At 43.2% G+C, this 144,179-nt stretch overlaps 1 protein-coding gene across 2 annotated transcripts; it reads right to left on the bottom strand.

Annotated features, from left to right (window-relative positions):
- Window positions 1-41,475: 41,475 nt before the first annotated feature.
- Window positions 41,476-100,668, bottom strand: GYPC (glycophorin C (Gerbich blood group)). 2 transcript variants are annotated; one of them, XR_008391862.1, is made up of 4 exons: window positions 100,402-100,668; window positions 61,673-61,723; window positions 59,525-59,994; window positions 41,476-43,960 (listed from the first exon to the last, which is right to left on the bottom strand). XR_008391862.1 is itself a non-coding variant. In XM_037142206.2 (3 exons), exons 1-3 carry the CDS (start codon window positions 100,436-100,438, stop codon window positions 59,798-59,800), a joined length of 285 nt encoding a protein of 94 aa, XP_036998101.1. In that variant the 5' UTR covers window positions 100,439-100,668; the 3' UTR covers window positions 59,319-59,797. The 2 variants fall into 2 exon arrangements, 1 of the variants encoding a protein (XP_036998101.1); XM_037142206.2 differs by lacking the exon at window positions 41,476-43,960 and having other exon boundaries at window positions 59,319-59,994.
- Window positions 100,669-144,179: the final 43,511 nt, after the last annotated feature.

The raw sequence follows: 144,179 nt of genomic DNA, 5'->3' as shown, positions 1-144,179 counted from the left end.
AGGTCTTTCGATTTCATGACTTGGAATATTTCTTTCCAGCCCCTTCTTGCCTGTAAGGTCTCTTTTGAGAAATCTGCTGACAGTCTGATGGGGACTCCTTTGTAGGTGATTGTCCCCTTAGCTCTTGCTGCTTCTAGGATTCTCTCCTTCATTTTAATTTTGGCTAATGTAATTATGATATGCCTTGGTGTGTTTCTTCTTGAGTCCAACTTTTTTGGTACTCTCTGGGCTTCTTGGATTTCTTGGAAGTCTATTTCCTTTGCCAGATTGGGGAGATTTTCTTTTATTATTTGTTCAAATAATTTTTCCACTGGTGGTTGTGTCTTTCCCCCTTCTGGTACCCCTATAATTCAGATATTGGAGTGTTTAAAGATGTCCTGGAGGTTCCTAAGACTCTCCTCATTTCTTTGAATTCTTGCTCCTTGACTCTTTTCTGTTTGGCCATTATTTGCTTTCTTCTGGTCCACTCCATTGATTTGAGTCCCAGTTTCCTTTTCATCTCTATGGGTTTCCTGTGGGATTCCATTCATTTCCCTTAATTTAGCCTTCATGTGTTTCTCTAATTTGTGGCTATAATCAACCAGATCTGTGAGGAAGCTGATGACCAGTATTTTAAACTGTGCGTCTGAGAGTTTTGTTATTTCTTCGTCGCTTAGATTTATCTCTGGGGCTTTGAGGTCTTCCTGCGACATTTTTGGTCTGTTCTGGCCCTTTAAATGTGAGAAGCGGCGCCTTGGACTCCCAGGTCGCTGGGTTGTGGCGCTGTATGTGGGGGCGTGGTCAGAGCGGGGAAATGGCGGCGCCCTCTATCGCCGCCGCGGCCGGTCCAACCGCCCACTCCCTCGCTCGCGCGCAATTAGGCAACCACAGTCAACACGCTGCACCGCCTCCCCACTGTCTCCTCTGCAGTCGCTCACCCTGTGGGTTGCTCGGTCGCTCACTAGGTCCAATCCTGCGTTTGGAACCCGTGCGTCTGGATTCGCGCATCTGGATTCCGCGCCCGGGTCCGAGCCCTCCTTTGCAACTCCTCACCAGACGCCGGTTTCGCCCCTTACCGGTCGGGCTGAAGAATTTGTTGTTAACGGACTTCCGAAAAGTTCAGTTTTCCGTGTTCTGGTTGTGTTTTCTGATGCTAATATTTAGTTGTCCCTAAACTTGGTTGTGTGAGAAGGCACGGCACATCCACCTATACCTCCATCTTGGCGGAAGTCCGAAAATAACTTTCAAGTCAGTTATCTGCACCATTCCAATGTCTAATACTGAGCATTGTGATTGTCTTTGAACTGCAATTTTTCTCCTTAAGATCACCCTCACTGTTATTACAGGGACTACTTTGGGTCCCGCTTTTGATTTTGGCTGTTCGTTTGCATAAACACATTAAGAGCAAGTAGCCTGGATCACTTGTGATCCTTAAGTCTGTTTTGCTGGAACTCACACACTCACACGGGGAACTCTTAGATTGATTTCTCAATCTGCCCCTCAGGGCATAGCAGCGCTACACATCTGGCCTCGCCTGTACCAGTCATTTCACTCAAATCTTTGAGCGTCCACTGTGCTTACAGGTTTTTTTTCAGCCATCTTTCAGGAAAGTAACCTTCATTCCTCCTCTGGAAAGACTGGCACAAACCACACAACTAACCAAAGTACCAGGCTTTTCTTGTGGGCTTTCACTAGCTTCACAGGTCAATCCCAGTTCCTCAGGGTTTTCTGGCAATGACCAGAACCTTCAGGTGTGACATTCCAGTCAAAGTCCTGGTTAACAAAACTACTATTAATGACTGGTTTTATTGGTTTTATGCAAAGAAACCTTACAGTGTTATTATTCCTTCAGAATGCCAATTCTAGAGGTATCAGGTAAAGAGAAAAATACAAAGCTTGAAGGAAAATCTTTCTCCTTCTAATATCCATCAAGATGCATCTCCATGCCTTACACCTTCTATTACTAACACCACATAATTTCTTTCCAAAACTTTCACATCTCTATTTATTTTTATAACTTTCTACAGACTTTCTGCAATATTCACAAACTTGCTATAGCCTTTTCTATCTGCACAGCTTTTTAAAAACCTTCAGCAACATTTAAAAAAACTTTTATATCTTTTCATATACTTTATTTATCTAGATTTAATCATCATTTTTTTTTTAAATCTTGGTTCCTTTCCCACACTGGGAAAGGCTGTACTTAAACTTAGTGCTTAAACTCAGTATGTGGCAGCTAAAAGTCCCTAGCACTATAGGCATCTTCTATAGGCATCTTCTACTAAAAATCCCTAGATTTGCAGGGACATTTTTTACCTTTCTGAAGCTTAGACCTTGCAAACACCCTATAAATCAGATGGTCAGCCTTGGTCCTCAGTTCATGACCTTCAAAACTAAAGCTATTCTAGACTTCCGCCAAGATGGAGGCATAGGTAGATGTGCCGTGCCTTCTCACACAACCAAGTTTAGAGACAACTAAATATTAGCAACAGAAAACACAGCCAGAACACGGAAAATTGAACTTTTCAGAAGTCCGTTAACAACAAATTCTTCAGCCTGACCGGTAAGGGACGAAACCAGCAGCTGGTGAGGGATTGCACAGGAGAACTCGGTCAGACGGACTCAGGCGCGGAATCCAGACGCGCGGAATCCAGACGTGCAGAATCCAAGCACAGGGTTGGACCTAGTGAGCGACCGAGTGAGCCACCAGGCGAGTGACCGCGGAGGAGACAGCGAGGAAGCGGTGCTGCGTGTTGACTGTGGTTGCCCATTTGTGCGCGAGCGTACAGGCGAGGGAGTGGTCGGTTGGACCGGGGCCGGCGGGTCCCCACAGCAAGCGGCAGTGGAGGGCGCCGCCATTTCCCCGCTCTGACCACGCCTCCACATACAGCATCACAACCCAGCGACCTGGGAGTCCAAGGCACTGCTTCTCACACTTAAAGGGCTAGAACAGACCAAAAACGTCGCAAGATCTCAAAGCCCCAGGGCCCATAGATCTAAGCGATGAAGAAATAGCAAAACTCTCAGACGCACAGTTTAAAACACTGGTGATCAGGATCCTCACAGAACTGGTTGATTATTCCGACAAATTAGACAAATATATGAAGGCGAAACTAATTGAAATGAATGGAATTTCACAGGACACCAATAGCAATGAAAAGCAAACTGGGACTCAAATCAATGGAGTGGACCAGAAGAAAGCAAATAATGGCCAAACAGAAAAGAGTCAAGAAGCAAGAATTCAAAGAAATGAGGAGAGTCTTAGGAACCTCCAGGACATCTTTAAATGCTCCAACATCCGAATTATAGGGGTACCAGAAGGGGAAAAGGCACAGCCACCAGTGGAAAACTTATTTTAACAAATCATAAAGGAGAATTTACCCAATCTGGCAAAGGAAATAGACTTCCAGGAAATCCAGGAAGCTCAGAGAGTACCAAAGAAGTTGGACCCAAGAAGGAACACATCAAGGCACATCATCATTACATTAGCCAAAATTAAAATGAAGGAGAGAATCCTAGAAGCAGCAAGAGCTAAGCGGACAGTCACCTACAAAGGAATCCCCATCAGACTGTCAGCAGATTTCTCAAAAGAGACCTTACAGGCAAGAAGGGGCTGGAAAGAAATATTCCAAGTCATGAAAACCAAAGACCTACAACCAAGATTGCTCTATCCAGCAAAACTTTCATTTAGAATGGAAGGACAGATAAGGTGCTTCTCAGATAAGATCAAATTCAAGGAGTTCATCATCACCAAGCCCTTATTATATGAAATGTTAAAGGGACTTATCTAAGAAGAAGAAGTTAAAGAAACATGAACAGTGAAAGGACAACAAACTCACAGTTATTAACAACCACACCTAAAACAAAAGCAAACTAAAAGGACAGCTAGATCAGGAGTGGAAACATAGAAATGAAGATCTCAAGGAGGGTGAGCAACAGGGGAGTGGGAGGAGGAGAAGAGGGGAGAAGGTACAGAAAATAAGTAGCATAGACAGTAGATAGAAAATAGATGGGGGGGGCAAGAATAGCATGGGAAATATAGAATCTAAAGGACTTGAGACACATGGTCATAAACTAAAGGGGGGGGTAATGGTGGGGATGGGGAGGTAGGGTGGAGGGGAATGAAGGGGGGAATAGAACAACTGTAACAGCATAATCAATAAAAAAAATTAAAAAAATATTTTAAAAAAACTAAATCTATTCTTATCAGAACCAGTTACATAGAGAACCTGACTGCTGCTGTGTCCACACAGAAGCAGCATACAGCTCATAATCTGAAAAGAAGCCTTAACTAGTTCTAAAACGGTGACACCCATGAATGCTCTGTCTTCCAGGCGATTCACTCACATGGCTCATCTATTTTACCTAAAATAGCAGTACCCTGACTCTGGTTCTGCTTATATGCAAAGGCCTTAGGACTCCAGTTTCAGGAAACCCAAAAGCCCTGCAAGGCCCCTTTTACCTGTGCGTGTAGAGGCACTACAAAGCTATTCTCCACCCATTGGGGTGGTTCACTGAGGCTGCAGTCACCAGTGGAGGCCGGGCAGAGGTCCCGCCAGACTTTGAAGGTGGGGGCCCTGCAGCTCCGTGTCGGGAGTCAAGGAAGACTGGGTTAGTTTTCCTCCTTGTGAATGACTCCAGATCTCTGGCCAGTCCCCCTGCTCCCCAGGGGAGTGGGAGAGTCTCTGACGCCCTGTGGCAGTCTGGTCTGGGTCCAAGCCAGCTAGGCTGAGGGCTGTAGGCACCTGTAACCTTGGCATTTGTCACCTGCCAGTGACTCCTCCTTTTTCCTTTCAGACTAGACATAGAGCAAATTTTGAAACACAGTTCAAAACAACACATAGGTAGAGGCACTCCCTTGCACCAATGGGTTCACTGGTGCCTTGCAGAGGCATGCTGCTTTGTACACAGCAGACCTAATTAAGCTTTCCTGGGCAGCAAAGATTAAACAGTAGATAACATTTCAAAGAGGTGAAAGCACTCCTAGCAGAGAAGATTTCACAGGCTTATCAGCAAGTCTTTGTGACGCTAGATTTTTCCTAAGGCACACTGGAGTGAGGCCCAAAGGGTAGGGGTACAATTCCTGAAATCAGGCAGAGCGGTTAGCAATATCTCTCTATTCTTGTTTATAATGTTAACTCAAAATAGGCCTGTGAAATCTGCTATTTGTTAATCTCGAATGCAATTACAAGGAACAACTTCTATATATATATATATATATATATATATATATATATATATATATCATAGAGTACAAACAGGAATTAAAATAAGTCATTCCCCGGTTGTTATAACTCAAACTCTTAAATTCAGTCAGTTGAAAAAGTGATATAAACACATGGGATTGACAAAACAGGTCTGGTTACATTTCAATTTTGGGAAGAATTATGCATCATACCTGAACTCAGGGCAAGACAGTTGAGCATGAAGAAGCTGAAAAACAACAACAACAAAAAAACTCCTTCTTGGTCAAGTGTTAAATATCCTGCAGCATTAATTTAGTCCCTTTAAGTTGGTAGAAAAAGTCTCTCTTAGGTGACCACTCCAGGGGTGTTGGTTGGAATTCAACAGGGCTTGGAGAAATCTGGATCAGGAGAATTTACTAGAAAATTAGCTTTAATGCTACCAGCCCCGCCCACTGGATGACATTCTACCTATTGCTAGGAAACAGCCAGCGGGGCATCACTGCTCTGGTCAGTGTTCTAAATCTCATTGGTAGTAGCCCGGGAGCTGCGGTCCGCCCACCCTGTCCCCGGGGCTGGGGGTGGGAGAACAGTCGCCGGAGGGACGGCCCTGCCCCTGGGTGCCGATCAGGGGAAAGGGGAGAGAGTGGCACAGCCCTAACTCTGTGTGCGTGCTTTTTCAATCAGCGAGGGTCCCAGCATCTCCGACAGGGAGAGCCCTGGGGACAGAATTCTCATTGTGTCAACACCCACTGCGGGCCTCCGTGACGCTTTGTTTTAATTAAACAGTCAGATTCCTCGGCGCCGGGCGCCGGCGGACCCAGCTGGTACGCGCACGGGTGCCGGTTGCGGTGGCGGGAAAGGGTGGCTCTCTCGCACGTGGGGTCGCGGTGCCAGGGAGGTGAAGACATGAACCGGGTAGACGGGGCAAACCCGCCCCAGCCCCACAGCAGAGTCTGAGCCCGAGTTCTCTGGCACTCCGGCCCCAGGGCCCCGGGCGTGCCTGCGCTGCAAGGCCCGCCGGCTGGGGCGGTCCGGGGAAGCGCCTGGCTCGCGTCCAGAGTCGCCACAGCCGGTAAAACTTTTGCCTATTGGGTGGGGGTGCGGAGGGCTGGTCGGGTGCCATTTTGTTGCATGGCTCGCGCCATCCGCAGCAAGGTCCCTCCGCCTGTGAGACCTTTGGAAGCTCAGAAACAAGAATCACAAACTAGACATAGAAACTCAGACCCAAAGCGAAGATCGACACAGACACTGACACAGCCGTAACAAAGACTGACACCGGCACAGACAAGTCTCTCCTCTTACACAGGCGAACCTAATTTCCTCTCACACAGGTGAACCGCGGTTCTCACGCATCCAAACCAAAAGTGACCTAGTCACTACTCCCTGAGGGCGTCCCCTCCTTAGGGAGCCCCTGGGTGGACTGCCAGCAACATCTCGCCTACCACCTCAGAGTCAAACAGTCTGGACTTCCAAACCAAATGCAAAAGAGGATCCTCGTTACTTACGTTTGCTCGAGCAGCTCACCCAGTCTCCGAACTTAGATCTTACATCTCGCTGGGGCCTCCAAATGTTACATCCCGTCCTTGCGAGCAAGAAGGGTCGGAGACTGCTGGGTAGTCAGAGGTGTTTTATTGGCCAAAGTTTCAAAGTTTTACCTGCGCAGGGGCGAACTCTCGGGGTGCCTCCGGAGACACACGAGTGCGAAAATGGCTGCAAATGAGAGTTGCGCCTGGCGTTTACAGCTTGGGGTTTTTATTGAGGTGAGCAAGCAAGCAAGCAAATACAGAAGCAGACGTAGCTGTTAGCAATTGGCTATTTGGAGAGGACACACACACATCTCTGCTTACTACAATGGATACTTTTCTGCAAAGACAAGGCCATGCAAAGACAAGGTCATACACGGGCGGGTTGTACTTTTACTTTTTTATCTCCCTTGCTGAGACAGTCTGGTGCCTGCCTCATCCTCTCTGCTAATTTAACCCTAACCTAACCTAACACGGTCTGGAGGATGACTTCCACGGAGCCGGGGGTGTCTGGGACCTAAATCACAAGGGCGCGAGCTTCTCTGCGCCCCTGGGTTCCCTCTGGGTCACTCCCCCACCACCCACACCCACCGCCCACCACCCACCAGAGGCAAAAAGGCCTGCTCCAGTGAGTGTGGATTCCCGGTCAGGGAACCAAATGTTACAGAAAACAACTCAGCCGTGGGTGTACGGAGTGGAAGTTTATTTTACGCGTGGGCCCAGAGGAGTCAGTTTCCAAATTCTGGGCCTTGAACAAAGGGAAAGCAGTTATTTCTTAGAGCAGGGGTGGGATAGAGCAGGGGGAGAGGCTTGTCCTTCAGACCAAAGCAGGAGACAATTTACAGAAGCAGAAAGCAGAGCGTTTCACTATCTTTGGTATGCAGGTGATAAGCTAGAAGAAACAAGGTAAATCACTGGGCTGTTAAATACCTGGGCTGTAAAAACAGTCCCCTAATTGCTGTGCTATATTTTAAAATAGCTATCAACTTCCCCCAACAATAGCACACATATTTATTCATTTGTTTGGGTTATTTTTTAGGGATTTAGTCATTTATTGTTATATTTAAGCACATATATTAAAGATCATTTCACAAAAATATGGTTTTATTTTGTGTTTGCATTTTTTTAAAAGATTTTATTTATTTATTTATTTTTAAATATTTTATTATTTATTTATCTTTAGAGGGGAAGGGGGGGAAGGAGAGAGGGAGAGAAACATCAATGTATGGTTGCCTTTTGTGCGTCCCCTGCTGGGAACTGGCCTGCAGGGAACCGGCCTGCAACCCAGGTATGTGCCCTGACTGGGCATCGAACCGCGATCGTGTGGTTCGCAGGCCCGCGCTCAATCCACTGAGCTACACCAGCCAGGGCTAAGATTTTATTTATTTATCTTTAGAGGGGAAAGGAAGGAGAGAGGGAGAGAACTGGCCTGCAACCCAGGCATGTGCCCTGACTGGGAATCGAACCGTGGTTGCTTGGTTCTGCATTTTTCTTATAAAATTGTTTTAATATTTATTTCAAAGTTTATGTCAAAGTTACAAGTATCATATTTTGGGGACCTCACAATATTCTTTTCTAAAAATTGTTGTTCAAGTACAGTTGTCTCCATTTTCACCTCCCCCCCATCCCTGCCTGTCACCCTCAAACTTACCCCCTTTCTCATTTCTGAGTTTAAAAAAAGGAAGAGAACTTTTTTCTAGGGTTATTTTGTTACAGAACAAGAGGTCCAGGGGGGCAATATCTGGCCCACCTAGGGATGCCAAAAACTGCTACAGAACAGGGGCCCCTCCCAAGGACAGAATACTAATATCTATTGGGCTCTTCTTTCCCCCGCCAATTGGAAGGACATCTCTCACTGCCAGAGATTTGTGAAAAGGAAACAAAATGTTTATTTAATGCTATTCAGGCCTAACACCTCCACTAAAATATCAAAGTCCTTTAGGGTATACACCTACACACACACAGCTCCCGCTTCTCCCACTGTCCCAACTCCAGGTAGCATAAATCAGGAAAAGAGCACACGTCTGTGTTTCAGGCTGTTGGCACTGTCAGCTGTGTCACCGTGCAGGCAGGATCTCTCTCTAGTTAATATAGCTAATCTAAAAGTCATGTGGCACCCGCTCATGGTCCACTGGCAAGAGTTCTTTGTAACAAGTTTCAGTCAAAGTCTCTCCTGCTTTCCAAGCCATGCAGCCAAAGAGGGCACCCCAAAGCCATGTGGGCCTCTTCTACCAAAGCTGCAGGGGTTCCCACTCCACCAAAAGCATGTGTCTTTCTTCTTCACCTGGCTGCAGGTGATACGGAGTGCAGCCAAGGGTGGGGGGCCCAAAAATATTTGGAATGGTGTCTAGAATTCAAAGTGTATAGTAATATTGGAGAGACATGTAAAATGTCCTCACACCCCCCCCCCCAGGAGGAAGAGACAAATAGAGCCAGGGCCATTGAGAGCTGTTTTGTATAGCAACAGTTTCGCAGCTAACCTCTGGAATGATTATTTAACATATCTATAACCTTTAACTGGTTTCATAGATATGTTAGATAGCTGTGGCCAAGTTTGGATCCAGGGAGAAGGGAGTGGCTTCTACCCAGGATATAACTAGGGGCTGCTCCCCTGAGTGAGAGTGCCTGCTTAAGAACTTGGAAAAGATTGGCTCCGGGACATGAGGGAACTGCCCAGATGAAAGAGAGAGCCACATGGTTTCAGCAAAGTAAGGGTCCCCTCTTGGCCAGGTGAAGAGAGAGCCACTCGGTTTGGGGCAGAGTGAGGACCCCCTCTTGGTGAAGTGAAAGAGGGAGCCATGTGGTTTTGGCAGGGTGCGGACCCCTCTTTCCCAGGTAAAAGGGAAAACCATGCAGCTTTGCCAGAATGGAGATCCACAGGCAGGTGAAGTAGAAAGCTACATGCTTTTGGGGGAGTGCAGACCCCTGCAGTTTGGTAGAAGAGGCCCATGAGGCTTTGGGGTGCCCCCTTTGGCCGCGTGGCCTGGAAAGCAGGAGAGACTTTGACTGGAACTGGGTACAAAGAACTCTTGCCAGTGTACCATCAGAGGGTACCACGGTACTCTGGATTAACTAGAGATACTGCCTGACACAGCTGACGATACCAGCGGCCTGAAACTCAGATGTGTGCTCTTTTCCTGATTTACGGTACCCGGAGTTGGGACAGTGGGAGAAGCGAGAGCTGTGTGTGTGTGTGTAGGTGTATACCCTAAAGGACTTTGATATTTTAGTGGAGGCATTAGGCCTGAATAGCATTAAATAAACATTTTGTTTCCTTTTCACAAATCTCTGGCATTGAGAGATGTCTTTCCAATTGGCAGCGGACAGAAGAGCCCAGTAGATGTTAGTATTCTGTCCTTGAGAGGGGCCCCTGTTCTGTAGCTGTTTTTGGCATTCCTAAATGGGCCAAATATTGCCCCTCCCTCGGACCTGTTGTTCTGTAACACAGGGATCTCCATTCTGGCAAAGCTGCGTGGTTTTCCCTTTCACCTGGGAAAGAGGGGGTCCGCACTCTGCCAAAACCACCTGGCTCCCTCTTTCACCTCACCAAGAGGGGGTCCTCACTCTGCCCCAAATTGCATTGCTGTCCCTTTCATCTGGCCAAGAGGGGACCCTTACTTTGCTGAAACCGTGTGGCTCTCTCTTTCATCTGGCTGCAGGGATCTCCATTCTGGCAAAGCCGAGTGGTACTCTCACTCTGCTGAAAAACACATTGCTCCCGCTTCTACCTGGCCAAAACTTGGCCACAGCTATTTAACATATCTATGAAACCAGTTAAAGGTTATAGATATGTTAAATAATCATTCCAGAGGTTAGCTGCAAAAATGTTGCTATGCAAAACAACTCTCAATGGCCCTGCTCCATTTGTCCCCTCACCCAACTCACACCTTTGGGGGGGAAGGGGTGAGGACATCTTATGTCTCTCCAGTATTCCTATACACTTTGAATTCTGAACACCACTCCAAACCTTTTTTTTTTGCACCCCCTCCCCCCTGGCTGTACCCTGTATCAATTTCAGTAAAGAGAGATATCAGAATACCAAGGGCAGGATCTGTTTTCAAACCCCACCTTCTCCCTCCACTCTCTCTCATACCCAAATCTATCTAAATCCCCTAAGAGACTTGGGGCACAAGTGGAGTTGCCACCAGGCAGCAGACAAGGAGAATTTAAGTGACGGGCAATAGACCAATGGGCATCTTTGGCTATCTTAAATATTTCTCCCTAATTCTCTTAAATTAAAGTAAATATCTCACTCTTCCCTTTAACTTCAAACTCTTATTAATGCTGCTGGCTCTCCTTCCAAGGTCCCTTAGCAAGCATATTTTCTCAATTAGAAAGTCTTTTTGTTACCGAACAAGAGGTCGGGGTGGGGGGGGCGATATTTGGCCCACCTAGGGATGCCAAAAACTGCTACAGAACAGAGGGCCCCTCCCAAGGACAGAATACTAATATCTACTGGGCTCTTCTGTCCGCCGCCAATTGGAAAGACATCTCTCAATGCCAGAGATTTGTGAAAAGGAAACAAAATGTTTATTTAATGCTATTTAGGCTTAATGCCTCCACTAAAATGTCATAGTCTTTTAGGGTATACACCTACACACCCACACAGCTCCCGCTTCTCCCACTGTCCCAACTCTGAGTACCGTAAACCAGGAAAAGAGCACACATCTGTTCCTCAGGCCACTGGCACTGTCAGCTGTGTCACTGTGCAGGCTCTGAGTTAATCCAAGAATCATGTGGCACCCTCTGATGGTCCACTGGCAAGAGTTCTTTGTACCCAGTTCCAGTCAAAGTCTCTCCTGCTTTCCAGGCCACGCGGCCAAAGGGGGCACCCCAAAGCCTCATGGGCCTCTTCTACCAAAGCTGCAGAAGTCTGTGCTCCACCAAAAGCATGTGGGTTTCTTCTTCACCTGGCAGCAGGGATCTCCATTCTGGCAAAGCTGCATGGTTTTCCCTTTCACCTGGGAAAGAGGGAGTCTGTACTCTGCCAAAACCACATTGCTCCCTCTTTCACCTCACCAAGAGGAGGTCCCTTAGTTTGCTGAAACCGCGTGGCTCCCTCCTCACCTGGGCAGTTATCGCCTCATGTCCTGGAGCCCATCTTTTCCAGGCTCTCACACAGACACTGTAACTCAGGGGCTCGGCCCCTAGTTACATCCTGGGTCCAAGCTATTCCCTTCTCCCTGGCTCAAAACTTGGCCACAGCTATTTAACATATCTATGAAACCAGTTAAAGGTTGTAGATATGTTAAATAATCATTCCAGAGGTTAGTTGCAGAACTGTTGCTATGCAAAACAGCTCTCAATGGCCCTGCTACATTTGTCCCTTCCCCCTGGAGGGTGAGAACATCTTATATGTCTCTCCAATATTCCTATACACTTTGAATTCTGGACACCATTCCAAATCTTTTTTTGGCCCTCCCCCCTTGGATGCACCCTGTATCATTTTCTCATGCTTCTATTTTACACCATTATCTCATTCTGCATTGTATTTACATTGTTTTGTTTACATACTTTATTTCTTCAAACAGACTGCAAGCTATCTGACTGTAGGAGTGATGATTTATTTGCCTTTGTATTTCTCTGTAGGAGAACATTGTGTGTGGCGTGGGCCCAGCCCCCAGTGGCAAACATTTATTACAAAGTAACTTCTTAAAAACCATGCTAAACCTTCAAAGGACTAGTGTAACCAGTTCAACCACTTTCGCCTTTTCATTTGCAAATATTCCTTTTCGGTGCTGTGATTACCAGCATCCTCTCCTTTTATTCTATAAAAGGTGACCACCTAAAGCAACTTGTGCATAGTAAATGAGGACCATCATGTAATGTAACAAAAAAAACCAATAAAGACCAGTCACAGCAAGGGCCATGCTGTCACTTTTCCTCCATTGAACTCGGTAATTCATGTGAATGTCACATTTCATCTGTAATGACACAGACACTGTGGGCCTGTGTCTGCATCTGCTGGCGCCCACAAACAGGGACCCAAAGGCCATGAACCACTGTCATTGTGGACAACACACCAACTTGGTTGGAATACACACACATTAGCCCAGGTAAGAGCCAAGGACCCTGAGTGCTATTCGGGGATGTCATAGGGTATGTTGGATTTCAGAAGATAAGGGCTTTCTTCCTAGGTCCCCTTCTCTTGCGACCACTTTGCAACTGTACCTTCTTTAGTAAGCAGGAGCCTTGCTCCCTCTCCCAAGCTTTTGCTGGGAGGCAAACCCAAACTAGGTCTGGACTTGGGAGAAAGAGCAAAGATTTTCCCTTTAATCAGCTTTAAAAACATCAAGTAGTTACAGGACAGTTTACAGGTATTTCAACAAATTCTTTTAAGTCTCCTCTTGTGGCCCCTTCAGTTTTTCCTTCTCCCTCCATCTGCCTGCATAAGGACTTAAAGGTGTACAGGGAGAAAAAGCAAAATTGAGACTGTTTTTGTAATCGCCGTGTCTGCAGCAGGAGTAATTTCAGAAAAGGTTCTTTTATTTGTTAAAAATTTGTTTAAAGCCTTCTGTGAATCCTCAGCCATGAGGAATGGATTCTCTAAAGAATAAGAGCAATGTTATGGGTTCAGCAGCATTTTGGCACTGCTGAATATCTCCTAGATTAGGGATCTTTGGTTTTGGAAGTATGGAACAGAAGGGACCAATGCACACTAGCTAGGTCCTTCTTGCAGTTCTTGCCAGCTGCTGAGAGTCTCTTGGCCCACCTGGTAGGCTCCTCAGCCACCAGTCAGTGTGTCCTCAAGCTCACAGTATGGCTACAGCTGCCCTTGAGTGCATGCTCACAGTGAGTTGAGTTGGGGCTGGGTCTCTCTGCTGGGGACCTGCAGCAGCCCTGAGGGGAGATTGGTGTCACTCGCTTCCCTTTCTCCCCAGCAAGTGCCAGGGGAGATCCTTCTCATCCACATACGCAGTTGTGACCAGCTGGCATGGTGGTGTGTGCCTGTGAGTGCCTGTAGTCCCAGCTACTCTGGAGGTTGAGACAGGAGGATCACTTGAGCCCAGGAGTTCTGGACTGTAGTACGCTATGCCCATCAGGTGTCTGCACTAAGTTCAATATGGCAACTTCCCAGGAGTGGGGGGCCACCAGGTTGCCTATAGAGGGGTGAACCAGCCCAGGTTGGAAACAGAGCAGGTAAAAATTCCAATTTTAAAAAAGTAAATGTATTTGCTAGTAGAGAAAGCACTGTTTCTGAAAGTTGTGAATGTGTTCATGAGTTTGCCAATCTAAAACGTGCTATAAGTGGGATTGTGGATGTGATGTGTTAAAGAAATATTAAGAATCCTCCTTGTTTATGCCAGAGCCATGACCTTTATTGTAAAAATGAAATTTAGGTGTACTGTCTCCAAGGGGGAACTAGCCCTTCTCCATGGAAGACAAAGTACCATTTTTTAACTCAGTAACTGTAAACACTGATCCTTTCCTTGGGGAAGAACTGGCTATTCTCCCGAAGGGAATGGTTAGTCAATTGAGTCACAAAAGACCCTTGGTGCATAACCATTTTTATCTAAAACATATTTTTTCAGAGCACCTCCCCCCACAACCTTTCCCACTTTCCTTGAAAACTGTGAACTTAAGAGCTACTAGGTCCTGAGAATAACAGGACAATTGCTGCTTAAATTTATTGCAGCTTACAGTAATAGTAGGGAGCCTATCTTTCCAAGCCCTCAGCAAGTCACCCCCATTCACAGGAGTTAATGCTCAAGGACTAAGTTCTCAAATAATTTGGCAAACAGATGTCACTCATTACACTCCCTTTGGAAAATTCAAATATAACCATACTTCTATTGATACTTACTCTGATGCCCTACATGAATCTGGCTTAACAAGAGAATCTGCTAAAAATGTATAAGTCCATTGGCTTCAGGCCTTTAGTCATTTAGGGTGGCCTCAGCAAATTAAAACTGATAATGGCCCAGGATACCTTGCCCATTCTACTCAGGTTTTTCTTCAGCATTAGAATATCCAACATAAAATAGAAATATCTTACAATCCAGCCAGTCAGGTAATTGTAGAACAGGCTCATCATACTTTTAGAAATATTCTTAAAAAACAGAAAAAGGGGGAGTCATGAATCCTTCCGTCCCAAAATTTGATTGTTAGCCTTGTTTACCTATAATTTTCTAAATTGGGATGAATCACTTTGTACACCAATTAAGAAACATTTTCAGAAGAAAGAGCCAAAATCATCTTATTCTCAGATTTTATATAGAGATTCACTGGGAGATGGCTCTTGGCAGGGCCCTGTAGATCTCTTAACTTGGGGAAGAGGGTGCGCTTGTGTTTCCATGCCTACAGGTCCTGTCCGACTACCAGCCAAAAGAGTAAAGCCTTATCATGAGTGGAACAGACACCAAGCTCTGCTACCCGAAGCTGAGAACCAATTGACTGACAGACCAGATGGCCCAGCTGAACCTGAGCAACCAGAAGAAAAACGGATGCCCGCACTGTCACTCACAGGCCTGGATCTGCCAACAGAGAAGGATGGGGCCTGCCCCAAAGACAGGGGCTGAGGCTCAAGCCTCAGAGGGTAACAACCCCTCCTACAGAGGGTAACAACCCCTCAGTGTCTCATAGTGTTCAATGGTTGAACCTTATAAACTGTTTCAATGGACTGAATTTACAAGTTTGGGTCCTATCAGCCCTTAGATGCCTCTTTGTCTTAATCCTTATGTGTGCTTTATGATGTATATATATATGGAGGTTGTTTTCTTGAGATTGCTTTTGGGAACATCAAATAGTAGATTTCACAAGCCTAACAGCTACAATTGCATTTACAATAGAAAAATGGGGGGTTAGATGTTGGGAAACACCCTGCCTAGTTTCAGAAGCTAGGTAAGTAACCTAGGTAAGTAAGCTAAGTAACCCGCCCCCCCCCCCATGGCTAAAGCTCAGTATTAAGGGACCTTCTTCATCTGGGTCTGTTTTGCATGAGGACCTGAGCCACTGAGGAGACAAAGCTTATCTCCCTGGCAGGAGCACCACCTCTGCCCACTTTACTTCACCCTGCCTGGCTCCCAATTCTTGGTCAGTTAGCCAATGATGGGTAAGATCCCTCACGGGAGGGCTGACCTAAGACAGGCACTATAACATGGAGGACTTCAGGGAAGGACTTGGGGGGCTATAGAAAAAGGGAATAATGGACCCTCACCCCTGGGCTCTGACATAGCCTGAGTCCTCTTTCTGTCTGCAAGAAGCCTCCTAATCTCTTGGCTGCCTTACTTCCTGCTCAACCTAAGCCGGAAACAATGCCGGAAGTGGGTGCAGCCGTGTGATGGAAAGGATGAGTTCCGTGGGGCAATCAGACCTAAGAGAGAAAACATAAAATCCTATGAAACTGGCTTTACTGATACCCTCAATTTAAATGATAAGGGTCCAAGCCTGAAATGAGTTTGTTTCCCCAAAATTTTGTGGCACTTTAGCTATTTGACCCTGACTCAAAATAGGCCTGCAGAGTTCTTTGAATGTTATCTATTTGATCATTACTTCCTGAGGATGATTAATGGGCTTAATCTGAGAATGTGGGTCTTTGGAACCACTGTTTGCATATGGATGGTAATAATACTCTATGTCCTTTGACACATTTGTGAATCATTTTCCCAGGATCTGTGAGAGACCAGCAAGTAGCAAACTTTGTGGTATCTATAGCAGTCCTAACTAAAAACAAGGGGGGAGACATAGGAGAATAGTCTGAGTGGCGTGGGCCCAGCCCCCAGTGGCAAACATTTACTGAAAGTAACTCCCTAAAACCATGCTAAACCTTCCAAGGACCAGTGTAACCAGTTCAACCACTTTTGCCTTTTCATTTGCAAATATCCCTCTTCCATGATGTGATTACCAGCATCCTCTCCTTTGTTTTCTGTAAAAGGTAACCACCTAAAGCAACCTGAGCATAGTAAATGAGGACCATCATATAATGTGCTGAGAAACCCAATAAAGGCTGGTCACTGAAGGGTCGTGGCTTTTTGTTCCCCTTGAGAGAAAAGCCACGCTGTCCCTTTTCCTCCATCTGACTTGGTAGTCCGTGTGAATGTCTCATTTCATCCATAATGATGGGAACACTGAGGGCTGGTGTTCACATCATTCCTCATTTAATTATTGCTAATAATAATAAATAGATGGCTTATATACACTTTATGCATGAGTGAATGAATTTTTACAGATCTTAATATTCTATAAAGAATGAAGTCTGTTACATACTTTTGTTAAAATCCTTACCCAAGGATATGTCCATTGATTTTAGGGAAAGAGGAGGGGAAAGAGAGAGAGAGAAGGAGAGAGAAAAATATCAATGTGATAGGGAAATATAGATAAGTTGCCTCCTGTATGAACCACGAATGGGGATTGAACCTGCAACTTAGGTACATGCCCAGACCAGGAATCAAACCTACAATCTTTGTGTGTGTGTGTGTGTGTGTGTGTGTGTGTGTAGAATGACACTCCAATCAGCTGAGTCAACTGGCCAGGGCACATACTGATTTTTAATCTAACAATTAGTTCAGAGACAAGCAAGCAGAATAAATAGGCATATTTATTGCTGTTTTCAGGTATAAGCCACATTGCTGTAATGTTGGGGGAAATTGATAGCTATTTTAAAATATAGCACAGCAATTAGGGGACTGTTATTTACAGCCCGGATGTTTAACAGCCCAGTGATTTACCTTGTTTCTTCTAGCTTATCACCTACATACCAGAGATAGTGAAACTCACTGCTTTCTGCTTCTGTAAATTATCTCCCGCTTTAGTCTGAAGGATAGGCCTTCCTCCACTCTATAAAATGGCTACTTTCCCTTTGTTCGAGGCTCAGAATTTGGAGACTGACTCCTATGGCCCCATGCATGTTAATAAACCTCATACTCCAGAAACCCTGTGTCTGGTTGCTTCATTTTCCTGCAACATTTGGTGCATTGGCCGGGAAGCAACCTTACACAAATTCGGGTCAACTTGCTGCCGGCTGGATAAGCGAGTGGTGGCCAGAGTTCCAATTGGAGAAATAGGGGTGCACGTGCCCTGAGATTTCTCAGACCCCGTTCAACTGGGGCCCACAGCTGCTGGCCCACACTCCAGATGGGAAGCGAGGGTTTTGGACTACAACCTGACCTGAGACCAGGGGCGCCAAATCGGTAAGTGCCCTGGGGACCTGACCCGAGACCGGATAGAGACTAATCACCTCAAATCAGAAATCTGGGTTGGGTTCATGCTGAGTTCGACCACCAGCTAGCTGGTTCGAGTCCAGCCACCAGGAATTAGGTGAGAGAGATTGTTTAAATTCAGAGTTCTTGAGAGTGAAAGTGTGAGTGAATGTGCCCCTGCACTTTGTGTGTCCGCGAACCTTGGGGCTTGGTGGGTAAGCGCATATCCAGCGCTCCGAGCCCTCTCAGCTGTATAAGTGAATCCGAAACTCAGAAAAGAATTTCTTTGATTGGAAAAGTGCGCGCACCCGGGGCACGGGCTGCTCGACTCCCTTCTCTTTCCTCCTGATCCACACCGAGAAATGGGGGTGGGGCGGACTGTCCCCCATGGTGACCTGCAGGACGCTGCTGCATCACCTGCTGCCACGTGGCTGCGCAGGGTTGAATCCAAGATGTCACTGAGGGAGGGAGAGAAGGAGTAGGGTCACAGAGGTGAGAGTAAAGAAGCGGCGTCAGGGCCCCTGGCCCGACTTCAGTGCACCAACAGCAGCCGCCGCCACACGCTACTACCAAAGAGATTTAGACCGCTGACCAGGGCTGAGTCACGCTACAAGGGTCGCAGCTGTTTCCTAGCAACAGGTAAGATTTCAGTGAGTAGGCGGAGCTAGTAGCATTGAAGCTAATTTTCCAAGTGCCATGTCTTGCAGTGTGAAGAATTTTTAGTTCTAAGATATTTGCCAATAAAGACCTTACAATCCAACTGGTCTGGCAATTGTGAAACGGGCTCATCATACTTTAAGCACTTCCTGGCTCCAATCCCCTTAGGCCTGAATGTCTGTTGGGGAGAGGTGCAGCTCTTTGCCTTGCTGCAGTGTGTGCTGGGGAAAATCTGGCATCACAAAGACTTGCTGATAAACCTGTGAAATCTGCTTTGCAAGAAGTGCTTTCATTGATATGATAAGGGTTTCTGCAACTCTCTTCCTGACAGACACTGCCTCAGACCTCTTTGCTTTGACTCCCCAAAATGGAGCTGCAGGGCCGCCACCTTCAGAGTCCAGTGGGACCTCTGCCCTGCCTCCACTGGTGACTGCAGCCTCAGTAAACCACCCCAATGGGTGAAGGGTAGCTTTGTGGTCCCTCCACATCCACAAGTAGGAAGGGGCCTTGGGGGCTTCTGGGGTTCCTGAAACCGGAGTCCTAGGACCTTTGCAGATAGGCAGAACCAGAGTCAGGGTACTGCTATTTTAGGTAAAATAGATGAGCCATGTGAATGCCCTACCTGGAGGACAGAGCATTCATGGGCATCACCATCTTAGAACTGGCTAAAGCTTCTTTTCAGATTATGAGCTGTATGCTGCTTCTGTGTGGACACTGCAGCAATCAGGTAGGTTCTCTGTGTAACTGGTTCTGATAGGAAGAGCTCTAGTTTTAAAAGTCATGAACTGAGGTCCAAGGCTGACCATCTGATATATAGGGTGTTTGCAAGGTCTAAGCTTCAGAAAGGTAAAAATGTCCCTGCAGATCTAGGGACTTTTAGTAGAAGATTCCTATAGTGCTAGGGACTTTTAGCTGCCAGATACTGAGTTTGAGTCCTTCCCAGTGTGGGAAAGGGACAGGGATTAAAAGTGAATTATGGATAAATGTGGATGGGTAAAAAGGCTATAGAAGGTTTGTGAATATTGCAGAAAGTCTGTGGGAAGTTATAAAAATAAATGGAGATGTGAACGTTTTGGAAAGAAATTATGTGGTGTTAGTAATAGAAGGTGTAAGGCATGGAGATGCATCTTGATGGGTATTAGAAGGAGAAAGATTTCCCTTCAAGCTTTGTGGTTTTCTCCCTACCTGATCCCTCCAGAATTTGGAATTCTGAAAGAATAAATGATAATGTAAGGTTTCTTTGCATAAAACCAATAAGACCCGTCATTAACAGTAGTTTTGTTAACCAGGACTTTGACTGGAATGTCACGCCTGAAAGAGGCATGTATGGGTTCTGGTCATTACCAGAAAGCTCAGAGGAACTGGGGTTGGCTTGTGAAGCTAGCAAAAGCCCACAAGAAAAGCCTGGTACTTTGGTTAGTTTTGCAATTTGTGCCAGCCTTTCCAGGGAAGGAATGAAGGTTGCTTTCCTGAAAGATGGCTAAAAAAGGAACCTGTAGGTACAATAGAGGCTCAAGGATTTGAATGAAACAACTGGTACAGGCAAAGCCAGGTGGCAGATGTGTGGCTCTGCTTCTGTGCCCCGAGGAGCGGACTGAGAAGTCAATCTGAAGGTTCCCTGTGTGAGTTCCAGCAAAGCATGCTTAAGGATCAGAAGTGATCCAGGCTGCTCTTGGTGTGTTTATGCAAATGAACAGTCAAAATCAAAAGCAGGACCCAAAGTAGTCCCTGTAATAACAGTGAGGGTGATCTTAAGGAGAAAAATTGTAGTTCAAGGAAAAATCACTATATTCAGTATTGGAAATCAGAATAGTGCAACTGTCTTAAAAGTTTATTTTCATTTAAGAGTTGAAACCAGGTTTGTAATGTCACTGAAGATGTACAATTTACAGGTGCAAATGACCTGTCAAATTGCCACTGTTAAATGTCATTACAGGAAGGACCTGGCAATGGAATGTCATCCCAAAAGACAGTCTCATAGGCACAGAGACTGGTTTGGGGATTATTGTGTAAATTAACCTGTATGTTCTTCTGTTTTCATAGGGCGTATGCCTATGACCTGCCTATGCCTATGAGTAATTAGTTACAATACAGGCCTCACTTAAGGAGCCCATCTTTGTCATCACCCCCAGAGACTCCTCAGTTTGATTGAACTAAATAAGTTAATAAAGAGTTAGGGCAGTCTGTACACTTCACTTTAGAACTGATTTCCCCTTTTTGCCTTGATAGCTTAGACAAAAAGAACTCAGAAATCTGAAAGGAGGGAAATCCTAATGTATTCCCCTCAGCCTGAATAAAGTATAACAGGCCACAAGAGTCTTGGATAGGCATAGCATACCTTGTACACCTTCCACTAGATAAGCCATTCTTTACTGAAGTCCCTGCCTTTGTCATTTAATACTTATAATTTAATTGTACTTCCAATTTCTTGCCTAATCTGTCACCTCCAGAATACAACCTGACCAGGAGGCCAACAGTCCAGTAATTCCAGCTTTTGGACACCAAGCCTGTGACGTCCAGGTGACAGCCAACTGACCAGGACCCTGTAAGGTCTTTCCTCTTACGGGAAGGGCTCTCTCCATGCTGCTACCCCCCTTTTCAGGGCATCCCTGACCCAGGGGTAGGTAGGACAGCGTCCATTTCCAGCCTGAAGCAGTTACAAGGAGATGAGACCTTTGTCCATTTTCCTTTATATAATTATAAAGTAGATATAAATCTGAAAGGAAGAATATTGATACAAGGTGCAGCCAAGGGGGGGGCCCTGGAAAGGATTTGGGATAAAGTCTGAAGTTCAGGGTGTCCAAGAAATATTGAGATATCCTCACCCGCCAGGGGGAAAGGACGAATGGAGCAGGGTCATTTAGAGCTGTTTTGCATAGCAACGGCTTTGCAGCTGACCTCTGGAGTGATTATTTGACATGTCTATAACCTTTGACTGGTTTCGTAGATATGTTGAATAGTGTGGCCAGGCTTAGAACTGGGGAATAAAGTCACTTACCCAGGATGTAACTAAGGACTGAGCCCTGAGGGGGTGCCTATATAAGAGCTTAGAAAAAATCGACTCCAGGACATGAAGGGATAACTCCCCAGGTGAGGAGATAACTGCCCATGTGGTTTGGGGCAGAGTGAGGATCCCTACAGTCATGTAGAAGAGAGCCATGCGGCTTCAGTGGAGTAAGGACTCCCTCTTTCCCAGGTAAAAGGGAAAACCATGCAACTTTGCCAGAATAGAGATCCCTATAGCCAGGTGAAGAAGAAAGCCACATGCTTTTAGTAGAATACAGACCCCTGCAGCTTTGGTAGAAGAGACCCACGTGACTTTGGGGTGCCCCCTTTGGACGAGTGGCCTGGAAAGCAGGCCACTCTTGGTACAAGAGTTTCAGCAGACTGAAACTTGGTACAAAAGAACTCTTGCCAGTAGACTGTGAAAGAATGCCACATGACTTTAGATTAACTAAAGATCCTGCCTGATACAGTTGACAGTGCCAGAGGCCTGAAACACAGATGTGTGCTCTTTCTTGATTTACAGTACCCAGAGTTAGGACAGTGCAAATAAAGAGCAAAGACATAAAAGTATTTTAAGGTGAAAAAAACTTAGTTTCTAACTGTTCTTTTGCAATAATGAAACCGAAATTGTAGGTGATAGCAGGAATACCTAGTCTTTACACCATCTGTATTCTTTTTGTTCTGAATCTTTGTTTGCTTTATTAGAACTATATAAGTAGTTCTACAAAGAAGTATATAATAATCCAGAATAAGAAAGGGGCCTCAGAACCCCTCCCTGATAGTAGATCACAGGAGGAGAAAAATGAGAAAAGAAACCTCATCAATGCTCTGAATCCAGGAAAAGGGGGGACTTGTTTATTCCTACAAGAAGAATGTTGTTATGCTCAAACAAGCACTAGTGCTGTTTAACATAAAAGGGGGGAATGTTGGGGGAAATTGATAGCTATTTTAAAATATAGCACAGCAATTAGGGGACTGTTTTTTACAGCCCGGATGTTTAACAGCCCAGTGATTTACCTTGTTTCTTCTAGCTTATCGCCTACATACCAGAGATAGTGAAGCACTCTGCTTTCGGCTTCTGTAAATTATCTCCGATTTAGTCTGAAGGATAGGCCTCCCTCTGCTCTATAAAATGGCTACTTTCCCTTTGTTCGAGGCTCAGAATTTGGAGACTGACTTCTCTGAGTCCATGCACGTTAATAAACCTTGTACTCCAGAATCCCTCGGTGTCTGGTTGCTTCATTTTCTTGCAACAGTAATATGGAAAGAGCCCTTTACAGAGAAAACCACCATCATTTGAATATATAAAGAAAGTATTCTAGTTCCAACCATCCTGTTGTAAAGGGTAGGAGCTCCTTTCTTTCTGCTGCATAGAATTCCATTGTGTACTTGTACCATAATTTTTAGATCTATTTATTTATTGATGGGCACCTAGGTTGCTTCCAGCTCTTGGCTATTGTAAATTGTGCTGCTATGAACACTGGGGTGCATAGGTTCTTTTGAGCCAGGCATTGAAAGACAAATACCATATGATCTCACCTTTAACAGAAAGCTATACAACAAAACAAACAAGCAAGCAAAATAGAACTAAAGACACTGAAATAGAGAACAGGGAGACAGTGACCAGAGGGGAGAGGGGAGGGAATTTCAGGGGAATTAGGGGAATGATTAAAGAAACTAGTATAAAGGACACATGGACAACAACTAAAGGGGGTGGAAATGGGAGGGAGATGGGGAGCACTGGGTGGAGTGGGCTGGGATGGAAGTAAAAGACAGAAAACTGTACTTGAACAATAATTAAATAAAAATTTTGTGCATATATATATATACATATATATATATGAAAGTATTCTATTGAGATCTGGACAATAAGAAGTTTGGCTTTGCCCAAAGTTAGTCACGGGATATTTTGGGACCCTAGTGCTAAGAAAAGAGTGTGAGGTAAGATAGATAAAAGCTTCTGGTAAGCTTTTATCAGTTGATCAGGTTTTACACAGGCACAGAGGCCTACTAAACATAAACTGGACAATAAATATGTACACCAGACAATGTAAGATTTTGGGTGGAGGCTACTGAGAAATACAAAAGTATTCAGAATGAGAAAATATTTAATGAGTATTTCATGAATAAAAAACATTTACCCCTGGCTGGTGTAGCTCAGTGGGTTTAGCACGGGCCTGCGAACCAGAGTATCACAGTTCGATTCCCAGTCAGGGCACATGCCTGGGTTGTAGGCCAGTTTCCGGCAGGGAACACACGAGAGGCAACCATACATTGATATTTATCTCCTTCTCTCCTTTTCCCCTCTAAAGATAAATAAATAAAAATCTTTAAAAAAAAACCAAGAACATTTGGTTGAAGGGAGCTCAACCAAGAAGAGAAATAGATATGTTAACAGGAAGTTCTAAGTGGTCAGACAGCTGTAAGGACAGGTATTGTGTCTCAGTGTCATAGAGCCCTGAGTCAGCCTATGGGGGGCAGGGCTGATATCCCAGGGGTGGCACCTCTGAGCTGAGAGTTGAGGGGGATGTAAGAGTTTTCTGGAGAGACAAGTGCTGGAGAAAGACATCTGGGAAGAGACAATAGAACAGGATAAGTTAGAAAGTGTGTTTTTGTGTGCATGTGCATGTACACGTGTGTGTGCCTGTGTGTATGTATGCACATATGTGTATTATGAGGCAGAGGAGATGGGGAGAGAAAATGGCTCATTTGCAGACTCCAGGATAGCTGAACATTGTTGGAGTATGTTATGTGTAATATTTTACTCCCAAAGAACACTTGCTTACTTATCCCCATCTGATTCTGGAAGGAAGAAGTGCCTGAGGTTTACATATGTGGGCCAACCCAGTGCACTCAGGCACTTGAGGGGGTAGGGATTTAGAAGTGAACAAAACATATGCAAATTCCTGGCTGCCCATGCCCACATTTCATAGGAACAGACAATAAACAATGAAAGTTAGTAAAATTTGCACAATGTCAGAGAGTAGTAAGTGCTAAGAAGAAAAACACAGCAGGAAAGAGTTGGGTACTTGTTTGATCCAGGTGGCCAGGGAATGTACCCCGCCCTTGGTGACAGTGGAGTACAGAGTTGAAAGAAGTGACCTGCCAGGTGGCTGTGTCCATCCCTTTACTTTTACATGCAAATTGGAATTGGCTCCAATTCCAAGAGACCTGCAGTGCAGACTCTCCCTCCCACTGTTAAAAAGCAGCTTTCCTGTTTGTGACACACCTTCCTGAAAGAAGGGCAATGAAGAGGTTTTAATTTGCCAGGTTATCTACTTTCTAGTCACTGTCTAAAAGTTTTGCTTCTCTTGGCCTCAGATCCATGGCCATCACAGGAGTTGTCCTTCTTCAAATCTCCACAACATTCCACATACCATTAGGTATGCTGACCTGTGGAGCTTAACCTTACTTAGGGCCTACTAGGTGGTTCTCTGGACTCAGGTCTCTCAGCTCTCTTGAGTTATTCAGTCCAGAATGTAACAGGGTGGAGCCAAGAGGGAGGCCCTAAATAGGGATTTGGAATGGGATCCAGAACTCAAGTTGTCCAGGAACTATTAGAAAAATATATAGGATGTCCTCACCCCTCCCCCACTGCAGGTGGGAGAAGGGACACATGGAACAGGGCCATTGAGAGCTGTTTTACATAGCAACAGCTTTGCAGCTAACTTTTGGCACGGTCCTTTAACATATCTATAACCTTTAACTGGTTTCATAACTGGTTTCATAGATATGTTAAATAGCTGTGGCCCTGCTTTGAACCAAGGGATGGAAGTGACTTCCACCCACGATGTAACTGGGGGGCAGCTCTGCCTGGTTACCATGCCTGCATGAGAAGATTGGCTCCATGACATGGGGCCACACATGCCCAGACTTACAATGGCAGCCCAGTAAACTTGGAAGAATACAGGAATGCTGGCATGTGTAACTGATTGTAGGAGGAGTTGGAAATGGGGCTGCAGAGGAAGACTGGCATAGGGATTTAAACCCAGTCTCAGCAGCCACGCAGAGGAGAACCACATGGCTTTGGCAGAGTGCAGATCCTTGAAGATTTGGTGAGAGTGAGAACCACGTGGCTCTGGGGTGCCCCTTTTGGCCACGTGGCTTAGGAAGCAGGAGAGACTTTGCCTGGAAGAAAAGGGGTGAAAGTGATACAGGGTGCAGCCAAGGGGGGGCCCCAGGAAAGAATTTGGGATGAGGTCCAGAGTTCAGGGTGTCCAGGAAATATTAAGATCACCCCTTCCTCCAGGGAGAAGGGACAAATAGAGCTAGGGCCATTGAGAGCTGTTTTTACATAGCAACAGTTTTGCAGCTAACTTCTGGAATGATTATTTACCATATCTATAACCTTTAACTGGTTTCATAGACATGTTAAATAGCTGTGGCCAAGTTTTGAGACAGGGAGAAGGGAGTGGCTTCTTCCCAGGATGTAACTAGGGGCTGCTCCCCTGAGTTACAGTGTCTGTGTGAGAGCTTGGAAAAGATTGGCTCCAGGACATGAGGGGATAACTGCCCAGGTGAGGAGAGGGCCACATGGTTCTGAGCAGAGTGAAAGAGTACCACTCGGTTTTGCCAGAATGGGGACCCCTGCAGCCAGATGAAAGGGAGAGCAATGCAGTTTGGGGCAAAGTGAGGACCCCTGCAGTCATGTAGGGGAGAGCAACACAGTTTTAGCAGAGTGAGGATCCCTTCTTGGTGAGGTGAAGAGAGAGCAATGTGGTTTTGGCAGAGTGCAGACCCCCTCTTTCCCAGGTGAAAGGGAAAATCACGCAGCTTTGCCAGAATGGAGATCCCTGCTGCCAGGTGAAGAAGAAAGACACACGCTTTTGGTGGAGTGTGGACCCCTGCAGCTTTGGTAGAAGAGGCCCATGAGGCTTTGTGGTGCCCCCTTTGGCCATGTGGCCTGGAAAGCAGGAGAGACTTTGACTGGAACTGGGTACAGAGAACTCTTGCCAGTGGACCATGAGAGGGTGCTACAGTACTTTGAATTAACTAGAGAGAGATCCTGCCTGCACAGTGACACAGCTGACGGTGCCAACAGCCTGAAATGCAAGCCATGTGCTCTTTTTCTGATTTACGGTACCCGGAGTTGGGACAGTAGGAGAAGCAAGAGCTGTGTGTGTGTAGGTGTATACCCTAAAGGACTTTGATATTTTAGTGGAGGCGTTAGGCCTGAATAGCATTAAATAAACATTTTGTTTCATTTTCACAAATCTCTGGCATTGAGAGATGTCTTTCTAATTGGCAGTGGACAGAAGAGCCCAGTAGATATTAGTATTCTGTCCTCGTGAGGGACCCCTGTTCTATAGCAGTTTTTGGCATCCCTAGGTGGGCCAAATATTGCCCCCTCCTCGGACCTCTGTTCAGTAACAAAAGGACTCTTGCTGGTGGGCCATGAGAAGGTGCCACATGGCTTTGGATTAACTGGAGATCCTGGCAGCAACACAGCTGATGGTGCTGGGAGCCTAAATCATGGACTTCTACTTTTTTCCTGAGATGCAGTACCCCAGATTAGGGTAGAGGGAGAAGGAAGGACTGTGTGCATCTGTGGGTTTCCTAAAGGACTTTAATTGTGGGAGATCATTTTGTATGGTTTGGGCCCAGCTCCCACTAGGATATGCACAGGACCCATGCCTACGAATAGGTTCTCTCGTGGGTAATCAGGCCTGCAATGTACCTAGGCCACTTTGAGTCTTGCTTTTTGCTAAAAACTCCCTCACCCATATTTGTGGCAAACATTTACTGCAAAATAACTTCCTAAAATCTATGCTAAACCTTCCAAGGATGAGTGTAACTGATTCAAACCCTTTTGCCTTTTCATTTGCAAATAACCCTCTTCTGTGATGTGGTTAGTAGCACTGGTAACCACCTAAAGCAACCTGTGCATAGTAAATGAGGACCATCATGTAATGTGCCAAGAAACCCAATAAAGACTGGTCACAGCAAGGACCTCGGCTTTTGCTCCCCTTGAGAGAAAAGCCATGCTGTCCCTTATCCTCCACCAGACTTGGTAGTCTGTGTGAATGTGTCATTTCATCCATAATGATGTGAACGCTGTGGGCCAGTGTCTGCATCATTTAATATTTTAATGAAGACATTAGGTCACTACTTTAAGTTTGTATAGCTTTAAATAAACATTTCCTTTCCTTTTCACAAATCTCTAGCATTGAGAGATGTCTTCCTCTGGTGGCGTGCATAGCAAACCTAGTGGGGGGTCCTTTTGGTAATAGAATAGTGTGCACCCTGCCTTGGGCCTGTTCTGTAACAAGAACACTACTGTCCAATTGGATGTTCTGTGATGGAAGAGAAGTTCTGTATCTGTGTAGTGTTGGAAATGTATGTAGTGCGACTGAGAATCTAAATTTGTAATTCAATTGAAGTTTAATGAATTAAAATATAAATAACCAAACCAGGCTAGTGGCTATTGTATTAGACAGTGCAGGTCAAGAGTAACACCTTGCAAGGCATGGAGATGGAGCTCCAGTGTGCTTGTCCAGGTGAAATTTGCAACTCACTGGTGTCTCGGCTGCATGAAGGGCTGCCAACCAGAAGATAATCTGCCAAGTGTCCACCTCCTGGATCACACACAGCCATGCATACCTGTCCTTTGTGGGGATTAAAAAATAACAACGAACTTTTCTTCTCACCTTCTAAGCTCCTCTAGCTAGGCTAATAATCAAACTAACAGAGACAGGTTAACAGGAGAAAATCAAAGTTTAATATGTGTGCCTGGGGAATTCACATAAGTATGAAAATTCCAAAGACAGTGAAGCAAAATTGGGTGTATATATATCGCTTTGGACAAAGGAGAAAAACAGGTAATAATCTCTTAGATTTTAAAAGTGAAAATGAGCTATTTACAGGTAATTGAGGAAAAACAGAATACACAAGGCAGGAATTTTTTTTCTAGGCAACCCAGAAAACAATGGGATACAGGGGACTTTGGAGTCTTCCTTTCCAGTGCTAAGGTGATTATGCCAAGGCTCTCTTCCTGAAGCAGGGTTCCCCATTTGAATATATTAGATAGGAAAGGGGGAGGTCAACTGTTCCTTCTGAGTCTTTTGTGTTATAATAACCAGCTAAAAATAAAAATCCTAAAAGGCTATTTTAGGGTGGTAAAACTTTGGTCCCCTTTATGCATTAATTTTGGGGTAGATTTCAGTGTATACTCCTAAGATGAAAGGCTGCTATGCCCACAGTGGAGCTGGCACTGAACATTCAATTACTTGTTCTTTTCTTCACACTGTGCACAGTAGTTTCTGCTGGGAAATGGGAATCTGTTTCCCTAATAACCTGATCCTTCTTAATGACCTCTCTCAGCCACAACAAGGCCAATAGGAGCTTTGAGTATAGCTTTGTCTACTTTTGGGGTGGAATGATGGGCTGGATAAACTAACAGTGTAGCCTGTGTTGAAAGAAGGACAAAGAAGAAAGATAAGGGCCAGGAAATACTAGCCATGAATGGGACCAAAACTGCAATCCTGGACACAGTCCTGTGGTTGTTCCTCAGATTTGACTGCTTTCAGTCTTGGTGTCCCTATGAGAGAGAAACCTGGGCAGCTGCACAGCACTAAGTACAGTGGCTAGAACCAGTGTCACACAGTATCAGTCAGTATCAATGAATGTAACAGAGTGGTCAGGCCCTCGGACTCCTTCTTGTTCAAGCCTGCTGTGTTCTTGCATAAAAACATGCTAATCAGAGAACACAGGTGGCAAACACAAGGCCTGTGAGCCAAATCCAGCCCTCCACCTTGTATCTGGCCTGGCACCTTGTTTCTACCCAGCAGCAGTGCCAAGCTCCTTGCCCCTAGTTAAGGAGTAGTTACATTTATACAGTCCTAAAATTACATTCATCCCTTTGAGGGCAACCACGAGGCTGATGTGGCCCCCAGTGAAAATGAGTTTGATACCCCTGATTAGAGGAAATCTGCTTATGCCTTGAGTTTTTACAAAACAGCCCCTTGTCAGAAGGTGTCTTTCCCATGTAGATGGGGAATGTATATATACAAAAATAATAACTGTTCAGCAAAGATTTTCAGGAGGCTGGTGAACAGATTCAAATAAACTGGGGTCAACTAACCGGGAACAAAGAGGTTTCACAATCTTCCTCAGATGCCTGCTATTTGTGGTCATCAGTCACCTCTTGTCCTTCCCATTTCCTCTTCCCTTAACATAATAGAACCCGGAAATCTGTACTTAGGAAGATGAATTTGAGGTACCACTGAGGCTCCCATTTTCTATGTTGGTACTTTCTGGATCAATAAATATTTCCTTGCTCCAAAATATGGCATTTTGAGTTTTGGCCATTTGAAGCATCAGCACATGGATTTTGAACTGGTAACATGAGCACCCATACTCTGACCTTGGTTTCTGAATGCCGTTCTCCAGTAAAAGGAACCAGGGATCCTTGGAGAAATGGGGATGTTGTATGAGATGACTGGAACAAGGAAAATACAAGATGAGCCTGGAATGTTTTGTGCTAGAGAGAGAGTGTGTGAAGAAGAATAGAGGCATGTCAAGGAAGCAGAGCCAGCTTGAGCAGGTGCCTACTGGCCACATCTATGACAATTTGAGTGTCAAAATGCATAATGATAGTAATGGATTATCAGATACAAATAAAAGAATCTGTGAGTCCCTACTGATAGTAAATTATTAAATGGTGGATAAGAGAAAATAAGCTATGGTAGAAAATCAGCTTATAAATGTAGGAATGATGGTATTGGCAGGCCACCCCTTTCTACTTTGGAATGCCACCTGATGTAGGTAAGGAGCATCGGTGTAAGCTAAAGTGATAGGTAAAAGTTTGATGAAAACTGCCATTTATACACTTTTAAAACATCTCCCACAAGTGACTTATTAATTACAGAAGAAAAAGAACAAATTTGTAGTGAAGAAATTTGGTATATATTAACTCAACCAATGACCAAAGTTAATATCACCAGAAATGAGGCAAAGCAACATCACTGAGAACATATCACCACCTCCAGGATTTCTGCCAAAAATGTATAACCTGAATTTAGTTATGAGAAAACATTGGACAAACCCAAATTAGGGAGTTTATGAGGAAAATAAAAAACAACTTTATACCATTAAAAAGTGCTGACATAATAAAAGACTAAGAAAGACCAAGGGATAATTTCATATTAAAGGAGACTAAAGACATGAAAATTCTTCACCAGAAAAAAGTGAGAGCCAAGAAGGATATTATTAAGAAATTGGTGAAATTGTAATAAGGTCTGTAACATGAAAGATACCATTTTAGCAATGTTAAATTTCCTGATTCTGATCATTATATATTGGGTGAGTAAGTGGTGATGTTATATTATTCTTAGGATTTCCTTGCTAAAGTATTCAGAGGTGAATGTATATGTCAGCAATGTACTCTCAAATATATGTTAAATAGCTGAGAGAGGGAGAAAGAATGATAAAGAAAATAGGGTAAAATGTTAATAATGGGTATCTAGAAGTTCTGTGTAATAACTTTCAATTTTTCTGTAAATTTGAAATTATTTATATACAAAAAATATCCAGCCTTTGACATCAGATTGCTTGTATCTAAATCCCAAGCACAGTCACTTACTAGCTGTGTGTCTATGGGAAAGTCATTTTACCTCTCTGTCCCTCTGCTTCCTTATCTGTAAATTGCAGCAATAACAGTGCTGTCCTTGGGGTTGCAATGGTAATAAAGAGTTGACACATGCAAAACACTTACGAGTGTATTGCACATGGCACATACTGGAGAGGCTGGGCTGCTGTTGTCTGTGTCTAAGAGATGAGATCATGGCCACTAGGAAGGTAAAATAGGGAAATTCTCCTGGAGACTCAGAGTGAGGATGCCTGAAGGATGTGAGCAGTGCTCAGGAAGGCACTCAATGCCCCAAACCCCAGGCCTCTGCCCCACCTTACACTCAGCACTCATTCTGGGAGTGGACATGCAACTGAAGTGGGACCAGCGCCCTACATACTGCTATTCTAATGAGAACCTGTGTCTATTTTGAGGACCAGGAAGGAGGCCAGCCAGCTGGTGAAGTACAATTCTGGAATGCTGCTCATTCAGCCCAGCTGGTGAGAATAGGGCATGCTGTTCCCTCTAGCACTGGCCCTGTAGCCATGCCTGATCCGAAGTTGATGTGTTTGGCACCTGAGGGTACCTGTGACACGACCAAAGTAGGGGCTGGTCAGTTGTCCCCTGGCAATGCAGAGTGCATTCCTCACTGCCTTTGGATCTGCCACCATCTAGCTGGTTACCTTCGGCCTGCTACCCGACGACTCCTCTGAGCTTCAATTTCACCACTGAGGAAGACCAAAGTTTGCCACCCCATATATGCCTTTTGGGACATTAATTTAAAGGAGCTTATGAAGAAAGGACTCAGGAAGAACCTTTGACCCTTCCCCCTTACCTGCCTAAAGGAATTCAGATAGAAATACCTGCTGAAAGGAAGGGAGCATAACCTCAGCTTATTCATCTTACCATGTATGAATTAAGTGTGGCAGACAGAAAGAAATCTAGCAGAGCCTGTCTGTTGGACTCCCCTGTGTGTCCCAGGGCTTCTGGGTGACTAAGCAAGAATTTGTTTACCACATGTTAGCTCTTTTTTATCTACCTATGAATTACTTGCTTTTTCTTTGAAATCTCAGACCCTTGCCTCTCTCTTCTTTGTCCAGAATGATATATAAGCCTCAATGGCCCAATGTGTTCTGGGGGCTCATATGTACATACAAGTATGTAATAAATTTGGGCATTTTCTCCTGTTAATCTGTCTCATGTTAATTTGATTATTAGTCTAGCTAGAAAAACTTACAAAATAGGAGAAAAATTATTTTTAACACATACTATCTATAATAAGGATTATAATATTCATCTCTAGCTATGCACTGTAGCAAATGATAAATGAGGAATATTTATGGAGCATGTTGATTGTGTCAGGTTTTTGGGGTGGGTTATCATTTAATCTTCAAAACAAATCTCTGATGTGGGTACGGTCATAATCTCAATTTTAGACACAGTCCCTTGAAGCCTAGAGGAGTTAACTAAAATGCCCAAGGTCAAACTGTTGCCCAACATACTGGAGCCTGTCCATGTGGCACCTTGCTAAATGATCCAACACTTAATTCTGGAAGGAGCAGATCTTTATTTATAACATTCCAGCCTTAGGGGTAGGGGGCTCAGAGCACCTTCTTTTCCCATGACACCCAGCACTTCTTATGGTCCCCACCAGGCAGCTAGTCAAAAACATCCTAAAAAGTTTCCCATGTCCTTATTTGTGGAGGGTCTGGAATATGTTGCCATCACCCTCTGTATAATAGACCAAAAAGCATGTGCCATGTTACTCTGGATCATGGTGAAACTCAGGAAAGGCACAGGTCTTAAAGTCCAGGTGTGGGGGCAATTTTGCCAGCAAGTCCCCCCCCATCTACCACAGATGAAAGTGAAACTGCCAAGACCTGATCTGCTTGGGGAGGAGAGGTGGTCAATCTCTCAGAGGAGGAGGACCAAGAACCGCTTCTTCAGTGGCTTTTATTAGGTTTGTAACACACAGGAATAGAGGTAAAGCTCATCAATCAATGTAGGCGCCAAGGATCAAACAGTAGATAACATTTGAAGGAAATCTGAGGGCTTAGTCTGAGTCTGTGTCTGTCAGTTAAGGGGGCTGCAAAAACTTTGGGAGACATACTCATTTCCTGCTCAGACCCTTATCATGTGAATGAAAAAACTCTTAGCAAAGCAGGCCTCACAGGACTTTTTGAATTCTTTCTTATGCCCAATCACTCTAGATCCCGCTCTAGCCAGCAAAGGGATGCACTTCCTTCCCCATCATAGGTTTTTAGGCTTAAGTGGATTAGAGCCAGGAAGTACTTCTCCCAGATGGAAATGTGGACTCAGGTTATGTCAGAATAGCTGGGGGCAAGGGTCCATCACTCCCTCTTTGTTGCAGCTTCCTGAGTCCTTCCTTGATGGCCTCCCAAGTGATCATGTCTGGCTTAGGTTGCCTCCCCTCTGAGGGGTCTTACCCATCTCTGACTAAATGATCAAGCTTTGGGGGCAGGGGATGAAGCAGAAGCAGCACTGCTGCCAGAGATAAGCTTTGTCTCCTTAGTGGCTCACAGTTTGGAGGTTGTTCACTAGCCTTAGCCATGGGGGGCTAAGGAGTTACAACTCCTGAAACCAGGCAGAGTGGTTCCCAACATCCAGGTAAAATCCAGGTACAGTAGGACAGGATCTTGCAAGGAAGTCCTTTGCAGCTCTGGAGTCAGCTAGAGCAGTCAGGATCTTAGAAGCAGCATCTCCTTTCTTATTAGTCCAGGCTGCATGGCATCCTTCCTCACTATAAACTACATAGGTGCTTGTTTACTTCTCTCTTCTCACTGCTCTCTTTCAAACCACATGGCAAAAATTCCTACCACAGACAGCATGTCTCTTCCCTCACTACTACTCCCTGCATAGCCAAGAGAGAGAATGGCTACCATGCTTGAGTTTAAATCTTGATACCCCCCATAACCCCATTTCATCTATAACCCCATTTCCAACACATCCCACAAAGGGCTACACCTGCCAGTCCTCCCATATTTTCTGCCTTTTCCTGGCTATTGTTAGTCTGGGCAGTTGTGGCCCCTTCCTGCTCTTGAGCAGGTGCAGAAACCAGGAAACTGCTTCCTGGCTACATTACAGGTTAAAGTCATGCCCATCTTCCTCACTCCAAGCAGGCAGGCTCAGCTATTTAACATAACTATGAAGCTAGCCAAGTTGCTAAAGACATGAAACATAACTCATAATTTCTGTTTTTGACTTTTCGTCCCCCTAGACAAGTTAGTGGGTTTTTTTGTTTTTTGTTTTTGTTTTTGTTTTTGTTTTTTTAATTTCCAGGAGCTTCTCAACCTACACTTTAATCTGAACCTTGTTCCACACCCATTACAAAAAACTAGTGGTGACTAGATTCAATCCTGGCTTGTGGGGGTAACTACTATTTTATTATTATAGATAATAATCCTTTCCTCTTTTCTGAATATTTTTATCCCACCTCTTTCTTTTGCTTTTCTTCTTTTTTTTTTTTCCAAAAAAAAAGAGGAATAGTGTCCAGAGAGGTTAAGTTACTCTTCTAAGGTCACAGTTCAGTTTTGTCTCAACCTTGGCCTACTGGTGAATGCTGCAGGGGACCAGGAAGTTGTCCTCTGGCTTGGCTAGTACATCAGTCTGGTGGTCCAACATGTGGTCTAAACTTCAGCTCTCCAGTGGCCAATATTCTCTGACCTCATCCCTGTGAAATAGGTGGTAGGTTGGAAACAGACACCCTGGAGGCTCTCAGCAGAAACCAAAGCTGTTCCTACCCTACCCTCAGTGACAAGTTATAGTTAGTGTAACTTCTGGGGTCCACATAAGCACCTGAGTGAAGGGCATCAGGTTTGCTGATTCACCTGAGGGGCATTAAAGCCTGGTTTTTGTATACCCAAATCCACACAAGCATTTTAAGAAAAGCTGAGCAGTTCTTTATCCCTGGAGGTGGGCAGACCAGGTAGGGATGGCAGTTCAATTTGGCAGGCCCTTGGCACCCACGTGCCCTGGGAGCAGCCCTGAGATCAAGGAGCTGAGTTGTATGGGTGTTTAGGGCATACATACATGCTCACCCACTCCCCGCACTAGCAGACAAGCTTGCCCCTTCCTTCCGCTCATGCACTGACAATGCCACCACAGAACCTCATTGCAAAGCAGTCCCTTCCTACCATAGGGTTGCAAAAATCAACTTCCTCCCACTTTTTAAGAAATTAACAATATAAATAATATGAGGCAGATTAACAGGACAAAATGTCCAAATTTATTGTGTACGAATTTATGAGAATACGAGACCCCAGAACACATTGGACCGTTGAGTCTTATATGCCATTCTGGACAAAGAATGTAGGCAGGGGTCTAGAATTTCAAAGGGAAAGCAGGAAATTCACAGGTAGATGAGAAAGCACAAACATGTGGTAAGCAAAATTCTTGCTGGGAAACTCAGAAACCATGGGACACAGAGGAGAGTTCAACAGACAGGCTCTGCTAGATTTCTTCCTGTCTGCCACACTTAATTCATATGTGATAAAGTGCCTGTGCTAAGGTTTTTCTGTTTGAATTCCTTTATGTAAGGTAAGAGGGTCAAAGGTTTTGCTGAGTCTTTTGTTTCTTAATGACCAGCTTAAAAATCAACATCCCAAAAGGCATATTTTGGGGAAACAAAGCTTTGGTGCTCCTCTCTACTTTTCAGTTTGGCCTGGGAGCAAGGGTGTTAATTTCCCTGTGGGGGTCATCTTCCTCCATCATCTGTAGGGGATAGGGCAGTGTGGGGAGTCTGCCTACCCAGGGCCCAGGGTGGCTGGTGCTGCCAGCTTGCCACAGTTCCTGTCTTATGATGGACAGGGCCAGGGAATAGTGTTCTCTAACCAGTGGGAAAACTGTCCATTTACTTGAAGACTTAGGAGATATTTCTTAAGGATGAGGGTGATTGACATCCAGGGTTCAGCAACTGAGCCAGGGGAGCAATGTTGGGGAGCATGGTCAACATTTAGGCTTCTTGAGAGTGTTACACACTCTCAAGCTGACCCCTTGATTAATGTCAACTCCTTAAATTTTCTGGTTGCTGGCTGCTCCTTGTCTTACATAGGAGGAAACTGGGGTTCAGACACTTTAAGTGGTTTGTTCATGACCATCCATCAATAAGTGGACCCCAAAGTCTACATTTTTTCTACATCTAGACTTCCTGGGCTTGGGAGGTGGGAGTGGGGTGGGAAGAAGTTTACACACCATTATCCTCCACATCTGAACCCAGCAGGAGGCCCAAGAGGTGTGTGGAGGGTTCAGCTGGCAGTGAGAAAGATGTTTCCCACATTTAGAATTTTCCAAGAGCAGTGACTGCCTCCCTCCACCAGAATTACCTGGCCAGAGTCTGGCTGTTCAGGTGTGAGGGATTTGCAAGGAACAGCAACTACTGCAGGGTAGCATGCTAGACACACAGTCCTTTATATATTTTTATGAGAATTTGTTCATCAAACTGCAAGTCCTGCTGGTTTACCCTCCTAAGTATCTCTTGCATCTATCTACTCCTTTTCAACTCCAAATTCATCTGCTACAAGTGGAGGGCTGTCCCTGTGTTTACAGCTTCCTGATTAAATCTCACAACTTCCTGCTTGGCCCTGTCTATTTATCTTTCTCCAGTCTGCAGCCGGTGCAATTGCTTCAAAATGTGGAACTAGTAATGTCTCTTCCTCCTTTCCCTGCATGACCTCTTTGCATGGCTTTTTGCCACTCTTAATGTCTCCACAAGGCTCCTATGGCCTCATCCCCTGCCCAGGCTCACGTGTACCCCCTCCCATGTTCCTATTCTTCCCTGCTGGCCTGTGAGACAGCTGGTTCTGGTGTTATCTCACCACAGGCACTTTGTGCATGCTGCTCCTCTCTCTACCACCTGCTCCCTTTACGTTTCTCTCATGAACTCATACCTAACCTTCAACTCTGAGCTCAGGCATGACTTTCCATTGAAATCTATTTGAATGACCCCCTCACCCAACTCCATTCTATCTTAAATAGTACTCACCTCTTGTTTTAATTACACACTGTTTATACAATAATTTCTCTGTCTCAGGTCTGCGCTCTCCTTCAGGTTGTAAGTTCCATGAAAGCAGGCACAAAGTCTGCTCAGCTCATCACATCTCTCAAGCTGGCAAAAGCTCAGATAGCCTAGACATACTTATTACATAATTAACTGGAAAATCCTTGAGCAATGAGATCCAAGGGGGGTTTTGAGAGATGATAGGCTAGCCTTCCCCTGCTGACCAAAAAGGCTGTCCAGGGTGCATCAGGGCTTCTAGTACCCACTGATGGCAGGAGAGCCCTGGCATGGGCAAGCTTCTCACCTGGGAAACACCCCCTCTCTGGGAAATGACTCTCACCTCCCTTCAGTGTAGGGATTTGTGCCTGTTGGGGTGAAGTTATAGAAGAGAGGAGGTAGGCTCAGACCCAGCAGCTAGGCAGGTACTTCAGACTCTGCACGACTTAAGTGGTGTTGGTCCCCCCTGGGAAAGGTGTTTACTGATGGACACCCAAGCAAGCTTCCATTCTTGTCCTACAGGTCTTCAGTATTTGTGTAATCATGTGTTCCTTCATGTGTTTGGCCATTCATCATTTTATTCCTTCTTGAGCATCAATTGTATGGCCAAGAGGAAAGAGCTGTGCTTATTGAGACAACTGCTCTACATGTAATGTTAATTTGGATAAATATTGTTATTTCCTTGTAAGAATAAAACAATAGTTTAACTTTTCTAAAGACAGTTTGATATTCAGCCATGGTAAGAAACCAAAAATCCTGTTAAACTGTTTCCCTCTAACTTGACACCCTCTACATCTGGCTGATAGAAATGTGGTCTCATCTGTTACCTGTGCTAATACCCCAGATTTATGCTGACTTGGCTGTTCTATGCCAACTAAGTGTTTAATGCCCATCTAGTTTATTTTATCTCCTTGACCCCAATATTTTACCTCCTGTTATAATCTAGTCCCAACCTTCCTTTATTAAAGGGGCTTTCTTACAGAGCAGAATGCTTGGGTGGGTGAACAAATAAATCTAGAGCAGTACTTCTGAACCTGTCAGACCCAATAATGCCTTAGAGGAACATACAAAGGCTAAACTAATTGAAATGAATGGTAATGCACAGGAAACCAACAGTAATGGAAAGGAAACTGGGACTCAAATCAAGGGAGTAGACAGAAGGAAGGAAAAAATGACCAAACAGAAAAGGATGAAGAAAAAAGAATTCAAAAAAATGAGGAGAGGCTTAGGAACTTCCAGGACATCTTTAAACGTTCCAACATTCGAATTATAGGGGTACCAGAAGGGGAAGAGGAACAGTCATGAGTGGAAACATTATTGGAAAAAATAATAAAAAAGAACTTCCCCATTATGGCAAAGGAAATAGACTTCCAGGAAATCCAGGAAGCTCAGAGAGTCCCAAAGAAGTTGGACCCAAGAAGGAACACACCAAGGCACATCATAATTATATTAGCCAAGATTAAAATGAAGGAGAGAATCCTAGAAGCAGCAAGAGATAAGGGGACAGTCACCTACAAAGGAGTTCCCATCAGACTGTCAGCAGATTTCTCAAAAGAGACCTTACAAGCAAGAAGGGGCTGGAAAGAGGTATTCCAAGTCATGAAATCCAAAGACCTACATCCAAGATTGCTCTATCCAGCAACGTTTTCATTTAGAATGGAAGGACAGATAAAGTGCTTCTCAGATAATACCAAATTCAAGGAGTTCATCATCACCAAGCCCTTATTATATGAAATATTAAAGGGACTTACCTAAGAAAAAGAAGATAAAAAAGATGAACAGTGAAAGGACAGCAAAATCCCAGTTATCAACAACCACACCTAAAACAAAAGCAAATTAAGAGGACAGCTATATCAGGAGTGAACCATAGAAATGAAGATCATATGGAGGGTTATCAACAGGGGAGTGGGAGAAGGAGAAGGGCGGATAAGGTACAGAAAATAAGTAGCATAGACAGTAGATATAAAATAGATAGGGGGGAGGGTAAGAATAGTAGGGGAAATACAGAATCTAAAGAACTTGAGACACATATTCATCAACTAAGGGGGGGAATGGTGGAGAGGGGTGTGCAGGGTAGAGGAGAACGGAAGAGGGGAATAGAACAAATGTAATGGCATAATCAATAAAAAAATAAAATACATGTTATAGAAGAATGCTTATACATGGAATGTACTTATTCACAGGGATGCTGTGACAGCCACAAATGCAGATGTATCCAGGTATTTTGTGCTGGAGATGACTCAAACACATTGAAGTGCATTGCCATTCTGACAGAATTTACCTAAAAAAAAGTAAGGGCAAGAAAAATAAATAAAAAATAAACAAATGGGACTACATCAAATTAAAAAGCTTCTGCACAGCAAAAGAAGCCACCATCAAAATAAAAAGGGAACTCACTCTACGGGAGAATATATTCTCCAACAATACATGTGACAAGGGATTAATTTCCAAAACATATAAAGAACTTATACAACTCAACACCAGGAAGACAATCCAATTAAAAGATGTGCAAAGGACCTGAATGTACAGATAACCAATAAACATATGAAAAAATTCTCAGTGTCACTAATCATCAGAGATATTCAAATTAAAGCCACAATGGAATGTCACTTCACACATGTCAGAATGGCTACCATCAACAAACAACAAATGCTGGTGAAGATATGGAGAAAAGGGAACCCTAGTGCACTGTTGGTGGGAAGGCAGACTGGTGCAGCCACTGTGGAAAGCAGTATGGAATTACCTCATAAAATTAAAAATGGAACTGCATTTTGACCCAGCAAACCCAATTCTGGGAATATGTCCTAAGAATCCTGAGACAGTGATTGGAAAGAATATATGCACCCCCATGTTCATAGCAGCATTACTTACAATAGTCAAGATCTGGAAACAGCCCAAGTGCCAATCAGTAAATGAGTAGATAAAAAAGCTATGGTGCATTTACACAATGGAATACTACATGGCCATAAAAAAGAAGGAAATCTCACCTTTTGTGACAGCATGGGTGGATATGGAGATTATTATACTAAGTGAAATAAGCCACTCAGAGAAAGACAAGTACCATATGATCTCACTTATATATGGAATCTAATGAACAAAATAAACTGATGCACAAAATAGAACCAGAGGCATGGATACATGGAACAGACTGAGAGCTGTCAAAGGGGAAAGGAGAGGAGGGACTGGGTGAAAGGTGAAGGTTAGCCAAAGAACACATATGCATAACCCATAGACATAGACAACAGTGTGGTAATTGTCAGAGTGAAGAGGGGCAGGGGCTAGGTAGAGATGGGCAACATGGGGCAAAAATAGGGACATCTGTGATAGTGTCAACAATAAAAATAAATAATAAAAAAGAAGAGCAATTTATTCCTTGATTCACATGATAATTGCATTTGAATATTCAGTATATATGAAACTGAGTAAATACAGTTATCTCTCGCTATATTGTGGTTCACTTATTGAAGCTTCACTGTATCATGGGTTAACACTAGATATAGTGAGGGACAACTGTATACTTCACTGGTGAGTACTCATATAGAATTTTACACGTGGTTAAAATTATGTAGATTTAAGAGTGTAGAAAGTATTTAAGAGCATATGAAGTGTTTATGAGTATGTAAAAGGTTAATAAGAGAGAGGAAAAGGTTTATTAGGAGTGTGGGAAAGGTTTATAAAGCCTTAAATATATAAAAATAATAAAATAAATAGAACGCAGCTACTTCATGGATTTTCACCTATTGCGGGGTTCTCTGGAACTTAAGTCCTGTGATAGGTGATGGATCACTGTGTACTTTGTGTCCATATGTAAGATAATGTAAAGTTCAAATAAAGACAGGCCTATCACCTCTAGAAAGTCCAGCAGCATGTTCAAAATTGGTTTGGGACCTGTCCACATACTGCAGAAGGGCCACACATAGTAGCAATAACCCCAAGCAACCTTAAAGTTCTAAAACACTCCTAGTGGCAGTACCCCCCAAGTGTAGGACCACTGATGGAAAGAATGGATGTCAGTGTGGCCCAGAGGAATCAGTGCCAGTTGGGAGGCAGGGTTTCTGCCTCTGCCTCTGTCTTTGCCTCACCTGCTGTGAGACAGCCACGTGAGCAATGACAATCAGTAATAGGATTCAGAGCAATCAATGCCTGTTGTCGACTGTAATAGCCTCTCTTCATGATGTGGGTTAATCTACATGATTAACCTCCTCAAGCTGGTGGTGTTATTCCCATTTTAAAGACAGAAGCACTGAGACTGATGTTAGGCAATTTGCTTAAGTTTTTAATTTCTTACCTTTCTGATGTATCAAAAGAGGTAACAGGCATAGATACATGGAAGAATTTATGTATTAAAATGCATAAAAATCTTTATGTATTTTTACCAGAGGAGGAACAAAAACATATATAAAAATGTTTTTATTCAAACAGGCTGTGGTAGTTCTAGTGTAGGTTGATATACAGGGTCTGACACAAATAATGCCCCCTTTTTATTACAAAATCATAAGCACGTAATTCTGTAACACAGAAATATCATACTCAATCATACCATGTGACATATTAGGTAAAATGTTAAAATTAAAACTATAAATTATTATACCCATATTATTACCCTACCAACCACACTCAAGCAGGTGTTACTTCTGCTGGACCCTGTCTTTTAGGCATGAAATAATTTGAAAGTAATTCCCTCCCATGTGCAGCCACTGGAGATGTCTACTGGTAATCAAGAGGAAGCATAAAGAGATCTATGTTTCATATTATAATCAGGAAATGATGCTTGTGATCATTTGGGATTTTAAATGTTCTTCCTATTTTGATAGAAACAAGAGGCAGTGGATGGTGCCAATGGGCTGTGGAAGAGTGGACCCTTGGTTTGGAGAGACAGGGAGCCACAGCCCTGTGGATCCATGCCCTCATACAGACAGAGTGGCTGGCTGCACAGCACAGAGCCTGCTGGGGGAATGGGCCCTGAAGAACTCAACTGATCCTCAGGGCTGTGTTTTGACCAAGGACGTAGGCAAAAGTTAAGAAGGCTCCTTGATTTGTGATGGGGATAGTAAATTAAAAAGTAGATGCTCAAGAGGTTACCACCCAGAGCACACTAGAAGCTAGAACACTGTTTATAAACTAATGCTCTTTCTTTGGTAGCCTCAGGTGTCAGCCTCATAAGGTCTTTGGGGAAAGTGTATTGGAAGCTCATATAAACTAGTAAAAGTCCTTGTTAAAAGTGTGGGTATGTGTGTGTAATAAGATATTCTAACTGAGTCAGTTGAGGATTATCTTTGCTAGCAGTACAGAAGACACTTTCTTTGGGGATTAGATGAGTTTTGTTTCCCTCTGCTTACTCTTCTGGTTCCAGCCAAAGGAGCTATACAGAAGATTCAAGGCTAAACATAAAAGCAAACATGTTTATTATCAGCTGGAGAGAAGCCCCTTCTCATATTAATTGCCTGCCAATCCCCCAATGCACATACTTTAATTATCAGTGCAAAAGCACAGGGCTGGGGAGGACCCAGCCATGACAGAGTAAAGTGTGTGCCTTGTGAAATGGCTAATGATGAGCCCTAAATCTGTCACATTGGAATCCCAAGCCCATTTGTACACAGGACACTGTGGGGGTGACTTTTCCTGCAAGTCCCCAAGTCCGCCATGGATGAAAGTAAACAAGACAAGACATGATTTGCTTGGGGAGGAGAGGTGGCTGATCCCTTGAAAGGGGAAGGCCTCAAACCCCTTCCTCCAGGGGCTTTTATTGGGTTGTAATACACAGGAATACAGGCAGTAAGGATCAAACAGTAGATAACATTTCAAAGAAATCTGAAGGCTTAGTCTGAGTCAGAGTCTGTCAGGAAGGGGGTTTTGCAGAAACTTTTAGGGTTTCCTGCTTGGACCCTTAATATATGAAAGAAAGCACTCTTAGCAGAGCAGATTTCACAAGATTTTCAGGAAGTCTTTGTGATGCTAGATCCCAGCTGCACCCCGCCATCTGCTCTGGCAAGGCAAGGAGCTGCACCCCTCCCCCATCAGGTATTCAGGCTTAAGGGGATTAGAGCCATAAAGTGCTTCTCCCAGAGGACATGGGAACTCAGGCTTTGTCAAAGCCAGGGGACAAGAGTACATTGCTCCCTCTTTGTTGCAGCCCGCTGAGTCCTTCCATGATGGCCTCCCAAGTGATTGTGTCTGGTCTAGGTTGTCCCTGCTCTGAGGGGTCTTACCCGTCAACAACATAGATCATGCTTTGGGAATAGGGAGAGGAAACTGAGGCAGCATTTCTACCAGAGACAAGCTTTGCCTCCTGTGGCTCACATTCTGGAGGTCACTCGCTCATCCTTAGCAATGGGGGGTAGAGTTACAATTCCTGAAACTAGGCAGAGCAGTCCACAACAGGACTCCAGAGCTCAATGATGTCCTGAATGAAGGGATGTTCCATCACAGCCTAAGGACCCTCATCTGGGATCTGAGTGTACCATGTACCCAGGATGAACAGCCATAGCAAAGTTTTGATTGAATCTAAATGAAGAGGCTTAGGGAAGGCCTAGTTTTCTGCTCCAAGGCCCTGTTGGGACAGCCAGACTTTGCCTTTTAGATGTGAGGGCTCTGCTCTGGTTTTCTGGGGTGACACAAGAGGGATCTCAAGGTACATTTTGACTTGGATAGAAAAATAATAATTATTTCAGCTATTTGAAAAGTAAAAGGTGGCCAAAGTGTTTGGTTACACATTGAAGTCTGTCTTCTTATCTTCAGCATCTTGAGATCTGTAATGTTAGCAGGAACCTCTTGGTCACAGGATAGCCTCAGAAATAGAGGCTGGCAAATACTGTCCAAGATCATTGCCAGGGCTCTGGACTGATGACCTCACCCATGCGCTAAGACTCCCACAGGGTGTGCCTCTATTGTTCCTGTGATCAAAAACCAATAAAAGCAATCAAACCTCATGCACTAGCAAAGAGATGCAAAACTTTCACCTTTAAACTCCTCTATGTGCCTCAAGAAGCAGAATATGCTTTTTAATTCCCTGGTGAGAAGTGAGGATACTGTAAAGGGATCTGAGCCCAGGTGTTTAGAGCATGGCTAGGGTTTCATGTCTGTGCACACTTATTCAACAAGTATTTATTCAGCATTCACACTACCAGACACTGTGTTAGGCAGTGCCTTCTTACTTGGGAGATAATTCACATTTCTTTCATCTTGTGAGTGGGACATGAGCTGCTCTTTGTTCTGGGTAATCTTTTCTAGAATGTTTCTATAGCAAGGAGCCCTGGAAGATGGAGACAGTTAATTCCTCCTGAGAAGAGGGCAGGCACCTTACTGCCTATAAGAAGAGACTCTGGTTTTCTTGGCTCAGGATTCCTCTGCTGGAACTCAACCCTCCATGTGGGCAACTACGCACATGGTCCACTTAGGACCATGTATGTTGTCCTCTAGGACGTGGGGACAAGAGGAACAGATCAAATATGTTTTTATACTCTTGCTGTGCTGTGAGTGATAAAGCCCCCTGTCTCTGAGCAAAGAGTCCCTGTCTTCTGTCAGCATCCATTGAAGGATCACAGGCTAGTTGTTATTTCACAAGGAGGAAAAATTTCAGTCCCCACAAAGTTCCTGACAAGCTTATATTCTTACTGAATTTTATATTCAAAACACCCTAAAATTCAAATATTTTATCTTCATTATGTTGATTATAACTGAAGCAGAGAAGTTAAATTACAGTTTCTAGGTCACAGAACTAGCTAGTACCAGAGGGGATATTTTTGTTCAACTGTGTCTGATTCCAGAGTCATTCTCTTTCCATAACATGTAGATACGTTAAATTGTAAACAAAAAAGTGCCTGTAGTTTTTTTTTGAAGGTACACTTTTTTTTGCACTTGATGGAATTGTTTATATGCTATGTTGCCTTTGTCTCCAACCCTACATTTTGTTTTCTGGCCATTGGAGCTTATGTATTTTTAAAAGCAGAGCAATTAAATCTATTTTTGCCTGGTTTTCTAAATGTGGCTAGAAATGTCTAGGCCACAAACCAGGGTTTCGTGAGTGCTATTAATATCTCTTATGACAGATTCATTTTTTAAATTTAATTTTTAATTACAGTTTACATTTAATATTATTTTGTATTAGTTTCAGTTATATAGCATAGTGTTTAAACAATCATATACTTTACAGAGTGGTCCCCCCAATATTTCCAGCACCCATCTGACCCCTGCATTGTTGTTACCATATTATTGATTACATTTCCTATACTGTACATTGCTATGACTATTTTGTAAATACCTATTTGTACTCCTTAATCCCTTCAACTTTTTCACCCAGTCTCCAAAACTGCCCTCGTATCCAGCAATCATCAATCTGATTGCTGTATCCATAAATCTGTTATTATTTTGCTTGTTCATTGATGTTGTTCTTTAGACTCCACATATAAGTAAAATTATATGCTATTTATCTTTCTGTCTGATTTATTTATTTATTTTCTCATTTTTTTAAATTTAGTTATTTTTTAAGTACAGTTTTTGTCTATTTCTCCCATCCAAGCCCCCCCCGTCCCGCACTCCCCACCTCCCCCCAACCCCCCAGCCCTCCTTCCTGCATCCCTCTCATTTGTTCCCCAAATACCTCCACCCTTCCCCCTTAAATTCTTCCCTTTCCCCTGTGGTCACTGTCCCCTTGTTCTCTATTTCAGTGTCTTTGTTTTTATTCTGCTTGCTTGTTTATTTTGTTGTTTAGCTTCCTGTTAAAGGTGAGATCATATGGTATTTGTCTTTCAACACCTGGCCTATTTCACTCAGCATAATGCTTTCCAGTTCCATCCATGTTGTTGCAAAGGGTAGTAGCTCCTTCTTTCTCTCTGCTGCATAGAATTCCATTGTGTATATGTACCACAATTTTTTGATCCATTCATTTACTGATGAGCACCTAGGTTGCTTCCAGCACTTGGCTATTGTAAATTGTGCTGCTATGAACATTGGGGTACACAGGTTCTTTTGGATTGGTGTTCTAGGGAATTTTCTGAGAAAATTCCATACTGTTTTCCATAATGGTTGTACCAGTCTGCACTCCCACCAACAGTGAACTGAGGACCCCTTTTCTCCACAACCTCTCCAACATTTGTTGCTTGTTGCTTTTCTTGATAGCCATCCTGACCAGTGTAAAGTGGTATCTCATTGTGGTTTTAATTTGGATCTCTCTAATAGCTAATGATACTGAGCATTTCTTCATGTGTCTCTGGATATTCTGTATGTCCTCTTTGGAGAAGTGTCTGTTCAAGTCCTTTTCCCATTTTTTAATTGGGTTAGATGTCTTAGAGTGGAGCCATGTAAGTTCTTTGTATATTTTGGAGATTAAACCTTTGTCTGAGGTATCATTGGCAAATATATTTTCCCATACAGTTGGTTGTCTTGCTAATTTAATACTGTTTTCCTTAGCCATGCAGAAGCTTTTTATTTTGATGAGATCCCATTTGTTTATTCTTTCCTTTATATTCCTTGCTCTAGGGGACATATCAGTAAAAATGTTGCTGCGTGAAATATCTGAGATTTTCTTTTTCTTTTTTTAAAATTTTATTTAGTTATTTTTCAAGTACAATTTTTTGTCTATTTTTCCCGTCCCAGCCTCCCCCGCCCCTTGCTCCCCACCTCCCTCCCATTTCCACCCCCCTTAGTTCTCGTCCCTGTGTCCTTCCTATTTGTTCCTCCAAATCCCTCCCCCATTTTCCCCTTAACTTCCCTTCCTTCTCCCCTCTGGTCACTATCCCCTTGTTCTCTATTTCAATGTCTTTGTTTTTTTTTTTTTTTTTCCTGCTTGGTTGTTTGTTTTCTTGCTTACCTTCCTGTTAAAGGTGAGATCACATGGTATTTGTCTTTCAACACCTGACCTATTTCACTCAGCATAATGCTTTCCAGTTCCATCCATGTTGTTGCAAAGGGTAGGAGCTCCTTCTTTCTCTCTGCTGCATAGAATTCCATTGTGTATATGTACCACAATTTTTTGATCTGTTCATTTACTGATGGGCACCTAGGTTGCTTCCACTTCTTGGCTATTATAAATTGTGCTGCTATGAACATTGGGGTGCATAGGTTCTTTGATATTGATGTTTTAGGATTCTTAGGGTATAATCCCAGCAGTGGAATTGCTGGGTCAAAAGGCAGGTCGATTTTTATTTTTCTGAGAAAATTCCATACTGTTTTCCATAATGGTTGTACCAGTCTGCACTCCCACCAACAGTGAACTAAGGACCCCTTTTCCCCACAACCTCTCCAACATTTGTTGTTTGTTGCTTTGCTTATGATAGCCATCCTGACTGGTGTAAAGTGGTATCTCATTGTGGTTTTAATTTGGATCTCTCTGATAGCTAACGATATTGAGCATCTCTTCATGTGTCTCTGAATGTTCTGTATGTCCTCCTTGGAGAAGTGTTTGTTCAAGTCCTTTTCCCATTTTCTAATTGGGTTGGGTGTCTTCTTAGAGTGGAGTCGTGTAAGTTCTTTGTATATTTTGGAGATTAAACCTTTGTCTGAGGTATCATTGGCAAATATGTTTTCCCATACAGTTGGTTGTCTTGCTAATTTAATACTGTTTTCTTTAGCCATGCAGAAGCTTTTTATTTTGATGAGATCCCATTTGTTTATTCTTTCCTTTACATTCCTTACTCAAGGGGACATATCAGTAAAGAAGTTGCTGCGTGAAATATCTGAGATTTTCTTGCCAATGTTTTCCTCTAGAACTTTAATAGTGTCACAGCTTATATTTAAGTCTTTTATCCACCTTGAATTTATTTTGGTGTATGGTGTAAGTTGGTGCTCAAGTTTCATTTTTTTGCATGTAGCTGTCCAGTTCTCCCAACACCATTTATTGAAGAGGCTATCTTTACTCCATTTTATGTTATTGCCCCCTTTGTCAAATATTAATTGACTGTAGAGAGTTGGGTTGATTTCTGGGCTCTCTGTTCTGTTCCATTGGTCTATGTGCCTGTTTTTATGCCAGTACCAAGCTGTTTTGATTACAGTGGCCTTGTAATACAGTTTGATATCAGGTATTGTAATCTCTCCTACTTTGATCTTCTTTCTCAAAAGTGCAGCTGATATTCAGGCTTGTTTATGGTTCCATATAAATATTTGAAGTGTTTGTTCTATGTGAAATATGCCATTGGTACTTTAATAGGTATTGCATTGAATCTGTATATTGCTGTGGGTAGTATGGACATTTTGATGATATTAATTCTTCCAATCCATGAATGCGGTATATGCTTCCATTTGTTTGTGTCTTCCCTGATTTCTTTCTTCAGTGCTGTGTAGTTTTCTGCATACAGGTCTTTTACCCCTTTGGTTAGGTTTATTCCCAGATATTTTATTTTTCTTTTTGCTAAATCGAATGGGATTTTTTTTTTATTTCTGCTTCTGCTGATTCATGTTAGTATACAAAAATGCCATTGATTTCTGGATATTGACTTTGTTTCCTGCTATTTTGCCAAATTCATTAATTAGTTCGAGCAGTTCTTTGGTAGAGTCTATAGGATTTCCCATGTACACTATCATGTCATCTGCAAACAGTGACAGTTTTGTTTCCTTCTTTCCTATTTGAATGCCTTTTATTTCCTCTTCTTGCCTAATTGCTGTGGCCAAAACTTCCAAAACTATATTAAATAGAAGTGGTGAAAGTGGACATCCTTGTCTTGTTCCTGATCTTAGTGGAAAAGCTTTTAATTTTTGCCCATTGAGTATAATGCTGGCTGTAGGTCTCTCATATATGGCCTTTATTATATTGAGGAATGCTCCCTCTATTCCAACTTTTCTGAGTGTTTTTATCATAAATGGGTGTTGTACCTTATCAAAAGCTTTTTCCGCGTCTATTGATATGATCATGTGGTTTTTGTCTTTGATTTTGTTTATGTGATGTATTACATTTACTGATTTGGGAATGTTGAACCATCCTTGCATCCCTGGGATGAATACCACTTGGTCATGGTGTATGACCTTTTGGATATATTGTTGGATGCAATTTGCCAATATTTTGTTGAGGATTTTAGCATCTATGTTCATGAGCGATATTGGCCTGAAGTCTTCTTTCTTTGTTGTGTCTCTATCTGGTTTTGGAATTAGGATGATGCTGGCTTCATAAAATGAATCTGGGAGTTTTCCATCTTTCTGGATTTTTTGGAATAGTCTGTGGAGAATAGGGGTTAGCTCTTTCTTAAATGCTTTGTAGAATTCTTCTGTGAAACCATCTGGTCCAGGGCTTTTGTGTGATGGGAGTTTTTTGATTACTGCTTCAATTTCTTTTGCTGTTATTGGTCTATTCAGGTGTTCTACTTCTTTTTCATCAAGTTTTGGAACATTATATTTTTCTAGAAATGTGTCCATTTCCCATAGGTTTTCAAATTTCTTGGCATACAGTTCTTCATAGTAATTTCTTACAATCCCTTCTATTTCTGTGGTATCAGTTGTAATCTCTCCTCTTTCATTTCTGATTGTGCTTATTTGTGCCCTCTCTCTTCTTTTCTTGATGAGCCTACTTAAAGGCTTGTCTATTTTGTTTATCTTTTCAAAAAACCAACTCCTGGATTCATTGATCTTTAGAATTGTGCTTTTATTTTCTGTGTCATTAAGTTCTGCTCTAATTTTGGTTATTTTCTTCCTTCTGCTTGCTCTGGGTTGTCTTTGTTGTTGTTCTTCGAGTTCTTGCAGGCATAGGGGTAGGTTGTTTGTTTGAAATGTTTCTACCTTCTTTAGGTAGGCCTGTATTGCTATAAACTTCCCTCTCAGGACTGCCTTCGTTGTGTCCCATAAGTTTTGGGTTGTTGTGAGATCGTTTTCATTTGTTTCCAGAAACTTTTTGGTTTCTTCCCTAATTTCATTCTTGACCCATTCGTTGTTTAATAGCATGCCATTCAGTCTCCATGATTTTGTGTGCTTTGCTTTTTTTCCTCTGGAGTTGGTTTCCAATTTCAGTCCCTTGTGGTCAGAGAAAATGCTTGGTATGATTTCAATTTTCTTGAGTTTTTTGAGGCTCGTTTTGTGTCCTATCATGTGGTCTATATTTGAGAATGTTCCATGTGCATTTGAAAAGAATATGTATTTAGCTTCTTTGGGATGAAGGGCTCTATATATATCAGTTAAGTCCATTTCATTTAGGGTGTTGTTTAATGCCACAATATCTTTGTTGATATTTTGTTTGGGAGATCTATGCATTTTTGATAGTGGGGTATTAAAATTCCCTACTATAATTGTGTTGCTGTCAATATCATTCTTGAAGTCCGCTAAGATTTTCTTGATATATTTTGGTGAACCTATGTTGGGTGCATATATATTTACGATGTTAATGTCTTCTTGGTGGATTCTTCCTTTGAGTATTATGAGGTGACCTTCTGGGTCTCTCTTTATGGTCCTCTTTTTGAAGTCTATTGTGTCTGATATGAGAATTGCTACCCCAGCTTTTTTTTCTTGTCCGTTTGCTTGGTAAATTTGTTTCCAGCCTTTCATTTTTAGTCTGTGATGGTCCTTTGTCCTGAGGTGGGTCTCTTGTAGGCAACATATGTGAGGGTCATGCTTATCCATTCAGCTATTCTGTGTCTTTTGATTGGAGCTTTTAATCCATTTACGTTTAAGGTTATTATTGATAGGTACTTATTCATTGCCATTTTTGTACCTGTATTCTTCTCTGACTCTCACTTTTCCTTCCTTTCCTTAAAGTAGTCCTTTTAGTATTTCTTGTAGGACTGGTTTGGTGGATACATATTCTCTTAGACTTCTTTTGTCTTGGAAGCTCTTTATTTGGCCTTCTCTCTTGATTGAGAGCCTTGCTGGGTAAAGTAGCCTTGGTTGTAGGCCTCTGTTTCTCATTACTTGGAATATATCTTGCCATTCTCTTCTTGCTTGGAGTGTTTCCATTGAGAAGTCAGTAGCTAACCTTATTGGGGCTCCCTTGTATGTTACTTCTTTTTTTTTTCCCTTGCTGCCTTTAAGATTCTCTCTTTTTCTTGGAATTTTGCCATTTTGATGATGATGTGTCTTGAAGTGGGTCATCTTGTGTTACTCTTGATTGGGATTCTCTGTGATTCCTGGATTTGTGTGATTTTTTCTGTCATCAAATTAGGAAAATTTTCCCTCATTACTCTTTCAAATATATTTTCTATTCCTTATTCTTCTTCTTCTCCTTCTGGTATCCCTATTGTTCGGATATTATTACATTTCATATTGTCTTGTATTTCCCTTAATCCCCCTTCATTCTTTCTGAGTTTCTTTTCATTTTCCTGCTCTTTCTGTGAGATGCTTTCTACTTTGTCCTCCAGCTCGCTAATCCTATCCTCCGCCTCTTCTATCCTACTTTTGAAACTATCTACTGTGTTCTTCAATTCAGAAATTGTATTCTTCATTTCCTCTTGTTCCTTTCTGAAAGTTTGTATTTCCTTTTTCATGTTGATATAGTTTGTGGTGAGACCATTGTAGCTCCCCTGTAGTTTTTGGTAGCTCATTGTGAGCTCTTTGAACTTCATGACTATCGGTGCTTTGAATTCACTATCTGTTAGTTGATTAGCTTCTATTTCATCTAACATTCTTTCTGAAGCCTCTGCTTTTTCTTTTACTTGGGGATTGTTTCTTTGTCTTCCCATTGTTTGTGAGACTCTTCTTGTTGGCCTCAGCTTCTAAAATTGATCTGTTCTGCCTCCCTGATTTTATGCTGTGATCCTCTGTGGTATACTGCCTGTGAATTTCAGTGGTGCAGGCTCCTTCAGGTATCCTGATGTTCTTTCTCGGTTTCCACCTACTCCTTTTATTGTGTATGTGTAATCAGTTGTAGGAGGAGGCAAACTGGTTTAGGACAGCATAAGAGTTTTTTATGATATTTACCGTCACCGCTGGTAGAGAGGAGATAGGCGATCTTTAGAGTGTATATTGTATTAACCGTATTCTTCAGCCCAACTTGCCACTTTTATGAGAGGATGGACAAAAGATAAGCGTCTTGTTGGGGAGGGAAGGCTTGTTAGTTGTAACTAGAAAGCAGTGAGGTTTTAGATGGTCAGATTTTGAGGTAAGGTGAGTGTAAGGATTGGTAAATAGGTGCGGTGTGTGAGCAAATGGAGTTAACCACTACAGTGATAGAATTCAGGGACCTGTACAATGGGCTAAGATCCAGGAGATGTGTTGTGAGGTATTTACTGTTGTATAGATCAGCTATCATTTACACTAATATTAGAGCAGCACTCACAATCTCTATGTGATCTGTCTGAGTAGGGGGTATAGTGCTTTAGGTAGTGTGCTAAAGGAAAACCAGTGGCGTGTAGTTTAGAGGGTTAGCAAAGCACTGTGGAGGAAAGGACAGGGGGAGCCTGTCTAATAATACAATATAGCTACTTGAGACTAACAAGCCTCTACAGAAAGAGGAGGAATACAGAGATATTATTAAAATATAAAAGAGGTGAAAATAATGAAAAAATATACATCTCCTCATGGCTTTTCTGCTATAGGAAGGTGAAGTTTGTTTCTCTGTCTCTACTGTTGAGATGCCCCCTCTTCAGGTCCCATTCTGGTCCTTTCACAGTTCCTAGTTGTTTGTGTCTCTTGTGGATAAAAGGAAACGAAGCAACAAACAAACAAACAAACAAAAAGGCAGAAAAGGGAGACGAAAGCTGTGAGTTTAAGAGGAAAGGAAGAAGGACTAAAACAGGGAAAAAGAAAGGAGAGGAACAAAGTATAGAAAGATAAAGCAGTGATAAAATTAAAAAAAATATATAAGGTTACTAAACTAATGCACAAAAAAGTTACTAAAAAAAGGAAAAAAAAACCCCAAAATTTAAAAAACCCCAAGAAATAAACAAGCAAACAGCAAAAAAAACAAACAATAACAACAACAGAGAAACCCTTCCCTTGTTGGTTTCAAACTGTCCAGACTGGTTTTTCTAGTTGTAGCAGGATCTCTCTTTGTGCTGGGATGCCGGCGCAAGTGCGCGTACCAGCCAGGCTACCAGAGTTGGGTGTGGGGCCTGCACACTTGCCGGTCACACTCCCGGGGCAGTCCGGGACTGCTCGACCTCCGCTTCCTGGTCCTCCGGCTCCAGCCCCAAAGCACTTCCCGATCCTAGTGGCGTCAGCCCAGAGTTCTCTTCGGCCCCGCCTGTGCGAGAAACCACCTGGCGCTTCCCGGTCCAGTAGCACTGGCCCAAATATCTCTGCACCAATTCTCGCAAGAATCCCACGTTGTGCTTCCCTGGACCTTAGGCACCGCCCCGAAGACCGCGCCCCACGCGCCTGCGAGCAAGAACCCAGCAGGGAGCTTCTTTGTCCTGTGGTGCCCGCCCCTAACTCTCTGCACCCGCTCGCGCTGGTCCTTCTGGGATGTGCGTAACTGGATGTCGGCTTCCCTGTCCTCTGGTGGTGGCTCAGAGGCCTCCGCCTCCACCAGGCCTTCTGGGACCCGGAGTAACCGGCAGGGCACTTCCCAATCCTGTGGCAAGTCCCCAACTGCCTCCACTTTCCCCCTGGCTCGCTGCAAGGCCGGATAGGAAGCAAGCCAAGCTGCCGTGGCAGGAGAACACCTCAGTCCACTTTCAATAAAAAAACAAAACAAAACAAAACTCTCCAGACAGCCTGTCTCTCATTCCCGCTCAGTCCCCAACCAGACCCCTGGCAGGGGGGCGGGGGGTGCTGCTGGCCTGCGCTGGTGGCCACTGGGGCTGCTGGGTGCCCAAGTTCCTGTGGTAGACCTTTCTGGTGTTGGTCTCAGACCGATGGCTCTGGACCCCGGGGGTAGATGCAGCACTGGGGCCACCTGGCCTGGGGCGCCAGCCCCCGCCACTGCTTTGTCTTTACTCTGTCCCCAAAACCCCACTGACCTGCTGCTTTTTGGTGTTTCAGCGTCCAACACAGTCTCTGTTCTTTTAATTTCACAAATGCTGGATAACTAATGGATTAGTGTGCTGCTTTTCTATAGATCTGCCAGGATTTTCACCCACGAGAGCGGGAGTGCGGGAGCTAGAATCCGCTCCATCTTACTCCAACACCATCTTCCTTCCTCCTCCCTGATTTATTTTTATTTTACATAGCATAATACTCTCTAGGTCTATCCATGCTGTCGCAAATGGTAAGATTTCATTCTTTTTTATGGTCAAGTAATATTCCAATGTATATATGTATCACATCTTTATCCACTCATCTATTAATGGGCACTTGAATGTGACTATAGTGTTATTTGTGGCACTAGGCCAGTTAAAATCCTGTTGACTTCTAAATTAGCCCTGGTGCTATGATGATAAAAGAAGCTCAGGCAAAAAGTGAAAAATAATGGAGGGACTGTCTCCTCCAAAAGAACATAAATAGGATACACTCATCAGTAGTTCCTTCCACTGAAGAAGAAGTTTTCTAATGTGAAGGTTGGCTTGAATCCTGACCTTCAGAAAAGGATGAGATGTATTTTGCCCTGTGTTCAGAAAAGGATGAGATGTCTTTCTCAACGAACAAGATGGGTTGCATCATGTGAAATCCAGACTAAAAGATGAGGAAGCTGAAGTGAGGGGCATGCCCCAGGATGACGGGTGTTTCCACCACTTGGCAGGGTCATCACCATGACATGCCTTTAGAAGCCCCCTTGTACATTTCCATAGTTATTTTCATCTTGTCTTTTGTTTAACTTGATCATTGCATAGTTTTATGATAGAGATTGCCCTGTTCCTTCAGTGGCCCCCTATAGCCTCTAGGACAAAGTCACATTTCTTAGACTGGGGCTGGAGACCCTCCATGGTCCTGCCCTAGTTTACTGCGCAATTATGCAGGTCTCCTTTTCCCTCTGAAGTCTTCCCTAAGTCCAGCTCATCTCCTGATCTAATTGCCTCTCTCTCCTTGGTATTCCACACTGAACTGTTCACTACTGTCACAGCATCTCTAACACTGCAGGGCCATGGAGCTGGCATGTTTACCTTCTTCACCAAGCACAGAACCCATGAGGCAGGACCTGTTCTATTCAGTGAGGTCATCCCCACACTTAGACAGGTACCTAACACATGTGTGTGAATTGCAGATATAAAATCAGACACATATAGTCACATGGTCTATCTGTCTCTGGATCTAAATGTTCAGCATTAGACATTTTTATTTTGAGGTTGAGAACTCTTTTAAAGTTTACATCATCCATGAAGGGTCATCTAACCAATCATTTTCCTTTTTGATAAGAATGATTGGGTGGTGGATGAGGTGGGATCTAACTAAAAACATTTTACCCTGCTAATCATCCCACCAAGGGCCAATAGCCCAGGACCAATTCCTACCACTCCAAGCTGCCACTGCCCCAGGCCAGCCCTCACTGAGAATGGAGATGTTGGCACAGGAGCCCAGGTCATTGCTGGCCAGGCCTTGGGTGCTGGGACCCCAAAACTGGCTCATTCCAGCATCCCTGAGTCCTGGTGTACCTGATCCACTCCCAGGAAGAGCTCTTGCTGATTCACTGCAGCCCGTGGAAGGAAGGAGATTCCTGCTGCTGATCTCTTAGAAGCTATGTGACCTCCAACAGGCCCTTCGGTCTTTCTGAGCCTCAGTTTCAGTCAGCCTAAAAGGAGGATGAGGTCATCTTCCTGCAAGGATTACTGAGACAATAAACGGAGGAACTGTGTACAAAGAAGCTGTGATTTCACCCAGAGGGTGACAGCTCCCCCTTGGGTGGCATTTGGAACAGTCACCTTGGACAATTCAACCCTACAACTTCCATGTCACTCTGCCTCTGATTCTGGCTGGGCCTGGGGACCCAGTGGGTTGGAAGCAGGCTGTACTTCCACAGAGTTTTTGTAGTTTCATAGGGCAGGTGAGGGAGATGAGGTGAAGGAACAGAGAGCCCACATCCCATGGGCCAGGTCTCAGATAGAGGGCTGCTAGACCAGTGGGGTGGAGGGAGAGAAGGAGGGAGAGAAGACTTATCAGCAGCCTTCTTGCCCACAAAGGCACCAGCTCAGGGGCCCTGGGCTCATCCTCTTTCTCTGGAGTCTTTCTTAAAGAAAAGCATGTCTAGACTTCCGCCAAGATGGAGGCATAGGTGGAAGCACTGCACCTTCTCACACAACCAAGTTTAAAAACAACAAAGTTTTAGCAACAAAAATGCAGCCAAACCACAGAAAATTGAATTACACGGAAGTCTGACAACAACGAACCCTTCAGCCAAACCAGTAAGAGGGGCAGAGCCAGCAGCAGAGCGGGGTCTGGCAGGAAAGATCCACAGGACCCACTGGGGCATGCAACCCAGGTGCACCAGCAGCCGTGGGCAGATCCCAGGTGTGGAGTAGTGGGCGGACCCACTGAGGGCGCAAGACGGTGGACTCACTGAGGGCTGACCAAAGTCACACAGTCAAGCGCAGATAAACTGGTGAAGGAGTGAAGCGGTGAGACAGACCATGCAGGCCCCAGTGGCGGAAAGTGGCAGAGGGGACCGCCATTGTCCCTCTCTGACCCCGCCCCCACATGTAGCGTCACAAACCAGTGAACTGGGTGGCCCCGCCCTGGTCAACACCTTCTCTATGTAACAGGCACAAACAGATCAAAACATGGCTCAAGAACAACTCAGAGCCCTAGAGCCGATAAATCTAAGTAATGAAGAAATAGCCAAACTTTCAGATGCACAGTTCAAAACACTGGTGATCAGGATCCTCACAGAACTGGTTTATTTTAGTCACAAATTAGAGGAACATATGAAGACTAAACTAATTGAAATGAATGGACATGCACAGGAAACCAATTGTAATGGAAAGGAAACTGGGACTAAAATCAAAGGAGTGGACCAGAAGGAGGAAAAAAATGACCAAACAGAAAAATATGAAGAAACAAGAATTCAAAAAAATGAGGAGAGGCTTAGGAACCTCCAGGACATCTTTAAACATTCCAACATTCTGTACCAGAAGGGAAAGAGGAACACCCATGAGTGAAAAACTTATTTGAACAAATAATAAAGGAGAATTTCCCCAATCTGGCAAAGGAAATAGACTTCCAGGAAATCCAGGAAGCTCAGAGAGTCCCAAAGAAGTTGGACCCAAGAAGAAACACACTAAGGCACATCATCATTATATTAGCCAAGATTAAAATGAAAGAGAGAATTCTAGAAGCAGCAAGAGATAAGGGGACAGTCACCTACAAAGGAGTTCCCATCAGACTGTCAGCTGATTTCTCAAAAGAGACCTTACAGGCAAGAAGGGGCTGGAAAGAGGTATTCCAAGTCATGAAATCCAAGGACCTACAACCAAGATTGATTTATCCAGCAAAGCTTTCATTTAGAATGGAAGGACAGATAAAGTGCTTCTCAGATAAGATCAAATTCAAGAAGTTCATCATCACAAAGCCCTTATTATATGAAATGTTAAAGGGACTTATCTAAGAAAAAGAAGATAAAAAAGATGAACAGTGAAAGGACAGCAAACTCACAGTTATCAACAGCCACTCCTAAAACAAAAGCAAACTAAGAGGACAGCTAGATCAGGAGCAGAACCATAGAAATGAAGATCACATGGAGGGTTATCAACAGGGGAGTGGGAGAAGGAGAAGTGGGGAGAAGGTACAGAAAATAAGCAGCATAGATGGTAGGTAGAAAATAGATGGGGGGAGGGCAAGAATAGTATGGGAAATATAGAATCTAAAGAACTTGAGACACATGGTCATAAACTAAAGGATGGGAATGGTGGAGGAGGGGTGTGCAGGGTTGAGGGAAATGAAGGGGGGAAATAGAACTGTAATGACATAATTAATAAAATATATTTTTAAAAAAGAGAAAAGCATGTTTGTGTGTGGGTTCTGGGTGTACTAGGCAGTGATCTATGCTTACAGTCCTGGGAGACAAGGCCATATGCCCACATATTCTCAAAAACCTAAAGTGATGTCACAACAGGAAGGATTGTTAGATGTTGTTTAGTATTTCCCAAATGTGTTCTGTGGGACTCCTGGTCCACAAATTTTTAGTAGGTATTCTGAGAAGAAATGGGGTCTCTCTCCAAATACATTTGAGGAAGGCTGCACTAATTTCCCTACTTCCCACACCTCAAGTTGTAGCACACATTGGAATACTAAAGATACTGGGAAGCCCTCACTGCTTTAACTTGGCTTAATATGTCATTTTCCAAACCTATTTGCACCTGGAGCATCCTTTGTGTTTGGGCTGTTGATCATGATTTTGCCAAATAGTGTTTAACAGAGCACAGTTTGGGGCATGGAGATAGAGCCAAGTCCTTCATTTTACAGATGAGACAGTGGAGGACCAGTAAGCTCGGGTCACCAAGAGAACCATCTCCCCTTTGGCCAGCTTCATTTCTTTTCTCTGCCTCTCTGCCCTATGAGAGTCCTAAGACTTTCAGCTCCTTTGGCTGGTGGTTGGTCATCTGTGACTGAGTTTGGACTCATTATCTTCCTAGGAAGAGTGACAAGGGACCTTTTTACTGACTCCCAGTTGTAGATGGGGTCACCTATGGAAATATGAGCCCTAGGGAGTTACTGGTAGCCAGGATGCAGTCTTTAGTCTTGGAGCTGCTGGTTTCTGGGTGATTGTTGAGCTGATGGGGGTCTTGGAGAGATTCTTATGAAAGGGGATGGTTAGTAAGTTCATCTTTCTGCTATTCATTCTAAATTACAATTGCTGTTCAGGAAGCATTTAGAAGTGGTGCAATGAGGAACTTTTGTTTACCTACACATACATAGTTTATATCCAGTACCACATAATGACATTAAAAAACAACTCTGAGCACTTGGCGCATTTGTTAATGCTGTCAACCCTGAGAGTGGGTACCCTGGAGGGAGGTCCACAAGAGGGACAAGGATGTTGAGGCCATAGAGGTCAAGCCAGTTAACCAAGTTCTAGGACCAGGAAAGGGGAGCGAGGGTGAAAACCCAGGGAGTCTGTGCTCCAGCCACTTTTATTATGGGAAGGATGAGGTTCACTCATATTTGTTTAACCGGTCCATTTTTTCCTAATACTGTATTAGAGAATCAATGCTTCAGCCACTGCCCTGGTACGGGGACAATCTATTACTACAGGCACAGTCCACCCTTACATTTGTTTCATGAAGCTAGTGCCTGTGTGGGGAAAAGGAATGCTGGTCACTGGTCCCTCCCTCTCCTAGCAGGTATAGGAGCCATGTGTGCTCTCTGTGCTGGGACTGGCAATGGAGCCAGAAGTGGATGGTGCAGCCCCATGCACACAGGCATGCATGCAGATTCTATCAGAGACACACAGCTGCATTGGTGAAAATCCAGTCCTGTGTGGCATTTACTGTTCTCCAGACAATTATGGTAATACTGTTTGACTCTGAGTACTCAGTTACATTTCAAATTTATTTCCAATCACTTACAGCTGGGCCAGTAGAAGACTCAGGTGTCTTGAGCTCTGTTATCTGCTGTTCCCCTGGATGTCAAGGACTGACATTTGATGCTATTGTTCCAATAAGCATACTTCTGACTCACTTCCTTGATTCCCCAGTCCCCAGGCCCACCCACCCCACTCAGACCCAGCAAGAACTTACACACCACACTGAGGATAAATCACACTGCGTAGGAAGACCCAGACTTCTTCCCTCTGGCAGCGCAAAAGCAGGCCTCATCAGTGGTCACTGTGTCCTTGGGAGAGGATTTTCTGGACTTTTATCTTCCTTTCCTCCCAGCTCCCTGGCCCAGCACCCAAAATTCCCCTGTCTTGGGTTAAGGTGGGTGCTGTCATAGTCTGCTTGGTAGTACAGATGGTGGAGTGAAGTCATGGAGTAGGAGGAGGCACTGGGGGAGGTAAAGTCTGGTGCCCCTCAGATAAAGTACTCCTTTCTGCTGTTGTCGCCAGCCTCTTGGAGAGACAGGTCATCCTGCATGGATGCATCTTCGGTCTCAGCAAACTCTGTGCCCTTGTCCTCATTGGTATGGTAAGTGCCCTTGTGCCGGTACATGTAGTGTAGCATGAGGACAAGGAGGCAGACCAAGAAGAAGGTCACAGCAGCAATCACTCCTGCATATGGGAAGAAACACACAGCTTTGTGTGAAACCAGAACAGGGAATCAGGACACACAGGAGTTGTGGCAGGACAGACTTGCTGCTACACGAACACTAACCACCAGATGAGCTGCCTTATTCCTGCCACTCTTCTCTCTGCTTTGTGTGTGCTCGCCCCACATCCATGCTCATTTGAGTTCCCTCTTCTCTCCCTTCTTTCCCTCTTTCTTCCCTCTCTACTTCAGCACTTGGCAGACACAGTCTGGAATAGTTTGTTTCCGACTTGATCCCTGCTGAAGAGCAGATGCTCACAGTGCACTGACCTATGTGCATGATTTGTAATTTGTGGGTTTGCCTAAAACTGAGGTGTTCAGAGGACTCAAAACTTTCAGCCTTAAAACCAGGGTTTCCTGGGTCATGAGACTTAAAGTGCCAGAATCAGAAAGGTGCTGGAAAATGGGGTGAAGATGTTTGCCTGATGTACACTATTCATGAGGAAAGACTAGGCTGATGGACTGGGCTGAGCTTGGGCTTCATGGGACAGGAAAGTTTGGGTTAAGAATGGCTTTACTGCTCATTGCTCCGCTTAACTTTCCTGAACTATAGGAGGGTAAGGGTTGGCCAAGCAAAAGACTGAGGGGGGAGGGGATCCTGAAGGATGCCTGTGAGGGCATGTGGTGTGGGGAGCAGCTATTCCTTCATTTGAGGTCAGGATGGGTTGAGAGATGAGGTCTGCGGGATGGTCAGTAAAGCCAGGACACAGTGGACCTTGGGCTGATGGGTGAGGGAGGAAGACTAAAGTTTGAACAGGGCTAATGGGCAGCCCCTGGTGGGGTGGAGGGAAGGCGTATGAATTTAGACACTTGCTTTGAAGCCACAGAGCAAGTCCTCTGTCTTGATTTAAGAGAATAGGTTTATTTTCGGGCTTTGGGGGATGTTAGGGAAAACTGTCCCCAAGTCTCACCTTTGAGGAACAATTTTCTAAACTTCTTGCTGTCTTCAGGACAGCACTTTGTCTGCATGATGTTAATAATATTGTCTAAGAAAAATAAGTGTTTGGGAGCCCAATGAGCTGGAGAATATTAGTTACACAGAACCTAGCAGGGGTTTGAGGGCCTGCTTTCTCTTGTTTATATCTAATAGTGAAGTCCCTGAGCTTCTAAGGAGCTGGGGAGATGTGTGAATCCCAGAAATAAACAGCAGATTACACCTCCCAGACCTAGTCCTTTCTGAAGTACAGTTTGAGGTCACAACCATGACCAGGAGAGTCAGTACAGGGTTCCAAGTGAGGCCAGATCAGGGTCATTTCTTTAGGATGGAGAGATATGGGTGTGGAACCAGGATAGGGAATCGAGTGAGATGAGGACACAGAAAAGAAGTCAGAGAGCCCTGGTCCATGCAGGCCACCTCCCCAATGCAGTGGTTCTATCTCCAGCCCCTGATATCCATGAATCCACAGCCCTGTGAGGACCCTGACATGGTGCTCTCAGCACTGCTCTTGTCTTACCCTCACACACTGGAATACTGTTTTGGACATTTTCTTACAGAGCCAGACTCTTTCAGTCTACATTCAAAACTGCCTCTGAGAGAGGGAAGGTACTGGCCACCCCCTGGCCCAAGTCCTCAGATGGATTCTCCCCTTGGGTGTTTCCTCTGACCCTCCTGACTACTTGAAGGGCCACAGGCCAGCTCACCTGCAATGATAGCAATGTCCATTGTCGTCCAGGGCATCCCAAGGTTGGACTCTGCGAAAAGAACAGAGGAGTCCTTTGAGAGAGGAAGTTTCCCCACACCAGCAGCATCTCAGCCCAGCCTGCACCCTCTGTTCACATGTGAATAGTTCTGTGAATGGACCCAGAGTGAGCAGAGTGGACATGGTCAGAGGCCATGGACAGGCCTCTGACCAGGGGTGCACAGAGAATAAGACTCCAGTGACAGTCAATGAGAATTTTTCATGACCACAAAGATTCCTGTCCCTCCCCCAATAGTAGTGCCTGAACCAAAATCAAACTCACACAAAGGTGTCACCACCTGTCTCAGGTGGTGACACCTTGGTAAGGTGACCTTTCTGACCAGATCTTTACATTCCTTGGCAGATCATCAAGTGCCAGATGTGGCTGCAACTGCACAGCTATCATGGACACTGTGTCACAGTGGGAACTCTCCAAGGACTCAGGACAGTCCTGTTTCCCCTCATAATTTTTAGACTAAAAATATCTTCCTTTATTCAGAACATCCAGACCTCCTAGTCTGAAGCTATCTTCATTCTCAACTCACAGGAGCTCACTCTCCTGAGTCCCTGGCCCTGTGCTTTGGCTAGACAATGTAGGCAACGGGAACCAAAGTGGAGGCACTTCCACCTGAGCCAGAAGGAAGAGCCATTAGAGGGGTGAAGACAGAGCCTTACAAGAAAAAGGAGAACTCCCTCCCACCCCCAAGCTTCATCTGAAAATACAAGAGAAGAAAGGGTCAGTTTGCATCCCTGGGGTCAGGGCCTGATAGTTGCTCTCTGTTACCATCTAAGAAACATTACTAACCCCTTCTCCCAGGACCCAGCTGCTGCTGCTATTTTGCATCCTGTCAGCTGCACCTATGCTGCCAGCTGGAAAGGAAATGTGGCCTATGTGGGAGGGCAGCACTGTGTGAGCTGCTACCTCTAGGATCTGCCTGCCTTCGACCAGAAGACAGGAACTGGCTGCCCTGTGAGCCTGGAGCACAAGCAGAGATTGGGCTGCAGCTGAAGGGCAGATTGTACAGGCAAAAGCCATCCCCAGCCCTGGCAGTGGGTACTGTCGTGCTAGGGAACCTCAGGTTAAAACACAGGCTCTGCTTTTTTTTTGCTGTCAAATTTTGACAAGTTATTTGACCTCTTTGGGCCTGCATTTTATTATGTATAACTTAAAGAAAGGAGAACCTTTCCATTTTTCTGGCTTGCTATAGGACTGAATGTAGGACTGAAATTTAAATGGCAGCTTTGCCCAAGGCCTGGGTTGAGTAAGTTTACAGAGAACCAATGAAGTGCTCCTCTTCTTCCTTAGACCCCAGGAAATCCCACACTGGAATTTTTTGAGGCTTCTATGATTGTACCAGGCTGCCTCTCCACTTTCTCCTGCACTCTGAGGGAAATAGGAGTGTAGGAGTAGGAGGGGTCTTCACCATCTCAGCACCCACCAGATCACTGTCTATTGTCCCTGCACTTGGCTGTGTGTCCCTGGCCCTGACCTTGTGGTGAGGCCTGCAGCTGTATGTCCAAATTGGGAGTTCAGAATCCCAGAGTTGTGACACAACTCAGCCACTCTGCTTCCATCACTCACATTAGCTTTCCCCTGCTTTGTTCTTTATCTGCCTGCTCATTGCTTGATCTCTTAGTTGGACTTCCCTTGAACAAAATACTGTAGGAATAAGAATTTGGTTTATTCCCACTTATAGCATTATTGTCTGAATCAGGGTTTCAAACACGATGGTGAGTGTGACCCTGAGAAACACCATTTACATTGTGACTCAAGTCCCTATGCTTGTGGTATGTGTGCACAAGTAAAATTGAAACTCTACCAAACTTCCCCAACTGGATGAGTGGGGTCCTGATGCTTTGTAAGCTATTTTCTGTCTCTTTATACCCCTCCCCATTCTTTATTTCTCTCTCTCTTCTTCATTTTGTCTCCATTCTTGGGATAGAGTAAAAAACAAAGGGACAATGGCAGCATTTGTGCTGAATTATGGATAAGAACAGAACAGATTAACATATTTATCATCATTGAGTATAAAGCACAAGGCTCCAAGAAGCAAGGAATTAAACACCATCAGGAGTTTGATTAGTCTCCTTAAGTGGAACCATGTTCCCCCTTATCCATCTTGAAGTGGGTGTCTGGAGGAATTTCTCAGAAAAGTTATCTCAACTCTGAAGCCCCCCTTTATTCATGTGCAAAACAGAAACAGAAATACCACAGCCTAACAGGCTTCTTGTAAGATGACAGCTAAGGTACTGTTCTTTAACAGAGTATGCATTGGAACTGGTAATGTCTTACACCATCTACTGGACAACTTCCCCCTACCGCCCCAGATTCTGAGTCAGCAGGTCTGGGTGGGCCCGAGAACATGCATTCCTAACAGGTTCTCAGGTGATACTGCTGGTATAGGAGCCCCCCTCAGAAAATTACTGTGCTTCTGACTGTAAGAGTGGCTACAGGCTACATGGCCCAGTTCAACTGCTATTACACAATAACCTTTGCAAGAACTGAGGGGCCCGGTATACCTTCAGCAATGCAATTAAGAAGTGACAGTCACAGCTTGCCCCACTACAACCTTAAGCTCAGTGTTCTTTCTTCAGGAGCGAGCTAACATAGTGGGAGAGCTGGCACAATGAACTCCAAGCATTTATCATCTCTGTTGACTCCCCTGCCTAGCTTCAGAGTGAAGGGACCCTGCAGCAGGCTCTGATAAGTGCATATGCCCTCTGATCAGTCAACTAATCATAGACTGCTGTTGTCACTGCTATATCAACTAAAAGACCCTAATGTTTCCAATACCTAAATTATGTCACAAGCTACACTTGCTTACAGGAACTAAAAAAGTATTCCTCACTTCAAAGACCAAGGCGCTAAGTGCAAAAACCAAAATGGAAACAGGGCATCATGTGTAAAAAGGACCATGCACAAAATAGCCAAGTACAACAGAAGAATAACTATGCATGTCTAAAGGAATTTAATCTCTCCATGACACAGACTGTAAATATAGAAGGTGCCTTTCCATGGAGGAGAAGGTGCCACTGGAGCATGAGCTCACCCTTCTCTACTCCTTGATCAAAGAATAAAGTTTCTGCTTTGTTTTATCAAACTTAGTCTCCTTCTATTGGCACAAATGACAGTGGGCAGAAGGACCTTGGTTTGGGTCCGTGACCTGGAAGTTCGGGTAACACAGTCTCCTCAGCCTGGCTCTTTGGAAATTCTGAATGGGTCTGAGGTACTCTCCGATGACCCCGTGTTTGCTGAGTGATTCAAGTGAGATTGTGGAGGGAAGAACAACCACTGGTGATTTAAGTGTGCCTGGACTCTCATGGTGCAGCTGGAAGTACAGGAAGGTGCTGTTGCAAAGGAAGATACCTAGAACACCAAAATGGCAAAGGCAATTGATACATGGAGATATTTGGGAAATCCAGAAATGGGGCTGTGTATCCCAATCAGTGTCTGCTTGGCTTCCCAGCTCTGAGCTCCACCAGAAGTGGCTGTAGCACAGAAGGCCCTGGATATGCCTATTTCTAGTCCCAGCTATATCTCCATGTGGAGAGAATGAGGACATACAAGAAGCCCCACCTGCTGGGCTCTGGGCTGGGTGCCTGCCTGCATACTTGTGCACTGCACATGTGTGCATTGTTGTTGGGCAGGTGTGGAGTTCACAGGAAAGAAAAGTGAGAAACCAAGCTCCATATCACCCTGGATTGGGTGACTGGGTCTTGGGGAGTGCCATAGCCTCTCATATCTCAGCTTTGTAGCATTACTACTGTGTAGGGTCCTTGTGAGTATGTGGGAGCACCTAGTGCAGTGCCCACATAGGCTGGCTATTTGAATATTACTTTTTCATATTACTGTAATTTTTGACAGTGTTGACATGGCTTCAGCCACAGTGGGATTCTCAAAAATGGGTATCTTTAATGTTCCTGTACCTTATTTGGTAAAGATATCATCCTGAGAACGAAAAACTCTTTTTCTAGTAATTGATTCTAGAGAAATAATCTGAACTGAAAAGAAAAATTCATGCTAAGGCAGGTATATTGCAATAAGGTTTAAAGTAAAAGATAAAAGGAAGAGAGGAATCTAAACATTCCATGTTAGGAAACTGGTTATGTAAATTATGATATGCCTATATGATAGAATATTATGAAATTATTGAAGTGATGCATGGGGGGAGTCTTAGTGACAGGGGAAAATGCTTACAGTATAATTTAAGGGAAAGAAATATGATCCTATAAATGTAAATTATGTTAATTACTTTAAAAAGCCTTAGAAAAAGGAATGAAAGGAAATACACTTGAGATTTTGATGTGGTAAATTTGAATGGTAGATGGGAGTTATTGTGGCAGTGTTTTCTTCTAAGATACATTTTTATATACTTTCCAAACTATCTACATAAACAAGTGTCACTTTTAGGGATAAGGAGTAGGAGTGAGTCTTCAGAACTGGCTCTCAGAACTTACCTCGGACTAGAAGTCCATGTAGGTGTCATCCAGTTGACCTGCCTGCCCAATCCTTGCCTTACTTGGTATCTCCAACAAGCCATCTGGGCTGTCACTGGACAGTGGGACTGTGGCTGCATTCTTTAAATGAGTTGAGTCTTTTTTCCTACACACTTTGCCTGACCTGGTAAAGAGAAGCTTCTAGTAGGCACTTTCAATTCTAATAACAAAGTACACAGTGGGGAAAGAGCTGGTGTGCTCAGTAAGCACTACTCTTCTTTTCCTTCTCCTGGGCTATACTTGTGGATGAGGAAGTTGAGCTGTGGTCTGACTTCAGTGGTCCTCACCTAGATTCTTGTTTCTGTGTGTGGGGGGAGACACAGAGGGGATATGGCCTCTCAGGGACAAGATTCAAGGTGCATATTAGAAATCACAGGATTGTTGGCCACAGGTTTGCTTCTCTGGTAGTTCCTTGAGGTCATCATTGGCATCCTGTTCAGTGGCTTCTCAAGGATCTACAGGTTTCAGTATCTTCCTATTGACTCAAGAAAGGTCCTTCTCATTTCCCAGACTGGTTGAGAGCCCTTTGGCTAGAATTCTCTGAGGGCCACATTGTCCTTCTGATTTCAGTCTCAGGAGAAAGAACCTTATAATGGAAATAGGTAACAGCTTTTCTTTTCCTGTCTTCCTGTTTCTTCATATCCCTCATCTCTTTTTTTCCTTATCCCTGTGACCATCATCAATCTCTTCATCCCCATCCACATAGGGGTTCAAATGAGTCATTCCAAGATGTACCTTTTTGATATGCAGATTATTGTTACTATTTTATTTTATTATTATTTTTTAATATTTTATTTATTTATCTTTGGAAGGAGAGAGGGAGAGAAACATCAATGTATGGTTGCCTTTTGTTTGTCCCCTGCTGGGAACTGGCCTGCAGGGAACTGGTCTGCAACCCAGGCATGTGCCCTGACTGGGAATCGAACCGCTATTTTCTGGAGCAGATTATTATTGAGCCAAAGGCAACCCAGACCCTGCAGACTTAAGAGAAACTTCTGTTGCCTTTAACTACTAGGAAAATTTAAATTAGGGTCCTTGCCCATAATAAGAGATTATCAGAGATAACATTTTAGACCTATCTATAGGGCAGGGCAAACTCCTAATTACTGAACATTCTGCTGAGTAATTGCAATGACTTTCTTCTTTCTAAAGACAGAAGTTGCCTTACATTATCCTTATCTCAGAATTCCTTATGTACCTCATTTTCCCTTTCTGTCTCTGAACCCCTATGTTTGTGGGGTTCCCATATATACATATATAATTAAATTTGGTTATTTTCTTTTGTCAATTTGTCTCATATAGATTTAATTTTTAGATTAGCCAAAATAACCTTGGAGTGTAGAAAAAAGGTTCTTCCTCCCCCCATCAATGATTTTTCCCTACCCTTTTTGAGTCTGTGTCTATTTATATATTTATAAAGAAGCAGTTGAACTTGGCTTCTAGAAGCAATGATCTCTCAGTTTGTCCTGCAGAGAGGTGCACTAAGCTGAGTGGGTGTCAGAAAGGTCAGGTTAGAAGGTCTTTACACACCCTGAAAGCCAACCATTGTGACCTTAGGTTAGTTGGGTTTGCACCTTAAGGTCACAGGATATCTCCTCTTTCAAATATCTTGCGGAGAAGGGTTGGAGGAGTTAAAACCATCTGTTGTTAACACTGTAGTGAGCAGGTGTTTATCAGTGTCTGGGATCATAGCAGCTTGGGTTGTAAATAGCCTTGAACGCTCATTCTGGTCATCCTTGCCTGGTTCTTCTGTTTCTCTAGTCTTCCTGACTACAGCTTTACATTGTGTCCACAATTTCCCTGAGGCTATCAAACCAGCCCCCAATACTAGGTCTTTCCAACCACACCAGGTGGCTCTGTGCCCCTGGGACCCAGCCCTCTCCATCTGGCCCTTGTCTTAGTCACATTATCTGTCTACCAGAGCACCACACTGGCCTGGGGCTGCCACCACTACTTTTCATGTTGTTTTGGGGGGAAATAAAATACAAATGGATGAATGCAAGGCTTTGTTAGCAAATTAATTTCACCCATTTCCTTACCAAATTAAGAGAATGAATATGCAAAACAACTATTTGTTTACAGTTCCATTTCTGTCCTGGTCTTCCGCAGTCATGCCTGCAGAGGGGAAGTGCTGAGGTGAGAGGGAGCATAGCAGAAGGCTCTGTGGTACAGGAAGCAGCAGAGGAAGGGGAAGAGGCCCTACAAGGGGGATGCAATTTCTTTCTACCCCTCCTTGCTGTCAGGACACACTCTGTGTGTCTGTCCTTGGCAGGGATGGCATGGAGGGCAGGTTCAGCAACTTTCAAGTCCCTTTAGGGAACAGAAAAGTCTAATAAAAACAAATGCTTTGGTCTCGATCCATTTTATAGCTCCTAAAGGACAAGCTAGTCATAGAAAGAGAAATGCTGCATGGTTCCACTTTGATGAAAAACTAAAGTAGTCAAATTCATGGAATCAAGGAGTGGAAGGGTGGTGGTCAGGAGTTGGAGGATGGGGTGGGGGAGGAGAGTTGGTAATGAAGGGGCATAAAGTTTTGGTGCAGCAAGGTAAGTAAGCTCTAGAAATCAGCTATACACCACTGTACCTGCATATAGTCAAACGTAATGCATAGTACACCGAAACATTTGTTGAGAGTGGATCTCACATTAAGTGGTCTTTTCCGACCACAGTAAAATAAAATTGAAAAAAAAAGTCCCCCTTGTGCTCAGCCTGTCCAGCAAAGGAAAGGGAGCATGGCCGTTAATCCTCTCCTCATCTCACCCTCTTTGCCAGCTCTGAGCTCAGGATTCTTCTGGGCTGCAGTGGGAGGGGGATGCCAGGCAGGAGGGAACCTTCTTTCTACTTAACTGGTAACATGGTTATCTCATCTTGTCAAGAATGCCCTTGGTGTGTAAGCTCTTTCTGAAGGTACAGTGATGGGCTCTATAAAGAATTAGTGCAGGAATGCCCACCCTGCACCATCTCTGTCCCATGGGGCCCTCAAGCTACCTGTGCTTTCACTGACCCCCTGCCTAGCATGAGCTGGGATCTGTCAAGGGAGTGCTCTGTAAATGCTTTATGCCCAGCCCCTTTGGACCTGAACAACAGAGATTGTTTATGGTATGCAGCTGCTGCCCTGACCCAATCTCTTGGCATGTGCTTGAGAACCTCTGACACCTCCCAGGAATTCCAATGCAGTTCAGCACTCCTTCCTGGCAACAGGAACAAGTACATACTGTGAATGGGGAGCCAGGATCCCTTGGGCACCAGCCCTGCTTGCTCTGCGGGCTCTCTTAGGCCCTTCTCACTTGCTTGGAGGTGTCAGGTGCTTCTCACTTGCTTTTGAGGTTGCTCTAGAGCAATTTGGAGGGGCAGAAGTAGCTGTGACTCTCAGGAACAATGAAGTATTATCTTCTCTCATAATCACCCTCAGGGATGCCCTGCATGGCAGCTGTCTAGGACAGCTTGTGGTTGATCACACTAGAGCCAGTGTGAATTCCACTTAGGACACGTCTAGTGTATGTTTTGAATGTGAGTGTACTTATTACTCATTTTCTTCAGCTTTGAGTCTTTCACTGACTCCCTACATCAGAAGACACCTATTCATTCCCCATCTGGTTTACACACACACACACATGCTCACACACATGTGTATGTCCAAATACATACATATATGCATGAACACATGTGGCTTTCTATGTCCTGCAGCTTTGACAATGACTCCCCATGGCAGTGGTAGGGGCATCTCTAAGGCACAGCCCTGGCACTTTTGGCAGGATTGTGAGCGTCTCAGGTCCATGACTCTTGTGTCTCAGCACAGGGTCAAGCCCATGCATGGTGGGCAAGATCCAGGTATAATGGGAAGATACTTCTTTGATACTTTTTAAAGGAGTAGCTGTGCCTCTCAGTGAGATGTGGAGGTCTAGAATGTCTGCTCAACCCAGAGATGATGGGCTAGGGTTGCTCTCCTCTGTACTGATATCAGGGTAGGAAGGAGCATGGGGTCAAAGGATCCAATCTCTCTAGCCTAGGCTAGAACAAAGGTAAGTGTTATTATGTGTCTCCCTGGGGTGACCGTGGACACCTGGATGCCTCTGAAGCTTTACCTGGTGATAATGTACCCTCTCTCAGACTACCATAAAAGCAGGACCTCCACCCCTAAGTCATCTGTGTACCTTTTGTTTGCTCTCCAACTCATAATACCCTTAGGCCTGGCTGCTCCCTGGCCTCCACTTCTCCAGTGACCCCTATTGCCTGAGGATCTGTCTTTCCACTGAACTCCCCCTTTCCTTTCCTGGTGGGATAATGATGCAATTGCTACCATTTGGGCTCACTTTATAATTACATGTATTGTTCCAATTTCTCAGGAGAATAATTGAGATGGATGTTGTAATGTTTTTTACTTTCCAGTTGAGGAAGCTGAGGCTTCCCCAGATAGGTGGGGTAACTTGCTTCAGGTCACATAGTGGTTATGGGTGGGACTGCAATCAGGTCTGATTCCAAAGCTCATTCTAGAATCATCCATTCAACAATAGTTCACCAGGGGCCTATTGTATTTTGATTTAGAACCTGAAGATCCTACAGTCGATGACACAAAGCCCTGCTCATAGGGGCTTCCATTTTTTATTTTATTTTTTTTCAATTACCAATGATGTAAAGAACAACATAGGGAAATATGGTCATTATTATCATAATGAGTATGGAAATATGGTCATTATTATCATAATGAGTATGTAGGGGCTTTCATTTTTAGAGGAGGGAGCAAGTGATAGGGAATAAATAATGTGGAGCCATGATGTAGGCCAGGTGGTGAAAAATGCTATAAGACATTAAGAAAAGAAAAGGGGGAGAGGGCTTGCTTTTTCAGAGGATGACCAGAGATGCTTCTCAGAGGAGGTACCTTCTGGGCTGTACTATGGACTGAATATTTGTGTCACCCCAAATTTATGTGTGGAAATCTGTTCCCCACTGTGATGGAATTTGGGGGCCACTGTGAGGTGATTAGGTTATAACAGTGGAGTCCTCAAGAATGGGATTATGATCTATTAAAAAGATTCCAGACAGTTCCCTTACCCCTTCTACCACCTGAGGACACAGTGAAAAGATAACCATCCATGCACCAGATACTGAATCTGCTGGTGCTTTGGTCTGGGATTTCCAAGCCTCCAAAATTGTGAGAAATAAATGTCTGCTGTTTAAGCTGTGAAGACTACAGTATTTTGTCACAGTGGCCCAAAAGAACTAACACTACCTGAACTAAGGGAGAGAATATGCTCTGTGAACTTCTGAAAGAGGAAGTTTTGGGAAGATGGCAGCCAGCAAGGAGGCCAGGTCAGGGTGGGCTCATTGTGTTCCATGTGGCCAGAAGATCATGTGGCTGGAGCTGAGCAAGTGAGGGGCCAGGATCTGGGAGCTTCACGAGAGCACAACAGGCTGAACGATGTAGGCCTGGATCCATAGTACCAAATAACCTCTTAATTCCTCCAGAGGCCTGGGAGATCAGGGAGGGTTTCCAGCAGGAGCAGTATAAATGGTATGTTTGAGGAGCATTACTTTGGATGTTGTGCTGAGGACAAACTCTGGGTAAGGAAAGAGACCACAGTGGTCTAGGCAATTGTGTGGACTAGGGCTGTTGTGTTGCTGGTGCTGAGGAACAGTAAAAATATGGATGTATCTGGAAAGTGAGTCCAGTAGGATTTGCTAAGGGAATAGATGCAAAGAGGTGCTTGACGATTTTGTCCTGAGCAAGAAGGATGGATTTGCATCTCACTAGAAGGGGACACCTGAGAAGGTGGTCTGCTAAGGATGCTGGAGTGGAGGTCTCTGCTGGATGGAAGACATGTCATGCTGAGGAGCTTATGAAATGTAAAGCACGGGTACAGTGCAGGACACTAAACATCAAGTCTGGAGCTCGGAGGGTGAGGAGAGGGTTGGATTCCTGGCTGCGGGTCCCTAGCATCTTGATGGCTCTTATAGCCATGGGCAGATACAAGACCCCAGAAAGTGTGACTGGGGAAGAGAAGCAGCAGAGCTGAGCCTTGGGCCTTAGACATGAGGGGCCTGGCAAGGGGGAAGGCCAGGTATTGAGACCCAGCAAGAAGAGTCAGTGAGCCAGGATGACACCAGAGAAGGCAGTGTCTGGGGTACTGTACTGTGTATCCCACAGCACTGGGTGACCCTACTACAACTTTTTCACTGTCCATGGTTGCTCTGTGCCCCCAGGACCTCAGTGTGTACATGGGTCTCCATCTCCTCTCATATCCACATAGACCTCACTACTGAGGTTACCCTCTTTCCAGTATCACCCCTGACAGCATTCTATTTTCCAAACTTAAAAAAAGAAAAACTTCCCTTGATACCTTGTCTCTCTCCAACTCCTGGTCCCTTTTTCAAATCCTCTTTATAGCAAACACTTCCCAAAGAATTTCTATACTTGTTATTGTTTCAAATCCTTCTTTTTCAGTGAAATAAGCTGACATGAGATGGTGCTTAGAGAGAGAGGATCAGGGAGAGGAATTGAGCAGAGAAAGGTGGTGATTTGCTGGACAGTGTATTTGGGTGTGTGATCATGGCTCTGAGGTACGACTAGTCGGTGTGAGTATGTGAGTGTGCATGTGCATGAGTGTGAGTGGGGTGTATTTCTAGCTATGGTGCATTGTTTGAGTTCGGGTACATAGGAGGAGAGAGAGCTGTATTTATTTATACAGGTCTGGGACATTAGGAGAGAGGGAGAAATAGTTAAGAGAGTTTGATTATCTCCCAGCCCCCCAAAACACACACACACACACACACACACACACACACACACACACACACACACAACTACCTGGGGACACAACAAAAAGAAGCATGGGAAGTCTGGTCCTCCTGGAGTTTACAATAGAAGGAAGATATATGAATAATAAAAAGGAAAAAATAAATAAGCTATGTAGTATGTTAGACATTCCTAAGACAAAAATGAAGCAGAAAAGAAGGCAGGGACCATAGGTGGGAGTTGCAGAGTCACGAAGAAGGTAGCATTTTATAAGACCTAACACAGGCAATGAAGTATGTGGACATCTGGGGAAGAGTGGTCCAGAGGAACAGCAAGCGCAGTGGTGCTGGAGTGGGAGCAGCCTGGCGTGTATATGGAGCAGACAGAGGTAAGAGTTTGGAGTGAAGTGAGTATGGGTAAAATATAAAAGACACAGTCAGAGAGTTACCTTGAGTGCACTGTCTGAGCTCAAATCTGACTCTGAGGTAGACAGGAGCAATGATGGAATTCTGAGCAGAGGAGTGATAAACTTACTGACTCATTGACAGGATTCCCCTGGCTGCTGTGCAGAGGAAGGGGACCACTGGGGGTGGGGGATGGGGAGTCACAGTAAAATTCAGAGAAGAGAGGATGGATCTCAGTAGAAGAAATGAGAAGTAGTGGGTTTTGAATATATTTCCTAGGCATGATTGACAGGAGTTGAGGACATATGAGCGACTGTAGTAACAATGGGATTCAAAGATGTGTGGGGAAGAAGTGAGGAAATGTGGCATGTGGGACAGTGGGACATGGCCAGGCCACCAGATTTGAGGTACCCATGGAGCTCAAGAAGTCATAGACATGATGGAAGTGGTCAGAGAACATGATGGTTGAAATGAAGACTGGAATTCACAGCAAAGTCTTATTCTAGTGCGACTGCAGGAGCTGGTGGCTGACAGTAAACTGAAGAACTGAGATAAGTCCCCTTTGTGTGTTGACACCTCGGGGTGGTGATGGAGGTATATTTGAGAGAGAGAGAGAATAGATGATGAATTAAGAGAAGGATACAATGTGTACTTTTGGAAGGAAGCCACTTTTAAAAAGAAGGAGCAATACTGTCTTGGAAGTGGCTACTGTCTATTCTGCACCCAGTGGTACCAGAGTGTGGGAGAGGAACAGCTACCATCTGAGAGAGTCAGCAGTGTCCTCAGGGCTAGGCTTCCACTGACAGCAGAGGATAAGGGGTGTTCAAAGTGCTTGAGGTAAGAGGATTGGTGACATGATCTGTGGTCCCAAAGGGCAGAGCTTATAGGGAGCCGAGAGACTTGGTCAGCTGGGGATGAGCTGAGCTATTTGGGGATGGTCTGGGGATGGTAGTGAGCAGAGGCTTGGGTGTCCAGGTGTCATTGGAGTCTCTGTGTCAGAGGCCTAAGAGCTGTTAGAGTTGTCTGTGTGATCTTTTCTCCCACTTCATTCAGTTCACAGAACAGACCACCTGGTAATTCAAGGGCTAAAGTCATTGGCATGTAGGTCACAAGGGGCCTGACACACTGAGTTGTCTGTCCCTTCCTACTGCTTTGGTGTTTGGGGGCAGGCTAGCCCCATCTGGCCAGAGGGCTGCTGGTCCTTCTGCAAAAGATTTAGTCCAAGTTTCAGAACCTCAGGCTCTTATAGCTCTCACTTCAGGCATCCTCCAAATTTGGCCTTTCATCATTGTTCTCATGTGCTGGGCTGCTGCTGACAGGAAGCTCCTGGGAGACAATGGTGCTTCACCCTACTATAGAGACTCTGGGTCTTTGTGAACTACTGATCTACCAAAGAGTTCAGGGCACAAGACCTCCTTCGAAAGCCTTCCCTGACTTGAGCACAGGGCCTGCATGCTCCTTTTTATATTCCTGCAGGAATAGCAAATTTTTTCACAAACATTTTAGGCTTCACAGGCCACATATAGTCTCGGTTGCACATTGTTCTTTGTTTAATTATTTGTTGGTTAGCTTTTTACAACCCTTTACAAATGTAAAAACCATTCCTAGTTAATTGACTGTACCAAAAGAGGCCACAAGCTAGATTTAGTCTGCAGGCTATGGTTTCCTGAACACTTGTTCAACTCACCATTATAAGGCTTTGCACACTAATTTTTGAGCTCCTAGAGGTCAAGGACTGAATTTTATACCTCAACATATGACACAATGCTATGTGAATGAATTAGTGATGTAGAATAAAAAATCTTCTGACATGTACTAATTTTATCATTATTTTTTTCTGAACACCTGTATCTCACAAGTTAAATAAATAACCATTTTAAGACCTTTCAGGTCATCCATTAAACAGATTCACACTGAACTTCCAGTGATATGAATGGCTATCATGTACTTAGTTCCTTGTACACAGGTCTTTTTAGAGTCCTGAGGACACTGAGATAAAGCCAACATTGTGTGCCACATGTGTGCATACATGTGTGTGTGCTCACACATATGGTTCAAGTACACACCACTTAACTTGTGTAGCCAGGGTGACACTTAAATGCCTCCTTTCATCTCTGCTCTCTGGCTGGCTAACATGTGTTAATCCCACTTCTCTGGAGGACTTAATTCAGTTAAACAATCATATAGTTGCATTTTCAGCATAATTAGGTACCTAATTACATGACTAAATGTCCTCAGTCAGGCCGCATGTGTAAATAATGATTTAGATGGCCCTACTTTGTTATTGGGTTTCCAAAAGGCTTACCAGTTGGCAAACAGGAGGTAGAAAATGTTTTACTCCTTCCTTCACTGAGTTTGACAGGCAGGATCTGCAGAGCCTTGTGTCCTGTTTGGAAAGCCAGCATGATGGTGAGGGCAACGGGAGGTAGTGGGACTCTATTGCCTTGGATACTGGTTCAAAGCCTTGGGTAGAGATTGTCAGGTGAAGGCAGTGAGTTGAGTGCTTGCATTTTAGACAGACAGTAGCACTTGCCCACAGGGCATGTTAAGGGGGGCTGAGTGAGACAGCAGGACTCTCAGTTTAACCAAAAAGGTCAAGTGCAGTAAAGGGTCCTGGCAGGAAGGAAAGCCAAAAAAGCAGGAAACCAGGGAGGGGACACATCAAGGATGCGGCCTTCTCTGTCTCTGGGAGAAGAGTGCTGAGCCTCACAATTCCTCCATGTGCAACGGAATTGTGAGTGAACCCACCTCACTGGGTGGCTGTGAGGATAACATGAGCTGATGCATATAGACAGAGCAGTAGGAGTTTACACAAAATAAGTGATAGTTGATATTGTGCAGATACTACTGTGATTTGGTTTTTCTGCTGGAGTCATGTTTGAAAAGGGTGCTAGGAAAGAGAGGGGCATTTTGTTTTAAATATAGGGAATGTATTGCTTGGGGAGGGTGGTGATGAGAAGGGCAGATGCACATCAACAAACTACTCTTTACTGAAATCATCTTAAAGCACTTCCAGGGGCATTCTGATGTGCAGCTTAGGAAGCATGGGTTGTGATGCCAGAGAGATACATGTGAATCTTGGTTCCCTGCATACAAGCTGCCTTCAACCATCTCTAACCCTGAGCTCACTCACTTGTAGAAAAGGATGCACCTGTATGGCTACCAGGAGGCAATGTCCAACCCATGAAAACTGTTATCCTAATGTATTTAAGGACATGCACACCTAACTCCACCACACACCACACACCACATGCCACACACACAACACCACCACCACTACCAGCACCTTCCCCACACAGGACCTTTGGATTCTGGGTCTCTGGTGGGGAAGTACAGGCAGCCAGTTCCTACAACTTGGGGGCAGGGAGCACTTGTTTACTTTCTGAAACAGTTGTGATTCCTGAGTACTTTTCTCTGTGCTGTTAGACCTGCTTTGTTCTCTGGATATCAGGCCTGGGAAGGAAGTTCAGGAAATCACTGATTCACCTCACTTTGCATCAGACAACAGAGCCAGGAAGTTGCCTGCTCCTGGTTCAAAACCCTATGCTGTCTTTGTTCTTGGGGAGGAAAAGCTATTTCTCTTCACTGCTTCTGTCCCACCATCCCTTGACCCAATCCTTCCCTGTTTTCCTGGCCAATGGAGATACTCTATAATATGTCCCAGTGCATCACCCAGGCACACCACTTCTTCATTTCCCAGCCTCCCTGTCCAGGTCTTGTAACAGATACTTCCACCATATGAGTAGTTCCAAAGCAAAGAAGCCATAAACACATATATAACTCTTCGTTCCATCAGTTGAAATCCTATGATGCAAATCAATTGTCATCTATATTAAATGTTTCTTTCATAGAAAGTGATAAATTCCATGCAGACTAATCAAAGAGGGCCAACAAACTTAGACTTGTTTTACTTCAGAATTTTGCAGGTGTGTGGTTAAGGATCAACAACTTGTTAGTATGTAATGACCAACAGGTGAATTGGCACACTACTGCTGTTTTAGTGCAGTCAATATGAACAGGACTCTTTGTACATCTTCCTCATCAGTGATTGTAGCACTTCAAAAGTGGGTTTGAAATCTAACACATAATCTTAGGGGGTGAAGAGTAAGTACAAATGTAACAGGGTGTAGCCAAGAGGGGGGCCCAAATAAGGATTTGGAATGGGGTCCAGAACTCAAGGTGTCCAGGAAATATTAAAAAATATATAGGATGTCCTTACCCCTCCCCCACCACTGGTTTGAGTTGGGGAAGGGACATGGAGCAGGACCATGCAGAGCTATTTTGTACAGCAATGGCTTTGCAGGTAACCTCTGGCATGGTCATTTAACATATCTATAACCTTTAACTGGTTTCATAGATTTGTTAAATAGCTGTGGCCATGCCTTAAGCCAGGGCAATGGAAGTGACTTCCATCCAAGATGTAACCAGTGGCGGGGTGTGGGCAGCTCCCCCTGGTTACAGTGCTTGCATGAGAGATTGGAGAAGATTGGCTCCATGACATGGGGCCACACCTACCCAGACTTAAGATGGCAGCCCAGCAAACCTAGAAGAATACAGGAATGCTGGCAGGTGTTACTGATTGTAGGAGAAGTTGGAAATGGGGGTGCAGAGGGAAGTTGGTACAGGGATTTAAATCCAGACATGGCAGCCATTGCAGAGAGAACCACATGGTTTTGGTAAAGTGGGGACCCCCGCAGCTTTGCTTGGAGAGAACCATGTGGCTTTGGTGTGCTCCCTTTTGCCACATGGCTTAGGAAGCAGGAGAGACTTTGCCTGGAAGAAAAGGGTGAAAGGACTCTTACTGGTGGGCCATGAGAAGGTGCCACATGACTTTGGATTAACTGGAGATTCTGGCAGCAACACAACTGATGATACCGAGAGCCAAAATCATGGACTTCTTCTTTTCTTGAGATACGGTACCGCAGATTAGGGCAGGGGGAGAAGGAAAGACTGTGTGCACTTGTGGGTTTCCTAAAGGATTTCAATATTTTAATGAAGACATTAGGTCACTACTTTAAGTTTGTATAGCTTTAAATAAACATTTCCTTTCCTTTTCATAAATCTCTGGCATTGAGAGACATCTTTACTCTGGCAGTGAACATAACAAACCTAGTAGGGGGGTTCCTTTTGGTAATAATATATCATACACCCCCCCTTGGCTCTGTTCTGTAACACAAACACAATTTTCTATTATGTCACACTGGTGTACTAATTTGTTAAGCAAACTAAGTAACAGAGTGAAAACAGTTAACAAAAAAGATATTCACCACCTGTAAGTTTGGATCTGTTTGAGTGATGAGGATTAAGGACTCCCAGATAAGTCAGGTGGTCTAACAGGTTTTAAATAATGTTATTCTTTTTAATATGAATGCTTTTATATTGAAACAAATGAAGCTTTTAAATTTTACACCTTTCAAGTAACTATTGAATTGTGTTTTGGGAAATAGAACAACTACAGTTTTAGGTCAAGGAAGAAAAAAACCAAATTACTAAATCCAGTGCATATCTTCAGTTTATTTTCTTCTTTTTCTTTCCCTTGTCTTGTTACTTCTTCTACCATCACTACCACATTTAATATCATTAACCAAGTTTATTATTTATCTGCATGGTGAATAATGGCAATGAAGAGTCTTAAAAATCAGGTTAGAGAAGCTCAGTCTTCTCTTGTGGGCAATGAGCAGATAAAAGATTACAGAAAAAAAGGATTCTCTAGAAATTCTTAAGTAATACAGGGATGAAGAGAAGAAAAGGCTTCTCTCTTCCAAGTTTAGAAATGGACTTGCAAGCTATCCAGAATGAATCAACATGACACAATGACAGACCAACATAACTGAGGGGAGTGGACATAAGAGGCAGATATGGTTTGAATTGGGGGCTCCAGGAAGGACATCTGATAAGGCTGGAAATCTTGAAGATTAGAGAGTTTGAGGTTCTGGCAAGAGTGTAATTACAAATTGATATGTGTGATAGAAGTGATTAGGAGGGTTTGAATAATGATTTATGATGATCTATTAGTTTGTATTTAAATATAGTCAGTTATTAAATCTCTTCCATAATTATATTATTTACAGTAATTTTCAAGTCATTTACTATTAATATGTGTTTCAGATGTTCAAATTTACATAAAAATAAAGAGGTTTTTAACCATTGTGGGAGGCATTGGTGAGATAAATGGAAAGGATGAGTGAGAAGGGAATCTCAAAAGCTTCCCTTGGAGGCTTTTTAAGACTAGCAATGGTCTGTCTATGCAGAAGTCTTTGCAGCTGGGAACCTGGCCTGGGACTCAAGCAGGTGGGCTGTCTCACAGCAGCAGCACAACCTCCTACTCATGGTTCTCAGTTCTGGCTGTACATTTGAATCAGATAAGACCCTTTAGAAAACGTCCACGTCCGGGTCCCATCTTCTAGTGCTGCCAGATAAAATGATGGACACCACTTATACTTAAATTTCAGATAAACAACAACAGTTACTTTTAGTATAAGTACATTCTAAAAATTACATGTCAAAAAGCTAAAAACTATTTAGTTGTTTTTTTGTCAACTTGCTAGATAGACTGAGAGTTTCCTGGTAGGGACACACCCAGAGGGCATCACTAGGGTCTCCCAGGCCTGAGCTAAAGCCATCTTGAATCCCACATTGTCACCTCACACGTTCACATCCCACCTGTCCCACGGGAGCACTGTGTAGGTCACACAGTCTACAATTCTATTTCACATTCCACAGTTCTGGCTCCTGATGTTCCCTCTGACTGAAATGCACACTTCTGGCCCATCTGGTGAACATACACACATCAGCCCACAGTAAAACAGCCTCACCACTGGGGGATGCTTGTTCTGAACTTCTGGCAAGAGTGACCTTCTGTCACTGTGGACAGGACTCGTTAATATGCCAGAATGAAGCCTGTCATCACAGGAAAGGTGGTGGAATATTCCTCCATGTCCCAGCATTTTGCAAAGTGGCTGGCACATCTTAGGTGGTTGTCAAAAGCTTACTGAGTGGAAGCTCCTCTCAGCAGTGCAGTGAGATGCAGCAGAAAATATCATCCAGGTGAGCAGTTATAAAAGCAGGCATTTGCAGTCATTGCTAAACCAATGGACTTGAGAATCTATCAGGTGCTAGGTAGTAAAAACCACCTCCTGTGACCATCTCTCCACACACAAAGTGTTTGTTACTTACACTACTCCTGTGACTCTAATGACTATCAATGATGCTCCTTTTGATTCCAAGGAAGGGATTTGAGAAGCCCCTCTGCATGCCTTCCCCAGACACCAGCTCGGCTGAACAGCCACCTGGCTGGGCCTCCTCCCCACCCCCTCAGTCTGCCCTTTCTCAGCTTCAGCATTTGTCAGACTTGGTGGCTGGGAGAGACTCATTTCTTGCTATTTCAGGGAATAACACCTGCACATTACTGTTTTGGGTATCTGAGCCAGGAGCTGCTTTTTGGCCATGCTGCCATCCTTTCCCATAAGATCTGAGTTGCTGCCTTAGTTCTGCAGCAGGTCCTCTGAAGGCAGGACTCACTTTTGTGTACTCATCCTGTGGGTCACCTCTGGGTGGTAGCACCTTTCAGGGAAGGCTCCAGTCACTGGGCCAGGCTGCCATGTTGCTCTGCCTAACCCATCCTTGCAGAAAGTTGCTGTCTTGGCTTTGTCTGGAAGGCCATTGTCCTCTATGCATCTGTGTGCATCATAGCCTGGGCAGAGTACAGAGCTGGGAAGTTGCTGAGCTCACAGCAGGTACTTGCATCCATACTTTATATAGGAAAAGATTCAGGCTCATAGATATAATCACTTGCCAAGGACAGAGTCGAAATGTTCAAACCCCGACTTGCACCCAAGGGTCCTGCTGTGGCCCCGGCCCTGGCCTGCCTCCTAGGGTGGGGTCAAGCTGGTGATGGAATCCTGGGGGCCAGTGGTGGTGATGTGCTCTTCACCTGTGGTCTCTGTGGTGCCCTGGGCATAGCAGCTCTATTCATAGAGGCAGGGATGACCAGCCCATTTTATAGACTGGACAACTAAGGACAGAGAGGCCTAGTCACTTGCTCAGAAACAGTCTGCTAACCCAGTCTGTCCCAACCTAAAGACAGGAAGTTCAACAGTGGCCCAAGCCTAAAGGGAAAGAGTTAACTTTTGAAGGTAGAATTTCTGTCTTTAACTGGGGTGTGCATGGTGTGCAGGGTGGTGGGCAGGAAGATGAGTTATTTGATCTTCCAGTCAGAATTCCTAGGATGAAGGAAGGCAGCTGAGGGGCCAGCAAACTTTCTTTCAAACTATGTCACACTTAGACAAAACACTTCAACACCTTCTATTTCCTAGACTCAGGTCCTACCCATACAATGGGATTACTAGTGCCTCACAAGGGATTCTGTGGGGGCTTAACCACACACACACAGTCTTCAGACACTCATGAAAGGTACAGCTCCCACTGCCATGTGCAGAACCCTAAGACTTCCTGAGACCCCTTCTCCATCACCCCTCCTTGCCAAGCCTTTGTCCCCAATTGCTCCCTATTGCCTATGGCTACCAGAAGCCTGTTTTGGTGTCTAAGAAAGTAAAGAAGCTCCCTGGGTCTTACTGTCTCTATTCTCAGGGTTGGACTCTAGGGATGGGCCTAAGAAATCAGCTGGTAAGTGGCTAGGCCCCGTTCTGCTTTATCAGTATCAGGCCTACTCTGTGAAGGCACCAGGTACCTCTGCAACTCCCTGATATGAGGCTCAGCCTGCTTTCTTTACTGCAGAAGCCTTATCAGAGGCAGGGCTGGTGAAAGAGCCATTTCCATCAGTATGAACAAAGCAGAGGGGAAGAAGGCCCTCAGAAGAAATATAACGTGCTTGCACTCAGCCAAGCTGGCTACCTGCCTGTGAGGCACGGATCTGCACTCATGAGGGGCTCAGGACAAGGCACTCCATGCACCCCTCTCAGGAGCAAGTGGAGACCTTCACACATGGGTCTGAAGTTCACAGAGACCTGAGCTAAAATCAGAGGCTATTTCTCTAAGGGTGCTGACATTTGGGTTTCCTCCTCCTATGTGTGTTTGCACGCATGGTCAGGGTGGGGCTTGCAGTGCTTAAACATGAAGCCATTTGTCTCCTTAAAACTGTAGCACAAAAGCACATGGTGTCATTGGCAGGAGGACACTGGCTGCCTGTAGGTGAATCTGTTGGGTGTAGAGGTTGTAGAATGGAGTGACACGGAAGTGCAGTGCTGGTATTGTGGTTTTCTATTGGTATGGCCTTGGGACAGTTTCTGGGACATCTTTTCCAGAAACACTTGGGAACCCTATCTACTGGAGGGCCTAGACCCTCTTCTCGGCAGGTATAAAACAGCATGTACCTTCCAGTGGGCACAAGAAGAGCCACCCAGGTTCTCTGGTCCAAAGAGACCTCAGTAAATGCCAACAGCTTCTCCACCCTCTGCCCTCCCCAGTGCCAGGCTGCAGTGAGGATCCAGTGAAGTAAGTAGTGTGAACATGTGAGACTCCAAGTACAAAGAGATGCCCAGGTGGCCAAACTTCTAGCAGGGCTGCCAGGTAAAGGTAAAGAATCAGTCACTTAGTATCAACTTGATTCTCACACTGGGATCAGATTATCTGAAGAAGGAGTCACTCAGAATGAGCTACTGTGCCATTTAAGTGGCTTTGATCTCCTCACTGGACTTCCCTAGGACTTCTCATCAGACTAACCAAAGAGGTGTGTGAATTTATGGAGTAGGTGAGAGCACCTTCCCAGTTGCCAGTTCATCAGACTGGCAACTTCAGTCTGATGAACCTGACAATGCAACTTACCCTGGGGGAGTTGTGTCCATTGTCACCTCTGATGGGTGTGGGGCAGAAACTGAGGTGGTGGCATCCTGGGTTCTAACCTAAGCTATAGAAGCCTGAGCTAGTCTCTTTATCTTCCTGATTTGCAAAAAAGAAGCCTGTATTTTGGGGCTGGGCTTTCATTTTGCCAAAAAGACTAGGGGAGGCTGAGCATGGTGTGGGAGCTTCCCTCCTTTGGCAGATGGCAGGTCATACCCCAGGAGAAGCAGCCCAAGACCACCCTTGTCCACACGCTTTTCTAGTTCTCTTCATGCCTGCTGGATCAGCTCCAGCAACCCCAAGGGGAAGGCCACTGTTCCACTCTCTCTATTGGACTGGTACCCTCACCTTACATGGACCCAGAAGTGAGTGAAGGACCAATGCACATTCCTCCAGCCCATGTGTCCTCAGTCACATTTCCAGCTGCTCCCTGAGAGTTCTCAGTGTCCTGTGAACTGCAGGTGCTCACACTCATTCCCTGTAGAGCCTAGCACAGCCAGGCAGAAAAGCTTCACTCAGAAAGTAAAACTAGCCATTGTCAGAGAGGCTTTGGAAACTGCTGTGGGTGTGTGTGCGTGCACATCCACAATTAAGACAGCTTTAAGGACCAATGAGAACAATCTGGACCTTTGGTGAAGCCCCTCCTGTCCCCTTTCCCTGCATTTTAGGTACTCCTTAGGAGTCCTCCACCATCCTCTTCTTTCCATACAGCTCCCACCATAAGCCATGCTGGCCCAGGCCCTGTTCTCAGCCCCTTGCTACATAATTAGCTGAAATGCTAAAGGGCTCCTATCTTGGGGTCATGAACATTCTACAGATCATGAACAAGTGGCTTGGAGGACCCAGGACACAGGAGGATGATGGAATCCCAGCAGTTGCAACAGGTGCTAGGAGGTAGTCCCATTATGTCTCCACCACCTCACCTGTCTGACTTTATATTCTAGTTTCCACTTTCCACCCTCCTCCCCCAGCCACACTGGCCTCCTAGCTATTCCTAATCAGGCCAGGCCTATTCCTGCCTTGGGGCCTTTGCACTTGCTATGCTTTCTATCTCCTATGTCTTCTCTCAGATATACCCACATTTGGCTGCCTTTAGAGGAGACTTCTCTGGCCATGCTCTTTAAATAGCACCCCTTTCACCCCTTGGCCTTCTCCATCCCCCTTCTTGGCTTGATTAGTACTATCTGACAACTGATCATTATACTCACATATTTTGTGTCCCTCTGCCCATCCCTACTAGAACATAAGCTTCACTTTGGTTTACCCACTGTCACATTCCCAGGGCCTCAGTCAGGGCTCAATATGTGTTCATGGAATGTGACTCCTGGGCCACAAGCTTGCTGGTGCCAGTGGCAGAGGCAAAGAATAGGGCCTAGATGCAGAGACACCATGCTCAAACTCAGGACCTACCATTTTGTAACTGGTATAATGTGGTACAAACTTCTTCCTGAAACTTCATTTTCAAACCACAGAAGAGGGGCAAGGTCTCATTGGGTCAGGTGCTGTTCACCTGGCCTGACACCACTATGTGGGATGGTATGTCTTCTTGCCTGGGCCCTGGGTGAGAAGTGCTGTTCTTTGCAGGCAGGGGTGAGCTGGCTGGCATTTTTGCTGTAGGGCCAGAAAAGCCTGTCTAATGTGTGGCCATTCTTCCTACACCTGGCAGGTTGAGGTGAGGACTGTGTACTGGTCAGCAGAAGTGCCCCAAGTGCCTATATTTATAGAGAGGCTAACAAGAGGGCAAGAGAAAGAGAAGACTACAAAAGGACCCTCCCCTTGGTAGCCTGGGAAGCTCAGGTAACTGGAACTAAAGCACTTTGTGAGTGCCTGTGTTAGCCAGGTCTGACCTGAGTGGGCCTCACTGGCTGCTGCCTGGTCCCTGACCTCATCTCTGGGCCTTTTCTCTATGGCTCCCTGTCCATTCATAAAGCTGTGGTGCCCCAAAAAGAGGTGCAGTGGGGCCAGGTGGACTCCAGGCTTAGAAACTGAGCCATGAGAGATTCTCCTGTTGGTTAAGTCACATTTTTTTTTTTTTTTGGATAAAGGGTCACACAGAAAGTAGTTCAGGCTTTGTGAGCCATATATTCTTTGCAACAACTCTGTCATTGTCACATAAATACAGCCATAGACACATGTAAACAAATAGGTGAAGCTGTTTCCCAACAGAACTTTATAAATGTAGGTTACAGGCTGAATTTGGCTCATAGGCCTTAGTTGCAGGCCCTTATTTAAGTCTCTGTGTCATTGAGTCTCTCCCCTCTCAGGCTACTATTTGCTGAGTGCTTGCCCCAGAAAGGTTTGGGCCTTCACCTACCCTTTCTCATTTAAGGTGCCACTGAGTGGCTTATGTGTACCTTGAACACAGGTCTCTCGCACTCTAAATCTATACTTTCAACCCATGTGATGCTCAGCTATCAGAACACAGGCACAATGTCTACAGCCATGCCCATCTGCTACAAATTACAGCAGGGGTGTCAAACTCATTTTCAATGGGGGCCAAATCAGCCTTGCATTTGCCTTCAAAGGGCTACAATAATTTTAGGACTGTATAAATGTAACTACTCCTTAACTGTTAAGGAGTTGGAATTACATTCAGCCCTTTGAAGGCAACTGCAAGGCTAATGTGGCCCCCAGCAAAAATGAGTTTGACACCCCTGGATTACAGAGTGTAGCTGCACTTGGGGGTCACTGCATCCTAAACCCCCCATGGGTTTGGGAGGACACAAGGGTCATGGAGGCCAACATGGGTGAAGTCACATCCCAAGGAATCAACAGAGTTGATTCCTGGCCCTGGCCTCTCTGACTTCTCTGGCTGACCTCATGATCTCACAAATGGGTGTGTGGTCCTGGTACAAAGAGATTCTCCAGGGAGCCCTGAGATCCAGGCCATCTCATTCCAGAATAGGACAAATGGCTTATCCAAGTGGTCATAGCTTGGCTATACTAAAGGTCTGGTCCAGGGAGGCTGGAGGAGATTCAGGCAGTGTTTCACAGCAGCACAAAGGTCCCCAGTTGGAGGTTGTTAGTTCAGAAAAGGCATCACAAACTGAGGCTGAGAAGAATGCCACCCTTTGCTCATTTCTCCTTGGGGAGGGCCCCACTCAGGGAACTCAAAGAACTTTGAGGACCCAAAGGCAAGAGGCAGGGCAGTGAGAGGTCAGCCTCTGTCTGTCCAGACAGTAAATCTCTGTTCCGGCAGCCAAGGGGCAAGGAGGGCAAGATATGGCCAAGAACTCAAATAATTGTGCCTTGGGGCAATATAGCCTCAGCGGCAGCTTTTACCAAAAGCGCCATCGTGGGCACAGAGGGGAAAGGGCAGTAAAGAGCTGGGCAACACAGATCAAAGCCACAGGAAATATAAAGCACAGAAGTGCTGCTGAGTGGGAAACTCAGCTTCACAGGGCATCTAAACTTTGAAGGAAAACCATGAATTTCATCTGCCTTTGACAGCCATGTACTCAAAGGTATATTTTGAATTTTATCAACATTGTTTTCTCAGTGAGTGACAAGCATTATTTCACTCAAATGAGTTGTTTCAAAATAATGTTCCAGAGTTCTTTTTAAAAACTCCTCAGTTCTTAATAGCAAATGATCTAGGGGTAATCACCAACACCTGGCATAAATAAACGTGGTTACAAACCTAATTTGAACAAATTTCCCTCACTTTTCCTGTGAAGGAAAACTCTGTTCTGCTTTGAAACATCCTATTTCCTACACATGTAAAAGGTGGAGTGTGCAGAGGTTAAGAGATGGCCAAAGGCTGGACCAGCTGGGCTCAAATCACAGCCCTGCCATTCACAACCAAGTCCTGGGTCCTGAAGACAGGGATAGGGAGTATGGCTGACAGCGAGTGACTGCCACTGACTCCCATTTCCTTGGCACCTGTGACAAGCTCACCAACCCTGTCTGAAGCAGGTACCTACCTGTACCTGTACACCAGTCTTCCTATTTTTGTATCCTTGCCACTCGTTTCTACTTAAGTCATTCCCTGGAGCTAGGGCATTCCCAACAACAGCACTGATCACTGATAGCTTCTTCAAGCACAAAATCTTAGTCCAACAAGACAAAAATATATTTGCAAAGAAAAAATTCATTATAATTTAGGATTGGTGATTAATGTGAACTAATATTAGGTCTCAATTTACATTTGGGAGTTATATTACTTGATGTTCTTTATACATGTGAATGTCTAGTTAGCTTTTTCAGTGAATAATCACAAGACATGGGCATTTCACCCTGAAATCTGAAATTGTTTAATAAAAAATTTCTCATTAGGAGGACTGGATGCATTTTACTCATATCATGGTGTGTTTTTTGGTGCCTTGAGAGCCCAGCAATACTTTGAAGGCAGGATCCCATTGTATGATTTGTCTCCTCCTTAATCCATAGGACAGGGGACAAGAGGGACACACCATAACACTATGCCTTTCTATTGGTGAATCAGGGATATATATAGTGGTTAGTAACCGTTTGTAGATAAATGGTTTAATAATAAAATTTTCCATCCAGTTTCCTTCCCAACTATTTAGATTTTCTTCACAGAGTCTGGGGGTTCCCAAAGTTTTATAAGACCTGTCTCATGGAATTAACTGGTAAAGTGATTGACAGCTGGGTGTACCTTGCAGTCTGGTGATTGGCAGCTTCATCACAACAATGTACCTGCTCATGCATCACACCTTATGCAAAATTTTTTGGTGAAACATCAAATCAACCAGGTGACTCAGCCTCCCTATAGTCCATATTTGGTGTCCTGGGACTTCTGGCTTTTCCAAAATCTAAAATCACCTTTGAAAGGGAGGAGATTTCAGACCACCGATGAGATTCAGGAAAATACGATGGGGCAGCTGATGGCAAGAAAACATTTAACCACAGATATGTCTAGTATGAAAGAATCCTCTGAGATCCAAGCCCCAGAGTGCCATCACTGACAACAAAACAAATAGTGATTGGGCACCAGTTAACCATTCCCAAAGGTACCAGGCAGGAATTTGCAAACTTGGTAACATGAAGCCCTCAGTGTCCAGAGACAATATTAGAGAGAGCCATCAGAAGGGAACCTTGGAGTGGGTAACCAGGCCCCTCATCTCCAGCCAACTGCATCAGACAAGCTTTTATTTCATGCATTTTCAGACTTTATCCAATAGTTTATTTTGTAGAAATGTCATTTCTACAAAAATAAACATTTTTGATTAAAATAATTGCAGGGGAAATTTGTACCTGTGACACCATTTTTTTGTGTTTGCTTTTTGGAGTGGGGACCCCAGGTGGGAAGCTACTTCTTTTGGACATTCAGGAATACATGGTCTTTTCCCCACAACCTCTCCAGCATTTGTTGTTTGTTGCTTTGTTCACGATGGCCATTCTGACTGGTGTAAAGTGGTATCTCATTGTGGTTTTAATTTGCACGTCTCTGATAGCTAGTGATATTGAGCATCTTTTCATGTCTCTGGATCCTTTGTATGTCCTCCTTGGAGAAGTGTCAGTTCAAGCATTATGCTGAGTGAAATAAGCCAGGTGGTGAAAGACAAATACCATATGAGCTCACCTTTAACAGGAACCTAAACAACAAAAAAACAAGCAAGCAAGCAAAATATAACCAAAGACACTGAAATACAGAACAGGCTGACAGGCACCACAGGGGAGAGGGGCTGGAATTTCAGGGGAAAAGGGGAAGGATTCACAAGAACAAGTATAAAGGACACATGGACAAAAACTAACAGGGGTGGAAATGGGAGGGAGGTGGGGAGCACTGGGGGAGGGTGGGCTGGGATGGAAATAAAAGACAGAAAACTGTATTTGAACAATAAACAAACAAACAAACAAACAAACAAACAAAAAGAATACACGGTCTTCATTCCAGAGGCAGAGAGCAGTATTATTCACATCTGAGCCAGGTGTTGCCACTGGTCTGGAGGACCAAATGGTTCTGAATGATGTTTTGACTATTTTTGCCTCCAATGTTCTTGGTTTTTTCTCCTCATCCCCCATTTGTGCATATGTGTGTGTGCTTGTGCACATGTGTGTATATGTATGTGTGGTGTATGAGGCCTGCTCAGAAAGTATCAAGCCATGTAATATGAAAAATAGAGACATTTATTGAAGAAGATACAAGATACAAGAAATACTATACAAAGGACAATGATACCTCAGTCCCCTTCAAAGTAGGTACCTTGGGACCTCACACAGTTCTCCCAATTGCCATCATCTGCCCTGTTGTATTTTCTTGAATCTCATCAATGGTTTGTATTTTCCTGAATCTCATCTATTGCTCTTCCCTTTTAAAGGTGATTTTAGTTTTTGGAAAAGCCAGAAGTCCCAGGGCACCAAATCTGGGTTGTAGGGGAGTTGCGTCACCTGGTTGATTTGATGTTTCACCAAAAAACTCTGCATGAGATGTGATGTATGAGCAGGCATGCTGTTGTGATGGGGCTGCCAATCACCAGTTGCCCATAGCTGTGGCCTTCTGAATTATCTGAATAGTTTCCACAGAGGAGTGTTCAAGAGTAATGCAAAATTTGGTGCAGATTCATTGCTTTACTCACTCAGTCATTTTGAATGTGACGGCCACATAGTACACATGCTCACTCAGTGGTGTCTACTGCCCCCACTGACTATTATAGTGAAGTTGTCATTGTTCCTGCAGCACATTCCAGTCCACTCTCCTTGACTGCTAGGTAATGTTGGTGTTACACAAACTGTTTTGGTCATATTAACCATGGCTGGACTTTTCCAGAGAGACCCTGTATATGTGAGTGCCTCTGTATGTGTGTGTGTGGGGGGCAAGGAGGGAAGGGTGAAGTACAGGGTAATGTAAGGTTAGTCAGTTTCTTCCTTTTGGTGACCTGCAGTCCTAGCATCTTCAATATCACCCCATCCTGTCTGCCACTTAAGAACCTGATGACTGAGTTTCTGTGGTGGAAACAGTGTACTTCAAATGTTACCAGAGATCTGTGTCCCAGTCTTGTCCATCTCCTATACCTGACTGTGAATTCTTACAAGGCATATAACTTGTCTGAACTTCACTTTATTTCCCAGTCAAAAAGGGAGACAGTAGCTCTTGAGTGAAGAAAGAAAACAGATTTTAAAGTGCCTGGTAAAGTATAACATACATTGAAGTAAGGGTCCCATGGCCTATGAGATTTCAACAAAGCTTCCAGTCCAGGGGTGACTCTGTAGTGGAGGCATTCCAAGAACTGGTGGGAGAATTATTCTCTGTGGTGACCCTGTGGTGACCTTAAGAGGCAGCTGCTCACTGCTTACCCAGGGGAAGGTGGGAGTGTGTGTGGGCTGGCCTGGGCTGGCAGAACTGAAACAGTCACAACTGGCCCTTATGTGGTTCTGTGAGCATCTCATTAGCAGCTGCTAAGCCAACAGGTGGGGGTTGGTGGAGGGGTGGGCAGAGCCAGCACAAGTTGCCAGGGTGGGGTGGATAAAGAAAGGCTTTTTCTTCTGAGGTGAAGAGAGTGACCTCGGGGACACATGGAGCTGGGCAGAAACGACAGGGGTCATGGTAAGTTCCTCCCATCACAGTGGCTGCCTTGTCCCAGAAATGGAGGGACACACCTTGCCCAAGGCTGGACAACGCCATTGATGCACAATGAGGCCCTGGGGAAATAATCTCTTTGAACCTCAGTTTCCATGTTTCTAAACTGGCATTGATAATATCACATCCATGTACCACATAGATCCTGGCAGGTGTGAAGTAGCAGGGAGTGGGCACTGGCCAAGTATTATGCATCAGCCTGACCTTTATGCCTGTGCTAAGATCCATATCAGCACCTCTGTGCCCCAATCCAGAGTAGTCAGTGCAGCTCCAACAGGCTCTTTGTGGCTCCTTCTGGATGCCTCCCTGGGTGGCCCCTTTACACTGAGGTCCCCATCTTTATCTCTGCCCAGATCTCCCACTGAACAGCCTTCTAGCTGTCACCTGGCAGTCCCTTCAGTAACTAAGAGTCACCTTGCTCTTGAAAGAATCTTCTTGATCTTGTATGCATAATTCTATAAGGAACATTAATATCTTCTACAGTAATAAAACAGGACAAAGAAAATTTACTTTTAAACTTTTAAGTAAAGAGCAGCTCCATTTCCTAGCTTAAAAAGTCAAGAAAGTGAGAGAAAGGTCGAGATGGAGATAGAGTCAGAGATAGAGACATGGTTATAGACAGAGACAGAGATAGAGACAGAAAGAGGGAGTCCTAGGTATCCTCAAGCATTTACTTTGATTTTGTGAATCTTCCCAGGGCAAAGGTCAAGGCAGGAACAAGAGCAGCCACGGCATCTGCCAAGCCCAGGGGTCCTAGTGAATTGGGCAGGACTGCCAGGGAAGGAGTGTGAGAATTTGAGGTAGGGCAGCCATGCAGAGGAGCATCAGAGCACCAGGAGCAGAGGAGAGTAGGGTGGGGAGATTGACAGTTTGGGGACCAACAGGCATCCAGCTCTTTGGACTTGAATGGGCAGAGAAAGGGCTGCAGTATGACCTTCATCAGCCTAGATGCTTTGCCTTCATGGGTCCCTTCTCCCCCCAAATATCAAAAATTGTTTTTTATAGTGGCATTGGTATAAAGACAAATGTAATATTTAGTATTAAAAGTTTTCTTTTTTCCTTTCAAGTGTAAAAGAAACATTTGTGTGGATCTCTAAAAGCATGTAGAGCATTGTGCCTAGTGTGCACACTGAGCCTGGCTGCGCCCATCCTAGAAAAACCTACATGCACATGAGCAGGCAGAGACAGCTGTGGCTCTCTGCAAGTCACATTACCTCTCGAGTTTCAGTATTATTACATGTAAAATGGAGATAAAAATACCTCCCATGGGGTTGCTCAGGATGAAATGAGATAATATTCACAATGAAGATTTGAGTCAGTCACCAAAAGAGGAGAGTGGGTCAGGGTAATTTATAGAATTTGTAGAAAAGAAAAAAAGAGATTGGGAAATTAAAGAAAAATAAAAATGGACTACTCCAGATTTCTAGCCATAGCTGAAATTAATTCACTAAAATGAGAACTTCAGGGTGGCAATTCAAATGACAAGTCAGTCCCAGGGCACAGTCACAGGAAGCATGGCCTTACCCCGAAGAAGCTTAGGCTGAGGTGCAGGCAGGGAAGGGAGGAGAAGAGACTCTTACAAGAGAGGGGGGGCCAGCTTTAAAGAGCCCCTGAGAGAGCCTCTGAGAGATTCCCTGCTATAAACCAATGGAAGTCCCTGGGAGAGTCCCTGCTCTTGGTCAGTGGCAGTCCCTGAGAGAGTCTCTGCTCTTGGTCAATGGCAGTACCAAGGAAAAGAAAACATGACCATGAGAGAAGACATAGAAAGGTAGAGTGCATGAGGGTCTGGTGGAAAGGGAAGGGGGTGCCACATGTGCACAGGAAAGGGCACACAAGGACCACTGGACAGGAAGAGGCCAGTGGGCTGAAGAACCAAGGGGAGCTCCAGAGGTCAGTATAAGGTCACTGAGTGGTAGGGTCTTACAATGGGTTGGGAGGGGATTCAGGTGCATCTGGGACCAATAATACTATCTATGTAGATCAGGCTTTGTGTACACTGGTTGGAAATTCACATTCCTTTGTTCATCATTCATTCAGTGTTTTCAAAGAGTCTTCTCTTCCCCATGAAGAACAAGACAGTGGGACCCCTTTTGATAAGAGGCTGGTGTTCAGGTAAGGCTGGGGGGACAAGGATGGCCCACTCGTGGTATCACACAAAAGAAACTGCTGCTGAGCCTTCATCTGTTTTCTGGGCTGCTCTGCATATATTGCACCCAATTTCTGATAGAAACAGAGGAGACAGGAATGTTGGAGGCAGCTCTCCATTTACCCAATTTACCCAATGAAGACTAGCTATAGAATTTATGGGGCCAAGTGAAAAATGAAAATGTAGGGCCCCTTGTTGAAAACTTAAGAATTTTAAGATGGCAATAGCACAGTATTAAAGATAGTGAGTATGGGCCCTTCATCACATGCCCATGGAACCAGCCCTATCCTGGACAATGAACTGAGGGTCAAAGAGGCCAGGAATGTGTTCAAGGCCAAAGCCAGGTTAGTATGTGTCTACATTCAAACCCAAATTATTGAACTGTAAACCTGGTTGTTAATCACCTCCTTATCACTAACAAATTGATGCAAAGTGTATTTGGACTAAATTGTTGGGAACCGCTCTGCCTGGTTTCAGGAGTTGTAACTGCCCCCCATGGATAAGTCTGAGTGAATGACCTCCTGAATGTGAGTCACTAGGAGACAAAGCTTGTCTCTCACAGCAAGTGCTGCCTCTGCTTCATCCCCCTGCCCCCAATGCATGGTTGGATAGTCTATGACGGGTACAACCCCTCAGAGGAGGGGCAACCTAAGCCAGACACGATCACTTGGGAGGCCATCATGAAAGGACTTGGGGGGCTGCAACAAAGAGGGAGTGATGGACCCTTGCCCCCTGGCTATTCTGACATAGCCTGAGTCCCCATGATTTCTGGGAGAAGTGTTTCCTGGCTCTAATCCACTTAAGCCTGAAAACCTGTGATGGGGGAGGCAGTTCAGCCTCTTGCTGGCTAGAGCAGGATCCGGGGTGGTTGGGCATAAGAAAGAATTCCTAAAAGTCCTGTGAAGCCTACTTTGGTAAGTGCTTTCATTCATATGATAAAGGTCTGAGCAGGAAATGAGTATGTCTCCCAAAGTTTCTACAACCCCCTTTTCAGACAGACACTGACTCAGACTAAGCCCTCAGATTTTTTTGAAGTTATGGAGGCGAATGAAAGGGGGAATAGAACAACTGTAACAGCATAATCAATAAAAAAAAATTAAAAGAAAAAAAAGAAATGTTATCTACTGTTTGATCCTTGCCTCCTGTATTCCTGTGTATTACAATCCAATAAAAGCTGTTGAGGAAGGGGCTCTTGGCCCTTCTCCTCTGAGAGACTGGCCGCCTCTCCTCCCCAAGCAGATCATGTCTTGTTAGTGTTACTTTAATCTGTGGCAGATGGGGGGACTTGCTGGCAAAGTTGCCCCCACACTAAAGGGCTCAAAAATATACAGAAGAGGAACCTGAACTGGAGGTCTCTACTTGTTAAAGGCCATGTTTAATGTTCTAGAGACAGTATTTGACAAACATCTCAAGAGAAAGTGCCACTTCATAGCCGGTGGACTTTGCTGCCTGGTGAACACAGAAGCCACCACAGACTAGGGTCCAACACAAAAGGTGGGCATAAATGCTTTATCTGGTTTTGATCTAGCAACCATAATATCTTTTCCTTTAAGGTTCTGTTGAGAATACATGAGCCTACAGCTATTTATAAAATGTGAAAATTCTCATTTCCAGGGTCCAAGGGGAAAAATGGCAGGGTCCTGGGGCCTAGGGCCAGCAGGCAGCTGCACAGTTGAATGCCTCGTAAGAACATAAGAACATGCATTTGTGTTCAGGAGAAGGGGGGCAAGGGCTTCTGGCTGCGCTCTCTGAAACTGATGTGCCAGTGGTACACCTCATCTGAAGCAGAGATAAAATACCTCCATCAGGGTGTGACAGGTGCAGTGAGATAAGTGGGCAACCTTACTTTAGTCTCACCCCTCATAAGCACCTCTGTTTTGGCAATAAGAAAAGGGACATGTAAATTTAACTTATAGGAGTTTGCTAGAGAAGCAGAAACAAGATGGAATATATAACAAAGTGCCATAGAGTTAGTCATCATAGTTGTTTTAAATTTTATCGAATAATTCTAACATCCCTGCTATGCCTGTTTCTGAGGCTTGCTCTGTCCCTTTGCACTGTATTTTTTTTTGCATTTGGTATGCTTTGAAAGTTTTTTGACAACTAGAGAAATTAACTGCTGTGTTATGGTGAAGAGATGGGGTTGGGGAGACACTCCATAGTCCTGTCACCAGGTCTGTATTTAGTGAGTCTGTGCCTCTGCACTGTGAACTTCTCAGTTTTCGTCTCTCCTCTTATGTGGAACAGGTGGCTAGAGGGAGCTGGAGTCAGGCATTTCTCTTCTCCTGGGTCCATTAGGGTCTAGTGATAACCCAGCAGGTTAGGCTCTGGTTCACTAGATTCTCTGAGGGCAAGGCTGATTGAGAACAGCTGCTCTGGCACAATTCTAAATTGTTCCTTTCCCCTCCTCCTGCTAGAAGCTGGCGTGGAGCATAAGGGACGTGTTTTTCTCTGATATATATTGTGGGAACCTGGTGGAGCTCCACTAGGTAAATCTCGCAATATTGTGGAGCCATGTGCCCCACATGACTGAGTTTCCTGGAGTCTTAATGCTCAGAGTTGTCCACAATGAGCCTCCCAGAATTTGTTAATATTAAAAAACCATTATGAGAGGTGGTAAAGATGTCTGGTCAGAGGAAGAGTAAGGCTTCAGAGTGAGACAGGTGGCAGCAAGTCCTGCTCAGCCACTTTCCCCAGGCAGGGCAGGCCCATCTGCTCAGGCCCAGTGGTACATCTGTGAGGTGGTGATAACCACTAAGGCGCTGTGGCTGCAGGGTTGGGTGCAGGGAGTGGTGCAGAGGCCATGCTGAACCTGTCCCACCAGTGATGGACTCAGTGTTCTGGGCTCCATCTCTCATTAGCATGGGAGGAAACTGGCTCTTGCCAGCACCTGCCATTTGCACACTAACATTTGTTCTTGAAGAATGTACAAAAATGAACATTCATAATAACTAAGGGCAGGAGCCACTATTTCCTCAGAAGTTCAGATTACACAAGAATCTAAATGACATCTTAAGCAAAGTTGGGGCTGGTGAGGGAGGCAGGGAAGAGGGGCAGGGAGGGAGAACATGAAATAGGACTTAATGCTGAGTGGGAAGGAGGGCTAGGTGGTGACTGCTGGGGCCCATCAGCCATGTTTGTAGAATCCATTTTGGTTTGACTTTCTGTCTGTTTCAATTTATTATTTACTAACCTCCACGAATGTGCTAAGTTCTAGACTAGGCGCCATTGAAGATATGGTTTCTAAAAGGTACTCTGGCAATTTGAATGGACATAGGCCTGGGAGCTTTGGCCTTTAGGTCACCTCTGCAGTCATCCATTCATTTCCAAGTCACTTCCTGAGCACCAGTCTGGGCCAGTCTGCACGCAGGAGGGAGGGAGGTCATAGAGACCCTTGGAAGGTCTGAATCTTGTGAAGGGGGCAGACCTAGGAATCTGTCAGGGCTCAAAAGTGTCCCCAGGACCATGGTGGGTGGTTTTCTAGTGTCAGAAGGGCCCAAGGAAGTGGGAGTGCATAAGCTAGGCCTAAACTGACAAGCAGGTGTGAGCCAGGAACACAGTGTATGTGTGCATGTGTATGGGGGTGGGGAGGGTTAAGCAGGCAGTTGTGAGAGTAAAGCTGGAGAAGCAGGACAGTGCAGACATGAGGAGGAACTGTGAGAGGAGGCTCCAGGCGCAGCCTGAGCTGGCTGTGCAAGGCAGAGTGGAAAGCTGCAGCTGGTCAGATGTGGGCCAGGCCTAACCACGAGAGAGAGTGATGGCTGGTAGTGGTGAACCGAAGGACCACAGGACTGGGTGAAAAGCCATGAGTTATTTGTCAGGTTCTGAGTGTATGTGCCACACACAACCCCTCTGAGTGCAAAGCTAGAGCAGAGATGTCCCAGGTGCAGATCTCACAGTGGGAGGATAGGAGAAAGCCTCACCTGGTACACAAGGACAGGGACAGCAGGTCCACATGTAACCTGTGGCCCTCTCAGCTTGGCCTCTCTAGCTCTGGTGTTTGCAACCTGTTTCCACAGCCTGGCTGATGCTTCAGAACTTGGGAACCCTGGAGTAAGGTCATCCCCCTGAGTGTTTCATCTGCAAAACAGCTAAGAAAATGCCCATGAGACAAGGCTGTGGAGGGGGACCAGGGCAAGGCCCACCACAGGGCTTCACATATAGGTGCTGCTGCTGTCATTTTTGCTACATTTTCAAAAACAAAATAGCAGCTGTCTACAAGAGAAAGAAATCACCAGCACCTGCAGGCTGGGTTTTCACTGATAAGGTCAGTTAACAACAGCCAGAGATGCCACTATTTCTGGGCATGGTGCCAAGCCTTTATCCTCATATGATTCCTGTGAAGCAGCTGTTATTACTCCCACTTACAAATGAGAAAACTGAGGCTTTGAGGTATTGTATACCTTCCCAAAGACAGTAAGTGTTGGAGGTGGGACCAAACCCAGGGTTATTCCACAGCATGTGTGGGACTAGGGTCCCTCCTCTGTCTCTAGCTTGCCATGGGAGGGAGGACACATCATTTTCTGGGGCGTGTTTCCCATAAGAGGCAGGCACCTGACAGGAAATGGACAAAGGCCAGAAAGAGGTACTTTCCCAGAAAAAGAACTACATTATCTTCTAGAGCTGCACAAATCTGCCCAGCCTCACTCATAGCTATAGAGGTACAGTCAAAAGTGACAAGGTGTTTTACTCATCAGGTTGGCCAAGATAAAAACTAAACAGTGTGATCAAGAATGTGGGGAAAGAGCAACTTTTATGGGCTACTGGTGTTAGTAATCATGCGACCTTTTGGAGGGAGATTTTTCAGTATCTACTAACATTCTGAAGGTGCACATTCTTTGTTCCAGAAATTAAATTCTGAGGGGAATTTATCCTAAAAGTATTTGTACACATGCATGTAAAATTTTTCTTACAGGGGTTGTCATGTTAGTACTGTGTCTGGTAAGAAAAGAATCAAATAAAGACTGTATACAACCTAAATGCCCATTTGAGTAGAAACTGGTATAATCTTTACAATATATTCTTAAGGAAAAAGCAAGATGAAGTAAAATACATAAAATAAGTTTCATTTTGTAAAATAAAATGTAATTGTATATACATACAATACTTCTAGAAGGATTCTCATAAGTCAATAAAGTACCTGCCCTTGAGGAGGGCAGAAGGTGTCTTCCTCTTCCCTATTACTAACTCTTCATTCATTGTTCAAATTTGTTTGTTTTTGTTTTTAGCTCATGCCTATTGGGCCCATTGTGTTTGCTTAATTTCAAGAAGATGTTTCATCTGGGGTCTCAGAAGGGTATCTGCCACCCAAAGAGACAAACACACTTGACTTGTCAACCTCCCCTTGCTTGACTGGTGAAGGGCCTCTTCCCACTCTGTGTAGATGGGCTGATGTGTTCCTACTACAAACATAGAGTGCCTCTTACCTCCCCATACCTCTGTTTCCCAGGTATGCTGCAAGTCCCAGAAATAACTGCCCAGACATGGCACCACTGGAAAGGCCCAGATACTACTGACTGTGCCAATGCTACTCCACCAATACCTGTAGAGGTTGAGCAGTGTCTCAGATGGAATTCCATTTGGCACTTGATGCAATCCTTTCTGCTCTGTCAGAGGCAGCAGATTCTATATAAGGCTGCCAAAGCTGGCCCTAAAGTGAGCATTGCTCTTTTATCCAAGGGCAAGGCAATGGATGTATATAACTCATTGCAGTAACTATAGCCTTTGGACTTATGGGGGCCTAGCTGCATAGGGCAGGCCTGGTCTAGGTGGGGAGCAGTGGGTCCTCTCCATTCTAATCTCCGGTTCTGATGAACAGTAATATAAACTGAAACATCCCGCCTGAGTTAGCAGAGAGAAATAGGGCCTCATGGTTCTCCCACAATAGAGAGATTTATTCATCCTGCCATAAATCAAGTCCTAAGGGTAATCTGGAATGGTGTGCAAGTAGGGGCTGTATCCCCATTAGTTTCAGCAGGGTGGTGTTTTCGGTCATTAAATCCCAGAGAACTGCTGGGGGAGGGAGCAGGGGCAAGGTTCTGGGGATGGCAAGGCTGGCCCAACCAGACAGGGAATGTGGGCAGGCCTGAACTCTCTCAGCACCTGAACTGGAATGCTTACAGTGGTTCTGTCTCATCAACCCTACCACCCCACCCAACACACATACCTGAGCTCAGTAGTGTTTTGACTCACACACAGTAATAGACACACATGTAAACACATTAGCACACATGAAATAACAGATCCGCAGTCTCATGTAAAACAGAGATGCCTAACATTTAACTCACACCTAGTATGTGTCTATCTCTGTACTGACCTATTTTCACACACTGAATTCTCACAACCCAAAGTGGAATACTTTATAATCCCGTTTCGCAGCAGATAAAATTGCTGCTAAGAAGGCTTGCCTCAGTCCTTGCCTAATAAGTGGCATACATGATCCCAATATAAGCAGCTAGGCCCCCAATCTGTGACTCCAGTCTGCATACCCAGACCCAGTGAGCCAGGCAGGTACACAAGAAGGCACATAGTACACAGACACAGGCCTAGCCACAAGCATGCACTTGGAGTTCACCCCCAGGGCATCACAAGAGCCCGAGTTGGGTTTTAAAGACCTAAAAGGAGTTGGTGTCACCAATACCCATATCCTTACATATTAATTATCTAACATGATTGTATTTTCGAATCAGAATGTCTATCCTCTCATTGTTTCTGATGATATAACCAGGGTGGAGGTTAAGAAGGATAAACATTCATTTCTTTACGAATACAGTTTTAGTTTTTGATTGCAAAGCCCAGAAGAGGGGGTGGAAGGTCCCAGCAATGTTTCTGAACAGCCTCCCAATGAATCTCAGGGTGTATAATTTCCTATCAGCAACAAAAAGTGCGTGCACATTCCTAAAAGAAACAGCATAAAGAATGACCGACTATCTGTGCGTCCCTTCCCAAATCCAGCCGGCCTGAGAGCAAGCACAGGGATAGTGGAGTTGACTTGGAGTTTTCTCTAAAGCACCCCTTGTCCCCTGCATCAGCTTCTGTCGTTGTTTACTGTCTGCTTAACGCTCTACCTCTCCTTTACTTCTTCTTTTAGTAAAAGTTCTTGCCACAGATACTTTTCAACCAGTGCGAAAAAAAAAAAAAAAAAGCAGCGAGCAGACGTTATAGCTGAGGTGCACGGAAGCCCCTCCTGGCCCACGGGGTACAATCCGCGAGAAAAGTTCTGGGAATGCAGTGGGGATGGGGGGCACGTTGCCCCAGGCGTCAGGGTGGGTGGCTAGGGAGGTGCAGGGGCGGTGCAGAGCCCGCACGCTGGTGTTGGGAGCTCTCAGCACTGTTCTAGGGTTAGGAGTGGGGGTGGGGCAGGGACCCAACGGGACCGGACAGAGACTCCACGGGACCTAGGTGCCTTGAGCCCTGGGAAGGCTCATGTGTTCTGGACTGAACCCGGGGCAGATCAGCCACAGAGGCAAGGCACGGCCAGAGTCCCGTGTCCTCAGCTCCTCTTCCCCTGTTGGCACCGGGTAGAGTTGGTCCCGGATCCCGCGGACCCCTGCCCAAGGTGACTACTCACGGTGGTCGTTAGGCCAAGGGGTGGTGTAGTTGTTCATCGTGGATGGGACAGGGCGCGGCAGGTCGCAGCGGAGGAGCCCAGCAGAGCTGTGCGAGTGTCTCAGGGGCCTGGTCCCGACCCGCTCACCAGGCAGAGGAAGCGGCCTTTGGGTCACACTCCTCTGCGCGGGACGAGGGGAGGGGCTCCGGCCCAAGATAGGCAGACTTCATTTATTTATTTATTTGTGTGTGTGTGTGTGCAGACTTGGCTGGTGGGGTTTCCACCCTGTTTAAGCATGCGCGCGCGCGCGCACACACACACACACACACACACACACACACACACACACACACACACACACACACATTTCTGAACTCTTCCCTGCTCTAACTTTCCTGAACGAGAGTCACATTTGTCTGTTTCTGTGTCCGCCTGCAGCTACCAGATACAGAGGTTGTGGCTGAGAATTCCCCTGTGTAGACTGAAAAAATCCCGATGTGACACAAGGGCCTACCAGGACAGTGTCTGGGACAGTGATCAAGTAGAGACAGACCCGAGTTTGAATTTTAGCTGGTTGCTCTGTTACTCAAATGGTGTGGCCTCTCACAGCTGAGGGTATTTGTGGCCAGGAAGAGTTCCTGCTTTGATGGCCCTTCAGGGGTGCTCTCCCAATTCACGGGCTAATGTTTGGGAAATACTCTTAGAAAAAAAAAGGATTGCTGAACAAAGGCCATGTGCTTTATTTGGATGACTTTTGTCTGAGGCTTCTAGTCAGAGTGAAAGTTTGTGGAGAATTCACTTTACTTAGACAATGAAACACTGTATTTGGATTTTGACACACTCATTTGTTTAATGAAGTCTACCAACATCCCCCACAAAAAATGTAGTGTTAAATGTAGCAGTATATTCTCCTGCCCCCAAAGAAAGGAAGGGAGTTTAGATTATGTCATCCTCATATTAAATCTCAGCCCCAGGGGACACCCCGTACTTCTTACTTCTGATGTCTGATCTTCCTGTGGAAATTTCCATTGTGGTTTATCCACCAGCCCTCAGTCCATTGCTGGGAACACCCCCAGCCCTCTTCTGCAATCCTGGGGTGGCTTTCCAGCTGTCTCCACAAGGTATATGCCTGTGGGAGTACCATCCATATTGAATACAGCAGGAGGCTGCCCACTGGAGGTGTGAGGTACAGATAACCTGCCCAGCTTCACTTGGGTTGGACCAACTCCAGGCATCTTTAATAGGACTGTGGACACAGTCCATAATGTGAGGTTTTCCCATCTGACACAGTGGAAAAGTATTCATAATGCTCTTTAGTTCGTTCTATAATGGAAAACCTCACATTGTTTATGAGTCTTTAGTGAAACTTACATGCTAGTCATGTACATATTGACTTCAAGTGAACTATTTGCAGAATGCCTCTGGTGAGGTTTGGACACTTTTGATTTCCATATAGAGGAGTCTTGATTTCCTCATATATCACATGGAGACAAGAACACTTACATTCCAGAGTTTTACAGAGCAATGTCTCTAAAATAGCAGTGGGGTAGACAAGGCATTTTATAGAATCTAGCAATGATTACTGCAGTAGTTTAACATATTGTTTTGTCATACATCTAAGTCTGTGCTGGATAACAGTATCCTCTGTGTCAGAGTTCATAAATTAAACAACTTCAGGTATTTGGCTTGCAGCTGAAGAATTAGAAGGAAGCCAAGACCCACTAGATGACCAAGAACAAGTCCCCAGGTGATCACAACTTACTGTGGGTGGACTTCTCAGAGGCTCACTTACAGCCCATTAGCTTTTAGACATAATCATAAGACATTTGCTCATTTAGTTTCGTGGGCCAGGACAGGTTAAATAGCACTAAAATATAGTAAGAATTCCTTAGACAGAAGAAGCCAAAAACCAAATCAACTAACTACATAACCAAAGTATAAAGCTTGATGAACTATGAAGTTCAGATATAAAAGCAAAGTAGTATTTGCTATACAACTAAAGCATCTGGGCTCCAGCCATGAGTGGAGGGTGTGATGGCATCAGGATAGTCAAGGAGTGAAGGCTTCGGGGTTTCATCTGGGTTTGTGTCTTCACTGTCTTATAGCTGGGTAACCTTCAGCATTTTACTTAACTTCTCTAAGCCTCAATTTTTTAATCTTATCAAATTGGAACAATCTGCAAAGTTAGGTTGTAATGAGTAATACTATATAGTGAATAGTTAATAGGATAATGCAATGTCTTATCTAGCACATTGGAGTTAACGATATTATGATACTGGTCCCCTTTGTCCTTAGGGCACTCTTGGTTTATAGTAAGGACCTCAGGCCATTCTGAAAACATCTGTAAATGATGTGTAATGAATAGTTGCTTAGCTAGCAGGAAAATGCTTGATATATTTTAGAAAATTTAACTACAGAAGTGTCTGGTTTTACAGAAATGAGGACTATTTTTAAAAGGTAAAATAATTATATGAAAAAATTAAATTATATTTTTCTGACATAAGTCACAGAAATATATTATTAGTGCCTCAGTTTGTTGCATATTTATAACAGAGTAGAAAGAACGCAGCTATATCTTCTAACAATAAAACAGTTCTTATTTAATTCCCATAAAAAATACCCTCCAAGAGGGTGTTGTCAAGACCCATTTTTGAAAGGGAGGAAACTGAGGTTGGGCTGTGCAGTTAGGATTGAGACTCAGTGCTGGCAAGCTCTGGTGTGCATAGGATTCTGCTGAAATAAGCTGCTGAGCCCTCCAAGGGGTAAGAGGGTGTGGTGGAGTCTGAGGTGAACTGTCTCCTCCTTTCTAGCACTATGGGAGGGGGGCACAGGGGATGCCCTTGAGAGAGGATCCCAGTCTTCCTTGTCCCCACTGAAAACTGTCATACTCAGTGCTGCCCCTTATTGGGAGGGGCCTTTGTCTTTTGGCTGTGAGATCTTACAGGCTGAGGTGGGCACATTTTATTTGGATTCTCTAAATTTTTTGCCCTTTATCAAAGTAATAGATGCTCTTTGTGTAAAAATTCTCTCCACTCAATAGTGGAGAGAAAAAAAAACCCAAATTGCTCATAATTTCTAGCACATTAAGGTATGTTTATGTTGAGCTGTTTTATGCATTTTGGATGTTTGCTTCATAAACTGAGCTTTTACAGAATGTGTAATTTTGAGTGCTGAATTTTTGCTACCAAATGTTATATCACAACCACTTTCCCAAATAAAAGTATAAAAGCTCTTTAATTTGGATTAATTGCTGAGTTGTTTCCTTTACTAGTTAAATAGTGTTGTAATAAACCATCTGAACATAAATATATGCATTTCATTTTTTTCTTAGCTTGTATTCCAACAATGGAATTACTGGATCAAAGGTTCGGAGTGTGTTTCAAACTTGAATGTATTCATAGGTTGTATCTGCAGAAATTTATATACTGAACAATCAATGATGAGATGTACCAGTGTGCATCTCAGAGCTTCTTGCCAGAATTAAGCATTAGATTTTAAACCAATAATAATTATGTAGATGACAAAACATTTGAAGTTATCTAAGTTTGCATTTTCTTGATCACCAGTGATGTTGAATACATTGTAATATGCTTATTTATAAATTGCATGTTCTTTTAGATGTGTGTTTTGTTCATATTGTTTCCTCATTCAGGAAGATGGCTAATGTTTTTCTTACTGATTTACTTGACTCCTTATACACAAAAGACAGAACCACCTTTCCATGGGTATTGCAAATATTCTTGGGCCTTTTTCCTGTCCTTATGCATTAGTACAGAAACATACTTTGACTTATCTACTAGCAAGTTGGAAGCTTTTAGAAAACCAAACTGTGACTATGTATGTATTAAGAGAAGTGAGGAGAAGCAGCAGGCTATACAGACTGGGAGTGAGGAGGATGAGACAGCGAATGGGGAGGTAGGTCCAGGGAAGTGAAGGAGAACATGGCTCAGGCTCCAGAGAGCTTGGCCTGGAAGTTCTCTCCTTCCTGGCAGCACACAGATCTTTCTGAGGCAAATTTGTAAGTGAGGAGGTGTTAAGGCTGAGAGGCAACAGACTGAATACTGCCTGTGCTAGGACTCAACTGCTAGGATCTCTTCCCCCCAGACTTTGTTAAAGGCTGGTTCTCAGCATATAGGGCCCAGAGGAAGCTGCCCAAGGTGGATAAGGCTGGGAGAGCCAGAGCTGCAGCCTGGGCCTCTGACTTGCAATGGAACATCATCCAGGGGAGAATCTTTAAGCATCCAGAAGGCCTGTCTCTGGAAGCTTCCATGTCCCTAAGGAAAAAGGAACAGCATAAAACCCCAGCAATAACACCAGGTATGTAGTCTGTGGTAGTTTGAAGTGACAGGCAAAATCTCATGCATTGTTGATGGCTCAAAAAGCCAAACTATTGTGGACTACATGAGAAAAGTAAGGAAGCTTCAGACTGAAAAAAAGAAAGAGGAAAAGAAAGAAGGGAAGGTAATGGGAGGAGAGAGAAGGGGAGGAGAGGGAGTAAGAAAGAGAAAGAAAAATACAAAGGGTAGGGTTGGCTTGACTCTTAGGCAGAAAAGAGGTGTCAGTCAGGAAAAGGGAAACAACCCACTGGTTAGACTGAGTGGTTCTGAAACTTTAGGAGATGTGTGATTTTCCCAATTTTCTTTTTTTAAAATATATTTTATTAATTATGCCATTACCGTTGTTCTATTTCCCCCTTTATTCCCCTCCACCCTGCACACCCCATCCCCCACCATTCCCCCCCTTTAGTTTATGACCATGTGTCTCAAGTTCTTTAGATTCTATATTTCCCATACTATTCTTGCCCTCCTCCCATCTATTTTCTACCTACCATCTATGCTACTTATTTTCTGTACCTTCTCCCCCCTTCTCCTCCTCCCACTCCCCTGTTGCTAACCCTTCACGTGATCTTCGTTTCTATGGTTCACTCCTGATCTAGCTGTCCTCTTAATTCACTTTTGTTTTAGGTGTGATTATTAATAACTGTGAGTTTACTGTCCTTTCACTGTTCACCTTTTTTATCTTCTTTTTCTTAGGTAAGTCCCTTTAACATTTCATTTAAGGGCTTGGTGATGATGAGCTTCTTGAATTTGATCTTATCTGAGAAGCACTTTATCTGTCCTTCCATTCTAAATGAAAGTTTTGCTGGGTAGAGTAATCTTGGTTGTAGGTCTTTAGATTTCATGACTTGAAAAACTTCTTTCCAGTCCCTTCTTGCCTGTAAGGTCTTTTTTGAGAAATCTGCTGACAGTCTGATGGGGACTCCTATGTAGGTGACTCTCCCTTTATCTCTTGCTGCTCCTAGGATTCTCTCCTTCATTTTAATCTTGACTAATGTAATGATGATGTGCCTTAGTGTGTTTCTTCTTGGGTCCAACTTCTTTGGGACTCTCTGAGCTTCCTGGATTTCCTGGAAGTTGATTTTCTTTGCCAGAATGGGGAAGTTCTCTTTTATTTTTTGTTCAAATAAGTTTTCCACTGGTGGCTGTTCCTTTCCCCCTTCTGGTACCCCTATAATTCAGATGTTGGAGCGTTTAAAGATGTCCTGGAGGTTCCTAAGACTCTCCTCATTTTTTTGAATTCTTGCTTCTTCAGTCTTTTCTGTTTGGCCATTATTTGCTTTCTTCTGGTCCACTCCATTGATTTGAGTCCCAGTTTCCTTTTCATCGCTATTGGTTTTTTGTGCAATTCCATTCATTTCAATTAGTTTCACCCTCATATGTTTGTCTAATTTGTGGCTATAATCAACCAGTTCTGTGAGCATCCTGATCACCAGTGTTTTGATCTGTGCGTCTGAAAGTTTTGCAGTTTCTTCATTGCTTAGATTTATGGGCTCTGGGGCCTTGAGATCTTATTGAGCCATTTTTGGTCTGTTCGTGCCTGTTACTTATGAGGAGCGGAGCCTTGGTTGTTTACCAGGGTGGGGCCGCCCAGGTCACTGGGTTGTGATGCTGTATGTGGGGGCGGGGTCAGAGCAGGGAAATGGCAGCCCCCTCTGCTGCCTCTCGCTGCTGGAGCCTGCTCGGTCCCATCATCTCACCACCCACTCCCTCGCTGGTCTATCTGCACACGAATGCGTATGCGGGACCACAGTCAACCTGCTGCCCTGCACCCTCGCTGGGTACGCTGGTCGCTGGCTGGGTTGCTCGCTGAGGTGCTCACTGGGTCTGCCCGTTGCAACCCCACGCCTGGGATCCGCGTGCCTGAGTCTGTCTGACCGAGTTTTCCTGTGCAACCCTGCTCCGCCAGCTGCTGACTTCGCCCCTCTTACCAGTCAGGCTGAAGAATTTGTTGTTATCAGACTTCCAAAAAGTTCAATTTTCTGAGTTCTGGCTGTGTTTTCTGTTGCTAATATTTTGTCATCTCTAAACTTGGTTGTGGGAGAAAGCACAGCGTCTCCACCTATGCCTCTATTTTCCCAATATTTTGATAGGTGTTGGATTATGACAATTTCTGGAGCACCTAGAATGTGCTAGGCCTGGTGTTATGCTAGACCCTTCCACACATGGTTATTCCTAATGTCACAGCATTGCATTACAAATTGCTTTACAGAGTAGGTGGTACTTTGGTTTGTTTGTTTCCCCCCCTTTTCCCTCATCTTCATTTTATAAAAAAAAAAGAAATCTGAAGAGCAGAGAGGTAAAGTTAATTGGTCATGCTCACACAGCTACTCAGTGACAGCAAGAATCTGAATCAGGTTTGTCCAAATCTGAAGCTCTGCTATGGGGAAGTGCTACCAGTTCACCCTCCTCTGCATCCATTCTGTGCAACCTGGTGGCTCTGGTGGACCACCGTGTCTCTGGTGTTACTGCTCAGCTTGATGAGGGTATTCATATTGGACATGAGGAATAGAGGCAGGGAGTCCCTGAGTGAATTCCAATGTTCCCATCAGGACATAATAGAAATGGAAACCCCTTATTAATTAGAAAGTGAATTACTAAGTTCCAGGCAGCCTTATTTGCATCACAGCCTTATACACTTTGGGTATAAGTTGTTGGTGTGAAACTGAACTAAAATTTGCCTTTCTAGTTGCTACCAATTGAGCTCTGAACCCTGTAAGTGAAGGAGGCAGCTTCCTCCTTAGAGCTTTTGTTGTGGTTTTTATCCTTTTTTCAAGAGGAGGGATGAAGTTGGGATATGTAGTTCTCAGACTCAGAAGGGAAAACTGATATGGTAATTACATTTGCTAGATGTTTGCTATGAGCTCCACATATTTTATCTCACTTAGTCTCCAGAACAGTCTCATGAGCAAGGAAAGAGCAGGGGTTACAATGTTGTCAACATGACTGCTTATTTCTGGCTCACCACTTGCTACTTTGCTAAGTGACTTTACCTCAAAATAGTCATGTGTTAATGACATATACATCTGATGTGCTCTAAAGTGATTGGTGCAGGTTCCCACTGGAGTCTCACCCATTCATTAAGGTGACAAATACAAAGACTCTTAGCACTGTAAAAAAACTATAAAAGTATCATGTGAAATACACACACAGACATAGTGTGCCATGATTGCAACTAGATATAACTATATCCACCTACAGATGGGAATGGTCATTCCAAGACCACAGAGACATGGATTTATTTACCTAGTTTTCTCATGTATATTTTCTTCAAATATATAGCTCAAGACAACAGATTTAGCATGTTTTGTGCTTTCTGTCTTTCAATATCCCATTATAATGATCTTTTAAAAAGATAGATACTAGGACTTCCGGCCAAGATGGAGGCATAGGTGGAAACATTTTGCCTCCTCACATGACCAAAATTAAAGAAAACAAAGATTTAGAAACAAAAACACAACCAGAACATACATAAAATTGAACCGTATAGAAGTCTGACAACCATTCAGCCAGACAGGTAAGAGGAATGGAGTCGGTGGCCTGTGGAGAGGGGTTTCGGCAGGAAAAGGTGGTGGCAGGAAGATCCAGGTATGCAGGCAGCTCGGGGTTGACTGCGGTCATACATTGGCATGCAATAAACTCTGCAAAAACAGGCAAGGAGACACACCATGCAACCCAGGGCTCCAGCACCGGGAAATAAAGCCTAAAAACACCGATTGAAAAGGTTCTGGGAGAGACTCCTAGCCTCACAGGAGAGTTGGTTGGAGAAACCCACAGTGTCCTAGAACATACACAAGCCCGTCCACCTAGGAACCAGCATCAGAAGGGCCCAATTTGCTTATGGGAAGCAGCAGAGGGAACTGAAATCTGAGAGAGAACAGAACAAGTTCCATTGTTCCCTCTTGGACCCCACCCCCACATACAGCATCATAACACAGCAACTGGGTTGCCCTGACCTGGTGAACACTTAAGGCTCCACCCCTCACTACATAACAGGTGCGACCGGACCAAAAATTATGGCTCAAACAGAAGAATAAATCAAAGTCTCAGAGCCAATACTTCTGAGTGACCAAGAGATAGCCAACCTATCAGATGCACAGTTCAAAGCACTGGTGAGCAAGATGTATTGTTGATTTTTTTGTTTGATGAAAAAATGAAGGCTAATAAGTGAAATGAAGGAAAGGACAATAATGGGGGAAGGATGATTATGGAGTGGACCAGAAGGGAGAAAGAAGACAACAGAAAAGATGAAGAATCATAAAAATGAGGAGAGTAGGAACTTCAGACATTTTAAAGTTTGGGAAGAAGGGGAAGAGGAAGAGAAGTGGAAAACTTTATTTTTGAACATATAAGGAGAACTTCCCCAATCTGGCAAAGGAAATAGACTTCCAGGAAGTCTAGGAAGCTCAGAGAGTCCCAAAGAAGTTGGACCCAAGGAGGAACACACCAAGGAGCATCATAATTACATTATGCAAGATTAAAATGAAGGAGAGAATCCTTGAAGCAGCAAGAGATAAGGGGACAGTCACCTACAAAGGAGTTCCCATCAGACTGTCAGTGGATTTCTCAAAAGAGACCCTACAGGCAAGAAGGGGCTGGAAAGAAGTATTCCAAGTCATGAAATGCAAGCACCTACATCCAAGATTGATCCATCCAGCAAAGCTTTCATTTAGAATGGAAGGGCAATAAAGTGACTCTCAGATAAGGTCAAGTTTAAGGAGTTCATCATCACCAAGCCCTTATTTTATGAAATGTTAAAGGAACTTATCTAAGAAAAAGAAGATAAAAATACGAACAGTGAAAGGACAGCAAACTCACAGTTATCAACAACCACACCTAAAACAAAAGCAAGCTAACTGGATAGCTAAAACAGGAGCAGAGCCACAGAAATGAAGATTACATGGAGGATTAGCAACAGGAGAGTTGGAGGAGGAGAGGCAGGGAGAAGGTACAGAGAATAAGCAGCATAGATGGTTGGGAGAAAATAGACAGGAGGAGGGCAAGAGTAGTGTGGGAAATGTAGAAACTAAAGAACTTATGACACATAGACATGAACTAAAGGGGGGGGGAATGTGGGTGGGAGGAAGTGTGCAGGGTGGAGGGGAATGAAGTGGATAAAGGGGACAACTATAATGGCATAATCAATAAAATACATTATGTAAAAAAGAGCTAGATAATAAAAATAAATAAAATAAGAAATAAGGTCACTAAGTGAAGAGGCTCTGAAGGAATGCTTTAGTATTTGTGATATTTCAAGAATTCTGGTAAGCTGGATGGAGTATGGAACATGCTGAGAGGAAGTGAGAGAGATGGAGGCTCCAGCCTAGAGGACACCCAGGGGAGGTTGCAGGGTAGTCTTGGTATGTGTGTGCATTGGTAGGGGGCAGAGTGGAGAGGCTAAGCCTTCAGAGCCACAGGGGTCTGGGCTTAGAGATGGCAGATGGGAGGGTGGGGGTTGGGAGTAGGGATGAAGAAAGGAGATTGGCTGAAGATCCATTTGGGGTGGGGGCAACTCCTCCTCATTTCCCACCTATGGGTACAAAATCACAGGCCAGCCACAGAAGTTTGCTTCTAAGGGCAAAAATGTATGGATAAGAAACTATGTAAAAGAACCAAGGGTGCTAATTCCGGAAGGAGATTCTTTCAGTAAAACCCTCCTCTTTCTGGGATTTGGCTATCAAAAGGTTCCCCCTCCCCTCACCCTAAAGCAGAGACCATATGATCCAGAAACATAAATCTCTCAGCCAGAGTCACTCCTCCACCCCTACACTGGAAAAGGCTGATCAGGAGACAGATCGATTCAGACAACAGAAGAGCAAATTCTTTCCAATCCTTTAGAATAATCAGCAAATGTTAATGGACAATTATATATGAGAACCAAATCATATATAAAAACAAGAACATGGAAGAAAAGGGCCAAGTTGAACAAAACTAACATCAGTAAAAGAAACTAATAATAAGAGAACATATAAGGAATGATGAAACAAGGCAAAACTTTAATATGCTCAGAGATTTGGGAAAATATTAAAATCATAAAATAAGAGTAGAGTGCTGTGAAAAAATCAAAAGCAAATAATAAGAGAATTCTTGAAACAATGCAATGGCTGAGATGAAAATTCATTTAAATTGTTGAAAGCTAAAGAAGTTCTAGATTGTACGCAAAACAAGAAAAAATGGAGGGCAAAAAATGAAGGGTGATATAGTAGGTCCAACTGTTAGATACATAGGTAGATATTAATAAAGGAAGGGGACAAAGCAAATCAGACATTAAGGAGACTAATAAGCTGGGAGTTAATTCAATGAGCCTGTTTGTTTCACTAGGAAGTTACAGATTCACACAGTCCGTTCCACATCCTTTGCCCTCCAGACTTAATCCTCTTGAAACAGGCAGGAGGGATTATTACCAGGGCAGGAATAAAAATAGCAGGAGGAATTCCTCTGCTGGGGCAAGACCAGTAGAAGTCAAGATGGCTGCAGGGGGAGGTGCTTCTACAATGAGGCCTGTGCAGTGGAAAGAAAAGATGGTGGGCATAGACTGTCAGTCAAGCCTGGAAAAAGGATCAGATTGGATAAGAGACACAGAACCAGGGAAGACCTAGGAAATAGATTGGTTAGGAGGTAGACCTAACACTAGCCCACGAAAGATTGGGAAGTTGATTGGTTAATTTCAAAGGACACCAATCCTTCCTAAACCAGAGATAATATTAACTCAAGTTTAACAAAGCTCTCTGTCTTCCTAGCTCAGTAATACATACTGGCCCTGTTTGTTGCATTCTCTCTCCATAGCAACCATGCAGGTTTAGCAGCCACAAGCATGGAGCTGGGCACAAAACTAGCTGGAGTGAAGCCAGGAACAGATTATGATAGTGGGATGAGGACAGACATGAACCAAGCTTCAACATGGCACAGAACTTTTGGACATTGTCCTTTGAACTGGGCTTGATGAAGACAAGACTGGACTTTTTCCAAGGTGGAGGTGGGACATTGGGAACCCAGGGGCAGTCCTTGTATTTTGCCTGCACATTAAAGCTTACTAGTAGAACCTCATCCTCCCCTACATAGGTCTTCCAGAATGCTTTCCTTGTGACTCTATGGAAAAGCCCTATTTTTACTGGCAATACAACCAACATTAATTGGTATTCAGGTTCAGGTGAAGGTTATAGAAAACAAACAGGAAGATGGCGACGGAGTAAGATGGAGCGGATACTAGCTCCTGTACTCATGGGTGAAAATCCTGGCAGATCTATGGAAAAACAGCACAATAAACCATCGGTTACCCAGCATTTATGAAATTAAAAGACCAGAGATTGTGACCGACGCTGAAACACCAGACGGCGGCAGAGTCAGCTACCGGAGCTGGGTCTCACGCGGCCCCTGTACTGCCGCCAGAGCAACAGGCCTGGGAGCCGGGGCCTCAGGTACGGAAGCCGGACACTCCAAGCCCCTGTGACGGTCCTGGGAGACAGAGGAGTCAGGAACCAGAGCGGGGACACCCTTGTGCTGATGCCATAGCTACTAGCCTGGGCAACGGAAGGGTCAGTTGCAGGAGCTGGGACACCAAAGGCCCCTGTGACGCCGCCATAGAGACAGGCCTAGACCCTGAGGAGCCAGCTACGGGAGCCGGGAAGCTCTCAAATCCTGTGCCGCTGCCATAGCGACGGGACTGGACGCCGGGGAGTCAGGTACGGAAGCCGGGACTCTCCAAACCCCTGTGACGCAGCTGAGGAGACAGCTACGGGAGCCGGGAAGCTCTCAAATCCTGTGCCGCTGCCATAGCGACGAGACTGGACGCCGGGGAGCCAGGTACGGAAGCCCGGACACTCCAAACCCCTGTGACGCAGATGAGGAGCCAGCTACGGGAGCCGGGAAGCTCTCAAATCCTGTGCCGCTGCCATAGCGACAGGACTGGACGCCGGGGAGTCAGGTACGGAAGCCGGGACACTCCAAACCCCTGAGACAGCCCGGGGTGGCAGAGGATCCCTCTACGGGAACTGGGAGGGTCACAACCCCTGTGCTGCTGCCATAGCAAGGGGATTGGACACTGGGGAATCAGGTACGGGAGTTGGGACTTTCTAAGCCTCTGTGCCACTGCCATAGAGAGAGGACTAGCCGCCGGGGAGTCAGGTACGGAAACCGGGACACTCCAAGCCCCTGTGACGGCCCTGGGCGGCAGAGAGAGCCAGATACGGGAGCCAGGACATTCCCAGCCTCTGTGCCACTGCCCTAGTAACGGGCCTGGGTGCTTGAGGAGGCGGCTACTAGAGCCGGGACATTCAGCAGTGGTAGGCGACCAACGCAGAGACCAGTGCGAGGACCAGCGTGAGTGTAGGTGGAGATGAAGAACATCAAGAAACTTCAAGGAGTCTGTACCACTGAACTTCACAAGGAACATACCACAGAAGTTTACACCATAAAACCAGTGTTTCAGAACAGATCAATTTTGGAAGCAGAGACTAACAAGAAGAGTCTCAAACAATGGGAAGACAAAGAAACAATCCCCAAATGAAAGAAAAAGCAGAAACTTCAGAAAGAATGTTAGATGAAATAGACGCTGATCAACTATCAGACAGTGAATTCAAAGCACTGGTTATTACGAAGTTCAAAGAGCTCAAAGAGCTCACAGTGAGCTACCAGAAACTACAGGGAAATTATAATGATCTCTCTGCAAACTACAGCAACATCAAAAAGGAAATGGAAACCATCAGCAAGAGACAAGAGGAAATGAAGAATACAATTTCCGAATTGAAGTACACAGTAGAAAGTTTCCAAAGTAGGATAGATGAAGCGGAGGATAGGATTAGTGAGTTGGAGGACAGGGTACAAAGCATCTCACAGAAAGAGCAAGAAAATGAAAAGAGGCTCAGAAAGAATGAAGAGGGATTAAGAGAAATGCAAGACAACATGAAACGTAATAATATACGAATAATAGGAATACCAGAAGGAGAAGAAGAAGAACAAGGGATAGAAAACGTATTTGAACGAGTAATGAGAGAAAATTTTCCTAATTTGATAAGAGAAAAAGTCTCACAAATCCAGGAATCACAGAGAGTCCCAATCAAGAGGAACCCAAGGAGGCCCACCTCAAGACACATCATCATCAAAATGGCAAAATTCCAAGACAAAGAGAGAATCTTAAAGGCAGCAAGGGAGAAAAAAGAAATAACATACAAGGGAGCCCCAATAAGGTTAGCTACCGACTTCTCAATGGAAACACTTCAAGCAAGAAGAGAATGGCAAGAAATATTTCAAGTAATGAGAACCAGAGGCCTACAACCAAGGCTACTTTACCCAGCAAGGCTCTCAATCAAGATAGAAGGCCAAATAAAGAGCTTCCAAGACAAAAGAAGTCTAAAAGAATATGCCTCCACCAAACCAGCTCTACAAGAAATACTAAAAGGACTGCTTTAAGGGAAGGAAGGATAAGAGGGAGACAGAGAGGAACACAGGTACAAAAATGGCAATGAATAAGTACCTATCAATAATAACCTTAAACGTAAATGGATTAAATTCTCCAATCAAAAGACACAGAATAGCTGAATGGATAAGAAAGCATGACCCACACATATGCTGCCTACAAGAGACTCACCTCAGGACAAAAGACCATCACAGACTAAAAGTGAAAGGCTGGAAACAAGTTTTCCAAGCAAACGGACAAGAAAAAAAGCTGGGGTAGCAATTCTCATATCAGACAAAATAGACTTCAAAAAAAAGGCTGTAAAGAGAGACCCAGAAGGTCATTTCATTATACTCAAGGGAAGAATCCACCAAGAAGACATTAACATTGTAAACATATATGCACCAAACATAGGGGCACCCAAATATATCAAGAAAATCTTAGAGGACTTCAAGAAAGATATTGACAGCAACACAATCATAGTAGGGGATTTGAACACCCCACTATCAAAAATGGACAGATCTTCCAAACAAATTATCAAAAAAGATATTGTGGCATTAAACAACACCCTAGATGAAATGGAGTTAACTGATATATATAGAGCCCTTCATCCCAAAGAAGCTAAATACACATTCTTTTCAAATGTACATGGAACATTCTCAAAGATAGACCACATGATAGGACACAAAAGGAGCCTCAACAAATTCAAGAAAATTGAAATCATACCAAGCATCTTCTCTGACCACAAGGCACTGAAATTAGAAACCAACCCCAAAGACAAAAACCCAAAGCACCCAAAAACATGGAGACTGAATGGTATGCTATTAAACAATGAATGGGTCAAGAATGAAATTAGGGAAGAAATCAAAACATTTCTGGAAACAAATGAAAATGATCGCACAACAACCCAAAACTTATGGGACACAGCGAAGGCAGTCCTGAGAGGGAAGTTTATAGCAATACAGGCCTACCTAAAGAAGATAGAAACATTTCAAACAAACAACCTAACCATACGCCTGCAAGAACTTGAGGAACAACAACAAAGACAGCCTAGAGCAAGCAGAAGGAAGGAAATAACCAAGATTAGAGCAGAATTAAATGACATAGAAACTAAAAGCACAATTTTAAGGATCAATGAATCCAGGAGTTGGTTCTTTGAGAAGATAAACAAAATAGACAAGCCTTTAAGTAGGCTCATCAAGAAAAGAAGAGAGAGGACACAAATAAACACAATCAGAAATGAAAAAGGAGAGATTACAACTGATACCACAGAAATAGAAGAGATTGTAAGAAATTACTATGAAGAACTGTATGCCAAGAAATTTGAAAACCTAGGGGAAATGGACACATTTCTAGAAAAATACAATCTTCCAAAACTCAGTGAAAAAGAAGCAGAAAATCTAAATTCACCAATAACAGCAAAAAGAAATTGAAGCAGTAATCAAAAAACTCCCATCACACAAAAGCCCTGGACCAGATGGGTTCACAGGAGAATTCTACAAAGCATTTAAGGAAGAGCTAACCCCTATTCTCCACAGACTATTTCAAAAAATTCAGAAGAATGGAAAACTCCCAAATTCTTTTTATGAAGCCAGCATCATCTTAATTCCAAAACCAGATAGAGACACAACGAAGAAAGAAAACTTCAGGCCAATATCGCTGATGAACATAGATGCTAAAATCCTCAACAAAATATTGGCAAATCGCATCCAACAACATATCAAAAAGATCATACACCATGATCAAGTAGGATTCATCCCAGGAATGCAAGGATGGTTCAATATTCGCAAATCAGTAAATGTAATACATCATATAAACAAAAGCAAAGACAAAAATCACATGATCATATCAATAGATGCAGAAAAAGCTTTTGATAAGGTACAACACCCATTTATGATAAAAACACTCAGCAAAGTGGGAATACAAGGAGCATTTCTCAAAATAATAAAGGCCATATATGAGAGACCTACAGCCAATATCATACTCAACGGGAAAAAACTAAAAGCTTTTCCACTAAGATCAGGAACAAGACAAGGTTGTCCACTTTCACCACTTCTATTTAATATAGTATTGGAAGTTTTAGCCACAGCGATCAGGCAAGAAAAGGAAATAAAAGGCATCCAAATAGGAAAGGAGGAAACAAAACTGTCACTGTTTGCAGATGACATGATAGTGTACATGGAAAATCCTATAGACTCTACCCAAAAACTCCTCAAACTAATTGATGAGTTTGGCAAAACAGCTGGTTATAAAGTCAATATCCAGAAATCAAAGGCATTTTTGTATACCAACAGTGAATCAGCAGAAGCAGAAATAAAGAGAAAAATCCCATTTGATATAGCAAAAAGAAAAATAAAATATCTGGGAATAAACCTAACCAAGGAGGTAAAAAACCTGTATGCAGAAAACTACACAGCCCTGAAGAACGAAATCAAGGAAGACACAAACAAATGGAAACATATACCTTGTTCATGGATTGGAAGAATTAACATTATCAAAATGTCCATACTACCCAAAGCAATATACAGATTCAATGCAATACCTATTAAAGTACCAATGGCATATTTCACAGACATAGAACAAACACTTCGAAAATTTATATGGAACCATAAACGAGCTCGAATAGCAGCTGCTCTTTTGAGAAAGAAGAACAAAGTAGGGGGGATCACAATACCTGATATCAAACTGTATTACAAGGCCACTGTAATCAAAACAGCCTGGTACTGGCATAAAAACAGGCACATAGACCAATGGAACAGAACAGAGAGCCCAGAAATCAACCCAACTCTCTACAGTCAATTAATATTCGACAAAGGGGGCAGTAACATAAAATGGAGTAAACATAGCCTCTTCAACAAATGGTGTTGGGAGAACTGGACAGCTGCATGCAAAAAAATGAAACTTGAGCACAGACTTACACCATACACCAAAATAAATTCAAGGTGGATAAAAGACTTAAATGTAAGTCATAACACCATTAAAGTCCTAGAGGAGAACATTGGCAAGAAAATCTCAGATATTTCACGCAGCAACTTCTTTACTGATATGTCCCCTAGAGCAAGGAATGTAAAGGAAAGAATAAACAAATGGGATCTCATCAAAATAAAAAGCTTCTGCATGGCTAAAGAAAACAGTATTAAATTAGCAAGACAACCAACTGTATGGGAAAACATATTTGCCAATGATACCTCAGACAAAGGTTTAATCTCTAAAATATACAAAGAACTTACAAGACTCCACTCTAAGACACCCAACCCAATTAGAAAATGGGAAAAGGACTTGAACAAACACTTCTCCAAGGAGGACATACAGAACATTCAGAGACACATGAAGAGATGCTCAATATCATTAGCTATCAGAGAGATGCAAATTAAAACCACAATGAGATACCACTTTACACCAGTCAGGATGGCTATCATAAACAAAGCAACAAACAACAAATGTTGGAGGGGTTGTGGGGAAACGGGGTCCTTAGTTCACTGTTGGTGGGAGTGCAGACTGGTACAACCATTATGGAAAACAGTATGGATTTTTCTCAGAAAAATAAAAATCGACCTGCCTTTTGACCCAGCAATTCCACTGCTAGGATTATATCCTAAGAATCCTAAAACATCAATATCAAAGAACCTATGCACCACAATGTTCATAGCAGCACAATTTACAATAGCCAAGAGTTGGAAGCAACCTAGGTGCCCATCAGTAAATGAATGGATCCAAAAATTGTGGTACATATACACAATGGAATTCTATGCTGCAGAGAGAAAGAAGGAGCTACTACCCTTTGCAACAACATGGATGGAACTGGAAAGCATTATGCTGAGTGAAATAGGCCAGGTGCTGAAAGACAAATACCATATGATCTCACCTTTAACAGGAAGCTAAACAACAAAACAAACAAGTAAGCAGAAAAAAAAAAACCAAAAAACAAAGACACTGAAATAGAGAACAAGGGGATAGTGACCAGAGGGGAGAAGGAAGGGAAGTTAAGGGGAAAAAGGGGGAGGGATTTGGAGGAACAAATAGGAAGGTCACAGGGACGAGAACTAAGGGGGGGGGAGGAAATGGGAGGGGGGTGGGGAGCAAGGGGCAGGGGAGGCTGGGATGGGAAAAATAGACAAAAAACTGTACTTGAAAAATAACTAAATAAAATAAAAAAACAAAAAAAAAACAAAAACAAACAAAAAAAACACAAACAAACAAATGGACCCCTGCAATCACTGAACAGACTGCAGGTTTTGATAACATTGACATTTTACAAATCCAAGTCTATGACTGACAGAGGGGAAAAGGGGAGCAGAAGGAATATGGAGGGAAGGGGAATATTACGGATATTTTCACTTCACACAGAGGGCACTGAGTTGTCCAGGCCATTAAAATTGCCTGCCCCAAGCATCTTGCTAAGTGTTACAAAGACAAGCGACTGAGAGAAGAAGCAAAGATAATACAATTCTCTGACATTTAGGGAAAGGGGAAAGGAAGTAGAATGTGGTGTGAAATGTTAATGTACTATCATTTCTTGTGAAGGTGGATTAGTTAAGGCCCTGGTGTAACAATGATGACACAATCAAAAGGGATGAAAGTACAGAGAGTTCAGAGGGGCTGGTCTGCCATCCAAGGGTAAGCACCAGATGTCAAAGAGCAGGAGAGAAACAGGTTATGAGAGCTGGACCCAGGTATGGCCCGTTGTGGGGGCCTCCTGACAGTTGTTGTTTTAGGGGAACATGGCCCCACAGAGCCATAGAGGTAGGGCAGCAGCAGGGTGAGCTGAGGAGTGCTTAAGCCACTTCTCTCTCCTCATGTCTTGTGCTGGGGCTTACCTAACTGGACACTCTGCTGATGAGGCCCTTATCAGGTGAAGTACATGAAGAGTGACTGGCAGGGGAAGTTAGGACACATCATTAGTAAGCCAGAAAGTGAAATATCAAAAGACTTCTACCTTGGCTAGGTGACTCAGTTGGTTGGAGCGTTGTCCTATACCAGAAGGCTGCATGTTCAATTCCTGGTCAGGGCACATACCTAGGTTGTGGGTTATATCCCTGGTCAGGAATGTACAGGAGGCAGCTGGTCAATGTCTCTCACGTCAATGTTTCTCTCTGTCTAAAATCAATAAACATATCCTTGGGTAAGATTTTTTTTTTTTTTTAAAAAAGAACCTCAGCTGGCTGAGAAAATGGGCTTGACTTAGAAAGATGGAATCTAGCAGCAATTTATTTAAGTCCCTGAATTTGTTTCAAAACAATACACATGGACAGTACCAAGGAGACACAATTGAGCTCAGTCCCACAGCCTCAACTCTGCCTACAGCATGATTTAAGGGGTGTGTGTCAAGGACGATGTCTTGGTGTCTGCGATTTGCTTGTAGGACTAGCCCTGAGCACCATCCCCAAGCAATTCCAACTGAGGCTCTAAGTAGAAATGATACCTCACCTTCTCCCAGTGTACCATACAGAATACTATTGTGCATTCTTTTCTCTTCAGCTACCATGCAGAATTCGTTTTCCACTTCCTTCTTCCCACCCAGCTCTTAAGTACTTACTGGGAATCTATTGCCTGTTCCTCCTGACTTTCCAAACCTTTCTACAGATGCTTCAAACTCAGTTCTGCCAGCAAATTTCTCTGTATTCTGCAATATTTTGTTAAGCATTACCTCCATGTTCTTGCTCTTCCAAGAGCAAGTGACATTCCTTTTCCTAGTGACATTCCTTCCTCTTTACTCCTCTCAAGTGGAGATTTTTTGTTTTAATTGTTGTTTGTTAGTATGTGTACATCTACATTGACATCAACATCTATGTACATCACACATTCTACTCAGGAGCAGTGAACTTGCTGGGTTACAACAGAGCAAGCATTAGATTTTATTAGGTTATGTTAAATTATTTTCCAAAGGCCAATTTCCATTGCTACCAGTGGTGTATGGAGTTCTTGATACCCTATGCCAGGGGTGTGCAACCTGCGGCCTAAGGGCTGCATTGTGGTATGTGATGGCTGTGAGTGCAGCCCAACACAAAATCATAAAGTTACTTAAAACATCATGAGATGTTTTTTTTATTGTGTCATGATGTTTTTAATGTGTGGCCCAAGACAACTCTTCTTCCAGTGTGACCCAGAGACGCCAAAAGTTTGGACACCCCTGCTTACACCTTACAAACACTTGATATTTTTGAGTCTTTCAAACTTACTTATTTTGTTTGTTGTGAGGAGTGTTTCACTGTGCTCTTCATTCGCATAAATAAATAATATATAAATCAGATAAGATGACTAGTGAGGCTGAGCACCTTAGGAAACTAGAAAGTGCTCATGGGCAATTAGATGGGCTGCTAGAACTGGCTCAACAACTGTCTTTAGTCTGGACTTGGCCACATTGGACTAAATATTTTCTCTCCTTGATCTATAGCTTTCTCATATATAAGGTAGGCATAACAACTCTCACCTTACAGATTTGTAATGAAAATTAAAAATAATGTGTTAAGTTTCTGGGACACAGGAGGTACTCAATAAGTGATGATTCATTTTTTAATTATCTTTACCCATCAGGGGTTAACTTCTAAGTATTAAATCAGAATAACCCCTTGTAATAACTTGTACTGTCTTCCAACAAATGCTTAGTCTTTCCTTCCCCAGGAAGAAGTCAGTATAGAGGCCTGCCCTATGAACTGGGCTTGGCCACGAAATTTGTTTTGAGCAGTGGAATGTAAGTAGACATGACCTCAGCCCCATCTCAACAGAGGCTGGAATGTGCTTGCATAGTTTGGCTTGGCCTCTTGGCCTCCAGCCGTCCACTACAGGAAGAGCATGCACTGGAAACCACACTGCTGGAAGCCTCACTGGCTCTCATCATCCACCTTGAAGCTTTGATTTAGCAAATTAAAGCTTTGATTGCTAAAAATTGAAAATTACTGTCAAGACAGTCTGAAACATAACAAGATTTCATTGAACATGACAATAAAAAATAATGAAATAGATTTTATTTTCAGATAAGACTTAATATGACAGTGAACAGATACTCTGTATTCATCCCTCAGTTGTTAGTCTTTGCTTTCTCAGAAACATGAAACAATAAGCACAAAAGATCATTCTGCTTTGAAAGGAAAAAATAGCAGCTAAAGAAAACAGCACCATTTTAATTATAGTTTTCTCTGCACTGGTGAAACTTAACAGGTGGAAATAAATTGCACAAAACTGTAATCTTAAAAAATGGGAAATAGCTAGCTCATAATATAGAAATTTTTTTTGCAGGACAGTAAACTTCAGATATTCTCTAGTGCATCCCTGTTTATCTACATATAATAGGAAAGGATTAGTCCTAGATGTGAGGTATTCACTTATCCTCCCATCCATCCAGCCATTTACCTTCACTTATCTATGTATGAATCCAACCATTCATTTATTCACCAGACACTCACTAGTTGTCCATTGTGAGTCAGACACTCTGCTAGCTATGGAGGATGCAGAGATGAATCAGGTATAGAATTGCCATCAAGAGGAGCAAAGACAAGCATGGAGAAGGAATACTAGACAGAAAATCCCTACATAGTACTGTAAATGCTGCCTTGATGTCTGAGCAGGACTCCTTTCTGGGACACTGGGGCAGAATATACTATGTTCCCACTCAGTGTCCAGACCCTGAGAGACAGAGACAAGTCTAAGGCTTATAGTCCTCCCCTCGGCCCACAATAGCTGGCATAGTGGAGCACACACAGTTGCTAGGTGACTGAAAGTAACAGTGTGAGGTTAGCCAAATCTTTTCCCCTGGTTACCAAATTGTAGGGGACTGGCCTGCTTACTTACCTGGTTCCATGTCACAGCCTGGGCAACACTTTCTAACTTATACTTGGTCTCCTCCATTTAGCCATTAGAAAAATTCATCTTCTACCTAGTGTTTGAGGCAAAAAAAGCATGATTCACCATTTTAACTTTAGTTTCTGACATCAGCTATCATTCACACTAGGATATATCTACTGAGTCAATGGCATTTTGAGAATTATTTGAGTTAATACACATAAAGCACTAAGAACAGTATTGGCAAATAGTTGCCAACAAATGTTGATATTATTATTAGCTAATGTATCTGTGTTGGCTTTTGTGAAATTTCTGAATGACAGATCCTTACCACTAGAATTGCTAAATCAAAAAGTAGATAAATTTGAAATACAGAGAGATGCTTGCCAATTAAAATTTTTCATTCTCACTTCCATAAGTTATGAGTAGACTGGAGCATGGAGAGAAAAAAAAGATACAAACAAAAATTTTTCAGTTTTAGTTTCATCACCATAGATCAATGACATATTATTTAAATTTGTATAAAATAGTATTCTATCATTGTTTTAATTTGCATTTTCTTGATTAAACATGAGCCTGCATATCAGAATCATTCTTGTATAGCATATTTGTGTTTTCTTTGGAAATGCATGTTTATATCCTTTGTTGTGATTCTCTTTAGTCTTATTAATTTGTTATAACTCTTTATATGTTATTGATAAGTATTATATCTATAAACCATAGAATTGTATAGTTAACATTTATGCACTTTACTGTATGTTAGTTGTAATCCTGTTAAACATTTTTGAAATAGATAATCAGAAAACAAATAGACCTAAGAAAAATATAGGTATTGGACTTATTAGATATGAACTCTATAATAATATGTCTAAGAAATTAGTTAAAACATATAGATAATTTTGTCAGGAAGTGATAACAAATATTCTATGAACACTCTAGAAATAAAAATATAATAATCTATGTTAATTAAGAAATAAATAGATGAGTTTCACAGCAGATTGGACAAACTTACAACAGAATTTGTAAGCTGGAAATCAGGTCAGTAGAAAATGAGTAGACTGGAGCATGGAGAGAAAAAAAAGATACAAACAAAAATTTTTCCCAAATGAAAAACACTTCATGTCAGTTTCAAGAAGTACTATAAGCTTTAAGAAAAAAATAAATGCTATAAATAACCTATGTCTAAACACAGATAGGAAGATTAGTGGGAGGGAGGGAAGGAGGGAGAGGAGAGAGAGAGAGAAATCCTAAATGTAGCTAGAAAAAAAGTGTGTTTCACTTTCAAAGGAGCAGTGATTAGATTGAAAACTGACTTTATTTCTTTTGGAGAAAGTATTAAGCTATATTTCTTTTCTCCAGAAGAATAATATAAAGCTATTTCTATTTAGGAATAAAATTCAGCTATAGAGGTTATAAATATATTCCAGTGACATGGCCTTTCTTTGAAATAATTTTTCATTTCGTATAAACTTGGCAAATTGTCTGTAGATCTAATTTATAGGCCACACAAAATTAGCCTTATTTTTCTTTCTTTTTCTTCTTATTTTTCTTTAAAAAATAATATATATGTAATCAGCCATGCTATTTGTTAGTTTGGGTTCAGATAAACTGGAAGGCGTTCTTCAAAGCTAAAGTCTCTCACAGGAGTCTCTCACAAGTCTGCCAGCGCCAGGAAGAGCATCAAAAGACAACCTGTAGCGCACAGGTGGCAAACACAAGGCCTGTGGGCCGAATCTGGCCCTGTAACTTGCTTTATCTGACCTCGTACCTTGTTTCTACCTGGAGGCAGTGCCAAGCTCTTGCTTAACTGTTAAGGAGTAGTTACATTTATACAGTCCTAAAATTACATTAGGTCCTTTAAAGGCAACAGTGAGGCTGATGTGGCCCCCCAGTGAAAATGAGTAGACACCCTTACACTGTGACAGCAGACCATGTGAACACAACTAGACTAAGGCTCAAGCTTCAAAGAAAATTAGTATTTTGAAGAAAAAAACTTAGCTGGACATATACATTATTATAGGAGACCATTCTGTGTGGTGTGGGCCCAGTTCCCACTCAAAGATGCACAGGACTCACATACATGGATAGGTTCTGCCATGGGGAATCAGGCCTGCAATGTGCCTAGGCCACTTTGAGTCTTGCTTTTTGCTAAAAATCCCTCACTTGGATTTGTGGCAAACATTTACTGCAAAATAACTTTCTAGAATCCATGCTAAACCTTCCAAGGATGAATGTAACTGATTCAAACCCTTTTGCCTTTTCATTTGCAAATATCCCTCTTCTGTGATGTGATTAGTGGCATTGGCTCCTTTGTTGTCTGTGAAAGGTAACCACCTAAAGCAACCTGTGTATAGTTAATGAGGACCATCATGTAATGTGCTGAGAAATCCAATAAAGGCCAGTCACAGCAAGGGCCTTAGCTTTGCTCCCCTTGAGAGAAAAGCCATGCTGTCCCTTTTCCTCCACAGGACTCGGCAGTCCATGTGAATATCTCATTTTATCCATAATGATGCGGACACTTTGGGCCAATGTTAGCATCACATTATAAAGTGTGAAATAAGAAAAGTGATTTTTCTAAAAACTTATGAGGCTTAATTTTTAAAAGATTTTTCTTATGCTTGATTTATCTTTTCTAAGTAACATTTAAAAATTGTTCAAGTACAGTTATCTCCATTTCCTCCCCACCACAGCCATCCCCACTTCCCACTCCTGATCCTTTGTACAAGCTCCTGAAAACCCTTCCCCCTTTCCCCCATTATCACCTCCCAACTCCCCTCTGGTTACTGTCAGGTTGTTCTTAATTTCAATGTCTCTGGTTCTATTTTGCTTCTTATTTGTTTTGTTTAGATTCCACTTATAGGTGAGGTCATATGGTATTTGTCTTTCACCCCCCGGGTTATTTCACTTAGCATAATGCTCTCCAGATTCATCCATGCTGTCACGAAGGGTAGGAGCTCCTTCTTTCTTTCCATTGTGTATTCTACTGTGTAAATGTACCATAGTTTTTTGATCCACTCATTTACTGGTGGGCACTTAGGTTGCTTGCAACATTTGGTTATTATAAATTGTGTTGCTCTCAACACTTGGGTGCATAGATTCTTTTGAATCTGTGTTTCAGGATTCTTAGGGTATGTTTCAGGAATCTTAGGGTATGAACCCTAGTTCATAGGGTATGATCCCAGAATCCTAAAGCCAGTCTCTCACATCCTTGAGTCCACCTATGTTGCTCTCTCCTCAGCAAGGGATAGGATGTAGGTTGGAGGAAAATAAGAAAGAAAGAAAGAAAAACAATTTTAAAAAAGGATGCAGGTTGGGGCAAACAGGATTCCAGAGGATGAGTCTAGGAGGCTCCAATAGCTGGAGTGAGCTCTTTTCCACAGGGTGTGGTAATTGCTTTTTCTCTGAGAGGGGCTTTCTTTTCTCAAGAAAAATGGCTGCTATGATGTGGAGTTATATTCTAGCACTAGGAACCCCGTAAATGTTTCCCCACACCACTCCTCCAAACTCTCCCTCTCTGAACTTTCCTTGCACAACTACAGACTGCTTCTCTTCTTTTGCTTGAGCCAAATGTGAATGGCTGGGAATGCAAAACCTGTGCATTGGCCCCTTAGAGTAAAAGAAAGAAAAAGAAAAATGGTGGATTTACATCCAGCAGATTCTGTTTTTCTCCAGTAGACAAAAAACCCTTTCATAACTGGATGCTGCATGGGCAGGTAATCCCAACACTGGCACTCTGTGCTTGGGAGCCTGGTCTAGGGTCCAGGCTTTACTCCTCTCCAAGGGAAACTCCCATAGCTGTGAAGATGCCTTGGCTCACTGCCCCTGAAAGTGGTGCCAGCTCCTTTCACGTCCCTTCACTTTGTACCTTCTCGAGGTGGTTGCTGCTTGTGCTGGGTTAAGTATTTTCAATTCAGGTAGTCTTCAGCTGTTTATTTTGGGTGGATGTTACCCTCTTTATTTTTATTTTCAATTGAGTTATGGGAGTGATGTGAGATAAATTATCCTACTCTGCTGCCCTATTACCAGCCCTGTCTGTTTTAATTGAGCATTTTATATTACTACATATTTTTTCTGATCTTACCATATCAATTATACTTCATAAAAATTTCTTAGTTGTTTTACTAAAGTTTATAATTATACTTACAACTAATTCAAGTACACTTTCAAATAATACTCTACTGCTACCTCAGTAGCACAGGTACCTTATAACAAAGTATTCCCAGTTACTCCATCTCTTCCCTCATAACATTTGTCATTTACTTTACCTATGCATAAGCTATAATCACCTAATACATTGTTGCTATTTTTATTTTGTAAAGTTATCCTTAGATCATTGAAGAAAAAGAAAATAACAGTTTTCCTTTTTATTTACCTTTCTTCATTCCTTCTCTAACACTTTTTCTTTCTATATATATAGATTCACATTTCTGACCTGCACCATTTGCCTTCTCTCTGAAGAACTTCTCTTAACATTTCTCACAAGGCAGGGCTACTGGTAACATATTGTCTAAATTTTTGATTTTCTGAGCAAATGTTTATTTCTTCCTCATATTTGAAGTATAATTTTATTGGATTCAGACTTCTAGGTTGATAGGTTTCTCCCCAACACATTGAATATTTTATTTCATTCTCTTCTTGCTTACATGGTTTCTGAAGGGAAGTCTAATATAATTCTTATCCTTGGTCCTCTAAAAGTTATATGTTCAACCCCAAACCCCCTGACCTTCACTTCTGTGAAAATTTTCTCTTTGTCTTGGTTCTCTAAAATTAAAACATGATGGTCTAGCTATGTTTGTTTGTTTACTTTTAGAATTTATTCTGCTTGGTGTTTACTGAGGTTCCTAGATGTGTGGTCTCCTGTTTATTATTAATTTTGGAAAACCTCTCTGCCAGCACTACTGGCAAAAATTTCTTCTGCTGCTTTCTCTCTTTCTCCTGCTTATGTATCCTTATCAAACATACATCACTTTTTTCTCATTGTTTCACTGTTCTTGGATATCCTGATTGCTTATTTTTAGTACTTTTTATTTTTTTTAGTAAGTTTAAGAAGTTTCTATGACATATCTTCAAGTTCATTGATTCCTTTTTCAGCCTTGTGTGGTCTACTGGTCACAACATACATGATATTCCAGTTGAAGTTTTTCTTTTTAGAAAATATCATGTTGGGACCATGAGAGAATAGGCAATGCTGCTGAACTGTTAATACAGAAATTGAAAACATCATACCACTACATTCCACTAGAAAAGTTGGACAGCAGAAAGAACATGTGTGCAGAAAGGAATTCTGAAGCTGCAGTGAGGATCCAAGAGGAGGAAGAGGAAGAAAGATAACTAAATGCCAGAATTACTACAGTCATCTTGCAATCATGAAAGATATTTAGCCTGATGGCAAAATCAATACACTAAGAACAGAAAACAGAAAGATGAAAAAATTGGCTACATGTAGACACATAAGTGATCACCAATTAATCCTAAAATTTATCCTATCAGTGGGCTTTCTCTTCAATAAGCAGTTGCTTCTTTATTCAATAACCTCTTTTAGTTGAGTTTTCTCATTACTTAGAAACTATAGCATCATAACTGATACTATTCAAAGAAAGTAGTTTTCATTCTATGTGAAGGATTTACTGAATGAAAACATTTTTTTCTAGACATTTTATGGGGACATTTCCTCTAACCCGATCCACTTTGGGTGGCATGTGAAGTAAAGGTGGTGGAGAGGATTTCAGCTGGTCACTTGAGCTTTGAATTATGACATTGGAGCCCATATTTAAGTCTTTTCCCACTTCTGACTTCTCCACTCTGTGAAATTCTTCTCCTCCCACAGCACCTCAGTCAGGTTCCTCCTTCTTGTAAAGTTTTTTTATGTGACTCCAGGTGACAAAAAACTGGTCTTAAGAAGTTACTTCCAGAATTGTAGTAGACAAAGTAACCTCAATTGATAAACTTGGGCATCATTTTTTATGGTTTCATGCATATTTTTTCTATTTTCAGGCTGTATATACTCAAAATGCTCTCATCTAACTCATACAGATGTTTATTGTTTAACAAGAAGTCTGTAGGTAGTCAGGTAAGAATGTAAGCATCTCATAAAGATATTTAAGAAGCTTTCTTTTTGTCTTTTGCTCTACCATCCTTGCATATTGGTTTTTTTCCATGCTTTTTGCTTTAGCTGCAGTTAACTTCCTACTTCTCTCATAAGAAGCCCATAAAAAGGATGGTTCTGAGTTGCTTGATGTCATCACAGACCTAAGTTCTGCTCTCCTCTTTGCTCTGCCTTTTCAACATGTTGGCTTTTCACTGTAAGCTTGTGTCCTTATGATTGAAAGATGGTTTCAGGAGCTGCAAGTTTCTCTGGTCAAACGCCATTGATCAAAGCCTTCCAGCCCCCAAAGTTTCTTCTCTAACTCCCTTTTTGAATTATGGAACACTTCCCTAAAAGCTCCACACAGGGTTTTCTATATACATATTTTTGGCTGAAAATCTTTAACCAGTCACTAAAAGGAATAGTGGAATTGGCCCTGGCCAGGTTGCTCAGTTGGAGCATCATCTTGTGCACTGGGAGGTTGTGGGTTTGATCCCTGGTCAGGCACATACCTAAGTTGCAGGTTTGATTTCCAGTCAGGTACAATCAGGAGGCAATTGATCCATGTTTCTCTGTCACATGCATCTCTATCTCTCAACAGTAAACATATTCTTGGATGAGAATTTGAAAAAGACAGTAATGGAATTATAAGGTTGGATTGGATTGAATAAAACATCACTTCTCAGGGATGTAATCTTCCTTGGAATGTATGGCCCCCTCTGCTGGTAAAAGGAATTGAGAAAGAAGTAGGTAAAACAAAACAAAACAAAGCAAACTCCCATAGAAAACCTTTCTCACCCTAGGAAATAGTGAACAAGACAAGGCATTGAGTTGAACATATCTAATATTTTTAAAGGTTTTCTTTAAAGAAAATATTTAAATAAACAAACTTTTAAAGTACTTTATAGTAAACACCTGAATATCCACTATATAAACTCTACCTTTAACATTTTATTATACTTGGTTTATCACAATCTAATCATCTATTTCTCTAACCATCCATCATTCCATTTTAGTTTTAGATACTTTTTAAAATAAATTGCAGACAGTAATACATTTACCCTAAATACTTCACCTGGCATAGCATTAGAGTTCAATATTTGTTTTTAGTTACTTTTCTTTTGATGTACACCTTATATAAAATGAACTGCATATACCTTCAATATACATTCACTGACTTTTGGCATACACACACAATTTGTGCAATATAAACACCTGTTCTATACAAAACATTATCATGAAAGTTTCCTGTAATCCTCCAAGTTCATCCCCAACTCCAGTATCCTAGAAGAACCATGATCCTTTTTCTGCAGATATTAGATCTTTTTAATTCTAGAACTTCAAATGACTATAATAATACTTTTTCTCATTTGTATGAATCTTTCATATAATAAAATGCTTTAAAAATTTATCTGTGTCATCATGTGTACCAGTAGTTCATTCATTTTTTACTTGTAAGTAATAATACATTGTATGAATATACCACATTTCATGTTTCCATTCTTCTATCAATGGATGTGTGGATTGTTTCTAGTTTTTGAAAATTATAAATAAAGCTGTTGTGAAAATTCTTATCCAATTTGCTGAATTTGGTATACCTAGAACTGGAATTGGTGAGTCATAGGGTAAAAATATGTTTTGTGTTTTGTAAGAAACTGTTGAAACTTTTTCAAAATTGTTTCTATATTTATACTTCCACTAATAAGATATTAAAGTTCCAGGGCTTTGACAATGTTGAGGAAAATTGGATATTCTTATAAATGAGAATATATTTCTGGTCCTCTATTTTTGTTTTATTGATCTATTTGTCAATCCCTGTGCAAATACCACACTTTTATAAATGCTGTTTTTTTTTTATTGAACCCCTTGATATCAGGGAATGTTAATTCTCTGATTTATTTTTTTAATACTACTTGGATGTTCTAAATATTTTGCATTTTTTATACATTTTAAAATTAACATTAATTTCTTTCAAAAGTTTCTTAGGACTTCTATTTGGGTCACTTTAAATCTTTAAATAATTTTCAAAAGATTCAAATTAAAAATATTGAATCTTTTAATCCATTAACATAGTACATGTCTCCATTTATTTAGTCAATCTTTAATATCTCTCAAAACTGTTTGCAGTTTTCAATGTAGAGATCTTAAACTTTTTAAATGAACTTTATATCTAACTATGTTATTATTTCTGCCATTATAAATGGAGTTTAAAATTTTTTCTTTCTAATTATTTATTACTAATTATGAAAAATTAAATTATTTTTGTGTTTGACCTTTTATTCTGCAGCCCTGATCAATTTATTTAGGAGGCATGCAGATTCACTGTAAAGGTTTTTTTTGTGTGTGTGTATGTGTGTGTGTGTGGTTTTATTAAGGTTTTCTATGTAAACAATCATATTGTCTTTAATTAATGAGACTTTTACTTTTTCTTTTCTAATTATATGGTTTTTAGTTCTTTTTATTGCTTTATTACACTTGGTAGGATCTCTAGTAAAACATTAAATGATGTGATGAAAGCTAACATCACTACTCTGTTTCCAATGTTAGGTAGAAAGCACTGACCCCCTTCACAATAATGTTAGCTGTAGGTTCTTAGTGCTCCATAATTAGATTTAGAAGTTTCCTTATATTAATACTTTTCTGAGTTTTTCTCAGCAACAGAGTTTAAGTTTTGTCAATTTTATGCATTTTTTGAAACAATCCTATAAATTTTCCCACTTTATTTCATTGTTTTTATCCTCATGGTAACTGGGTCTCAGGTACCTCCAGGTTCCTGCTCACAGAAAGGGACAAAGACACAGAAGTTACTGGCAATGAAAAGTCAACACTTTCTGCTGGTGAGCTCTTGATCATATGCCCTCTCCCAACTACAAAGTCTTCTAGGAAAAGTGGCCCCTTGCTAAGTGGCCTTATCTCCAAATAAAATGCATTGAATGCCCAAGAAGGGAGAGCAGATACTCCTGGGTTAAGAGGCAAGAAACAACCCATCTTCTGTGTGAATCTTCCTGTGATAAAAAGTCACCAATTATCAAAGCAGTTAACTTCCTCCTTACAAAGTTCTGAAATGGAATTTTCCCTTTGGGTAATTGTGTAGTTCTTCAGAATTTTACATCACACATAGAAGAGAGTGTTATGTTATTTACATAAAATAGGTTTTAAATCATTTAATTCTAAAATAAGAGATGATGTCAGTCCACCACTCACCAGACCCCAGAACTCTGTTGCCTAGCTAAACCCAAACCCTGTGGCTTGGTATCAGTGTCTCCATATCAGAAGATGAAGAATCCAGACAGCAAGGCTCTTTGTGACAAAGTGTTGATATCAAGAGCAGGTTCATTGTTCTGGATTGGTAGCTCAGTCAGTTTGAGTGCTGCTTTAGTGCATCAAGGTTGCATCAGGGTTCCATCCCTGTTCAGGGTATATACAGCAATCAACCAGTAAATACATAAATAGGAAGAATAGCAAATTGATGTTTCACTCTCTCTCGATTTGTCTCTATCCCCCTCTCTCTCCAAAATCAATAAATAAAATGTAAAAAAAAAAAGAGTAGACACAAAGACCTCACAAGACAGCAGCAAATTTGGCTACTGGCCAGGGCCTAGGTTCTCACGTTAGCATTTGTCTTTCTTCAGTATATCTGCTTTGACCTCAGGCTGATTTCCACTTGATTCCATGATGGGTGCAGCAGTTCCAGGATAAAAAGATAGGTGATCTCCCTTCCTTCCTTCCTTCCTTCCTTCCTTCCTTCCTTCCTTCCTTCCTTCCTTCCTTCCTTCCTCCCTCCCTCCCTCCCTCCCTCCCTCCCTCCCTCTCTCTCTCTCTCTCTTTCTTTCTTTTTCTTTCTTGCCATGTTTCTTGAAATGCCATCATTCCCTTTCATTCCTTTGGATTAAGACAAGTCTTCATCCTAACATGCAAATCAAAATCTAGATTGGACTGATAAATCTTCACATTGATTAATTAGCTAGAGGAATTGCATATAAACATGGCAATATTAGGTAAGAGTCCATAATTATAACCTCTGTGCTATTAATTTTCTTTAAATGAGGAAAGTGAGGTTTAGTAAAGTTAAGTAATTTGATGAAAGCCACTTGGTAATTTGATAACAAAGCTATGCAATCAGTGATTCTTAACTTTAAATATTGTGTGTGTTCATTTGTCTTTTTCTTCAGGTAGTGGTAAATTTCATAGTTTGACAAAGGGCTAAAAACAGGTCATGTAGATATCTTTATGATAGATGCAGGGAACTCCCTGTGGCTAAAAATGTTACCTAAAATTTACTGTGGAGCTATGAATTCAGATATACTTCAGGTTGAATCCTGCCTCCTTTGCTTGTTGATTTTTGAGAAGTGATTTAGTTTCACTGAGCCTCAGTTGGAAAACAGGAATACTTTGTAAGCCAGGTTTTCTTGATCCTGACATTACTGGCATTTTTGGTCTAGCTAATTCTTTGTTGTCAGGGGGCTGTCCTGTGTAAGACTTTTAGTAGGATCCCTGGTCTCTACCATTAGGTGTCTGTAGCATCAGATACTAGTAGCATCCTCCTCTGAAACTGCAACAACCAAAAATGTCTCCAGGCATTGCCAAATGTTCTCAGAGATGTAAAATCATTAACTTAGAAGTACTGCAGCAAGCATTAACTAACATGTGCTCAAAGTATTCATGAAGTGCTTTGCTCAGGGCAACCATTCTTTGGTGATGTATTGCTACCTCTTCCATGGCTCCCACCCCCTGCTACCCCCAGGATCGATTTAATTTGCCATTACTCCTCCATTTAGAGAGATTTGCTGGGTTTGAAACAGAGAATGAATCAGCTCCTTGATTCTGCTTCTTATTCGGAAATAGGTTTAAATTGCAAACCTGATAGTATCATTTTCAAAGCTTCCCCCAAAGAATATTTTTTCTTCACATTTTCAATGAATTAATCTACAAATTGCAGGCTCAACTAAAAAAAGAACATTTAATATACCTGACAGCTATGATTTTGTTTGTGGGAGAAGGCACTGATTATTTTCTTTAACTTGGAAGCAAATGCATCTTTAATGTGAGTTTTGGGTGCACCTAGCTGATTTGGGGTATATTGCAGAGAAAACTGAGCCAGTATAAAGCCTCTGATGGCTGAGTGTGAAATAAAAGGCCAAGTGTAAAAGAATTTCAGATCTTCTGATGCAAATTCAACCCCTGAGAAGTGGGAAAAATGAAAGATAAATGTCCAGACACATGCATTAGTTTTGACTTGCAACAGTGGTGCAGAACCTCCGTGCTCAGTGACTGAGTCGAAAGAGTCCCAAGTAGGGGCAACTTTGCCAGCAAGTTTCCCCATCTGCCACAGATTAAAGTAACACTACCAAAAAATGGTCTGCTTGGGGAGGAGAGGTGCCCAATCTCTCAGAGGAGAAAGGCCAGGGACCCCTTCCTGAACAGCTTTTGTTGGGTTGTAATACATAGAAATACAGGTGGCAAGGATCAAACAGTAGATAACATTTCAAGGAAATCTGAGGGCTTAGTCTGAGTCAGTGTCTGTCTGGAAAGGGGGTTGTAGAAACTTTGGGAGACATACTCATTTCCTGCTCGGACCTTTATTATATGAATAAAAGCATTCTTCCCAAAGCAGTCTTCACAGGACTTTTAGGAATTCTTTATTATGCGTGGTCACCCCGGATCCTGCTCTAGCTGGCAAGAGGCTGAACTGCCTCCCCCATCACAGGTTTTCAGGCTTAAGTGGATTAGAGCCAGGAAACATTTCTCCCAGAAAACATGGGGACTCAGGCTATGTCAGAATAGCCAGGGGGCAAGGGTCCATCACTCCCTCTTTGTTGCAGCCCCCTGAGTCCTTTCATGATGGCCTCCCAAGTGATCATGTCTGGCTTAGGTTGCCCCTCCTCTGAGAGGTCTTACCCATCTCTGACTATCCAACCATGCACTGGGGGCAGGGGAGTAAGCAGAGACAAGCTTTGTGTCCTTGTGGCTCACATTATAGAGGTTGCTCCCTCAGACTTATCCATAGGGGGAAGTTACAATTCCTGAAACCAGGCAGAGAGGTTCCCAATGGTCCCAGAGAACTGTTTGGCATGTGGCAGTAAGAGCTACTATGACTCAGAGGAAGCCTTTCTTGGCATGGAAAAACCAGGCCAGTCTGCTTGGAAACAAGTTCTGTTTGGAGCCAGAGTGGGTGCCTGGCTCTAGTCATCAAAGCAGAGATGTGTCTTAGGGCTCATCCATCATGTTGCACAAAAAATCATGCTTGCAATTTTAGGACTAGAAGCCATTTGGGAGGGAAAGTCCAATGCAGTGGCAGACTAATTCTAATCTGAACATTTGTGTTTTTAATGAACTTTCCCAGAAACTTTAATGAGTACTCTCTCTCGATGCATGTGAATCTTGAAGCATCATTAACTTGGGAGACTACTTAGTGCTGGATGCAAAGAGCAGAAACCTTTGATGACAACTGCATCATTAAATTTCACATATGTAATTGTAGTCTTAAAATGCCTAAGAAGATGTTTTTGTATTTATATTGTAGATAGAAAAGCGGACTCTGTAAAAGGCCCATGGTGATAAACTATACATAATAAATTCAACCCGAGCTGTGACTCCAAAATCTATCTATGCTTTTTTCCCCTCCACCATGAAAAGGCTGGGATAAGACTGTCTAATTAGGTAGCTAAGACCAGGTATACCTAGATTTTAGGTAAGGAGCAGACTTTTCTGTAGGGTGACAGAAATAGGACATAGCCACACCCACACACCCAATTCTCTCCATCCTGGGTTGACAGAGTCCTCTGAGACTCCCCAAAGCTTCTGCTCACATGATAAACATCAGACATAAGAAATTCCTGTGATTTTCAACCCTCAGTGCCATCTAGCTACACATAAACTTCTTGGGCTGCCCATTAAAAGGGAGTTTTCAGGCCCTATCCTGAGGCTTTTGATCCAGTGGGCATGGGGCTAGGGCACCTCCAGACATCTGAATTTATGAAAAGTTCTCAGATGGCTCTGGTAAGCTACTGGTTTCTCATCACAGCATACTTTTCCCTGTGTCTGAGATATCTCTCACTACTTCTCCTCACACCCCACCACAGATTCCTCCTCATCTTCAGGCCAGGACATTCTTCTACCTGCTTTAGCTCAGCACAGGTCCTCTGTGCCCTCTCAGTGGCCCCACCTCAAGTTCTAGTTTCCATCCTAGCCGGTAACAAACTGAATCCTGAAATCATTTGTTGCTACTTTCTAGAATAGGGTTTTTCCCTCCGTTAATGATGATACTGCTCCCAGGGGACATTTCACAAAGTCTGGAGGCATTCTTGGTTGCTACAACTGGGAAAGGGTTAGGAGTGCTGCTAAATGTTCTATAATGCACAGAAAATTCCCACAAAAAATGATGAACCAAGCCCTGGATTGTGTGGTTTAGTGGATTGAGCATCAGCCTGTGAACCAAAAGGTTATCAGTTTGATTCCTAGTCAGGGCATGTGCCTGGGTTGTGGGCCGGGTCCCTGGTAGGGGGCATGTAAGAGGCAACCACAGATTGATGTTTCTCTCCCTTTCCTTTTTCCTCCTTCCCCTCTAAAAATAAATAAAATCTTAAAGAAAATGACCCAATCCCAAATATCAAGAGTGCTGTGGCAAAACTTGAAGATCAAATTCCTTCTCTGTGTCATTTGGAGTTGGCTTTCTGTGGTTTTGACCTGCACATACTATTTAACTCCCCTCCAGAAAGCCTGCCTGATGGGAGTGAGACAGATACACCACAGCCAAACCACATGAGTGTCTCACTGATTCTTTCTCCTTTCTGCCCCAAAAGTCACCTTTACAATGACTTGTCAATCATGTCAAAGGTGACTTTGTAGGATCATGTCAGAGCCTCAGTGCAGCTGGGTTATTTAGAAGATAAGAAAAATGGGCTTTTCCTTTTTACTCTCCTCCTTCCCACTTAAAGCTACTGCAGAAGCAGTTTTTTTCAGTGACTTCCCAGGTGTCATGGGTACCCCAAGCCCTCTTCAAATGTTCCCAGATGCCTTCCTGATCAAGCTTTTGCTATACTCTGGAGATACAAGGCAAAGTAAGAAGCACATAACATTTGCCTGCAGGAAACTCACAGACAAGCTGAACACACTGAATGAATAGATGTCAATAACCCCAGCAGGAGGCTCCTCAGCTGATCAGACTTGTAGGATCTGGGCTTGAGATTGTTGGGCCAAAGATCTGGCTAGACAAGAGGACATAATCTTATATGCACTGCAATGGTGTTGGGTGTGTGTGAAATTTCTGTAGAATGTGACAGACACCTGGGGATAGTTACTGTCCTCCCTTCACCACTGGGAGGTTACTGGTAAGTAACTTGCCTGAAGGAGTGGGGCCAGAAGTGCCTGCCTCCATCCACACAGGACAGTCATAAGAAACGAGGACCTTACTGCTCCACCTTTTCCCACTCTTTTTTAAAAAAATTTATTTAGTTATTTTTCAAGTACAGTTTTCTTTTGTCAATTTCTCCCATCCCAGTCCCCCCTCTGCCCCGTCTCCCCAACTCACCCCCCCCACAGTCCTCATCCCTGTGTCTTTCATACTTGTTCTTCAAAATCCCTCCCCGTTTTTCCCCTTAAATTCCCTTCCCTCTCCCCTCTGGTCGCTGCCCACTTGTTCTCTATTTTAGTGTCTTTGTTTTTATTCTATTTGCTTGTTTATTTTGTTATTTAGCTTCCTGTTAAAGGTGAGATCATATGGTATTTGTCCTTCAATGCCTGGCCTATTTCACTCAGCATAATGTTTTCCAGTTCCATCCATGTTGTTGCAAAGGGTAGTAGCTCCTTCTTTCTCTCTGCTGCATAGAATTCCATTGTGTTTATGTACCACAATTTTTTGATCCATTCATTTACTGATGGGCACCTAGGTTGCTTCCAACTCTTGGCTATTGTAAATTGTGTTGCTATGAACATTGTGGTGCATAGGCTCTTTGAAATTGATGTTTTAGGATTCTTGGGATATAATCCTAGCAGCGGAATTGCTGGGTCAAAAGGCAGGTCAATTTTTATTTTTCTGAGAAAATTCCATACTGTTTTCCATAATGGTTGTACCAGTCTGCAATCCCACCAACAGTGAACTAAGGACCCCTTTTCCCCACAACCTCTCCAACATTTGTTGTTTGTTGCTTTGTCTATTATAGCCATCCTGACTGGTGTAAAGTGGTATCTCATTGTGGTTTTAATTTGCATCTCTCTGATAGCTAACGATATTGAGCATCTCTTCACGTGTCTCTGAATGTTCTGTATGTCCTCCTTGGAGAAGTGTTTGTTCAAGTCCTTTTCCCATTTTTATTTGGGTTGGGTGTCTTCTTAGAGTGGAGTCGTGTAAGTTCTTTGTATATTTTGGAGATTAAACCTTTGTCTGAGGTATCATTGGCAAATATGTTTTCCCATATAGTTGGTTGTCTTTTTAATTTAATACTGTTTTCTTTGGCCATGCAGAAGCTTTTTATTTTGATGAGATCCCATTTGTTTATTCTTTCCTGTATATTCCTTGCTCTAGGGGACGTATCGGTAAAAATGTTGCTGCGTGGAATATCTGAGATTTTCTTGCCGATGTTCTCCTCTAGGACTCTAATGGTGTCATGGCTTATATTTAAGTCTTTTATCCACCTTGAATTTATTTTGGTGTATGGTGTAAGTTGGTGCTCAAGTTTCATTTTTTTGCACGTAGCTGTCCAGTTCTCCCAACACCATTTGTTAAAGAGGCTATCTTTACTCCATTTGATGTTCCTGCCCCCTTTGTCAAATATTAATTGACTGTAGAGAGTTGGGTTTATTTCTGGGCTCTCTGTTCTGTTCCATTGGTCTATGTGCCTGTTTTTATGCCAGTACCAGGCTGTTTTGATTACAGTGGCTTTGTAATACAGTTTGATATCAGGTATTGTGATCCCTCCTACTTTGTTCTTCTTTCTCAAAAGAGCAGTTGCTATTCGGGCTCGTTTTTGGTTCCATATAAATTTTTGAAGTGTTTGTTCTATGTCTGTGAAATATGCCATTGGTACTTTAATAGGTATTGCATTGAATCTGTATATTGCTTTGTGTAGTATGGACATTTTGATGATGTTAATTCTTCCAATCCATGAACAAGGTATATGTTTCCATTTGTTTGTGTCTTCCTTGATTTCTTTCTTCACTGCTGTGTAGATTTCTGCATACAGGTCTTTTACCTCCTTGGTTAGGTTTATTCCCAGATATTTTATTTTTCTTTTTGCTATATCAAATGGAATTTTTTCCTTGATTTCTGCTTCTGATGATTCATTTTTTGTATATAAAAATGCCTTTGATTTCTGGATATTGACTTTGTAACCCTCTGTTTTGCCAAATTCATTAATTAGTTTGAGCAGTTTTTGGGTAGAGTCTATAGGATTTTCCATGTACACTATCATGTCATCTGCAAACAGTGACAGTTTTGTTTCCTCCTTTCCTACTTGAATGCCTTTTATTTCCTCTTCTTGCCTAATTGCTGTGGCGAAAACTTCCAAAACTATATTAAATAGAAGTGGTGAAAGTGGACATCCTTGTCTTGTTCCTGATCTTAGTGGAAAAGCTTTTAGTTTTTGCCCATTGAGTATGATATTGGCTGTAGGTCTCTCATAAATGGCCTTTATTATATTGAGGAATGTTCCCTCTATTCCCATTTTGCTGAGTGTTTTTATCATAAATGAGTGTTGTACCTTATCAAAAGCTTTTTCTGCGTCTATTGATATGATCATGTGGTTTTTGTCTTTGCTTTTGTTTATGTGATGAGTTACATTTACTGTTTTGCGAATGTTGAACCATCCTTGCATCCCTGGGATGAATCCCACTTGGTCATGGTGTATAATCTTTTGGATATATTGTTGGATGCGATTTGCCAATATTTTGTTGAGGATTTTAGCATCTATGTTCATCAGTGATATTGGCCTGAAGTTTTCTTTCTTTGTTGTATCTCTATCTGGTTTTGGAATTAGGATGATGCTGGCTTCATAAAAGGAGTTTGGGAGTTTTCCATCCTTTTGGATTCTTTGGAATAGTCTGTGAAGTATGGGGGTTAGCTCTTCTTTAAATGCTTTGTAGAATTCTCCTGTGAACCCATCTGGTCCAGGGCTTTTGTGTGATGGGAGTTTTTTGATTACTGCTTCAATTTCTTTTGCTGTTATTAGTCTATTCAGGTGTTCTACTTCTTTTTCATTGAGTTTTGGAAGATTATATTTTTCTAGAAATGTGTCCATTTCCCTAGGTTCTCAAATTTCTTGGCATATAGTTTTTCATAGTAATTTCTTACAGTCCTTTCTGTTTCTGTGGTATCAGTTGTAATCTCTCCTCTTTCATTTCTGATTGTGCTTATTTGTGTCTGTTCCCTTCTTTTCTTGATGAGCCTACTTAAAGGCTTGTCTATTTTGTTTATCTTTTCAAAGAACCAACTCCTGGATTCATTGATCCTTAGGATTGTGCTTTTAGTCTCTATGTCATTTAGTTCTGCTCTGATATTGGTTATTTCCTTCCTTCTACTTGCTTTGGGCTGTTTTTATTGTTGTTCCTCAAGTTCTTGCAGGCATAGAGTAAGGTTGTTTGTTTGAAAAGTTTCTGTCTTCTTTAGGTAGGCCTGTATAGCTATAAACTTCCCTCTCAGGACTGCCTTCGCTGTGTCCCATAAGTTTTGGGTTGTTGTGAGATCGTTTTCATTTGTTTCCAGAAACATTTTGATTTCTTCCCTAATTTCATTCTTGACCCATTCATTGTTTAGTGGCATACCATTCAGTCTCCATGATTTTGGGTGCTTTGGGTTTTTTCCTCTAGGGTTGGTTTCCAATTTCAGTCCCTTGTGGTCAGAGAAAATGCTTGGTATGATTTCAATTTTCTTGACTTTGTTGAGGCTCGCTTTGTGGTCGATTTTTGAAAATGTTCCATGTGCATTTGAAAAGAATGTGTATTTAGCTTCTTTGGGATGAAGGGCTCTCTCTCTATATATATCAGTTAAGTCCATTTCATCTAGGGTGTTGTTTAATGTCACAATATCTTTATTGATATTTTGTTTGGAATATCTGTCCATTTTTGATAGTGGGGTGTTAAAATCCCCTACTATAATTGTGTTGCTGTCAATATCATTCTTGAAGTCCTCTAAGATTTTCTTGATATATTTTGGTGCTCCTATGTTGGGTGCATATATATTTACGATGTTAATGTCTTCTTGGTGGATTCTTCCCTTGAGTATTATGAAGTGACCTCACTTCATAATACTGGGTCTCTCTTTATGGTCCTCTTTTTGAAGTCTATTTTGTCTGATATGAGAATTGCTACCCCAGCTTTTTTTTCTTGTCTGTTTGCTTGGAAAATTTGTTTCCAGCCTTTCACTTTTAGTCTGTGATGGTCCTTTGTCCTGAGGTGGGTCTCTTGTAGGCTACATATGTGAGGGTCATGCTTTCTTATCCATTCAGCTATTCTGTGTCTTTTGATTGGACCATTTAATCCATTTACATTTAAGGTTATTATTGATAGGTACTTATTTATTGCCATTTTTGTACCTGTGTTCCTCTCTGTCTCCCTTTTATCCTTCCTTCCTTAAGGCAGTCCTTTTAGTATTTCTTGTAGAGCTGGTTTGGTGGAGGCGTATTCTTTTAAGCTTCTTGTGTCTTGGAAGCTCTTTATTTGGCCTTCTGTCTTGATTGAGAGCCTTGCTGGGTAAAGTAGCCTTCGTTGTAGGCCTCTGTTTCTCATTACTTGGAATATTTCTTGCCATTCTCTTCTTGCTTGGAGTGTTTCCATTGAGAAGTCAGTCGCTAGCCTTATTGGGGCTCCCTTGTATGTTACTTCTTTTTTCTCCCTTGCCGCCTGTAAGATTCTCTGTTTGTCTTGAAATTTTGCCATTTTGATGATGATGTGTCTTGAAGTGGGCCTCCTTGGGTTCCTCTTGATTGGGACTCAGTGTGATTCCTGGATTTGTGTGACTTTTTCTGTCATCAAATTAGGAAAATTTTCTCTCATTACTCTTTCAAATATGTTTTCTACTCCTTGTTCTTCTTCTTCTCCTTCTGGTATCCCTATTATTTGGATATTATTACGTTTCATATTGTCTGGTATTTCTCTTAATCCCTCTTCATTCTTTCTAAGTTTCTTTTCATTTTCCTGCTCTTTCTGTGAGATGCTTTCTACTTTGTCCTCCAGTTCGCTAATCCTATCCATCCGCCTCTTCTATCCTACTTTTGAAACTATCTACTGTGTTCTTCAATTCAGAGATTGTATTCTTCATTTCCTCTTCTCCCTTGCTGATAGTTTCCATTTCCTTTTTCATGTTGATGTAGTTTGCAGAGAGATCATTGTAGCTCCCCTGTAGTTTTTGGTAGCTCATGGTGAGCTCTTTGAACTTCGTGACTACCAGTGCTTTGAATTCACTATCTGTTAGTTGATTAGCTTCTATTTCATCTAACATTCTTTCCGAAGCCTCTGCTTTTTCTTTTACTTGGGGATTGTTTCTTTGTCTTCCCATTGTTTGTGAGACTCTTCTTGTTGGCCTCAGCTTCTAAAATTGATCTGTTCTGACTTCCTGATTTTATGCTGTGAACTTCTGTGTTATACTGCCTTTGAATTTCAGTGGTACAGGCTCCTTCAGGTATCTTGATGTTCTCCGTTTCCACCTACTCCATTTATTGTGTATGTGTAATCAGTTTTAGAAGGAGGCAAAATGGTTTATGACAGCATAAGAGTTTTTTATGATATTTACAGTCACAGCTGGTAGACCTTTTCCCACTCTTATGCTTGGCCTTACTGGGCTGTCCCCAGGAGAAATTGGTCCACGCTTGCTTTCTTGGGCTCATAATCAGATCCTGCCTGTCCTCTGTGCTCAGTGTAACCTTTGCTCAGCCCATACTTACGGAAGGTTTGAATGAGCAAACCACCTACCCCTGCCAGCCCCACTCATACCCTGCCCGCCTCAACCACACTGTCCTGGAGGTTTTGCTTGGAAGAAGGTAGCCCTCCTCTTCAGAGGTAAATTGATTCCCCCACTTACACTGTTGATCTGGCTGGTTTATACACTGCCGTGAACCTTGCAAATCACCACTGTCAGACCTGATTATCTGACTAAGAAGGCTAGAGGAGCCAAGCCATAAAATTTAATGAAATTACTGCAGAAACTAGACTGTTAGTGAAAATTAGGTGGAATTATAACTTGGAGAATGAGAAAGGTAGTTTAGAATACTCCGATGTCTATCTGTAAAGTCATTATTCAAAGTCTCCTGTTTTGCCTGACTGCCAGGCTTAACATCATCCTCTGCCAGCTTCAGGAGGGCTAGCTGTCTTCTCCATACTATTTTTCTCAGAATTTTAACATTGTGTCTCAGGTTCAGCTAGTTCAATCCTATTTTATGGTTGGGGAAGTTAAGATTCAGACAGATGCTAAAGCCTCTTCACTGTCACTGAATGCTTTAGTAACAGAACCAATATTTACACTCAGATCCCTTGGCTGATAGCCTGGTGCCCCTTTCTATAAATTTGGAGCACTTTTTAAGATTAAAAAATTGTATCCACATACCACTGTGAATTACAATTTAAACACAGACAAAGCTAGGTAACAGGAGTGAGAGATGAGGAGAGACCCAAATTCTAACAAAGTGAGATTTTAAACATTTTTACTTTCTCTGCAAGGAACTCCCAGTCTGAGCTAGATCAGGGAAACCTGCTCTCACTACCCAAATCTCACATCAATTAAACACTTTTTCCTTCTGGCACCAACTTTTTTGCTAGATATTAGGAACAGGAAGTGCAAGTCACAGTGCCTGCTCTTAGTGAATTCACAGTCTGTTGGGAAGGTGGGAAGTAGGCAAATTATCTCTCAAACCAATGTTGTGTATGAAGACAGAAATGTGCATAGATCTTGGAGACAGAAGTGCTAACAAGAGTGGTTGTTCTTGGTGGCTATCAGGGAAGGTTTCCTGGAAGAGCTGTTACCTGGTCAGGGGAACAATTCAGCCTGGTGTGACACAGGAAGGTCATTGTCTTGAACTGATGCTTTTCTTTCATAGTATATTGTTTTTCTCCTTGGTTTATTGCCTGCATCTTGAGAAGTAGAACAAGACCTTCCTTCTTACATGTTTGGGTTTCATCAATGCACAGCTCAGGTTCATACCCCCTCAGGTGCATGAACTGGATGGATGAATTGTGCATCATTATTAGAGCACATTATTGGAACATATGCAAAGTGTAGATGATCATGCTTATCTTGAAGGGTTATTCGAAATTTGAATTATGCCAAGCTTGTAGAAAGTTCTTGGCATAAAGAAGCTAAGAGCTTTGAATGCTCATTTTGTGCCAGATACTGTTGCAAATGTAACATTAAATAGCAGTATGCACTCTGTTAGTTGCTGAACCCCATATTTTCTGAGAGGATTTCTGTAAGAATGACTTTATTTTTCTTTCAAGAAGTACAAAGCCAAGAGTTGTCCTGAGCCAATGGAAGAGTTTGGCAGGCAGCTGCCCACATAGGCTGTCTCCACTGGCACTCAGCACAGAGGAGGTGGAAGAGCAGTCTCTGTCCTCCCACCAGGCAGTGAGTCCTGCTAATGGGACTGAGAGGGATCAATCTCCACTGGGCTTTCTAGCTTCAAGGGGGTGTGTCTAAAATGAGACTTCAAACCAATAAATTCTCAAACTTAACTGGAACTTTCAGAAGATGCTGCATGTGAGATTTATTTCACAAAGGGCTCCACCAGCTCTGACAACAGCAATGCCTTTGCAAGGATAAGTTGTAGGAAAAGCACTGGTTTTGGAATCCTATAGGCATGGGTTCAAATTCCAACTGTGCCATATGGAAATATAAAGCTCTGGGGCAATTCCTTAAACTTTGAGTTTCAGACTCCTTGCCTACAAAGTCAGAATATAAACACTAACTCTTTATTATCATTGTGAGGATTCTATGAGATTATGTAGGCACTTGGCTGACAACACAAATGGCCCTACTTCCTGTGTCCTCACATGGAAGTCTCAGGGCAAGTTGGCACTGACTGTGCTTGTCTCTTCTAAGACTTGTCATTTCTTTACACCATTAATAATTAACCCATCTAGAATCTAAGAAGCTGAGGCTAATAAGAAGAGTCTCACAAACACTGGGAAGACAAAGAAACAATCCCCAAATGAAAGGAAAGGAGGAACCCTCAGAAAGAATGTTAGATGAAATAGAGGCAAGTCAACTATCAGATACTGAATA

This window comes from Artibeus jamaicensis, unplaced genomic scaffold (genome assembly GCF_021234435.1).
Source record: "Artibeus jamaicensis isolate MK-2021 breed Jamaican fruit bat unplaced genomic scaffold, CSHL_Jam_final contig_463, whole genome shotgun sequence".
Lineage (NCBI taxonomy): Eukaryota > Metazoa > Chordata > Mammalia > Chiroptera > Phyllostomidae > Artibeus > Artibeus jamaicensis.
The sequence above is the reverse complement of the archived record's forward strand: the minus strand, read 5'-3'. Positions and strand labels throughout refer to the sequence as shown.

Bases quoted from the DNA above. Each gene is read 5' to 3' on its own strand.
- GYPC (XM_037142206.2), bottom strand. From the start codon at position 100,438: ATGAACAACTACACCACCCCTTGGCCTAACGACCACC. The intron at 61,724-100,401 runs GTGAGTAGTCAC...TTCTTTTCGCAG, and splicing joins CCCTTGGCCTAACGACCACC to AGTCCAACCTTGGGATGCCC. The intron at 59,995-61,672 runs GTGAGCTGGCCT...TCCCATATGCAG, and splicing joins GGACATTGCTATCATTGCAG to GAGTGATTGCTGCTGTGACC.